Source organism: Gymnodraco acuticeps, unplaced genomic scaffold (assembly GCF_902827175.1).
Source record: "Gymnodraco acuticeps unplaced genomic scaffold, fGymAcu1.1, whole genome shotgun sequence".
In the NCBI taxonomy this organism is placed as follows: Eukaryota; Metazoa; Chordata; class Actinopteri; order Perciformes; family Bathydraconidae; genus Gymnodraco; species Gymnodraco acuticeps.
In genome coordinates, this window is record NW_022990361.1 from 1 (window position 1) to 115,000 (window position 115,000).

Here is a 115,000-nt window from a genome sequence, read left to right on the forward strand (position 1 = left end):
TCTACAGCTTTAGAGTGTGTTAGATTAGATTAGAGTCAACTTTATTGTCATTGCACAGAGTACAAGGGTCTAAGACAACGAAATGTAGTTAGCATCTAACCAGAAGTGCAAACATGCATTAGAATACACTAGAGTCCACATCCCTAAGCCAAACCCTAACACAGCTGAACATCTGACAGGTTCGATACAGATATAGAGAGCCAGCTAATAAACCTACTAGTCCTTAGAGACTGCTGATCATGCTCACCCTGGCCTGAACCAATACCCCCCCCCCATTCCCCCTATTAAAAGTGTTGAACTGTTGATTCAACTGCCAAACTACTCTAGACTGTGCCTAGCACCAGAACTGTGTGTGTGAGTTATTAGTACAGCATATTGGCAGAACGTACCATTTTATTGTGGATGGAAGGGGATACAGGGTAGTTGTAGTGGTGTAATCCTTGGCTTAAGGACCTCCTTTCACCAGGGTAGTCATACTGAAGGAGGGAGGGAAGGTAATAAGGAAAGAAGGAAGGGAGGAATGGAACGAAGAACGAATGAAAGTTGTTAGAGTGGAGGAAGATGAAAACTAAATATTCATCTGTGATTCTCTCTTTCAGCCTCATTGACAATATTTGTATTCTGCTGAAGGGCCTTATGTCTTTCCCTCAATGAACGTTTTAATTTATTAGCTTTCCTAAACTCAAAACCTTCATTTATTGTACTAGGAAAACGTAATAAAAGCTTGTTACGATGAAATTAAGATATTGAATCCCCTACGCAAGAGTCGTGGATTTAACTAAAACCAATATAAGTGAGTTGTGGCCTGTGAAAATAAATGGTCTAGTTGTGAGGTGGCAGTTACTTCTACATCCACTGTATGCTTCTGCAGCGATCACTGCTTTACCTTTGGGGAGCTCAGAGACCTCCGCAGGCTGTAGACCGAGGGGTCAGCGTAGATCACGTCGTCCCTCAGCCGGGCCGGGAGCCGGTCGAAGTGAGCGGAGGGCGAGCGGCCAGGCGAGGCGAAGCTGTGCTGCATCGGGGAGTAGGGCCCCCCACAGGACGAGGACGGGGACCTGGGGACAGACCTGGAGCGGGGCTGTACAGACAGACGTCTCATGGATTTTTCCATTCCACCAAAGTAGGCCGGCCCCCATTGGTCCCGCTGCATTGGGGCTCCATACAGCTGATGGGGTACGTCCCTCAGTGAATGCCGCTTCTCCTCCACGGTCCAGCGTGGGTCGTATCCCCCCATAGCAGAAACAGAGCAGATACTGTCTGGTCGGACCCCTGGCGGGTAAAGAGGGCACTCCTCCATATACTGGGGGCCACCAGGGTAGCCATAGAAGTCCGCCAAAAGCCCCTGGTTTGCTGCGTAGTAATGAGATGGGCTGGAAGGAAGGACAGGAAGGTTTAAGAAATGTTTAGCCTCCGAATGAGACTACATGTGTTCTGTATCCTGAGTTTCATTTTACATCACCCTAACTCTACCATAACTTTTATTAACCTTTAAGTGAGTTTCATCACAGCAGTAGGTTTTATGAAAAGATCTGCTTATGATCTTTAAGTAGCAAAAACGTTCCAGTCCAACAGCTCCAGCTGGATTGATAGTCCCCTTGTGTATTAAAGTTGCAGGTTATAAACTGTGCCTGCGATTGAACCTGCAGTCACTTTGTGTGGAAATATTGTGCCACTATAACATCTTCAATAAGCCCAAAGCAAGTATTTTCCTGTCTTGAGAAAATATAAAAATTAAAAAAATTGATTACCAGAGACGAATAAGGGCTTTGAAAGTCTGTCAACCCTGAAGGTAGGTGCAAGGCCAGAGGTTTAAAGTAAGTACATTTACTCAAGTTCTGTACCTACAGTAAGTACAATTTTGTGGCACTTTACTTGAGACAAATATGTAGACATTATATGATTGTGAAATGAGCGAATCTATCATAAATATATCTTCATAATGAGTACTTTTACTTTTGGTACTTTAAATATATTTAGATGCCAATACTTTTGTAATTGACTTGAGTAACATTTTCAATGCAGGGCTTTTAATAGTAACAGAGTATTCCTACACTTTGGTTCTTCTACTTTTACTTAAGTACAAAATCTGAGTACTTCTTCCGCCTCTGTGCAGGGCTTTGATAATAATATTTCTAGATCGTACTGTATAAAAATTAAAATTAACAATCACATGCAGAAGGTGGTAGAATGTTGATATGATCACATCATTGTATAGGGCGCACAGTACAGTATATCCCAATGACCGCTAAAGCATGATCTGAAGCTAGGAGCAAGAACAACGCTGAGATAGAGTGTAGAGAGAGTGAGGGTGAGAGGGTCTGGTCTACCTGTTAAGGTCCTCCTCGGAGGCCATGCCTCTTCGCTGGTTGACCCAGTGTTGCAGCTGGGCCATAGAGCTCTTCCTCTGAGCCACCCTCTCTGGACCCGTCCTGGGCACGAAGCCCCTCCTCAGCACAACGTTCTCCTGCTGCTCCCTGCTGTCCTGCGGGGGGCATCCCCCCCCTCCGGGTGGCCCTGGGGGGCATGATGTCCAATGGGACTCCTGGATAGAGGGGGTTTGCTGTTCCGAGGGCCGTTGTTGCCCCATCCATTTGGATGCGGTCTTGGATGAGAGGCGGGGTCCGGACCTGTTCTCCCCCCTCCATCCTCACCTTCTCCTTGTCTTCCGTTATTATTTTTATCCTCCTGAACGGAGCAGGGGGTGGAGGGTGGGGGTGTCTCAAGGCTGTTGACCCCGTTGGCCTTAGGGTGTGGGGGGGGTCACTGACAGTATCATTGTGTGTTTGTGTGTTTGGTGCCTTGGTCACCATAGTGTGGTTTGGATCCACTGTGGGGTTTATTCTGTGAATGTGAAGAAAGAGTCAGAGTGGCCATTTGAAATCAGAAATGTAACAGCAGGTCAAGTATCTGATCAGTAACAATTTCTGTATTATATTATTATGAAATCTGAAATAGTAGACCATATTCAAGGAATAAGTATGATGTATAGAAGAATTGAAGCTGTAAATACCAACAACTGTCTTATTGCCCATTATTGCAGTTGATTATAGTCTTTCTGAAGCACCACCAGAGGGCAGCAACAACCTCAGAGTAATACTGCTTCATTCCTTTAAAGTGGACCTATCATGCTATATTGAAAAATATATTGTAGGGCCATACCTATATAAAACATGTCTGTGAAGTTTTTTTTCACAATACCAAACAGATCTGCAAACCCCTCTTTTGCAGCCCTGTTAGAGAAACGCGGATTTTGGGTCCTTAGCTTGAAGAAAAAGAAAGAAGAGGAGGCGGAGCTAATGCCTGATCAGAATTCTACCGGAGATAAAGTTAAATTCTGCTGTGATAAAACGCCATCCTGTTTAAACCACGTCAAGGATTATTGTTACAGTATGGAGCTGAAATGCTTTTTCTCTTGCAGGTTTATCACAAGGTGAGTTCCGTTGTTTATTTCCTGATTTTTAAACACATGTGCTCTCCAGTACAGGTTAGCTCTGAGTGTTAGCGAGGCTTGCTAATGTAACAAAGACGAGATTACGTCCAAAAACACGTCAGGCATTGTTTCTGATAGCAACTTTCTGTGGGTCCGCTGCCTATTTGACGTCAGTTCGGATGGAATCTGTATCCGCTCGTTGTACACCCGTTTTTAAAAGATTTGGGTACGGAGGAAAAGAGAGAGGGTTTTATTTTCTGACGCGTGAGTTCCCCGACGCACTGGGGACACAGTGCATTTTTGCATGATAGGTCCCTTTAAGATATAAATAGCACATACTACCATTAGGGGAGCACTGGCTCAAAAATAACACTTTTTCATGCGCTGTGTGTGTGTGAGAGCAGCACCTCTGTGACGGCTCACTGGGGACCGCTGCAGCCTGGCTCATGGCTCTGATCCACTGCTCCTGGTCCTCATGGCTGCCTGCGCTGAAGTAGTAGGTCCTGGTCCCAGCGTGCCCCGCCTGTATGCAAAACACAACGGGATCCTTTAGCTCCCCTTCCTCACCGTCCTCCTCTCACACCTCACCTGCGGGGGGAGACAAACAAAGGAAAGGTGAGTTAGTGGGCACACCATCAGGCTCCTCATCATACTCAGCGTCCCCATCAGCACCAACTTCACGACCTCATGCATAGAAGAAGCATTACCGATCGAACACTTTATTTGTGAACATCCTAGTGAGCACAACCTAATCACTAACTGCATAAGGAATAATGTGAGCACTACAGCTGCACAATTAATCAAAATTGCGATATGGACTAGTGCAATATTAATAATGATCCTCTTAAAAACACTCAAACGGCTCATTTGTATATATGTTTCAATCATAATAACCATAAAGTGGCCAAAAAGATCAATACCTCCAATATCTTGAATCGTATTGTAACCACAATATCAGTCAAAATGATCTCAATTAGTTATTTCTTCCAATTAGTGCAGCCATAGTGAGCACTGAACTACTGTAAAAGAAGGAAGTGCTTTTAAAGCTGTGATAGTCGTTTGCAGCGGATAGTTTGAGGGTCTGAGGATGGATTCTGTAGACCACAGATAAAAAGCATATTTAGGCATTTGTGATTTCTAATATTAGGCTGTGTAAATTCTGTTGACTATACAATAATACTTTTACACTTTACTGCATGCATATGGGGTAGCTGGGGAAATATGAGTCAACTACGTGACAAATAGCGGAACAGCGCTAAGTGAAGAGAAGGTGTGAACATTACTGCCATTGAGTTAGCTTACCATCTTTCCTCTAACTCCCACTGTCTCATCATAACCATGAGCAGGCACTACACCTTTTTAATGTACATCGATAGGAACGTTTTTATTTCCTCTATTTAAACGAAACCGTTAAAACCCTTTGTATCCCCTGCTAAGTTCTAACGCTTTGAACTCAAACAGCTTCTCAGTCGAGTTTTAGAACATTCTAGGGTTTGTAGTGTGATTACAATGGCCGTGTCTCAATTCAGGGGCTGCATCCTTCGGAGGCTGCATTTGTAAACCGCATACGTCACTTCCGCCGAAAGAAGACGTCCCAATTTAAAAAAAGACGAGACTCCTCCGAATGCGGCCCACGAATGCAGCCTACTTTTCCCGGATTTGAAGGATACATCTGATACACTCCGCAGCCTACCATATCCCAGGGTGCAATGCGCGCAGGGAAGAGGGAGTTTTTTTCAAATGAAATGGCTTCCAGTCTCCCCAGCAGAGTGGATTTAAAAGCAGCAGCAAGCGGAGGAATCACTAATAAATGTGAGTATTGGGTTTTAACTTACTTTAAATTAACTAACGTCACACACGTCAAACCCAAGGGGCATTACAACGTACATTTTTGTTAAATAATACGGATACATATGTGACGCTAACTAGCTAGCTGGACGTACTGCACTGTTGTTTACACTTATTTTTAATTAAATTCAGAAGTTTACTAAAGTCATACAGAGATCTTGGCTCTGTTATAGATAAGTTATACTTTATACATAAATAGACCAAAGTGAAAACATTTAGACCGGTATAGCCTACAGTGCGGTGGGATTTATCAAACGCTACCCTGACGTGTAGCTGCTGTTAGCTTTATTTATTTCTCTGACATTTTGCAATGTTTTACTGTTTATTAAACTTCGGGACAACATTACAACCTTTGTATTCAGCTCATGCTGATTTGAGGTAGAGCTAAAAAAAGCCTATTTTAAATATTTCCACCAGATTTAAAAGTAAAGTGTCTGGATCCTTTTCAGCTTGTAAGCTAATTTGCTAGCAGGCTACTTGAGCAGCGCAACCGAGCAGCGCAACCGTAAGTGCTCCGTAAGCTAGACCGTCTCATTGCGTAGGCCGCTCGGTCCAGCCTACCCGGTCTAGGTCCTCTGGGGGGCTGGGTCCTCCGTGGACCGTGTAGTACTCCGAAGGGTGCAGCCCCTGAATTGAGACACGGCCAATAAGACAATCACAGAGAGTCTCTTTGAAACGCACATTTGACAAGCAGTTGGGTAAACAACCCAAACAGAACCAAACGGGTAGAATGAATCCACAGGTAGGATATGCAGGACAGGAGACATTAGCATGCTTTCCTTACAGACAGGACAAGGAATATAAAGAAGGGTGGTAAAATACGAACACTGTACCTACTGTACTTTCTATCACAACGGGACACAGCGAGGGCCAGCAGAACTCACAGGGACGGACAGATGTGGGAGGGAGAGGACACAATGAAGACATGTTAAGGGTTGTGGTGTTAAAGGTCACAGGTCGCTGCAGGCTGTCAGGGTCTGATCCTGTGAGGCTGTTCCGTAGTGGCTGTCTCTAGAAGCATACTAACTGAATGAATTGTGTTCCAGGGCTGGCTCCCTTCTAAAAGTGATGGAGGACTTTCGGATAAATTATTAAATCGTTTTGGGTAAACTCTTTATTCACAAATTCATGTATTTAAAGGTCCATATTAACGTATGGAAGAATGACCACGAAATAAATACAAAATCCCTTCAATACACGACGAACAAGGAATACTCTTTTTTCATTAAAGGTCACCTATTATGCAAAATCCACTTTTTCATCACCACGTGTCCCCTCTTCTCCATGTCTCTTCTACATCAACATGTGTCCCCTCTTCTTCATGTCTCTTCTACATCAACATGTGTCCCCTCTTCTTCATGTCTCTTCTACATCAACATGTGTCCCTCTTCTTCATGTCTCTTCTACATCAACATGTGTCCCCTCTTCTTCATGTCTCTTCTACATCAACATGTGTCCCCTCTTCTTCATGTCTCTTCTACATCAACATGTGTCCCCTCTTCCATGTCTCTTCTACATCAACATGTGTCCCTCTTCTCCATGTCTCTTCTACATCAACATGTGTCCCCTCTTCTCCATGTCTCTTCTACATCAACATGTGTCCCCTCTTCTCCATGTCTCTTCTACATCAACATGTGTCCCCTCTTCCATGTCTCTTCTACATCAACATGTGTCCCCTCTTCTTCATGTCTCTTCTACATCAACATGTGTCCCCTCTTCTTCATGTCTCTTCTACATCAACATGTGTCCCCTTTTCATGTCTCTTCTACATCAACATGTGTCCCCTCTTCTTCATGTCTCTTCTACATCAACATGTGTCCCCTCTTCTTCATGTCTCTTCTACATCAACATGTGTCCCCTCTTCTTCATGTCTCTTCTACATCAACACGTGTCCCCTCTTATTCATGTCTCTTCTACATCAACATGTGTCCCCTCTTCTCCATGTCTCTTCTACATCAACATGTGTCCCCTCTCTTCATGTCTCTTCTACATCAACACGTGTCCCCTCTTATTCATGTCTCTTCTACATCAACATGTGTCCCCTCGTCTCCATGTCTCTTCTACATCAACATGTGTCCCCTCGTCTCCATGTCTCTTCTACATCAACATGTGTCCCCTCTTATTCATGTCTCTTCTACATCAACATGTGTCCCCTCTTCTTCATGTCTCTTCTACATCAACATGTGTCCCCTCGTCTCCATGTCTCTTCTACATCAACATGTGTCCCTCTTCTCATGTCTCTTCTACATCAACATGTGTCCCCTCTTCTTCATGTCTCTTCTACATCAACATGTGTCCCCTCTTCTTCATGTTCTTACATCAACATGTGTCCCCTCTTCTTCAAGTCTCTTCTACATCAACATGTGTCCCCTCTTCTTCATGTCTCTTCTAATCAACACGTGTCCCCTCTTCTCCATGTCTCTTCTACATCAACATGTCCTCTCTTCTTCATGTCTCTTCTACATCAACATGTGTCCCCTCTTCTTCATGTCTCTTCTACATCACATGTGTCCCTCTTCTCATGTCTCTTCTACATCAACATGTGTCCCCTCTCTTCATGTCTCTTCTACATCAACATGTGTCCCCTCTTCTTCATGTCTCTTCTACATCAACATGTGTCCCCTCTTCTTCATGTCTCTTCTACATCAACATGTGTCCCCTCTTCTCCACGTCTCTTCTACATCAACATGTGTCCCCTCTTCTCATGTCTCTTCTACATCAACATGTGTCCCCTCTTCTCATGTCTCTTCTACATCAACATGTGTCCCCTCTTCTCCACGTCTCTTCTACATCAACATGTGTCCCCTCTTCTTCATGTCTCTTTACATCAACATGTGTCCCCTCTTCTCCATGTCTCTTCTACATCAACATGTGTCCCTCTTCTCCACGTCTCTTCTACATCAACATGTGTCCCCTCTTTCCATGTCTCTTCTACATCAACATGTGTCCCCTCTTCTTCATGTCTCTTCTACATCAACATGTGTCCCCTCTTCTTCATGTCTCTTCTACATCGAATGTGTCCCCTCTTCTTCATGTCTCTTCTACATCAACATGTGTCCCCTCTTCTCCATGTCTCTTCTACATCAACATGTGTCCCCTCTTCTTCATGTATCTTCTACATCAACATGTGTCCCCTCTTCTTCATGTCTCTTCTACATCAACACGTGTCCCCTCTTCTTCATGTCTCTTCTACATCAACACGTGTCCCCTTTCTCCATGTCTCTTCTACATCAACATGTGTCCCCTCTTCTCCATGTCTCTTCTACATCAACATGTGTCCCCTCTTCTCATGTCTCTTCATCAACACGTGTCCCCTCTTCTTCATGTCTCTTCTACATCAACACGTGTCCCCTCTTCTTCATGTCTCTTCTACATCAACACGTGTCCCCTCTTCTCATGTCTCTTCTACATCAACACGTGTCCCCTCTTCTTCATGTCTCTTCTACATCAACATGTGTCCCCTCTTCTTCATGTCTCTTCTACATCAACACGTGTCCCCTCTTCTTCATGTCTCTTCTACATCAACACGTGTCCCCTCTTCTTCATGTCTCTTCTACATCAACATGTGTCCCCTCTTCTCCATGTCTCTCTACATCAACATGTGTCCCCTCTTCTCCATGTCTCTTCTACATCAACACGTGTCCCCTCTTCTCCATGTCTCTTCTACATCAACATGTGTCCCCTCTTTCATGTCTCTTCTACATCAACATGTGTCCCCTCTTTTCATGTCTCTTCTACATCAACATGTGTCCCCTCTTCTTCATGTCTTCTTCTACATCAACATGTGTCCCCTCTTCTTCATGTCTCTTCTACATCGACATGTGTCCCCTCTTCTCCACGTCTCTTCTACATCAACATGTGTCCCCTCTTCTTCATGTCTCTTCTACATCAACATGTGTCCCCTCTTCTCCACGTCTCTTCTACATCAACATGTGTCCCCTCTTCTCCACGTCTCTTCTACATCAACATGTGTCCCCTCTTCTCCATGTCTCTTCTACATCAACATGTGTCCCCTCTTCTTCATGTCTCTTCTACATCAACATGTGTCCCCTCTTCTCATGTCTCTTCTACATCGACGTGTGTCCCCTCTTCTTCATGTCTTTTCTAATCGACATGTGTCCCCTCTTCTTCATGTCTCTTCTACATCGACATGTGTCCCCTCTTCTTCATGTCTCTTCTACATCAACATGTGTCCCCTCTTCTTCCATGTCTCTTCTACATCAACATGTGTCCCCTCTTCTTCATGTCTCTTCTACATCAACATGTGTCCCCTCTTCTTCACGTCTCTTCTACATCAACATGTGTCCCCTCTTCTTCATGTCTCTTCTACATCAACATGTGTCCCCTCTTCTTCATGTCTCTTCTACATCAACATGTGTCCCCTCTTCTCCATGTCTCTTCTACATCAACACGTGTCCCCTCTTCTTCATGTCTCTTCTACATCAACATGTGTCCCCTCTTCTTCAGTCTCTTCTACATCAACATGTGTCCCCTCTTCTTCATGTCTCTTCTACATCAACATGTGTCCCCTCTTCTTCATGTCTCTTCTACATCAACATGTGTCCCCTCTTCTTCATGTCTCTTCTACATCAACATGTGTCCCCTCTTCTTCATGTCTCTTCTACATCAACATGTGTCCCCTCTTCTTCATGTCTCTTCTACATCAACATGTGTCCCCTCTTCTCCATGTCTCTTCTACATCAAATGTGTCCCCTCTTCGTCATGTCTCTTCTACATCAACATGTGTCCCCTCTTCTCCATGTCTCTTCTACATCAACACGTGTCCCCTCTTCTTCATGTCTCTTCTACATCAACATGTGTCCCCTCTTCTTCATGTCTCTTCTACATCAACATGTGTCCCCTCTTCTCCATGTCTCTTCTACATCAACATGTGTCCCCTCTTCTTCATGTCTCTTCTACATCAACATGTGTCCCCTCTTCTTCATGTCTCTTCTACATCAACACGTGTCCCCTCTTCTTCATGTCTCTTCTACATCAAACGTGTCCCCTCTTCTCCATGTCTCTTCTACAACAGTGTCCCCTCTTCTCCATGTCTCTTCTACATCAACATGTGTCCCCTCTTCTCCATGTCTCTTCTACATCAACATGTGTCCACTCTTCTTCATGTCTCTTCTACATCAACACGTGTCCCCTCTTCTTCATGTCTCTTCTACATCAACACGTGTCCCCTCTTCTTCATGTCTCTTCTACATCAACACGTGTCCCCTCTTCTTCATGTCTCTTCTACATCAACATGTGTCCCTCTTCTTCATGTCTCTTCTACATCAAACGTGTCCCCTCTTCTTCATGTCTCTTCTACATCAACATGTGTCCCCTCTTCTTCATGTCTCTTCTACATCAACATGTGTCCCCCTCTTCTCCATGTCTCTTCTACATCAACATGTGTCCCCTCTTCTTCATGTCTCTTCTACATCAAACACGTGTCCCCTCTTCTCCATGTCTCTTCTACATCAACATGTGTCCCCTCTTCTCATGTCTCTTCTACATCAACATGTGTCCCCTCTTCTTCATGTCTCTTCTACATCAACATGTGTCCCCTCTTCTTCATGTCCTTCTACATCAACATGTGTCCCCTCTTCTTCAAGTCTCTTCTACATCAACATGTGTCCCTTCTTCCTCATGTCTCTCTACATCAACATGTGTCCCCTCTTCTTCATGTCTCTTCTACATCAACATGTGTCCCCTCTTCTTCATGTCTCTTCTACATCAACATGTGTCCCCTCTTCTTCATGTCTCTTCTACATCAACATGTGTCCCCTCTTCTTCATGTCTCTTCTACATCACACATGTGTCCCCTCTTCTCCATGTCTCTTCTACATCAACATGTGTCCCCTCTTCTTCCATGTCTCTTCTACATCAACATGTGTCCCCTCTTCTTCCATGTCTCTTCTACATCAACATGTGGTCCCCTCTTCTTCATGTCTCTTCTACATCAACATGTGTCCCCTCTGCTTTCATGTCTCTTCTTACATCAACATGTGTCCCCTCTTCTTCATGTCTCTTCTACATCAACATGTGTCCCCTCTTCTTCCATGTCTCTTCTACATCAACATGTGTCCCCTCTGTGGAAAGAGACTCTGAACGTTTAGGAACAAAGATTCTCTCTCTTTTTGATCCATTTCTAATAAAACCTGGAAAATGAGCTGATCAGATTTTGGCCACTTTATGATGTCATAACGATGTGTTGTCTTGTGTAACCATTAGCCAATCAGCAACCAAGGTAACCTCCCCCCCCCCCCCCCTTATCACCTGAATCTCCTCTAGAGCACCATTGAGTTCTTTGTAACCAAATCTCTCTCAGAGGGGCGTGGGGAGGGGCTCCTTATTTTCATCTAAAGTAACAGACAGAGAATCAGCACTTTGGAAACAGGGCTGAAACAGAAGGGATTATGGGATGCTGCAATGATCTGAGACATGTTTTGTATAATGATTAATGAATAATTGTATAATATATTGATGAAAAACAGTATAATAGGGGACCTTTTAAAGGACTTATAGAGCAGACCCTTCCTCTTTGGTAAGAGATAATTAACTGTTTAAATGTCATTTTAGTTTGATGTTGCTGTATCAACACACAATTTGACGTTTCTTCTCCCTTCTGAATTGAGCCTTAAAGGTTTGTTAATTAGATACATGTATTACCTTATTGCTCTAACACAAAATAAAGAATTCTAATACAAATGACAGATAAACAGGAATGAGAGCAGCTCATGTAATGTAGCCCAATGATACCACAAGAGGGCAGCACAAGCAAAGCAGTGGGAGGGAGATACACTGACATACAAGGTCCTGGGGGGGTTTTCATAATGATGGCTCATCAGGTGGATCATTTTGATTTCATCTCTTTCTAATACAGTGCTTGCAAATACTCAAACAATGATATATAAACCTGTCATTTTAATCAGCTATTCAACAATAAACCTTATTTTATTAAAAACCAAAATGTTTAAAGATTATATATGTTGTGTGTGCCAGTGGTAACGTGAACAATGCTCCAAGTGTGAGACAGATCGGTCCATTGTCAATGGATGTGTGGAAGAAAGCTTAGTGTGGTGTGTGGTGTGTGTGTGTGTGTGTTGTGTGTGTGTGTGTGTGTGTGTGGTGTGGTGTGTGTGTGTGTAGTGTGTGTGTGTGTGGTGTGTGTGTGTGTGTGTGTGTGTGTGTGGTGTGTGTGTGTGTGGTGGTGTGTGTGGTGGTGTGTGTGTGTGTGTGTGTGTTGTGGTGTGTGTGGTGTGGTGTGTGTAGTGTGTAGTGTGTGTGGTGTGGTGTGTGTGTGTGTGTGTAGTGTGTGGGGTGTGTGTTGTGTGTGTGTGTGTGGTGTGTGTGGTGTGTGTGTGTGTGCTGTGCTGTGTGTGTGTGTGTGTGTGGTGTGTGTGTGTGTGTGTGTGTGTGTGTGTGTGTGTGTGTGTGTGGTGTGTGTGTGTGTGTGTGACAAGGAGGGGAGGAGCACACAACTAGCCCACAACATAGCCAGAGAGGAAATGATATCCTGATAACCAGGAGTCCTTCCTTCCAACGGTGGAGCACTCTGAGGCCCCGCCTCCAGCAGTGGACACGAGGTGAGTTCAATTGGTTGAAATGACTGTATAGTACAAGGCAGAAGTAACCTAGCAACAGAGGTGGGGCTATGGGATACGTGTGTGTTGTACAGCCTTTTTCCTTTGTTCATTCAGGTAGTAAATGGAGAAGGGTGGATGAAGGAGAGATCTCTTACACTTCTATTTTTTCAAATTACACAAATAACATGAATACGATGATTACTTTTATTTTATTATCTTTTGGAAAAAACGAAGGAAAGATAGAAAAAAGCACAAGCAATGAGGTATAAAAAATAAAATAAAAAAGGAAATAACATGAGAAAAGAAAACCAAAAAAAGGGCTATAAAGTGAGGGAAGGAAACCAGAAGGCACAAACTAAGGATGGAAAGAAATAATGGCAGAACACGGATGGAAGTAACTAACACCAATAGTAAAGAGTCGGTCAATAAATACACTGACAAAAGGAAGAATGAACAATCGGGTTAAACAAGCTGGTGGAAGGACAGAGGACAGAGGAAGGAGAACCCAAACCAAAAAACAAGAATAGCAAACATGATCAGAACAAAATAAAAAGAAGAGGAAAGACATAAAGAAAATATAGGAAGTCAAAAGTTAAAAGCAGATATTTATTATATATTTGTAAAGATTTGTAAAACCAAATGTATTTCCGTCATATTCAATCAAACTCTGTTAAATCAAAGCCCAACAACTCCCATGATCCCACACACACATGACATCACCAAACTCTATCTGTTGTTATTGATTTGATAGATTGCAGATGGCAGAAAATGACATGTTTTATTAACATGCACTAAAACTCTCAAATAAAGGCTGCTCAGTAAACGGCTTCACAACAGGATTAACAGGATTGTGCGTTGAGTTGTTTGCTGCAAGAGAGCGTCTCCTGTCCAAATGGAGGATGTTTGCTTTGCATTGCTAAGGTACATAACCTGCTTTATTGTTCACTATATTAACTTTAGGGTCAAGTATATCATTTACAACATAATAAACCCACCATTGTGCCAGTGATGGGATCTCTTTCAGTAACCCAGCCTTGAAATTCTTTTTGGAAACTTTGTAAGATAAATTCCAAATGATAAATCTGTACTTTTTAAAAGCAGTGAGTTATTTTGAGGCCTTTACTAGTTATAATTAATGCCTTGGGTTGGTCTGGCCACCAATGAGAAACGGTGTTCCTGACTTGGTCTGCAAATTCAGAGCCTGTGTTTTTTGGCAGCTATGAATAATAATTAGGGCTGTCAAGTTAACGCGTTAATAACGCATTAACGCAAAAAAAAAAAAAACGCCACTAATTATTTTAATGCGATTAACGCATGTGTATTTTTTGTCCTCGGCCGCCCCGTAGTTTCAGAGCGCATCGAGTTTAAAATACCGTCTACAAGCTGATGCTGACAGCCCCGCTCCTGCTGCCCGCTTGTGGCAGACCACACTTCCACGCTCACCGGCAGGCACCGACTGGCTATTGGGAGGACCGGGAGGGTGTGTGTATGTGTGGTCCGAGCGAGCGAGAGAGAGACCTTACGTGCATTGTTGTTGTTAGCATCTGGTGCTAGCTAGCTGCGCTAACGGATATGGAGCTGTTTAAATGAAAACAGAGGAGCGACATTTCGCCACAACTGCGCCGAGCACTTGACTTTATGCAGGAAGCCAGACAGTGGGACATTGTACGAGAAGTCAGCACACTCAGCACGGATAGTGCGCAACATGATTGCAGCGTCCAGGCAGCTCCCGTTCGAGCATATGCCTTGAGTTGCACATAGCGCCAACGATCCATCACACACACACACACACACACACACACACACACACACACACACACACACCATTTGTATTGTATTATTGTATGAGAGAGGTTCCAGGTTGTTGTGTTTAATATTCATGAGAATATTTGTCATTGTTCAAATGATAATAAACATTAGCATAAAGCATATTTGTCCACTCATATGTTGATAAGAGTATTAAAAACTTGAAAAATATTCCTCTAAGGTACATTTAGATCAGATCAAAAATGTGCGATTAATTTGCCATTAATCGCGATTAACTATTTTAATCGACTGACAGCCCTAATAATTATGCAATGTGTGATGGAATACCCTGAGATTTTTGGCAAAAATGTATAATGAAAACAGTGGTCTATATGACCAGGCTGGCAGAGTGTGTTTAGCCTGGTTCAGTCTAATTATAAACTCTGTTTGCACCTGGATTACTCCATCCTCTGTTTGGAGGACGATAAGCAGCGATGAGTGTCCCGTCAGTCAGGGACATGAACACAAGAAGGGAGAGAGCAGCACAAAGGAATGAACCTCTTCTGCTCATAGCCACTGATAGCTCTGTTCAGGAAGGGTGAGGCTGAGCTCCACAGCACACACACTTCACATATACACACCCATAGGTGCAACCCTATGACTCTGGCTGTTGAATGACTCACACTATGATCAGTAGAGGGAATAAGGAACTCAGGTCTTTAAACGTTTTAAAACAATGTTTCTTGGTTTTCTAGACAAACACTCAGAATGATTGAACTAACAGAACCAGGTTTGGGTTCTATTTACAGACTGACTAATAGCACAAGCTTCAGTTGGACAGTGATTTCTCTCATACTGTTTCCTGACGCCGGCCACACCTCCACAGTCAGGCGGTGCAGCTGCAGGTACAACAGGTTTGGACAGCTCTCTGACTGAGCTGGGAGGAAAAGCAACACTACAGAGCAGAGAATGCTGCTGTGGGTGAGGAACTACAGTTATATGCACACACAGTCTGGATGAAGAAAAAGTTGTACAAAAGATGTAGGGCTGTAAAAAAATAAGCTATCGTAATCAACAGTAGTTAGCTATTTAAAAACACTGGCTTTGTGCAGGATGTCCAATGACGCACTAGTGTCAATTCTCTCTGACCAATGAGAATTCTGCAGCGTTAACATCACCTCTGAGGACAACCTCAGCCGAGATGGTACAAAAAAACGTACATGGTACCAGGAACTATCTTTAATGAATAACCAAAAAAGAGTGTGGCAAGTCCAGTGCAGTGTCAGTCAGCATCGGTGACCATGTGTAACATTTTGTGCAGGACTGCAAAGCATTTGTATCACTTTCCCGCCTGCTGCAAATCAAGACGATGTCGCACATTTGATCGACAGTCACACTTCTAAAACGTGGCTAGAAAGCAAGAGAGTGATATCCCCATTGCCTGTGTCAGATGTCAAACAATCAACACACGAGGTTGCGGTTAAAGGCTAACTGCATGCACTTTTTGGCGGAATACGATGGAAACTGCGACAGAGATGCAGCTACACCAAAGTCTGGAAATGTTTGTATTGATGGGTGAAGCCAGTGGAAGGGCGATTCCCACAGAGTTTGTTTTTGACATTTGCCAGAATCTTTCTTCTACAAGCAAGACTCACAAGAATGTCTGGCTCATAAAGGATAATGGCGATCGATTGATACATTACTTATTAAACCAAAAGAGGATTACTAACCGATATATATATCAGTATAGTCAGACACCAGCGTATCAGAGGCACTGTGGGTCACTTTGAAGCAAACAATTGTCGTGAACATGAGCTGTTGGACAGGAATCAGCAGACAGCTTACCGGAGGCATGCTGGGGCAGGACCACAGAGGCTCCGCCCCCACTCTGAGACACCCTGAGGGAGCTCCTCTACTCCGACGAAAACAAGACGAGTCCACCTCGGAAAACACTCACACTGCTTTTCACTACGATGTCTTTAGAGCTAGCTATACTGTAGATACCAACACTATGAACTCTCACCTATATAACTCTCTTCACTGGCATGGCTCATGATTAGAAAATTACAAGATGGCCTCTTGCAAAAATACACGAGCTTTGTTCACTTTTGCCACATTGCAACACAACATCAAAATAGGATTTACCAATAATATGCATGCAAGCGCACAATCATTATGTGGATTACTTTGGCACGTGAATGGTATATTTAATGTAATGTTTAACTTACAGATGTCAAAATAAACAACAGTTACAGGCGAGGATAGTGAATAAATGAAAATGTGGAATGAAAGTCCAGGAACATGGGAGGAATCCCAAGAAATCCAAATGAAAATGCAATTATTTTGTATCCTGTGCAACTCGCGAATGTTGGCATGTTGTGTAGAGCCCTTTAAGCAGTGATTAAACATGCTGAAACAAAACTGAAAAGAAAATAGAGAAACAGAGAAATGATACTCCACTTCCTGAAAAAAAATAAAAAAGGTTCCACTGAAGCCCTTTCCCGCAGAGCGGTGACTTTTTTGTTGTATGACTTTGGGCCAAACAGACAAAGAATCACATCGCTGCACCGCATTGACTTGATCAACCGCTGATACCACTGTGACCTGTAGAGCAGCTGATTTCATCCTCTGTTCTTACATTTAGTGCCATTAAAAAGTAATCATGGTATTGGGAATTTTTATTTTTATTTCATTTATAATTACCCTACATGTTTTCTTTTATTTGAAGCAGTGTGTTGAGTGTTTTAAACTAAACAGTGTATTCTGTGACCTGCTGCTTTCTACAAAGACAAACTGGACTGTGGGCTTCTCCAGGTTATTTTTACAAAGATTCCCTTGGACCTTAAATCAAATCAACCTGGTGGCGCTGCAATGTTCACACAGGATGAACAAGGTTTCATGAAGAAGGTTTAAGTAATGTGGGTTATGAGGGCCACTGCTGTTATTTTTGGCCTGTGGCTGCCTGGGGACCATGGTTTATGACAGGGCTCTCCAGCTCTGTGCCCTAGTTTTCACTTCTGAAATTCTCATGATCCCAGCTAAAAGAAGTACACAGAGAAAATGTGTCATTTACTTGTTGGCAGTTCTCTTATTTTAAGATTGCATAGAGTTCTGAATTAATTACATTTTTAACATTTAAAATGCAGTGTTTCAAACATATATATTGCTATATATAAAAAATCTATACTTTTCTAAATAAAGACAATCTGAAAGGGACATGAGAAAAACCAGCCCAGATACAAATGCCGCCATCTTGGAGAGACCAAAGTAGGAAGAGAGCACTGCAACTAAGAAACAGCCTTATTCAAAAAGAGCAGCAGTAGGAAGGCAGGAGAAAGAATGACATGAGACCTCTTCCTGCAGCTGACTCAGGACTGCTCAGCATCATCATCCTCCTATACCTCACAGCTACTCATCAAACGCCTGGCTGACATTGGGACTGGGGGGGCACTTACATCATATCTCGCCGACAGACAACAATATTTTCAACTCAACAACCACAAGTCAAGATGCTCTGCTTTTTCACAAGGTGTTCCACAGGGATCAGTTCTAGGTCCACTCCTCTCCATCGTCTCCCTCCTTCCCCTTGGCACTGTCCTCCCTCACTATAAGGTCCTCTTCTACTGCTATGCGGCTGACACACAGGTCTACATCTCCACCAAACCCAACATTGTCCAGCCCCCACCTCTCTCACCACATGCCTCCAGGACATCAGGAGCTGGATGAAGCTCCATAACCCCCCTCAACAAAGCTCAATCCTCCACCACTCCCAACATCGTCATTGATGGCTTCTCCGTACCCTCAAGTCAAGAGCCTCAATGTCACTCTGGAGCTCCCTCTCCTTTGCACCTCACATCAAAAACATCAACCGCACTGCTCTCTTCCACCTATTTCCAGAGTCCGCCATACCTGTCCGAATCCAGCACTCAAATCCAGGTCAAAGCATTTGTCACTTCCCGCCTCGACTAATGCAATGCTGTCTCCGGCATCCCCCCTAACTTCTTAACAAGCGACGAATGATACAGAACTCTGCTGCCCGGATCATCACCCGCACCAAATCAACTGACCACATCCTCATCCAACTACACTGGCTCCCTGTGAAATACTGGACCAAATCAAACAAATGATCCTAAACACCTACAAAGCCCTCCACAACCTGGCCCGACCTATCTCATCGACCTCCTTCAGGAAAAGTAATTTATTATTATTATCATCATTATTATTATTATTAAGGGGCAAAAAGGATCACACCATACCTGCCATTATAACTTTTCAACATTGGAGAAGCATAGAATAAATACAACACCATGAATATAAAAAAGCAAATACACTTATGTGTACAGATATCACCACAGCCTGGTGAGCCCCCCAGAGAGAGGTCACTGCAGCAGCATGCTCTGAGAGAGGGTCAACGGGTGAGCACACATTTCATTTGATGTCCACAGGCAGGACATCAAATGCCTGTGCACGGCTACAAGCTGATGAACAAGCTTCTTGACGTTGGCCAGGGTTTTACAAATTTTACAATTTACTGGACAGTGAATGTGTCAGCAGGGAAATCAGGGAAAAGGTTTAGCCTGACTGTCAAAAATCAAAAATAAACCATCTCACCATAATATTTTGGAAATTACATCTGCTATCTGTGTGAAGACAGGAGATGATTCTCACTGTGAGCCTGGCAGAATCTGTGTGCTCTCACTTCTTCAGAATAGCTTTGATACCAAGGCCTTGTCAAAGTCTTTAATGATTATCTGTCTTTGTGATATTTTAGGTGTAGTGCTTATTTTTACATGTATCCAATATATTTATAGCTGAAATGCTTTTGCTCTGTACTTGCAACATGATTTAAGGTTTGTTAATATTAACTCCAGAGTGACATTGGACAGGAAACAGTACAGAGTCCAGTCAGAACATGAGCTAACAAGCAGCACCCTAACCCTCGGCAGGCTCTCAAAGCCACACTGTGCATATTTACTCAGTCTGTCTCCACTGCAGGTGTGTGTGTGTGTGTGTGTGTGTGTGTGTGTGTGTGTGTGTGTGTGTGTGTGTGTGTGTGTGTGTGTGTGTGTGTGTGTGTGTTGTGTGTGTGTGTGTGTGTGTGTGTGTGTGTGTGTGTGTGTGTGTGTGTGTGTGTGTGTGTGTGTGTGTGGTTGTGTGTGTGTGTGTGTGTGTGTGTGTGTGTGTGTGTGTGTGTGTGTGTGTGTGTGTGTGTGTGTGTGTGTGTGTGTGTGTGTGTGTTGTGTGTGTGTGTGTGTGTGGAATACACTGTGTACATGCCCTGGACTTTGCACCAGAGCTTGCACTGGACATGCAAAGAGAGAACAACAAGGACTGAATGTTCTGGAAAGTGAAGAAAGATGATAATGGCAAACAGTGAGTGAGCGAGAGGTCAGCAAAGAGAGAGGGAGAGATAACAAAGAGCGATATAGTCAGAGATCTGGACAGAGAGAGCTGTCACTGTTTGTGTTTCATGCTGAGGCTGATGGGGAAACAAGGCTAACTATCCAACTTATATAAAGCCTCACTCAGCAGATTCAGACTCAGCTAACCTACATTACATCCTCATGGTCTCATCGTTATTCAGCCTGACACACAGCTGTCTCCGCTGAGCTCTGTTTACAGCTCCCTGCGTCTGAGGAGACATTTAGGAACAATAAGTATACAATTAATATACTTTCTGTCTTTTTACCTCCCAACAAAAGTCTATGGATGTTTCAGATAAGCTGCCCAGTGTATTTGGACTACACAGTGATTTGGGACATGGTTCTACTGTACTTGTAAATAAGTTGTAGGTGGCAGATAAAAAGTGAAAAATGTATCCATTCACTAATAATATTGCATTTCATTAAGCTGCTGGTTTTATCCAAAGGTACTTGACCTTCAATACCATAGACATTTGGAATACAGTTTCTTGCCCAAGGACACTTTGAAATGTTGACCGCAGGGGCTGGGGATCGAACCACTGACCCACTGAGCGGGGCCTCAGTGGGTCTCTGTTTGCCTATTTGACTCTGAGCCGTGGTCGCCCTCATCAGTCAGAATGTTGTTGGTAATTGTTAACTTAAGCAGATCCTGTTTGGGTTGTTTAGGAAGAGGCTAAGAATATCAATGGTTGAAATTCATGTTTTAGCCACTCTCACTAAATATCCACAATATTAAATAATGTTAGGTTTCACAAATTGCAAGGGGGTTGGTGCATTGATGAGAAATGAAATGATGACTCAATGTCAGCAACATAATAAACACAACATATAAAGATTTGGGGCTCTTTAGCTGATCACATATTAAACTCAAAGTCATACAAGTTCTACTAGTAGGCTTCCGCCACAGCTACAACATCAACCCCCCCCAACCTGAGTAACTGAGAGCCTGCAGAGTCGCTGTGAGGCTCTACCATAAATAACATCATGTGACTCAGCCATGAAGCCAGTCAGCTTCTATCAATCAACTAAAACCAAACCAACACCCTTCACTAAAGCACAGCGATGCAACCAAGGAACAAGTTCAAACATCAGTAAATCCTGCTTTTGCAATTAAGGTCACATTGCACAAGGATGAGTCTTCTATGGTTAGAGCAACAGACAGCCCTCCAATCCCCCTGTTTTGCAACATGTTTTACACTTTCCTACCTACTGTTCCTACTTACGGTATTCATTTATTAAGGTTTGGCCTAAACATAAAAAGCAATATGCACTTATGATGAAATGCAATTACACACAGACCTCCCAGCACCCTCTGCCCCTCCACCAGGATGTTACTGACCTTAAAGGCAAACCTGCGTGTGAGGTTATCCGAAGGCTCCACTCCTCCGACTCGGAAACTGAGCAGCGGCAAACTCCCTAACACTGTGTCCTCGTTTTCATCTGTGGAGGGAAATATCAAAGTGAGGAGCCATCCCAGAAAGAATGAGAGGAACACAAATAGCATCCAGAGCACGGCTACAACTACTGTGAGAAAAATAGCAATTACAGGCTGTCAGTCAGTTCATTGAACCTGCAGGAGAAAAGACAGGCAGACAGAGGAGGAGTGTTCACAGTCCAAACATGAGAGAGCAGTCCAAGCAGCTCTCCTCCCAGCACACTCTCTGCTCCCACGGTGACAGCTTCCTAGAATAGATATCCATTATGGTCCGAGGGTCCCTCTGATAAGCAGCGGTAATGGCTCTCACACACACACACTAGGATCCAGCGCGATATGCAGCAGTGCAGTAGAAGGGGGAGCACCATCTGACTGAATAATGGAAGGAGGTATGAACATTTCAGCAGGTTGAAAGGGATACTCCTCTCTGTGACCTCTTATTTTCCAAACGTAGCTCTGAAACGACGCTCTCTGCAGAGTGCGTTTATGTGTGGGTGTGTGACAGAGAGAGAGGGAGAAGGAGGGGAGAGAGAGCAAATGAGGGAGAAAGGGAGAGAGGAGATCTGGGGAGGGGGAAGGGCTTGTGCAATCATACAATACCCTGATCCATGCTGTGTGTGTGTGTGTGTGTGTGTGTGTGTGTGTGTGTGTGTGTGTGTGTGTGTGTGTGTGTGTGTGTGTGTGTGTGTGTGTGTGTGTGTGTGTGTGTGTGTGTGTGTGTGTGTGTGTGTGTGTGTGTGTGTGTGTGTGTGTGTGTGTGTGTGTGTGTGTGTGTGTGTGTGTGTGTGTGTGTGTGTGTTTGCAGGAGATAATGATCAGCCCATTTGAGTCAGTGTTGCAGGAATGTCGGCACTCGGCCAACTGTACCTGCTGCACCATTGTCACACACACACACACACACACACACAAATGGACAGCAGGTAAATATAAACACGTCTCTCTCCTGTTCATGTCTCCCTCACACATTTCAATGATTTATTGATGGCTGTATTTATAGACAGCAGCCATGAACATGCCTTTCCTTTGACTATCTGAACTGAAAACACAATTCAGGATAGGGACTTCAAATGATGAGGAATGACCTAAAATAATCATATATATTATGTTATTTTTAAAACTGAGTATCTATCCGTGCCGATACGTTTGGTCTTAATTCTCCACATCGGAGATAATATGTTACAGCTGCATAATGTATTAAAAATAATTGAAAATATCCTGTGGTTTAACATATTATTATAGTGTGCGGTCATGCGGGGGCTGGAGGCTGCTCCATGCTCAGCCACAGAACATCCCACACCTCCAGTGTTCATCCTCTCCTCTCGCACACCAACAAGGATTTTCAGAGGGGTTCCCTTCCACAGCGCAGGTGAAGCTGAAATCCTCAGCTAGAGACATAAAACCAGTCCCACTACGCTCCAGTTATTGTAAGGTTCACTTGGCTCGGACTGTAACTAGGCTCCTCCAAATCTCATCACCCACAACAAAATGTGTTCACTTCATAATGTGTAAAGTTCTAGGACTGTCAAACTTAAGAAGAGGTGTGGAAATATTGGCTGGCTCAGGACTTTTCAGAGTTGGCTGCAAGAAATACAGTTCATTTTTAATTTACTCTATTTTAGGATTTAGAAAATGGCAAACAAATTGTTTGGTTCTGATGATAGCGATGGAGAGGACAAACAGACAGAGGAACGTTATCTGCTGGAGGAGCATGAGAGGACGACGAGGAGAGATCCAGGTCAGGCTCGGTGTGTGTGCGTGCGTGTGTGTGTGTGTGTGTGTGTGTGTGTGTGTGTGTGATCTATTCACAGAGCCTGCGGAGGCTATAGATTACTTTCATTTGTTATTTAAATAGTTATTATATAAATATTGAATCCTCTGTAAATGTTAATATTGTGGTATTATCTGGCTCAGAGAGGGATAACATGTCATATCTCCTGAGACTAATGAAATGGGCCTACATTTGCCATGTGGACAAAATCAGATTTGTACACATTTTTATTGTTAGAATCCATTCAGGGGGCTACAAAACTAAAATCAGCCCCAGGGCTTGATGGCAGGTTAAGGCGGCCCTGGCTATGAGGTATGATTCCTCCCATTGGAGAGTTGCATATTTGGTGTATATATTGAAGACCATTTGTATAATTGTTTTCGATTTCCAATAACAGGGTAAGCCACAGAGAGGCTGTAATGTGTGTTTAACAAATGCACACAGAATCACAATACCTCGGAGACAGCCTGTAAAACATAACCCAGACAACAAAAGTCCTGTCCTTTTTCTCTTGGTGCCCATTTCTTGGCCCTCGGTCTCTGCTGGCATAGTAATCTCACAGTGGTAAACTGCATAGTCACAAATTCTTCCCCCATCACTCCCTCTTTCTAAGCCTTCTTGTTCAAAACACAGCTGGGCCAGGCAGACATCGAGCAGGAACAAAACAGACGTGTTCAGAATAAAGAGTGCAGCCCCAGCACAGGAGGAATTTACTTCACAACATGAGAGAAAAGAAAAGCATGGGCATTAGAAAGCAAGTTTAAGATCAAAATCTTAACCTGAAAAATGTAGTTAAAGGTTCCAAGAGAAAGAAAGATAAAGAGACAAAGAACTGTGCATTATATCTGCAGTAAAGAAACATATTTTTCTTCCATTGTTCTAGTCTATCACTGTTTTCTTTGCACATCTTCTGTTGGTTTTAAAGCTGGACTCCTGCATAGGGTTATTGCTCGTGGCTCTGATGTAGAGCACAAGCAGAACGGACAGCAGCTAACAGAACAGACCCACAGTGTTCTTGAGTCATTGTGATCCTGGAATCCTCTTCACACAGTGGCGTTTTCTCCCGAAGGCTGACAATAGCTGTCTTTTCAGACCGTGATGTCATTTTAATTAAAAAAACTACGTATTTTAGTTTGGTTAACTCTTCTGTGCTGCCCTTTCTCCCCTTTTGCCATACAATATTTTACCAAGAGTGAAACAACGGCCCTCGAATGCCCCTTTCACACCAACGCGTTTTCAGCTCCGGCTCGGAGCTGGAGCCTGAAAAGTACCGGTTTTTCCTATTCACACCGCAGAGGTGCCGCCTCTTAGCTCCGGAATCCGGTTCACTTCCAGCTCCAAATTGTCGGTCTAGAGGCAAGAGCTTCGGAGCTAAGAGGCGGCGTCGCTTACGTCGAGGCGGGGGCAGGTAGATGCTGAAGACCACAAAGAAGTCTTGCATTTCACATGTGATGTTTGTAAAGTTCCAAGTAAAGTCGTCCCTTGTAAAGTCGTCCGATGCCTTCCGTTTCGTTTCGTAAGAGGATAACCAAAGCGAACAGCGCTTCAATACAATCGGCCATTGTTGTTGTTGTCGATGTGAGGGATTTCCGCGCGGTTTGGATTTTATGAAGTAGGCACGTAAACGGTGACGTCATAACGCAGCAGCGGCAGCTCTGGGCGGTGTGAACTGAGCGGGAGCAGAAAAGGGAAACCGGAGCTGAACCAGAAAAGCTCCCGCTCAGAGCTAGAAAGGGAAAAGCGCTGGTGTGAAAGCCGCATAACTGTTATGCTGAATGGTGGTGAATCACGGTATTGCAATCCGTGTTGCACCACCATTGGTGCCCTAAGAGTAAGAGACAGGTCATGTGACCTGTTTTGACCCCCTTAAGACTCAAAAACAACACGGAAAATAAATTGTTGGAGCTGTATATTGCTTTATATTATTTAATAATGAAAGATGTATTTTGTAGCATGTGTATTAGCTGTAATTAAACTAGTGATGTTCAGAAGAACTAGGAACGACTATGGAGCTCAATGTGTGTGAAAAACAACACTGAAACAAGGTATGCTTTCCAAAACAACATATTTGTATTCAAGATATCAACACGTTATCACATTCTTATGATTCTTTTTCTGGGGTTGTGTCCAGTAAAGGCAAAAGACAAAACAAAAAGGTTCCCGGGGTACAGTTCATTCATTTCCGTTTGTTACGTTAATTTTAGTTCAATCCTACCACACCATGTGGCAGGGAGATTAGGTTTATTCCAATCTTAGCTCGCCATCAAGGTCCAGAAAGGTCATCAGGACAAGCACCTGGCAAACAAAACATATCTGCACAAAAAACCTGACCTGTAAAAGGTCACAAGGAATAATTAGTATCTTTCCTTTAAGCACTTAAATAAAAATAAATCTCTTAAATAAAATAAATACATCTCTTGTATAAAATAAATACATCTCTTGTATACATAAATAAATCTCTAGTTGAATAAATACATTTCTGGTTGTACAACATTTCTATATCCATTTATATACAAAACATTTAAATTCAATTCAGCCAGTAAACAGCAAAACAATACTTCAGGGCTGATAGCCAAAAGCCCACAAGTTTGTATTTAAAGGGGACCTATCATGCAAAATGCACTTGTGTACGTCTTTTATACATGAATATGTGTCCCCGGTGTTCCAGGGAACTCACCAAGTGTCAGAAAACACAACCCTCTCTATTTTCCTCCATACCCAAATCTCTAAAAACGGGGCTGCAACGGATCTGATACAGACTGATCCAGATTTGAACACTGTCCTGACGTCAGGACGGTGGCGCTACGGCTATTGGTCAATTCTCCACCTATCAGGGGAATGAGAGGTTGGGCCACGGCCGGCCATTGCTGCTCGAAAGCGCTGGAGACGCTGTAGTACATGCGCCAGGCCTGTAAGTGGCGCTGTAGTCTGCCACAAAAGCAGCGAAGAAGACTTCCCTTGCATGGTTGCCATGGTTGCCCTTCTGTTTATTCTCCGCTGTGGCTCTTTTTCTCCCTCCCCGAGGCAAGCGTTTGCTTCTCCTGCTTTAAAACAAATGAATAATGACTCTATATAATCATATGTAAGGGATAATGTGCAGCGACGCGGTCATTATGGGGAAAAGAACACCGACAGGCTGATCAGGAGCCCTACGTGAAGCGGAGGGATCTAGATCGGCATGAAAGTTGTGAGGTGATGTGTTTTTTTGTTTTATCCTTTTCACCTGCAATGCCTTGGTAACTCACTGCATGCAAATTAGCGCATTTTAATTAAGACTAGTTAACGCCTAATTTACATATGAATGTGGCGATTGTGATGATGTTATTAGATACACATGTTACTGTATTCACTTTAAGTGTCTCCCGTTAAGGCCCTGACACACCAGGCCAAAATCGGCCGTTTTCGTTAGTCGGGCGACGAAGCGTGCCCTGTCGCCCAAACTCAATTGGTGTGTCCCGCACCGTCGGCTGTGACACGCCTTATTTGGCCTTTCATGGCCGACGTCGGCCACAGGCAGTCGGACAAAGAAATCACTCTGATTGGCTGTTCAGCTAGCGAATCAGTGCATGAGAAGCGAAACGGTTGCTTGAGAATGTCTTCCACAAGCAACACTCCAATGGCTGATAGCTCCAGTACCGCACCAAACATGTTTTCGATGGACGAGAGTGAAAATGAAACGCACACGCTATTTGATGTTTGTTTAGATCACGCAGTCTGTTCTTCTACTCTGTCTTCCAGTTGTTGCCTCTTTTGAATGACGAATACACACTACCGCCTCCTGCTGGTAACGAGAGTTATTGCCACTCACGCATGCGCAGTTCGTACGTGCTCGGCTGAAGTCTTTGCGGTGTGTTCCAGTGCGACACATGGCCAAGACGCAGGAGAACACGGCGACGCAATAGTCGGCGAGTTCTCTGGTGACTGCTTGGTGTGTCAGGGCCTTTAAGTACAGTAGGCTACATTAGCCTGTATGCCCATGATAAATTGTCTTAGCTAAACCTTGAGCTAACTTATCCATTAGCTAGCAGCCATACCATAGTTAACTATATTTGTTATTGTCTTTTAGCTAATTAGCTGTAAACTCGAGGCATTGGCAGTTTAGTAATTTGTTCATCACCACTCACCTTCAAAATAAGCCAAGAAAAGCCGGCATAACATAGCACCGTAAAGTGGGAGGTGCTGGGAACAATACTGCAGTGATACAGTAGGTGGCGATCATTCTCGTCTACTCTGTTTGGAAGTAGAGATGGCAAATCCGGATCATTTTATGGACTCGGAGTCTTCTGAGTCAATCATTGAAGAGATCCGGATCATACGAGTCATTTGAGTCATATGAGTCAGCATGACCAAGACCGTAGAAATCCTACCGGTGAAACCGAAAAGTTGTTGCATTTAACCAGCATATTAAACTAACGTTACATTAACCTCCGCTACACAGTGTCTTTTGCTTTAATAAAACATGTGTGTGTGTGTGCATTTTAAAAAATAAGTGTTTTGCATTATATGTATATAGTTATTTTAATATGTTCCTGTACTTAAGCTAATTTTGCACAATTGTGTTTTCATTTAATAATAATAATAATAATAATTGTATAATTACATTTTATATATTCTAACTGTTTTGCAATTTTCTATCATTTGTTTCTTTTTGTGTGCCATGTTCAAAATAAACGAGTTTCCAAGTAAGATCCTTATTGGAAATGCAGATATTATTACAGGAGACTGTTGCACAACATGACCATTTTGTTAGAAGTCTACACTGAAACTTAATTTAGAGCCGGAAAAATCGCGGGATCCGTGAATCCAGGTCAATGATCGAGAGAGACCAGTAGCCTACGAGGACTCAGAGCCGTAACATATAGCAGGCAGCAAATCCAGAGATCCAGCAGACTCGTCCCCATGCACGAATCTACAGCAGACTCAGCCCCTCCTCCGAGTCCCACGGCTCCCGCGAGTCCCACGGCTCCCTCGACGAGTCGCAGCAGACTCAGAGATTTGCGGACTCACGGCTCACTCACGGCTCACGGCTCACTCACGGCTCACTCACGGCTCCCGCGAGTCCAACGACTCACGGCTCACTCACGGCTCACGGGACTCTCGCGGGAGCCGGAGGAGGGGCTGAATTTGCTGTTGATTCGTGCATGGCGACGAGTCTGCTGGATCTCTGGATACAACAACGTTGTAATGTGATTGTACACGTTATAAAGAGAGTAAAGAGTGACGCAATTTATAGTTTTAATTGTTACGTCACATCAGGTGTAGGACTCAAAGGACTCGGGTTAATCGAGAGGGAGACTCGTCACGACCGGCTCATTACTAGGATCCGGGTTAATGATCCGGATGAATCATGACTCGCTCATCTCTATTTGGAAGTTACCATTAAAGAAGAAGAATGAAACAGAAGGTCCAATTCAGCATGGATCTAGTAGGCTGGAGCCTGGTCCGAGCAGTCTACAAACTGAGACGATCTGGTCTATGGAGGTGTTCTTGTTTACATCACCTGGCTTTACATCACCACCTCGTGAGGTGGCCTAGCAACCCGCTAGCAACATGCACAGCTGCAATAAGCTAACAAGCTAACTAAACCGAAATTGAGCCAGAACCTTTCCTTTTTTGTTTTACCATATATTAAAGTGATTGATATTTCAGGCTGAGAGGACAATGGCCAGTTAAATATGGCTGATTAAGCTGTGTACTTCTAGCCAACAGTTATGTTAGCTTTAGTTAGTTAACAACAGTAAGTAGCCTAAATATAGGAGTAACCAATGTACTCCAGCCTGATCCAAATAAGGCTAACCTACGTCTGTTGCTCCCGGTCTGCACGTTTTACGTTGCTTAAGGTAAGTGAACATGAAACTATTCAGCAAAACTTTCAATAATAATCTATGGTATTGAGTTTTTTGGATAATACTTGCATACAAATCTATAAATGCCTTCAGGTTTCTAAAATATATAATATGTGGTAAATGCAACAGTGGATCCAGCAAAGATTCACATTTTTGCATGATTTTAGTTATTGATTTTTTGCTGTTACTTAATTATACTTTTTATTAATTCAAGGCAAGCTTAGTTACATTAAATGGTAGCTAGTTAGTGCTCTTACCTGTGTGCCTCCTCCGCAACCAGACTGTATTAAAACTCTTAACTACCAGTTATATCTACTTTACTTTAAACAATTAAAAATACAAAATCAACTACATTTATTGATATACCAATCTTTATTTTTGGTACCTCTTCTTTTAAATTAAACTTTCAGACGTGAGATATTAAAATACAGTAATAGTATTGTTTATTTAAAAAAACTGACCCACTCTTAACAGTTAACTTCATATTTCTTATTGTCTAAAGCAGAGGTGCCCAGTACGTCGACCGCGGGGGCAATGCTGGTAGATCGCGAGTCATTCATACACATTTAAATAGACAAAACATGTTTTGATCCCTCCTCCCTTCGCCTCCTAATTCAAGGAGTTTACTTGATTGACAGAAAAAGCAACCTATCGCTTTCCAGTCTGTTGCCCAGAATGCAAAGCGATACAAAATCAGTCAAGTGCCGGGAAAACTCAAATTAAGTTAAAGAGACAAACAACAAAATGAGTGCGGGACCGAGCAAAAAGCTAAAGACATACCACTTCCACCCAGAATGGGAGGAAGAATATTTTTTTGTGATGTCACATTCAAAGGTTATTTGCCTTATTTGTAAAGCAGGCGTCGCTCTGCCAACGAAAAGTAACGTGGAGAGGCATTATCGGAGTGTTCACAAGGCATAGCAGCGACTTCCCTCCGAGTAGCGAGTTGAGAAAGGTCATGTATTATTGCTACAAAAACATTATCTCGCAGTCTTAGTGTCGCCAACTCGTTTCTAACATGCAAAAAGACAAACAAATGCGTCTATGGTCGGTGTATTTTCGATCTTTCCAATCGAGACGAGATCTCTCTCTCCCCCGTCTGTGTGCGAGGGGGCGGGGCAGTACACACACATGCAGCTGCTACATGCAGCAACACACGAGAGAAGCACTCCAAGGTGTGGTTAAATGTTACCCGTCTTGAGGTGGACAATGCTCGTTGCCAAGAGAGTTTAGCATGTAAGGGCGGTAACACGAGCAATTTATCTAAACATTTAGCAAAAGTGCACCACATTCAGACGGATGATTGCACCGGGTTCGACTGTCTTTCTAGTAGCGCTGTAGCCCCATCCACGAGTAACGTTTCCACGTCAGGTGTTATGCTAGCAGCAGAGTTGGGTGTTACAAAGTAACGCGTTACAGTAACGTAACTACTTTTTTCGGGTAAAACGTAGTGCAACGCGTTACTACGAAACATTTGGTAACGTAACGTAGTTTCTTCTTCAATTCTCCGCAACGTTACTTTTACGAGTGACAGTGACACTGCCTACTCAGCTGCGTGCTTACGCATTAGGCACGAGCTCTCATTCCACACTGTACGTGCTACGTGACGTGCTGGTGGTGGCATGAAGACTGAAGAGCAGTGATGGCAACGGCAAGTGAGAAGCAGGCGCAGCCAACGCTAACATTCGAGGGATGGAGGTATTCCCATTACTTCGAACTTGTTGACAATAAGGGGAAAAATGTGAGTGTAAGGTGCACGTTGTGCCCTGGCCAGAAACTTTTGTCCACTGCCGTTAATTCAACTGCCAACCTCATCAAGCATTTGAGAGGAAAACATGCTAGCATGAAGCTAGTAGCTCAAGATCCCCGGAGAAATGAAGATATTTCGAGTCCAAGCCCAAAGCAGCTAAAACTTCAGTTTCTCCTATCTAAACAAGAGTTGGACAAACTTGTAGCTTCGTTCATCGTCGAAGAAATGTTGCCCATCAATACTGTTGAATCTCCCACTTTCAGAAAGATACTTAGCAAGATACCGATAACAGGAGACAGGCGCCCATGGTCAGATCGTAAAACGTTCACTGGCTATCTGGATGAATGCTATCTGAAAATGGAGAGTGAATTAAAGAAAACGTTCGAGAGTTTGCCGTATCTGTCAACCACTGCGGATATATGGAGTAGTCATAACAGAAGCTTTTTGGGAATCACTGTGCACTGGATCAATCCATGCAACTTTAAACGTGAGAAAGCTGCCATCGCATGCAAAAGAATAAAGGGCAGGCATACATATGATGTTATAGGCTTTGAAATGGAACAGATTCACTCAGCATTTGGCCTTTCACATAGGATCACCGCCACCGTTACAGACAACGGGTCTAATTTTGTTAAAGCTTTCAAGATGTATGCACCGCCTGAGCCTAACGAGGAGGAGGATAATGACGAGCAAGGTGTCGTTTTCACAGATGTGGAAGAGTTGCTTGGGGCCACAGAAGGACAGTTTTCTCTTCCCCCGCATTTCAGGTGTGCTTCGCATACACTCAATTTGATCTCGTGCAATGACATCGACAAATGGCTGTCCTCCAACAGTGACTCAAAATGTGTGTACAGGAGTGCAACGGCAAAGTGCGCTGCTCTTTGGACAAAGGCGAGCCGCTCTACCTTGGCCTCTGAGATTGTCGATGAAATCTGTGGAAAAAAAATGATTGTGCCTACATCAACAAGGTGGAATTCCTTCCACGATGCCCTGTCCCGCATCAGTGACATCCCGGCCCAAGATTTGAATACGCTTTGTACTAGACTGGACATCAGAGCCCCGACAGAGCGCGAACATCTATTCCTAAAGGAATACTGCAGTGTTTTGAAACCCCTGACGGTAGCACTGGATATATTGCAAGGGGAAGACAACTGCTACTATGGGACTCTTCTACCAACCCTGGAGACCCTGATGTCCAGGACACTGGCACTCCAAAATGGACTGTCGAGGATGACAGCAAACCTACCGGGTGTAATTGTACAGGTAAGCCGATTCTTAAAGTTAGTAGCCTAGGCATATACATCATATATAGCCTACGATGTCTATGATATAAATGTATATGCCTATCCATTAACGGACATTTCTTAATAAATATTCTTAAGATAAATGTATTATGCCTCCCCTGATGGAGCTCTAGTGAGTCGTGTGTCTGAAAACTAGGCTTATTTGTTCTATATAATTTTGTCCTAGGCTATCAGGACGCGATTCGCACCAGTGTTGGAGAGCAGTGAAGCTTTATTGGCTGCCTTGACGTTGCCGAAATTTAAAGTTCGATGGATTGTGGGAGCGGAGCGGAGAGAAGCGGCGCGTGCGCTGCTCATCGCGGAGTGTCGCACTCTACCCCGTGATGAAGAGCCGGCTAACAATAAAAACCGAGAAGCCGCCGCACACAGCAGCGCCAATGAGAATGACTTTTTTTCTTTTGATGAGGAAGAGGAAGACGCAATGTCCATTAGCAGAGACTCGGAGGTATTTGAGTACATGAGATCAGGCTCAGAGTTAGAAGTCCTCAACCGTTTCCCCCGAGTGAAAGCTGTGTGTATGAAATACAACACTGCCACACCATCCAGTGCACCGGTGGAGAGGCTGTTCAGCCTGGGAGGTATTGTGCTTTCCCCCAGAAGAAACAGACTCTCAGATAAACGTTTTGAAAGACTGCTCCTGATGAGGTATAATCGCACATTTTGTACTGATGTGGAATAGGTTGCCTGCCACCCATGCTATAGACATAGCTCAAGCCTATGCCTAATATCCTCTTTTTTTTATCTGCCATCATACTGTGAAGAAGGGTGAGCATATGCAGTGAACATAGCCTTTTAATTCTGAGGCCAGTCCTGCTTTAAGTTGTTCTTGATTTTATTTTGGCTAAAATGTCTTTGCTTCCAAGCTGTATTATGCCATTTTATTTTATTTACACAAGCCATCGATATCAAGACATTTTGAAGTTATTCTTTTTCTGTTGGATTTACATGAGGCATGTTTTATTTTGAGACACATGAGCCATTTTGAGGTTATCATGTTGTTCCTAAGGAGCCTATTGATATGATTTGCACTAGCTTTGCACCTATTTTGGGGCTAGCCTGTTTAATGATTATGATTTTATATTGATATTTGATATTGATAGCCCAATGTTTTGTTAAGTGCTCTGTGGCATTTTTTTATAATAAAGAGCACAAAAGAAATATCTGTTATGTCCTCCATATATGTAGAACTTTATGTAAGCCTACACATTTAGGAACAGAGATGGAGTTCTGCCCAAAGTCGAGCAACATAAAAGTAACGTAAAAGTAACGAGTAACGTAAAAAGTTACTTTCCTTGCAGGGTAACTAAGTAAAGTAAGGGATTACTTTTTTAAAGAAGTAACGAGTAACGAGCAAACACTACTTTTTAAAAGTAACTTCCCCAACACTGGCTAGCAGCAACACACAGTTAACTACATTATACAAGCATGGGTTAATGATTAGAGGTAACAGAGTTACTCTTTATTTTGTTAAAGTTTCAGCTATTCTGTTTACAGTTCTGTCATCAGATTATTTAATACGATTTGTTAAAACATTGTTGTTTCTTTTGATGTGAAATATTATTTATTTAATTTAAATAAAAAGCAATGTTAATTTTGTTCACAATTTGTTAAGTTAATTTAATAATATATGTATTTTTGAATCAAGTATTCATCTTTACTGTCTTCATTGTTAGTTTCCACATGCCTAAAACAACCTCAAGCTAAATCTAAAAGTTGATGGTTAAATAAGAGCACTTGAGAAATTGTGCAAGGCACAGTAATAGTCCGAATAGTCTATTAATCGTTTCATTAATCGATTATCAAATTAGTTGTTTGTTGCAGCCCTATTGTAGTTATCCCATGTATAAAAAAACGTGTTATTCAGCAACCCTTGCAATTTGGGATTTTATTTTTGGTTGGTAGACCTCGGTGAGCTGGTCATTTCAAAAGTAGCTCACCAGCCAATAAAGTGTGGGCACCCCTGGTCTAAAGCATTTATTACACACATTTTCCCCTCTCATATTCACAGTGTGGATCAATTGAGACAGCGTGGTGTCCAGAGAGCTACAGAGACTTTGTGAGAAACCTCAGTGTGACGGATGTCCTGTCTGTTGGTTCGGCTGGAGAGGACTGAGGTGGAGCGGTCTTTGCCTGGGAGGAGGACGAGGCCTGATGGAGGACGTGACCTGATGGAGGAGGACCAGGCCTGATGGAGGACGTGACCTGATGGAGGAGGACCAGGCCTGATGAAGAAACCACCTAACTGTGAGCCCATACTGGACACAAACAAATGATGGTCCTGTTTGAATACACACTATTCAGTGTGCAGATCTTGTGTGTTCACAATAAAAGTGTAGTTTCTTGTCATATCAGCTTTTCATTTTCTTCTGGCCCCTCAGAGAAAACGGTGAGGCAGTTGTGTCCTTCAGGTATGTCCTTTCCTAACAGAAATTACATGAAACATCAAACATATGACATTGCAGAGCAAGTGTGTTATTTATGAAAGAGGTGTGTTTGTTTATTAAGCAGCTGTAGAAAAAATATATGTTTTTATTTTAATGTGTTTTTTAAATTCACCACTTTGCACTACAAAGATAATTATGAATGAACGGTCTGCAGTTAATCAACATTAAAATATATGTTATTATTAAATAATATTCAACTGTTATCAGAACTTAGTGTAAATGTAGAATCATGCTGTTCGGTTGTCTCACTGCAAGAACCACTTTTACCACGTCTTTTACAGACAATATGTCGAGACAAATGGTAGCAATTCTCACAATGTAAAATAATAATTGCCTTAAATACATTGACATGTGAAAGCTGACAAACAAATCATGTTGCTTGGTAAAATCGAAATGTAACTTGTTGCAAGGAAGGAACAGTCAACTTCCCTGATGTCAGTATTTAGTCATGTTTAATGGCATGTATATCAGTGTATATCAGTGTAGTTGTTACTTTATCTATTTAAACCAGAACGTTTCTCGATTCTTTGTACAGTATGAAAGGAGTCTTTGCACATTTCACTCCATGCTGAAGTTCACTGATGTCAGGAATCTCGGTCCGTCTCTCGTGTTCAGCTTCCTCTGGTCTGTCTGCATCACCTAGAAACTTTAAACAAACTATATATATATATATATATATATATATATATATATATATATATATATATATATATATATGTAAAGTAACAATGTGTTGGTCACAGACTTTTTACATGCAAACGTCATGTGATAATCTTTTTGTTATCCTTAAGAAAAGTGCTGGATCTCACAGCCCTTACTGTATTTTATCAGTTGGATTGTGTATCAGTGTTTCCGCCAGACCAGGGCTGAGAGGGCGTCCACCCCGAGGGCGGGGTGCTTGAATTTTGACTTGAGCCGTCCCTTATAGATACTGTCTTTTTACATTAGTGAGCCGGATCATTTGGCTCGGGTCTCTTAAAGGTCCCATGTCATGGCCATTTCCACTTATCAAAATTCCATTGTTGAGGTATACTAAAATAGATTTATACTGTGCAATTTTCCAAACTCACATTGGTTTCGCATACAGCATCTCTGTAAAGTATACATTCACCGGTATCAGAGCCGGCCCGACCCATTAAGCAACATAAAAATGAAAAAAAAAAAAATCTCAGTACACCGTCGCCGTGATAAGTAGGTTTAATTAATTGTGTTAATATGCCTAGATTGCCTACTCTCAAAGTCATGTATTATATTATTGAGTCAATAATATAATACATTAACCGTGCTTTACCTGAACCTCATCATGACACTAGAGCGGACAGCAGGATTGTAATTTCCCATGTGCAGTGAATGCAACAGAGGCAAGACAGCAGACCAACCAGAGAGTTGAATGGAAATAAACATCTGTCTTATTGGCTGACAGGTACCTATCCTGTGAGCTGTGACAATGTTTAAAATAAACTGTCAATCGGACTCAGAGTTTTTGAAGATGGACATAAGAACATTTGTTCTTAAAAAAGACGAAAATTCTCAAGTGGTGGCTCACACATCAACCCCAGAGCCACCACTTGAGCCAGGTAAACAAGGTATGTAAATGTCAGTAAACTTCCAAGCTATGCGAACATGTAAGCAAAGCATAAATTACAGCTACGTTGACGTTACTTTGAATCAATTTAGGGGTAAGCTAAACCGTTAGCAAGTAGCTATAGCTAGCCAGAGATATTAAATAAACACTTTGTCATATCATCTAAATGTTATGTGTTTTAGCGTTACCTGGTGATTTCAAAGAAAGCTCTCTGGGAAATGTTGACTTACTGTTCGACATGAAGCTAGAAGCTACCTCACAGTACACAGTTGATCCTGAGTCCTGTCAGTTCAAGTGTTTCATAGTTAGCTTAGCATCAACCTAGCACTGAAATATATGGATGTTATGTGACAGTATTTCTGAGAAAAAGTCAGCTGAAATGGTGGCATAGTTGCCACTGCTTTACGTGTCAACAGCATGTTTGAACGTATTTGCAGCAGTAAATGTGGCTGTTTGGCCACTGACATTGCCATAACACCTGAATTTAAATGTGCAACCTCTTTTTGTGACAGATTTTTGAAAGAAATTATAATTCTTCTGAATGATATTCCTATTGACAGCTAGTTTCTATGTGAACATTATGAGATGGACAGCCACAGAGAATACATGAAAAACAGTTATGAAATACTATATGACAAAACAAGAATACAGTTTAAGTAATTTGTAAAATATCCATAAAGAAAAAAATCTATTTACAGTTCTGTTTCATATGGGTGTTGAGAGATGTATCCATAGATCTCTTAATTAATCTTCCCAGGGGAGCATGCCCCCGGACCCCCCAGAGGAGGTGAGGTCCACTGTGTTTACATGCTTATTTATACAATATGTGTGCTTATGTTAACATCATAAGACAAAAGTTGGTTCCGTGTTGTGTGTAGTCAGAACGTGCTAGAGTGAGGGGGGCCCCCAAGCCAAAGCTCGCTTAGGGCCCCCAAAAGTCTAGGGCCGGCCCTGACCGGTATTCACTCTCTGCCCTAAACGGCTTGTTTGAGATCCTGCCCCCCCTCCCTGTGAGCCCAGTGTGCTCCGATTGGTCAGCTCGGCCACTCTGTTCTGATTAGTCAACCACCAGAGAGGCTCCGCCCATGTCTAACACAGTGTTTTTTCGGCTCTGAGCGGAGCATCAGTTTTTGTAAGCTAACCTACGTTTGCTAGTTGTTCAACCTACTATGAACAAAAGCTAGTGGTTCATATTAGGCTAGCAATAACGTGTTTACAATTGCAATCTTATACGGTAGTCTGCTATGTGTCGGTCATTCTTTTTAGCTTGCATAAAAACAATGTTTTTCCTAGCATGTCTAGCTATAGGTAGCCTTGTTGTTTAGCTATGTAGCATACATGCTAGGAAAGCCAACTATAATGTAATTAAGTTTTGCGACTGACCGTACGGTAAATCACACGGAGTATACTGTATATGAGTATTTTGTGTGTGAATGCAGACACTCTCGTGCTATGAGAAACATGTAAGGCCATCTGCTGACATTGTAGTTGATATATGTAAACGCTAGCAACATCGTTAGCCCAGTTAGCACTGTGTCAATGGCTTTTTCTGTGTAATAAAACCACTATGAACAAAAGCTAGAGGTTCATATTAGGCTAGGAAGAACGTGTTTACAATTGCAATCTTATACGGGTAGTCTGCTACGTTTGGTCATTCATTGTAGCTGGCATGAAAACAATGTTTTCGCCTAGCATGTCTACCTCTCGGTAGCGTCGTTGTTTATCTCGGTAGCATACACGCTATGAACGGTAGCTTGGTTAGGAACGCCAACTACTGACCGTAGGGTAAATTACCCGGAGTATACTGTCTATGAGTATTTCGTGTGTGAATGCAGACATTCTCCTGCTATGAGAAACATGTAAGGCCATCTGCTGACATTGTAGTTGATATATGTAAACGCTAGCAACTTCGTTAGCCCAGTTAGCACTGTTTTGAACTGAACCTGAGATTCCAACAGTATATGCTTGGCTGGCAGAGGGTGCATCATAGCTCTGGGCGTGGCTACTGGGTATCCAGACGTCATGATGCCCAGGAAGAACATGATAAATCTCCAACGAGGCGTTTTGGGGAGGTATTTTCTGTGATAGAGTTGTACTCCCTACAGGGTGTACTTTGAGGGTTTTTGACTCTGCAGACCGTTTACATGCATAAAAACCTTCATAACACACAAGGGGACGGGTAATAACCGGAAAAGCATGACATGGGACCTTTAAAGCGTCGGCTGTTTCGGCTCCCAAACGGCTCTTCATGTTACCACGGAGCCTCAGTTTCGCCGCTGTGAGGCTCTGGTGCTTGCAGCTCACGCGCGCGCTCCACTAGCACCGCTCATCGCGTCTAAACTGTGCACGTTCTGTGTTGTCCTGTAGCAGGCAGCGCCGATGTCGGGGAAACGATCTTCAATACTCCGAAAAGAATCCCACCAGACTCCTTTGCCCCTCCAACAGAGGAATGTCCTTGTCCTTTTTCCTTTTCGTTATTTCAAGCGATAAAAACTCTCGATCTTCTCTCGAATTATTAATATTTTTGGACTTCCTCGGCTCGAGTTCAGGGCGTCCCGAGCTGAATAAGGGCGTCAAATGACGGCAAGACACCCCCCCTGGTGGAAACGCTGTTGTGTATCATTGTCTAGTTGGGGTCCTTTTTATTTTACTGTTATTTTGGGATAGTTTTTCATGAGACAGTCAATTTAAATATTTGTCCTATGCCATATTCACATTCATTTGTAACACACACGTAAGGGTAAAAGACAAACATCTTTAACAAATGTAATGCAATGAATAAGCTTAATTGTCACAGAAGCACACATAACGTCATATCTAATATTTAAACAAATCATTTCCTTGTCCCTAAAGCATTGACTGCGCTATTTTTCGTCCTTAAATGCAGGCATTAAGTTACATGTTCACGTTCTGCTGCCACAATAAGTCGGTTTCTCAAGTGTAATGATAATAAAATGCTAAGTAAGTATTGGTAATAATATTAATAAAAACAACAAGGTTTGGGTTTGTTCGTTTAATATGATTAACGTTAACCAGTAAGCTTCAATAATCAACTCCAGCTCAACAAACCATATTGCATTATCTACACTGAACAAAAATATAAACGCAACACTTTTGTTTTTGCTCCCATTTTTCATGAGATGAACTCAAAGATCTAAAACATTTTCTATATACACAAAATAACCATTTCTCTCAAATATTGTTCACAAATCTGAAAAAATCTGTGATAGTGAGCACTGCTCCTTTGCCGAGATAATCCATCCCACCTCACAGGTGTGGCATATCAAGATGCTGATTAGACAGCATGATTATTGCACAGGTGTGCCTTTGGCTGACCACAATAAAAGGCCACTCTGAAACGTGCAGTTTTGCTTTATTGGGGGGGTCCGAAAACCAGGCAGTATCTGGTGTGAGGGCAGTGGCGTTTTCTCCCGGAGGCCAAGGGAAGCCAGGCTTCCCCTGTTTTTTCGGATTGTAGTTATAATTTAAATAAATAAATAAAAACACTTTGTTTTGTTTCGATAATTCTCCTTTGCTGTGTGTTGCTGCCGGCCGGCTCTCCCCCATTCTCATTGAGTACTTTACAAAGAGTGAAACAGCGCCCCTCTAGATGTTATGGTGAAACAGTAGATTGCACTCTCTGTTGCGAGAGGAGGCCAGCCGAATCTGGCTTCCTTTGGTGAAAAAAATGGAGGGATTGACCAATCAGATGAGGCCCACGTGATGCCCCTGCCAACCTGTGATTGGTCAGGGCCATGCCAAGGGAAGCCAGCCGCCTCTAGCTTCCCTTCAGGGGCGGCTGGCGGCTGGCGATTTGATTGGACACTGCCATCCAATCAAATCACATCAACATCAGTTTTAATACTGTAACTGTCATCACCGCCGTTAGAAATTATCAAGCAAATGAAGCATTATGGAGGGTGGAGATTTGGCGTACTTAATCAAACATAACTTTACTAAACTTCCGCTACAGCAGCAACTACAAATTAAATCAGATGACAGGCCAATGCCCGCACTCGAGCTGTGTGTACACAGAGGAAAAAGGGAGAGAATCGGACGTTCAATGAGGACAAATATGTCCGCACAGAGTGGCTAACTGGAAGCGCTAAACTTCAGCGTCTATTTTGCTGGCCATGTCTTCTTTTTGACAAGGATTCGTGCTCCCTGAACAATCCTTGGGCAACTTCAGGATTCATCGACCTTGCCAACCTGTCACGGGCAATTGAGAGGCACGGTAAATCCAAAAATCACATAGATTGTGTGATTGTCTGCCTACATTAATAAGTAAAATGCTTAAATTAATAAGAAGAGAGTTTCAGCTGGAGAGTGCGTGCGGACCTGTCGGTTAGATAACAGGCGTGTGCAAGTCCTGCATCTGTGTGATAAGAAATGTGTGTAAAATGATACCGGGCGCTGTAATCATTCATCTGGTTACGTTATTGACCGCCCCCCGACCCAAAAAATGGGCTTCCCCTACATTTTTCCCCACGCCACGCTACTGTGTGAGGGGTAGGGTTAGGGTAATGTTGTGAATCGAGTGGCCCATGGTGGTGGTGGGGTTATGGTATGGGCAGGCATATGTTATGGACGACGAACACAGGCCACTCGATTCACAACATTACCCTAACCCTACCCCTCACACCAGATACTGACTGGTTTTCGGACCCCCCCCAATAAAGCAAAAATGCACGTTTCAGAGTGGCCTTTTATTGTGGCCATTCTAAGGCACACCTGTGCAATAATCATGCTGTCTAATCAGCATCTTGATATGCCACACCTGTGAGGTGGGATGGATTATCTCGGCAAAGGAGAAGTGCTCACTATCACAGATTTTTTCAGATTTGTGAACAATATTTGAGAGAAATGGTTATTTTGTGTATATAGAAAATGTTTTAGATCTTTGAGTTCATCTCATGAAAAATGGGAGCAAAAACAAAAGTGTTGCGTTTATATTTTTGTTCAGTGTACGTTAACGTTATATCTGGAACCAACTGGAAATGTGAGATTCATATTTTTCAGATACACAGATCTTATAGTGAGGTTAATCTCATACAGTACGCTGGTCTTCAACACTACTGTGACGCTAGCTGTGTGCATCGTCGAGCATAGCTATTTTAAATTAACAATAACAATGCATACAGTTACCTAACTAGCAAACTAAATAATGTACAAGCATGATCTTATTTTACCAACCTCACAAGAAGCCTTTTGTTCTACAGTATAATCCTTCTTAATGTTTTACACTTCTATTATGTTTTAACTTGTATGCTACGGATAGCATCGTTAGCACAGATGTAGCTTCGTCTCGTTCGTTAGCTGAATAAAAAGACCAGTAAGAAATAAAGTTCTTGAATTTCACTTACCGAAGAAACTGCATTCATGGACGGTCTGTTTGAACCGCAGAGCCATAAGATAATTGCAACATTTCAATGAAGAATACTCCACCAGGCATCAACACAACAAACACGTCCGAGTTCAAGCTGTGTATAAGAGGCTTCCTAATGACGTCACGGGATTTCGCGGCAGACATCTTGGAGTACCACTCTACTGGCGGCAGCGTTCAAAAATGGCGAAAATGAAAGGCTACTACGAATCACTAAACCCGGAGGATAAGACCGTTTACAGAGAAAAATGTGCGTCGATTGGTTCGGTGGACCCTTATTTGATTCCCGTTAAGGATTACAGCACCGATATAAATTCATGGCCTTCACTTTCCTACTGTGATATCGTGAACTACCTGGTTTTCTCGTCTATTCCATTGTACACCATGGAGGAAATGAAGGCGTACAAAGGACACCAGCTTTTATTTTGGTTGTACCTATATCTATATGTTTACTTTATTTTATAGGGTTTTATATTGTTGCATCAATTAACTTAGTCTTGTGTCTTATTATGTATTTTTATTATGATACCTTTTACCTCGCCGTGTCTCTTAACCTTTTAAAATGTTATATGTATGTTGTTGCTATGTACCTGTAAAGGTCTTAACATCTGATCTGAGGGGAATTTCTCGTGGTTTATTTTTAACTTGTGATTGTAAAGCACTTTGAGCTACACGTGCTTTATGAAAAGGGCTTTATAAATAAAGCTTTATTATATATTGCAATATATTTACATTCCAAAAGTTGTGAACCTATTCTTGGTTGTCAGCTTCTGTTATGTGCTACCTAGCATATGACAAGGTGGTTCTAAATAGTCAACAATCCAATAATATTTTTGTATTTTATTTTTCAGATATTGCATTCTCAGAGTATTGGGCTGCCGCCAACATGTCCGTGGGTACTGATGAAGAAGGATGGTGCAGTCATCACAGCTAACTGCAACTGCAAGGCTGGTTTGGGATCAACATGTACCCATGTTGCATCTCTCCTTTTCTACATAGAAACATACGGATACGTGATGCCAAGACAGTTACCCAGGAAAAGGCGTCCCCTCTCAAAAGAAACAGAAGTACTAATCAATCTGAATGACAGTGTATATATTTATTTGATTGAACTTGTTTCTTTTACATCAAATCTATATAAAGAACATGTAAGTACACGGCATCTCAGTTGTTTCCCCGACTCAGACTGCAAGGAATCTGGGTGTGATCCTAGATAACAAACTGTCCTTCACCGCAAACATCGCTGCTACAACCCGCTGCTGCAGATACACGCTTTACAACATCAGGAGGATACGTCCCCAGCTGACCCAGAAAGCCACGCAGGTTCTGGTCCAGGCTCTCGTCATCTCACGCCTAGACTACTGCAACTCCCTCCTGGCTGGTCTACCTGCATGTGCCATCCGACCTCTACAGCTCACCCAGAATGCAGCGGCTCGTCTGGTCTTCAACCTTCCTACATTTTCACACACCACTGCGCTCCTCCGCTCCCTTCACTTGCTTCCGGTAACTGCTAGAATCCACTTCAAGACACTGGTACTTGCTTACCGTGCTGCGAATGGATCTGGCCCTTCCTACATCCAGGACATAGTTAAACCGTACACCCCAGCGCGTGCACTACGCTCTGCATCAGCCAAACGACTCGCTGCACCCGCACTGCGAAGGGGACTCAAGTTCCCATCAGCAAAAACACGTGGGTTTGCTATCCTGGCTCCAACATGGTGGAATGAGCTCCCCATTGAAATCAAGACAGCAGAAAGCTTACACACCTTCCAGACTGAAAACTCATCTCTTTCGACTCCACTTCGAGCGATAGAACTATTAACAAAGCACTTTTATACTAATAAAGGACTGGCTTATCTAAAGCCAGTTGAGTAGCACTTGAAATGTTTTGCTCTATGAAGCCTGATGTACTTATATGATTCTGTTTTCTTCAAGGTTGTGTCTTGTTGGTCGAACGCACTTATTGTAAGTCGCTTTGGATAAAAGCCTCAGCTAAATGCAATGTAATGTAAATGTAGCAATCAAAACAAGTTGTGCACACTAAAATGACACAAAAATCATCATTATTTAAACTGACACTCAAAGAGCAAAACCTCAGCTCAAATATCCAAAACTCTAAACACATGTTCAGCTCTGCACCCAATTTGCAATTCAACTTTCCACTTTTTGAAAAGTAAAAGTATAACAACAGTATATTTGTGTTTCTGCACATATTTTGGAGACTTGAACAATCTTTATTTGCAGAATTCTCTATCAAACGCCATGAAACAGTGTGCTTGAGCACGCTGGTGTGTAGTTGGTTTTACAAAATGTCTTGTACTATGAATGAAGTGTGTGCCATTTGGTGCAACAGTTTGGTTTTGGTAAGTGTTTCTGTAGTTCTGGGTGCTGTGCTTAAGTCTGCAGCATATATGAGGTGTTTTGCACTTTGTGTGTATGGTTTTGTGAATTGTGTTTAGTGTTTTGAGAAAATAAGCCCTGCTTTCAAAAACTGTGTTTTAGCATTGAAAAAAACTGTAATATGAACACAATGTTAATCTATCTGTTATGTGAGGTGATCTCTGCAGTTTACAGTTAAAGAAGCATGTACTTGTTTTTCACTGGGTAAATTGGAAACCTGTAATAAATATAATACTTTGCCCTTTCAATTGTTTTTTTCAAAATGTATTTACCCAACCTTAATCAGTCTGAGTTGCAGTGCCAGTCTCTGGTTTAATCAGTCCTGCTTCTTCCCCAGTGGCTCCCAGGACTGGTGTGGGCTCTTCTAAAGATGGTATATCAGACACCATGCTGTAGAGATCAAGTAGTGATGGATGACCTTTTTCTGGCGCGTAAACTTATAACTGGCATGTGTAGCAGGGGAAGGTGCTGTAATTTTCTCGTGGCCCAATTTGACAGACGGTGCCCAGTCAGGATGATTTTTGTCAAAAAGTGCCACTTGTAGGTCAGTTATATCCTGGGTGAACTGTTAATTAATACAAATGTGACCTCTTTTGACAGGACAAGTCAGACTTTAGATATATTTAAAATGCTGGTGTCAAGACATTGGAACATGACAAATAATTGAGGAAACCAAAAGCCTCTGAAAAGGTACCAGGGACTGTACAGCCTTTACTGTTTACACATAATCAAATGGCCAGTAGGGGGAGGAATTACTTTAAATTACAGTTAAACGAAGCACTGCAGGGGATTGACAGACTGGTGTGAAGATGACCAAGGGATGACTTTACGTTGTAGATACTCCACAATCTGATATGTCGATCGATGAGAGACTCCAGGATTCCTATTTCCTTGATAAGATCCATGTCTTAGTATGTGGGTTATATGTTCATTTTGAATGTTTGTATGTAAAACCCGACACTTACCTGACGTGAAATTATCCCCACAAACGCGAGTATAGTTGTGGTTGGATGGTTTGAGATCCTCCCGAAAGTTCATGTGTTGCTTCACCCTGATGTGTTATAATAACCGCCGGCAGCCTGTAAAATGACTTCGGCCCCCTGTTTCGATCACCTCTGTTGCCGCAGCCAACAATGGCACAGCAGTTAACCATTGTATGTCCGGTAAAAAACAAACATTGAACTGGTATGACTTATTACGGTGTCTGTTTTGGTACTCCAGTATGGCCGTTGCGCTGACCGTGACGTCATATGCAAAGCCTCTATACAGCCTGGAGCTAATGAAGCTAACGGGGCTAACGGAGCTAGCAGAGAGAGACCACAAGCAGTTTGGTACTTAAGTTTCCTTACAATGACTTCCATTACAGCAAGAATCCCCCTCACACACATAGGTGAAACACATGCACATTCCATACTGAGAGCCTTTCAGTAAAATGTTTTTCAGGAGTGTGAGTGTGAGAGTATTTCAGTAGTATATGTGCGTGAGGTTAATTTATAGTTGCGTGTGAGGTTTAATTTTCAGTTGTGTATGCGAGGTGTTCACTAGTGAATGTGAAAGTTTTAATAGTGTGTGTGTGAGGTTAATTTTCAGTTGTGTGTGTGTGAGGTGTTCAGTAGTGAATATGAGAGGATTTCAATAGTGTGTGTGTGAGGTTAATTTTCAGTATAGTGTGTGCGAGGTGTTCAGTAGTGAGAGTATTTCAGTAGTGTTTGTGCAAGGTGAAGTATTAAAATAACGTATTAAGCAGAAAGTTTAGTATAGCGTATTTCTGGTATATTCATTTATAATGTCATCTAATATGTGTGTTTTTATGTGTGTTAAAACTTGGATGGACAAGTCAATTTTTTTTTATATTAAATATTCCTATAATGATGTCTCATTTTTAGTAGAAGTAGATTAGCGCAAATGGTATTTTCTTCAAATTTTTGTTTATTATCATTTGAACAATGACAAATATTCTCATGAATATTAAACACAACAACCTCTGAACATTAAAAATATTCGCCTCAATTCAACCTGGAACCTCTCTCATACAATACAATAATATAATACAATACAAAGTGTGTGTGTGTGTGTGTGTGTGTGTGTGTGTGTGTGTGTGTGTGTGTGTGTGTGTGTGTGTGTGTGTGTGTGTGTGTGTGTGTGTGTGTGTGTGTGTGTGTGTGTGTGTGTGTGTGTGTGTGTGTGTGTGTGTGTGTGTGGGGACACTGGCCCTTTCTCATTTCTCTAACTCCCCTCTTCGACTCCCCTCCTCGACTCCTATCCTCGAGACTTAGTCCCGCCCACAGGAGATGCGAACGGAGGAGCCGAGGAGGGGAACCGAGGAGAGAGGAGGGGAGGAAGCAGGTGGTTAGAGAAATGAGAACTCCTCTCCTCTGAGCGGTCATTTTAAAGAGACGTCCATTAATGATGACAGGAGGCACAGCAGCCCTCTGTCTGATGGTCAGATGTGTTCATGACCACTTATATATTTACTTTTAATTCATTCACAGTGCGGTATAATGAGACAATAACAGGCTACAGATGTGGACACACACACACACATATATATATATATATACATATATATATAATTTCAGAATCAAACAGAGCACTCTCATAATAACGTAACACTATCAGAGACTGGATATATCCCCCCCCTCTCCCCTCTCTGGTCGCTACAATGAGGACAATAAAGTACGGGCCAAGTATTAAAAGTAAGCAGAGAACACCAAACCAACTGAGACCTGTCTGTCCGCTGCATCTACGCACACACTGTACCACACACACGCACCTACAGCTAACAGCCTAACAGCCGTTTTTATTATGTGAAGCACTAAATGGTTTTAGAAAAATATCGACTCTTTGTTTGTAGTTATCTACTAAACTAAAGCAAATAAAGAGAGTAGGCCTGTCATACTGAGTGATATATATTATAAACACTGCTCTGCTTTCTGCACGGACCTCACATCTGTTCTCTCTGGAAACATTGCGCGATGAAAGCAGTTAATAGAATAATATCCAGGGGATGCATGCAGAGCTGTCATTGGCTGAGATAAGTCCGGCCAGGCGTCACGACTCTTTGAAACATCTCTGTTCCCGGAAATGCATCCACGAAGGAGCCGTGGAGGACCCATCAGTGTTTGTTTTGCAGGTCACCCTTGAAATGCAGGTCACCCTTGAAAAAGAGATCTTTTGATCTCAAGGGGCTTTCACCTGGTTAAATAAAGGCTACAATCCTCGGTTATAGCTCCTCCAGAGAGCCTCCGCGACGCTCGATCCTCGGTCCTCGAAGTGCATTTAGAGAAATGAGATGTCCTTCAAAATGGCACGCTGAAATTAATTTCCGGGTCACTACCGGAGGACCGAGGAGTCGAGGAGGGGGATTTGATGAAATGAGAAATGGCCACTGTGATGGATCGTTGGAGCTATGTGCATCTCAAGGCATATGCTCGAACGGGAGCTGCCTGGACGCTGCAATCATGTTGAGCGCACTATCCGTGCTGAGTGTGCTGACTTTTCGTACAATGTCCCACTGTCTGGCTTCCTGCATAAAGTCAAGTGCTCGGCGCAGTTGTCGGCGAAATGTCGCTCCTCTGTTTTCATTGAAACAGCTCCTTATATCCGTTAGCGCAGCTAGCTAGCACCAAATGCTAACAACAACAATACACGTAAGGTGTGCGCATTCTCTCTCTCTCGCTCGCTCGCGCCACACATACACACACCCTCCCGGTCCTCCCGATGGCCAGTCAGGGCCTGCCGGTGAGCGTGGAAGTATGGTCTGCCGCAAGCGGGCAGCAGGAGCGGGGCTGTCAGCATCAGCTCGTAGATGGTATTTTAAACTCAATGCGCTCTGAAACTATGGGGCGGCCGAGGACAACAAATACACATGCGTTAATCGCGTTAAAATAATTAGTGGCGTTAATTTTTTTTTGCGTTAACGCGTTATTAACTTGACAGCCCAAATGTTGACAGCCCAAATTTTGACCTAAATCAAAATATAATTTTTTGTCTGATGCTTCGATTAATTTTAAACAGACAGTTCAACAGAAGGATACCCAAAAAATGTAATTTTATCATTTAAATATTGAATTGTTCTCTCTTAGTAAGATCCCATTTTCAATAAAATTGCGGTCTTACCTTGACTTGAAGATGAAGTCCATTTGCCTATCCTTCTGGACAAAAATCTCTATTACTTTTTTGTAAAAGTCCTCCTTATCTTCTTGTAGTTTCAAAAGGCTATCATAAATCTAAATGATGGATTTATGATTCGAAAATTATAAAAGTAGGGTAGACATGTGGATATTATCCGGCTGAACAAAACGTACATTAATCTAACAGCTACGTTTCCCACAGATCTTATTTTGAGCTATTTTCTCAAATCCTATGGAGAAATCTCATTGCTTTTTTGTCCAGGGAAGCCATGCGCAGCTTACTTCCTGGTTTTAGGACGCGTCTCTCTCCTCCTCTTCACACACCACACTTTTCGCAGCACACGTACTTACAGCAAATCAGCTCTGAATTATGTGAGATGACGTATGGTGGGGATGGCAGCTCAGTGCCCCTATGGTCATTATTTGTTTGCCACACACATTAAATCGGAAAATACTCATGTGCAGTGTAGTTTTTACAGTCACCATTCAGTTAGACCAGGGGTGCCCAACCAGTCGATCGCGGGGAGATTCCCAGTCGATCGCGAGATGTGTCTAAAAATAGAACAACAATATTCTGTTTTATCGTTAATGTCCTATAACATAATCTTCCTGTGCCAGAATAATGCACTTGAACGCATCAAAGCTTTGTGATTGTCCGGCGTGACCCCATGTGTCGGGGCGTGGCTGGTGATCAGTGGGCACTATTTCGCTGACGTTGTCCGTGTCAACAGGAGTGACAGTCCGCACACACACAAGACCGAAATTATGGCAGAAGCAAAAAAGCCCAAAATATATAATTTTCACTCCGAGTGGGAGGATGATTATTTTTGTATCTATTCCAATTCAAAGTCCATCTGTCTCATCTGCAATGTGAGTGTGGCTTTATTGAAGAAGGGTAATTTAGGAGCGGCATTTCAAAACAGTGCACAAACGCTACGAGACGGAATTCCCTCCTAATTCTGCCCTACGCTCCCAAAAGGGGAGGGGCCTGAAAGGACAGCTAAATGCACAGCAGTCCATTTTCACCAGGCCCAACAACAAGAGAAAGGCTGCTACCAGAGCATCTTATCGTGTCAGTCACGTTCTTGCGAAACACATGAAGTCTTTCAAAGACGGCAAAGTTGTGAAATAAGCATTCCTGGAGGCTGCCGACGCGCTTTTTGGGGGACAGTAAAAATAACAGTAGTATTTCAACAGGTTTTTGATATAATAAAAACTGAAGTTAGATACCGTTATTAATCAGCTGTAAGTTTTAGTTTGTTTGAACTTATTCATTATAATTATTGTACAAAATGGTATAAGAATGCAAACTTAAATTGATTATAGTCTATTATCAGTTCAGGTTAAGAAACTAGTGTTGCTTGCATCCTATTTTGAAGGCATTTCTTTTTATACTCGACTAAAATGCAACAACAAAAGGGTTTGATTCTATTAATTTCGTCTTTTTTATTGCACTTTGGCAGCAGATTCCTGAGTAGCTTCAGATCTGAGTTGTCTTATTAGTAAGCCTCATTTATACTTTTGTAGCAACACTATTTTTATATAATGGCAAAGAAAGGGTTCAGAGTCTTTTCTTTTTTCCCTGTGTCATATGTGGCAGCACTGTTCAATGTTTCTTGAAAACATTACCCACTGTAGTGTGACGTGTGAATAAACTACAACTCTGTATCAACAACTTAAATACTTGTATGTGTGTAGATTAGAAAGAGGTAAGATAAAGGATCTGGAGTATTTTATGGAGTATTAATCGTACAAAGGTCAGTTTTATACAAGTAGAAGTGTGTATTTACCTGGTAGTAGGCTGTCAGTAATGGCTACGCCTCTCTATTTGGACTGGTAGATCTCGGCAGACTGGCAACTTTAAAAGTAGCTCTCGGTTCAAAAAAGGTTGGGCACCCCTGAGTTAGACAATGAGAGGGAGGGGCTTGATCGGGTTTTGTCCCACATGGCTCTAAACAAACAGCTCAATAGGCACACACTGTAGACACTAATTAGAAGAACACAGACTAAAACAGCAATGTACAGACGAATCAGATGATTAAACATGATCTTAAAATATATTTTAATATATTTTTTTTGCATTTTTTTGTAATCATTATTTTGAATACTTTCTGCTGACACTAGGTGGGGGTGCACCTGCCCCTAATGACCAGTCGCCACTGGGCCTTGGAATATTCAGCCCGACCTTGCCCTCAAGTGCTACCCCCAACCGGAAAGGAGACGCCGCAGGCGGTGTGAGAGGAAGCAGAAGAGGGTTAAGCGCGGGGGCATCTGGGCTAGGCTAGCGGCTAGGGACGGGTGGCGCAGTGGTCTGTGAATCTGATCATCAGATCAAGGGGGGTGCTGGGGAACTCCAGTTCGAAACCAGCTCCTGCCGCCACTGCGTCAGGCCGTTGTGTCCTTGGGCAAGACACTTCACCCGGATTTGCTCCTGTGGGTATTGTCCACAGTACATGTATAATACCAATGTGTACCTGTAAAAGCGCCTCGATGACTTCGAGGCGTGAAGATGGACGGTGTGGCGCAGTGCGCTGTGCAATGATCATCAGATCAAGGGGTGAAACCCGCCGCTGCTGCGTCTGTAAAGCCGTTGTGTCCTTGGACAAGACACTTCACCTGAACTTGCTCCTGTGGGTATTGTCCACAGTGACCATTGCATGTATAAAGAATATGTGTAATGTGTATTTGTAAAGCGATTTGAGCATCTGGAAAAGCGCTATAATAAATGTAAGGAATTATTATTATTATTATTATCACACAGGCCGTCTATCCCGAGCATGCTGATGGCTAATGTACGCTCACTTCACTTGACAATAAAATGAACAATACAAGACTTCTCCAGTCGACCCAGTGTGAGGTGAGGGAATGCTATGTTTATGTATTTTCGGAAACATGGCTAAATGACAACATCCCGGACTCTGCCATTCAGCTCGACAGGCTATCAAGCTACCACTCGGACAGAGCTATGGTTAACGGTGGGAAGACTCGCAGCGGCGGCGTGATTGTTTACATCAGTGAGGCTTGGTGTAGGGACGTTGTGGTTGTCTGCAAACACTGTTCACCCCTGGCGGAGTTTATGATCATGAAGTGCCTTCCAAGGGAAGGGAGGTGTGTGGCAGAGTGGACTAGTGTGTTGGTGCTCGGATCAGGGGAGCACAGGTTCAAACCCCACTGCAGTCAGCATGTCGTTGTGTCCCTGAGACACTTCACCCCAAATTGCTCCTGTGGGGATTGCCCACAGTATTGAGTATGTAAGTCGCTTTGGATAAAAGCGTCTAACAAGTAACATGTAATGTAATGTAATAAAAAAATAAACGCCACTATCTTTTTGCTGTTGTTCTCCAATACCTGACTAAATCTATGTTTCTGCCTCTTAATTTAAAGGTCCCATGTCATGCTTTTCCGGTTATTACCCGTCCCCTTGTGTGTTATGAAGGTTGTTATGCATGTAAACGGTGTGCAGAGTCAAAACCCTCAAAGTACACCCTGTAGCGAGTAAAACTCTAACACAGAAAATACCTCTCCAAAACGCCTCGTTGAAGATACGTCATTGTCCATTGTTTACTTCCTGGGTATTATGATGTAGGAATGGCCAGTAGCCGCGCCCAGAGCTATGACGCGATACGGTCATGCGTTACCCGGAACCAAATGGACCAATCCGTGGAACCGTTACGTTAAGCCCCCGCTGACCAATCCACAGACTTCCTCACACACACACACAGTGCAGGCAGCTCTGCTGATTTCTCCTCCCTGGCTGCAGGCTGATAACAGACAGTTGGGATCGCGGCGAAATTCTCTCTGCAGACCCATTCTCACAGCGTTTATCAACCTTTTTCTTACTCAATATCAAGCCACACTTATTGTTTTTACTTCGGCTGTGACTTTGTGTGTGCTCAGGATGAGTTTGGCTGTGTTTCGCTGTGTATCGCTAAACAAGGAAAGAACACCTCCACAGAGCTTAGCGCGATTCACAAAGTCCCGACCAATCAGAGCACACTGTGCTCACAGGGAGGGTGGGGGCTGGAGCTATTGGAGCTACAACGAGCCGTTAAAGGCAGAGAGTGAAATTCAGTGAATACACGTAGTTTACAGAGATGCTGTTTGAGAAACCAATGTGAGTTTGGAAAATTGCGCTAGAAGACCTCAACAATGGAATTATGATCAGTGGAATGGCCATGACATGGGACCTTTAAAACGTTGTTTCTGTGAAGCTCTGTTATTGCTTGTCACATCTTTGGTAAAAAGAGAGCTACAGTCATGAGAGCAGAGCCACAGTTAGCTCAGCGACCAGCTAATCTGCATGTGAGAAATGCCTCTGATGAGTGTGAGCACATTCATACATCTTCACACACTACTGTACCAAACAGAAACACTGCACTCCAAACAAGCTCTGGTGATTTATATAAGATATGTGTACATGTTATAAAGTCAAATACATCAGATGATTTTCAAGACTTGCAGACATCTAAAGTGCTGATTGAAGTTGTAATTATCATCAAGCTAGTAACACATTAAACACAACAAGACAGCTACTCAACAAAAATCATATAAACAAAAAATCATAGAAGTAGATATTCAAGATTCATAACAGAATGAAGCACACACCTTTGTAGTAAAAGAGACATCTGTCGGTGAGGACGAACCACCTCTTGTTCCACTGCTTCACCCCACTGCTGGCCTGCAGGAACAAGATTCAAGATTTCAAGATTCAGCGCTTTATTGTCCTGTGCACAGTAGCTACAGTAAATATGGCAATGACAACTCAAGTCACAGGCTCCTCCAACAGTGCAACATGAATATGTATAGGACAAATTAAACTAATACAAATTGTGAAAGAAATAACAATAGAAATAAAATAATGCAAGAGAATGTTTTGAGATGTGCAAATAAATACAAATAAAATAGAAGTAGTGCAAGAAGGGTCTATATACCATTAAATGGAATATGATATATACACATTGAAAGATGCAAACAGATGCATGTTTATGGATGTTCTTTACAGAGTCTAGGTGTTTAATAGTCTTATGGCCTGTAGGATGAAACTGACAGCAGCAGACTGAACAGTTTGTGGCTGGGGTGATGGGGGTCTTTGAGAATCCTGAGGGCTTTCTTCCTGAGCCGCTGGGAGTGAAGGTCCTCCATGGATGGCAGCTCCGTCCTGGTGATGTTCTCTGCAGTTTTCACCGCCCTCTGTAAAGCCTTACGATTGAGGGCGGTGCAGCTGCCGTACCAGGCCGTGATGCAGCCAGTCAGGATCTCTCTATGGTGCACCTGTAGAAGGTCAGGATACTCTCTATGGAGCACCTGTAGAAGGTCAGGATCCTCTCTATGGTGCACCTGTAGAAGGTCAGGATCCTCTCTATGGAGCACCTGTAGAAGGTCAGGACCCTCTCTATGGTGCACCTGTAGAAGGCCAGGATCCTCTCTATGGTGCACTTGTAGAAGGTCAGGATCCTCTCTATGGAGCACCTGTAGAAGGTCAGGATCCTCTCTATGGTGCACCTGTAGAAGGTCAGGATCCTCTCTATGGAGCACCTGTAGAAGGTCAGGATCCTCTCTATGGTGCACATGTAGAAGGTCAGGATCCTCTCTATGGTGCTCCTGTAGAAGGTCAGGATCCTCTCTATGGTGCACTAGAAGGTCAGGATCCTCTCTATGGTGCACCTGTAAAAGGTCAGGATCCTCTCTATGGTGCACCTGTAGAAGGTCAGGATGCTCTCTATCGTGCACCTGTAGAAGGTCAGGATCCTCTCTATGGTGCACCTGTAGAAGGTCAGGATCCTCTCTATGGAGCACCTGTAGAAGGTCAGGATCCTCTCTATGGTGCCTCCTGTAGAAGGTCAGGATCCTCTCTATGGTGCTCCTGTAGAAAGGTCAGGATCCTCTCTATGGGTAGGCTCCTGTATGAAGGTCAGGATCCTCTCTATGGTCTCCTGTAGAAGGTCAGGATGCTCTCTATGGTGCAACCTGTAGAAGGTCAGGATGCTCTCTATGGTGCACCTGTAGAAGGTCAGGATCCTCTCTATGGAGCACCTGTAGAAGGTCAGGATCCTCTCTATGGTGCTCCTGTAGAAGGTCAGGATCCTCTCTATGGTGCTCCTGTAGAAGGTCAGGATCCTCTCTATGGTGCACCTGTAGAAGGTCAGGATCCTCTCTGTGGTGCACCTGTAGAAGGTCAGGATCCTCTCTATGGTGCTCCTGTAGAAGGTCAGGATCCTCTCTATGGTGCTCCTGTAGAAGGTCAGGATCCTCTCTATGGTGCACCTGTAGAAGGTCAGAATCCTCTCTATGGTGCTCCTGTAGAAGGTCAGGATCCTCTCTATGGTGCACCTGTAGAAGGTCAGGATCCTCTCTATGGTGCACCTGTAGAAGGTCAGGATCCTCTCTATGGTGCTCCTGTAGAAGGTCAGGATCCTCTCTATGGTGCACCTGTAGAAGGTCAGGATCCTCTCTATGGTGCTCCTGTAGAAGGTCAGGATCCTCTCTATGGTGCTCCTGTAGAAGGTCAGGATGCTCTGTAAACTGAACTGTACACAACCTGAGAACACGGCCAGGGATGCCATCAGGTCCAGGAGCCTTGTGTGGGTTAACCCTTTTAAAGGATTTGCACACATCTGCCCTGTTTAAAACAAAAGGGCAGGGCTCCTGGTCCTTCTGTGCCTCCACAGCCTGCCTGCTCTCAAAATGAGCATAGCAGCTGTTTAGCTCATCTGGGAGAGACACACTCACAGACAGTCCCCCAGAACCACCGGCTGCTCCTTTGTAATCAGTCATTGTTCTTAGTCCTGCCCACATGTTCCGGGTGTCAGAGCCTTTGAAGTCAGACTCCACACTGTCACTGTATTGTCTCTTTGCCCTGCTGATAGCTCTCCGGAGTGCGTACCTTGACTTCCTGTACTCTTCCAAATCTCCACCTATATTGAACAAACTGAATCCTTCTAAGGTTTTGACATTGTGCGGCTCTTTCATGCCCAGGGTGCAATTAAAGGGTACGCGGTTTATTTCTTTGCTTTATTCGCTCAAAAAGGTATAGTTCAGAAACTGTAATCCATCTGGTGTATCTGTTCATGGTGCGTGACGTTACTAACAACCTGTCACACAGGAGAAGACTTCCTCAGTGTCATGACTTTGCAGGGTAACAGTGTTTCTTCAGACTTCTATCATGCAACATGCAATGTCCTCAATGATTACAAGATTGTGCTTCAAATCATAGTCTCCAAAAATAGTCCATAAAAACTTTTTTTCAACACAAGTTTAGTTCTTCATAAGAGGAGAGGAAAAAGGCTTCACCTGTTTGTACAGCCATCCCTGTTTGCTGACCTCTGCTTTGGGATTTCTGCGCATGGAGTTTGAGCGCTTCCCAAATGTAGCTGCCGTTCGAAGAGAACTCCTGGGAGTACGAGACGCCTGCAATTACCCAGATATAAAATAGAGGTTTAGTATAAAGGTTATGGAAATATACACGTTGATAGTGGGGTATAGAGGATTACAATTATAGGAGTATTTTTTCGAATTATATTACATGAAGACCATAAAGTGATCTTCCACTTATAGGTTGCACAATGGGCATAAACACATATAAATGTAGCAGATACCGGCTCATCATTAACTGCAAAGCTAGGATTTGATTTGAGGAGTTAAAACATTTTAAAACAATGTTATGAATAATGATAAATTGTTTAATTATTTTCTCAACCTTTTTATGAGGGAAGTCAGGTCTAACAGGATGTGAGAACTTGTTTACTTAGCAAAGACCCGTTAAGCAACAATGGCGAGTTTGATCACTCTACTTCCTCAGGCAGATGAAACCAAAGACTGCTTGCTCCCCCACACACATGTATATATGTTTACCATGAAAGCATGCTGCAGTAGTGCTGATATCCCAAAACCTTTTCTCATTGTTTAAATGAAGTATTTCCTGGAACACTCCATCTGCCATGGATGGGTGAGTCTTTGTGGTGTGCTCACCCTGGTGTAAGGCTGGCCTTCTGGGGACAGGTTTGACACCATATTGGCCCTTTTGGAGGCAGTGATCTTCTCAGCAGTAGGATTCACTTTCCCATTCATTTCCAAATCACAGTGCCTGGACAGAAGAGCAAAGACATGAGCTCCTAATAGTGCAACAGTGCATGCTGTGCACTTCTACCACTTATTGTCTAGTAGCCTGCCAAGAGCAGTGTGTGATGGCAGAGAAATTACTTGCAAAATTACAATTGGTACAACTCAGATCTGACCTTGTTTAATGAGGTCTAATGTGTAGCACCCTGCAGACTTGTCTCAATGTTTGTGTTTGCCTGAGAAGGACCTCTGGTGGTTGTGTGTATAAAGACTCTTGGCTGCCACACACACATATGGAAAGACTGTGTTGTTACAATGTGAGACTTGAACACTAGAGGCAGCTGTTCTATGCCTAGTATAGTTTGTTCATTATTACCAGGACAAACACACACTCTTTGTATACCCAGTATAGCTCTTACTTTAGCCCAATGAAACCAACAAGCATGTTGAAAAATCCTACGTTTCTGTCTAACTTAGTTATTGTTGATAAACTCTGATTGGACAATCTCTGATTTGTTAAATGTATGTACAGTATGTTGACATATACTATATATTAACTAACATTACTGTGGTTCCACATATTTTCTTTGTTTTATTTTCTCTTTGGGAAAGGTGAAATTAGTTAACACCATAATGTTATTGACACCAAATACATTTTATAAGGGATTCAATGACAATACATGACATATAGTAACTAATTAAACCAGCAAAATACACCCATATGCAGGCCAGGGTAGGAGAGTGAAATATCAAACTAAAACAGTGACCTGCTGGTGCCAGTTTACAGCTGTCATGTTCATGTGGGTCAAACATGTGTTAGTAATGGATGATTGGTCATATCGATCTACTGACAAGTATTAATGCATATCATTTCCATTCTCTCTTTGCTCACCTCCTATAATTTCCTTATACATGCAGTAACATCAGCAGCACCCAGAGGCGTGTGCACGTAACCTGCTGTGCACCAGCCAAGTGTTGTTTTTCTAAAACTGATCACCTACTTTCTTTCCGTTTGTGCTAACAAACAACACAATTATTTCGATAACACAGTGCATGTTTGTGGGGTAATAACTACATAATTTGTAGAATTGTGTGTATGCATGTAGGTGTACAGGATAGGAGCTGAACATATTATTGCTGTTTAGTTCAGTTCAAAGGTCACTTACTGCAGATAGGAGTGTAAGGTGGGCTCTTCCAGCTGGAGGGGGCTCAGTGCTGCTCCAGCTGGTCCACTGGGGTCATGTTGACTGCAAACACACAGAGGAAGGACACAGAGGGGACATATGGCGATTACTTTTCTTAATGTGTCCATATTACAAACACAGGTGAAGATAACTACAGTTTACCCAAACCATGGTCTTAAGTTCACCATTCCTTCTATCAGTTGCAGTAGGAATAATGTTTGGCGCCTCAGATGACAGCAATTTACTTTAAACATTCAATGGTCGTACTACATAAAGTATGTATAATGCAAAGACATGGGCATCCTAAATCCTCCTCCTCCTCCTCCTCCTCCTCCTCCTCCTCCTCCTCCTCCTCCTCCTCCTCCTCTCCTCCTCCTCCTCCTCCTCCTCCTCCTCCTCCTCCTCCTCCTCCTCCGCGCTATTGTACCTAGCAGCGCACCAACAGGTACTGTTATTTGGCCAGCAACCGCATTACGCATCTGCAATGTGGTGTCGCACTGTATTATGTAAATACATTTGCTGCTGTGGTCAGCGGTTGCAAGTTTGAGGCTAAAGCATCACCTGACCCCACAGAAACTGGCTGGAGCGCGGGCACAAAATAAGCGCACGCACTACATTAGTGCCCGCGCTCCAGCCAGTTTATGTGGGGTTACGTGAAGCAGAGCTCGTCCCTGCCTCACTTCTCATCGCTCCCATGTAGTTGTAGCGGAGCTCTGCACATTTTGACGATAAAAAGCGATTGGAATCATACAGAAATCACATTTACAACACAGATCAGTGCAGACATTTGATTATTATTTCTTTTTTTTCTTTAGTTTTTTTCCCGTTACATTGGAGTATGACAAGTGAGGCTCTGCCTCTCCTGCCTCCCCTGACTGCACGTCGCTGCATTAGAGTGAAATCGACACCTGAAATCAAATGTTTTTGTTTTTTTATTAAGTTTTCCTATAATTACATTATGTCCTGCCCCTACACAGCCTGCCAACACTGGCTGAACAGAAAGCGAAACACCCTTTCTAAGCAATGTCCCTCACTCCTCACATCCCAAGCTGCATCCCAAAAAAGTGTATTATGTTATTACATCGTTTCAGATGTGATGTTTCAGTTGTGCTCTTGATAAGCCATTAAAACAGTAAAAACACGTTCAGTTTCCTTCTGCTTTTTATGTCTCCTGTTCACCAAAACATACCATCTGTGATGGAAAAATAAAGTATTCCAAAAGTAATCTGAATACGTTTTTAAGACACGTAACTGTATTCGGATTCGGATTACTTTCAGAGCGATGTATTCAGTATTCAGCCACTAATTACATTTACAAAGTAACCCTCCCAACCCTGTCTATATTGTGCCCCAGCACATGGCGGTTTTGAGGGCCCTCCCATTTAAATTACATTACATTGCATTTAGCTGACGCTTTTATCCAAAGCGACTTACAATAAGTGCGTTCGACCAACAAGATACAACCTTGAAGAAAACAGAATCATATAAGTACATCAGGTTTCATAGAGCAAAACATTTCAAGTGCTACTCAACTGGCTTTAGATAAGCCAGTCCTTTATTAGCATAAAAGTGCTTTGTTAATAGTTCTATCGCTTGAAGTGGAGTCGAAAGAGATGAGTTTTCAGTCTCCCCCGGAAGATGTGTAAGCTTTCTGCTGTCCTGATGTCAATGGGGAGCTCATTCCACCATTTTGAAGCCAGGATAGCAAACCCACGTGTTTTTGCTGATGGGAACTTGGGTCCCCCTCGCAGCGAGGGTGCAGCGTGCTGTTTGGCTGATGCAGAGCCGTCTGTAGATTTGTTCTGGTGACGGACCTGGAGCTGTTGATGTCTGAAGTCCCTGTTGGTTTTTGGGAACCTGCTTTTTGTTTTTAATTGGTGGCAATATGCTTTCTAACACACAGTCATAACAATAACATCACTGAAACATAACCACAACAGTGTAAACAGGCAGTGTGTGAAATTATGTTCATACAGTTTACATTTTCTTACTGTATATGTTTGGTATGAGATGCATTGCCTGTCAGCTTTAGTATTTGCTCCTTTTTTTACGGTGTCTAGACCAAGGGGGGTAGAAATGTTGGTGTACAAAGAGTCCACGTCTATGGAAAAAATAAAGGTGTGCGAGGGAACAGAAAGGGGTTTACATTTTTTAACAAAGGTGAAGGTATCTTTAATGTAGTTGGGGTGGTTATGGGAAAGGGGGTTGATATAGTGATCGATGAATTCCGCTAGTTGGTAGGATTTGGAGCCACAATCGCTAACGATGGGTCTTCCTGGAGGTACTAAATAGGGGACCGACCAACTAGCGGAGGGTTTATGAATTTTTGAAAGGAGGTAAAAAAGTCTGGGACAGAGGAGGTAAAGTGCTTGTTTAGGTGTTATAAGGCGTTTGGTTTTCTTCTGATTAACTAAGGTTTTAATAATGCTGCGTATTTCAAAATAAAGGGGTTGAGCTAGTGGTTGGTAGTAGATGGGGTTGTTTAATTGACGGGTTGCTTCGAGGATATAGTTGGTTCTGTCCTGGATCACTATCTGTCCGCCCTTATCTGCAGGTTTGATAATAATTTCATATTTGGCAGATAAGGACTTCAAGGCTAGTTGCTGGTCGGATGTAATGTCGGATTGATTCCTTTGGCGGCGGGGTCTGAGGTCTGACCTTCTTTGATGCGAGAAATATGAGTTGTTATTTCAGATTATGTGTGCAGTGGATGTACATGATCTTTAGTTTGATAGTTATTATGAAGATTACTTCAGTCCATAGAACGTTTTCATTGTTACCAAGGTGGTTGCTAGGGACGCTGCTATCGATATTATTTCTGTTATGTTGTGTAACTGTTTAATGGTGTTATCTTTATTGCTACCCCCTTCCCCGTCAATGTATAGTGTTGGTCCACAGCGCAAACGTATTAGTTTGCGTATTTTTAGTAACAAAATCCGCATCTAAAGATACGTTATTTCCCCCTGTGCAATTCCAGTCTCACATCTCACAGCACATCGTTATTAACAAATACCGGAAACAGACCGAAAACATTTAAAAAAAATAAAATAATACTTTATTCCGAGTGTGCTTGCTTTTCTCTTTGAAAGTCATCACATAACGGCGTTGTAATACACGGTTCGGCTGCATTAAATATTACATATCTGCCGTAGTTCTGTATATATATAGAAATTTGTATTCATTGGGATAAACCCCTTGAGATGCACCATCTTGTTTTCAAGGGGGTCCCGACAATAGCAACAACTTACAGACATACATAAACAAAAAGACAAAATGCAGAACATGACACACAAGACAAACCACATACAGTCTGTTAAGTAAAATTCAAGCAATGCATACAATCTTTACAATTTGAGACAGTCAAGCAAATCAGTTTCATCAATATCAGTTTCATTAATAACAAGTACAGACCAGTTGAAAGTGAGATGATAATGCATGTTTAAATAAACCCAATGATGCAAGAGATCTAATGGCAGCAGGTAAAGTATTCCAGTCAGTTGGGGCTTTGAACATGAACGCTCTTCTGCCAATCAATTTTTTTGCAGAGGGGACAGAGAAATAAATCTGAACAGAATGTCTAACATGATGATATGGTGAGTAGGGTACAAAATACTGCTTTAAATAAGGGGGATAGTTAAGATAAATGCATTTAAATATCAGCTGAAGCCAATGCGTGTGTCTTCTTACATTTAAAGAAGGCCATTTAAGTTGGTTATACATTGTGCAGTGATGTGTACGAAAAGGACAACCAAGAACAAATCTGCATAGTCTATTGTAGGCTATGTTGAGTGGAGCAAGATCTGATTTATGTGCATTTTGGTAGACATCACAATAGTCCATAATCGGAAGAATAAGTTGAGAAGCAATTCTCTTTCAGACACTGAGCGTAAAACAATTGCGAGAGCGGTGTAAAACACAGATTCCGTAATTGACTTTTTGTATTACATGCTTTATATGTAGTTTAAATGAAAGTTCAGAGTCTAGCCATACACCAAGATATTTAAAGCTATCAACTTTATGCAGAGAAGTGCCATCCTTACATGTTATTACTACATTAGGTCTGGATTTGAGCTTCTGCCTGGTACCAAAGACCATGGTATAAGATTTTGATTTGTTAAGCAGTAGTTTATTGTGTGATAGCCAGTCCTGTAAGATATTAAAATCCGATTGAAGAGAGATCTGAATTTGTGAAAAATCTGATTTGGTTGTATATATAACAGTGTCATCAGCATAACGGTGAGTACAACAATTAATGAGACAAGAAGATAAATCATTTATGTAAATAGAGAACAGAAGTGGGCCCAGAGTTGATCCTTGGGGTACACCCTTTTGTTGGATCAACAGGTCAGACTGTTTTCCATTAACAACCACACATTGCTTTCTACTGTGAAGGTACGAGTTAAACCATAACACTGTATTATTAGAAAGGCCAATGCCGTGAAGTTTATCCAAGAGCAGATATCGATCAACGAAATCAAAGGCTTTTGTCAAGTCAATAAAAATGGCACCTGTGAGTTCACCATCATCTGCAGCAGAGTACAAGTCATTCGTAAATGTAAGTAGGGCAGTTGTTGTGGAGTGAATAGGCCTGAAACCAGATTGAACCGGAGATAAAATATTATAAGTATTGAGATAATGTGACAGTTGATTATAAATTATTTTCTCCAAAACTTTGGAAATAGAGCAGATTATAGAGATTGGTCTATAATTATTTGTATCAAGTAAATCACCACCTTTATGCAGTGGAATGATGCGTGCACATTTCCAAATAGTCGGCAACTCACAGGTGGACAAAGACAGGTTGAACAAATCAGCAAGTGGGTACATGAGAATATGGGACGCCAGTTTTATTAACCTGTTTTCTATACCATCGAGTCCTGCACTGCCATCCACTTTTAATTCTGTGATAGCATTATGAACTTCGTGTGGTAGAATGTTCTTAAAAGAAAAAGAACTGTTGCAGTATGAGTTACTATTAGAAATACCAGTCGTCAAATAGGAGTCAGATAGTAGTGTGGAACATACATTAGCGAAATGCTGATTAAATATTTGGGCAATGGATAATGGGTCATGAATTATTGTATCAGCAGTTCTTATTTTATTAATAGAATGTTTACCTGATTTATTTTTAATAGATTTAATTTTAGTCCAAAATTGCTTGGGATTCTTAAAGTCCGATTTGAGAGATTCTTTATAGTAGTTGGATTTAGCATTTCGGGTTTTGGTTTTACTCAGATTTCGGAGATGCCTGTATACTTCCCAATCGGCTATAGTTCTTGAATGACGATATATCGACCATGCTTTATCCCTTTCCCTAAAGAGACTGATGAGTTCAGAATTGATCCAAGGGAGATGTTGACCTTTGACCTTAACCTTTCTCACAGGCGCATGTTTGTTCATGACATCAGTGAGCTCTTTATGCAGAAAATCCCAAGCATCTTGTACAAAAGGTATTAGTTGAAATCTGTCCCAATTAAGGGCAACAACATCATTAATAAATAAATCAACATTCAATTTTTTATATTGTCTGATTTTGACTAGATTTGGAGGTAGTTTAATTAATTAGATTTTACATACGCAATAAACAATTGAATGATCATTGAAGCAATCCGACATGACACCAGCTTTTAAGATTCTGTCAGGATGTGACACCAGTATCCAGTCAACTAGAGATTGGGTTCTAAGAGTGATACGAGTTGGCTCATTAATTAGCTGTTTAACATTTACACTACTGAAAAGTGTTTTCTCTCTATCAGATGATTTATCCAACCAATTTTTGTTGAAATCACCAAGCAAGATTATTTCAATTCCGCAGGAAATGGAGTTGATAGTGTCAATTATATGGTTAAAAGACTCTGCAGGTGAAGAAGGTGGCCTATAGATGCTACCAATAGTTAAGCATTTATTTTCATGAAAAATAATTTTAAGAAAAATGCATTCAAAATGTAGAGGCTCTATAGAAGTAGCCATTAGCTCAGTCACAAGGTCAGAGGAGACATAAATAGCCACACCTCCACCCCTGCTGCATCTATCGGATCTGTAAAGCAAATAATTTGTGATTTGTAGTTCACTATCGGAAATGTTACTATTAAGCCAAGTTTCAGAGAGTGTGATGATTTTAGGTTTATGTAGAACAACCCATATCCGAAGTAAATCATTTTTGGGCAATAGGCTCCTGATATTCAAATGAATGATTTTTATACCCCTTAATTCATCCAGTCTGGAAATAATAGCAAATAATGTTCCTGTCACTTGTTACGCATACATGCGATTCATGATTGTAAAGATTGCTAGATTCAACCATTAATGTAAAACAGACATACAAAACATTCAAAGACAAAAAGAAAAATACAGAAAAACACAAAACAACCTTTAAGAAGGCCCAGCAGCCCTGGACACCAAATCCCAGAGCATTACCATTAATAAACTTAAACATAATACATAATTACACAGAGCTTAGTCTGCATTACGAAGAGGATAAAGAAGTCATAGCTCAAAGAAATTCATCCGAACGAACACAAACATTATTTAACAATAACAGCCACTCAGGGCATTATTGCAATAGTAGTAGTGGGCTCTAACGTGCCAAAGAAGAAGTGACGTCAACGTCACTGTAAAATGTAAACAAACAACACAACTGAAAGAGCCAGGCGGGTGCCTACCTGTTATATTAAGTTATAATAAACACAAAAGAGAGTGTCAACAACATCTCAGCAGTCATGACACGTCACGCGAACAGGTCTCTGTTTTTAGAGAAGATGAGAAAGATAAAGAACAAGAGAAGAGAAGAGAGGAAACCGAGGAGAAAGTCACTTAGCTGCACCATCGAAGTGGATCAACATGCTACCATTAGCAGCAGCCTCATCTCTAGGGATGTTCGTCACCCAGGAGAGTTTGAGGTAGACATGAAGACTGCCTCCGTGTCTTTGTGGGTAGAGAAGCGTTGTTGTGTGCCATCAACAACAACGCAGAGGGTGCACGGGTAGAGGAGAAAGTACTTCAAGTTGAGTTCACGGAGCTTGCGTTTGACTGGATCGAAGCTCCGGCGTCTTCTGGTAAGCTCGGGACTGAAATCGGGATAAATGCTGATGTGTTTCCCGTTGTAGTCCAGAGACTTTTTCTCCCTGGCAAGACGAAGGATTTTCACTTTGTCCTGGAAGTTCAGCAGCTCAATCATGCTGGCACGGGAGTTTTGCCTTGCAGTCGGTGAGCGGTGTGCCCTCTCAATGATCGGCAGGGTAGGGAAGGCATCTGGCCCCAGGAGCTGCGGGATGAGCCGAGACATGAAGCCGATAATGTCACTGCCTTCAGCGGACTCCTGGATTCCTACGAAGCGAAGGTTAGAACGTCGGCTCCGGTTCTCCAAGTCATCAACTTTAGACATTAGGAAGGAGTTGTCTTTCTCAAGCTGCTTGACTCGAGCGACACACTCGTGTACATTGTCCTCATTAGCCCCGACACGCTGCTCCAACAAATTGACCTGGTCTCCCAGACTAGACAGGGAATTGTGTATCCTGCTCAAGCTACTTTGAATGGGATCCATTTTTGAGTCAATGTGAGTCAGCATGTCGGTCTTGATTTGCTGAATCGCGTCCCACAAAGTTTGCAGAGACATGTTTCCCTCCATATTTGCAAATGCAAAAAATACAATAATCCAGAGACCGTAGTGAGCCACTTAGCTATGTTATTCAAATGATCATGGGTTCAGATCATGTGGATCAATGATATGAGCATTAAAGAGCTAATTTAACAGCAACAAACAGACAAGCTTGAGATGCGCTTACTCACGCTGCGACCATCTTGGATGTTTTTGTATTTATAGAGCCCTGATGAGAAGACTTCTAGACAAACATGAGGAACTGAAAACGTGACGTGGATTATAAATATATCAGCCATTAAACAACATCTTACATTTATTTTCACACAATACGTCTCCTTGCAGTATCAACACTAATTCGGCTGACTTTTATATTTGATCCAATTGGTAGAAAGGCTGTATTTACACCATAAAGGTGCACAGCTGATATAAAGGGACACCTAGTGGTTAAAGCATGTTATTGAATTTCATTATTTTTATTATTAGATATTAATAGGATCCCTATAAAGTATATTCATTACTCGTTATTCTCTACTAATAGTTAATTAAAGACTGTATATAATGACTATTTTGCACATCCCTTTCAAGATTTTCTAAGGTTTATTGACATATCATATAGGCCTACACAACTATGGTGTAGTTATGCATTGAATGAAAAACTTGGGTCGCAGGTTCCTCAATAGTGCATTACAAGACATCTATCAATATGTGTGCATACCTCCAGCAATGTTAACTATGTTGAAGCACTTATTTTAACTGATATTATACATAATGTATTATACTCTTATAAGATGTATGTAGATATTTCATCTCCGGCCTTGTCAGGTATTGAACAATCAATAAATAAAGAACACAGAATTGTTAAATATAAAACCCAGAATGTGTGTCATTATACTAAATGATTTACAAATAAACACCACTGCATATTTACAACTGTTACACATGCTGATGTAACGCAAATGTTCCAACTTGGGATCAATAAAGTATATCTTATCTTAAGCTGATCGATGGCTACTGCCATATTTGCAAAATTTGCCTCTGAACCTTGACAAGTGCATGTTTCAGGCTTATCAATTAATGTAATGTAATGTTATCAATGAACAACAGAAGGGGTCACAAACATAAGACCAGCTGTTAAATAAAGCTCTTCTGACCTTAGCTGGCATGTGGGTATATATATTAATGCTGCCCATTATGGGCACAAGCCATTTTCACCCATTTATTAATTATATGTTTTAAATTTGAGTGTTCCTATCCCCTAAACCTCCAGGGATGTACACAGTTTAATACCGGCAACTTCTTATTATGGGAAATACGAAAACGTCTTTTAAAACTACAACTCCCAGTAGAGACGTGCCATAGATAGAGAACATGTTGCGAAACACAATAGCCAGCATGTGTAGTTCTGGGGACGGGACTGGGTGGGGGAGGGGGGACGCGGTGGACCCGTTCAAATCTAGTTTTGGACAGTCTGCCGTGGTTCCATCCCATTTCAAGTGCTATTCGACGCTCAGCGTAACCCTCGGAGCACACTCTCCAATCACAGAGCTTGAGGACTATCACAGGGTTTGTCAAACAGAGCACATGGTGTAGTCCAAACGATAGCTGGGGATTCTGGGTAGTGTAGTGTCTTCTGCCATCCTTTACTCCGCAAAAATATTTGTTTCTCCGAATCGAAGGGGAAAAATACAAAAGCATTGCACACAATTTAAACCAATCAATGTTGTGTAATTAACAAGGATAATCTGGTGTTTTTTAGTCGATGAGTAGTGCAGATATCACTGTAAAATCAATCGACAGTAAGGGGAATACTTACTTCCGGGTGTACAATTCTCCGTTATCCAATGAGAATGGACGCTCACATTGCCTTTAAGGGCAGCCGACACAAACGAATGCCGTGCTTCCATGAGCGTCAAATCCCACCGCAGATGGGAATACATTGCAATCAGTTGAAAGCTATTTGCGTCCCTTTATGAAGCTGAAGGAGCCTAGGAGCGTCACAACTGCACGCCACGGACACTGACCAAACGTCGCTCCTGGACGATTATGGAGTGAGAGTGTGTTGCACCGATAGGCTTCGCCAGAGGAGGGTTAGGGTTAGGCATGTGTTGGTTATGGTTAACGTTAGGATAAGTCTCCAGGAAATGCATGTAAGTCAATGCAATGTGTGACGACCCCTCCACACCGCGTGGGGTGCCTTCTGGTTGTGTGTGTGTTTTGTGTGTGATTGCAGGTTCCAGCTGCAGCTGTCTGATGAGGCGCACCTGCCGGATGAGCTACACCTGAATCAAACAGAATATAGGAGGAGCCCAGCAGGTTACGTCGCTCTCACTCCTCTGGGCACTCTCTCTGCGCCAGCTTTGGGGACCTGTTGCTGGTGTCCATTTAGTTGACGTGTTTAGCAAATAAACGTATATTCGTACCTCTCGTCTCGCCTCCCTGCTTTTTGTTGCAGCCCAGGAGCCGGGTTGTAACAAATGTCCCCTGAAGTGTGCGTGCGTGCGTGCGTGCGTGCGCGTGCAGGATAGGGCCCTCCTGCTCAAAGATAACCTACAAACCTACATAGAAGGAGCTCTTGAACAGGATAAGCAGACAGCAAGACAGCAGAGGCTTCTCAATGCTCACATTTCCCCTCCTCGACTCCCCTCCAGGAGATAGGAGGGGAACCGAGGAGGGGAAGCAGCAGACGTTTAAAGAAATGAGAACTCCTCTCCTCTGAGCGGTCATTTTAAAGAGACGTCCGTTCATTATTACGTGGCAACAGCTGCATCAGCTGTCGAGTGTTTTGTCATAGCGCTGTATCTCTGTTAGATCAGCTGAACATTGTTCCCCCACATATTTACTTTGAATTCATTGAGAGTGCGGTATAATGAAACAATAACAGGCTACAGATGCGGACACACACACACAAATATATTTATATAAATATATACAATTTAAAGTATGAGAGCACTCTCATAATAACGTAACACAATCAGAGACTGGATAAATCCCCCCCTCTCTCTGGTTGCTGAAATGGGGAATTGAAATTACGGGCCAAAAGTTGTATTTACAAGTATTAAAAGTAAGCAGAGGACACCAAACCAACTGAGACCCGTCTGTCCGTCGCATTTACGCACTGTACAACACACACCTACACACTGTACCACACACACCTACAGCTCCTAAAGCATAAGCCGTTGTGTATTTTATTATGTGAAGCAATGGTCTTAGAAAAATATCGACTCTTTGTTTGTAGATATCTACTAAACTAAAGCAAATAAAGAGAGTAGGCCTGTTATACTGAGTGATATATATTATACACACTGCTCTGCTTTCTGCACGGACCTCACAGCTGTTCTCACTGGAAACATCACGACGCGATGAGAGCAGTTTCTAAAATAATATCCAGGGGATGCATGCAGAGCTGTCATTGGCTGAGATAAGTCAGGCCGTGCGTCACGCCTCCACCGTTCCCGGAAATGCATCCGTGGAGGAGCCGTGGAGGAACCATCAGTGTATCCTCGGTTATAGCTCCTCCAGAGAGCCTCCTCGACGCTCGATCCTCGGTCCTCAGTGTGCATTTAGAGAAATGAGACGTCCTTCAAAATGGCGCGCTGAAATTCATTTCCGGGTCACTACCGGAGGACCGAGGAGTCGAGGAGGGGACATTTTAGTATTGAGAAGCCTCTAGCGTGTGTGTGCTTCACGACAAAGAGCTCATCAGACTGTTAGAGCAGGGGTGGGGCCACCCCCATAACCTAATTGGCCCCCCTGGAACGTGATGTGGTTATTCAACAAGAAGTAGCAGCAGTTATTTTAACGAAAAACATCATTTTATGGAGGTATCTAGTGTTATTTTTCATATCTGGATCCATTGGCGTTGTTTGGCCTGGGCTATAGAAAAAATATATATGATAAAGTAGTACAAGTACTTTTGGGTCTATGTGTGTCATTCAAGCTCGGCTCTGTTTGTGTGTGTGTTTGTGTGTCTGGCACGAGCGCATTTTCTGTGAGTGCACGATCGAGTGAGAGGAACGGTACGTCCACACGGTTCCGGTGCGTGCGTTCCCATTCACTTTGAATGTGGTGACGTCAAGCTTTGCGTCGCTTTGCCTCCGTTGCTCTCTTCGAAAGTTGAGAAAAGTTCAACTTTTAAGGTAAAGGACTCTGAGGGTTTAGACAGTTAACTTTAGTCTAAGTTATCTCAGTGCATCTCAATCAGTTTGATCATCATTTGGGTAAACAAATATTTCCAAGGCACACCTTTATATAATTATTATAGTTATACAAATAATTGACCTCGGCCTCATTGCACTGGCTTCCAATTCGGTTCAGAATTGATTTTAAACTCCTTGTATTTGTTTTTAAAGCACTACATGGGCTGGCTCCTGCCTATATAGCAGAACTCCTCCATCGCTACACCCCAGCCAGAGCCTTAAGGTCGGCTGACCAGCTGCAGCTGGCCATAGGCTCTGGAACACTCTGCCCCTCCATGTGCGGTCGGTCCAGACCCTAGGGGTTTTTAAATCTACACTAAAGACTCACTTCTTCTCTCTGGCCTGGTTTTATATTTATATTTGCTGTTGTAAATTATTGTCTTCTGTTTTGCTAAGTGTTTTTATTGCTTGTACAGCACTATGGCTCGACCAAAAATCCTTTTTAAATGTGCTATATAAATAAAACATGATTTGATTTGAATCCCCCACATAAAACATGTTCACACATCATATTAGTGGATACTATTGATATATACAGTATATATTTTTGAATGTACAAAGGTCGGGTTGGGCTAAGCCCCCGATGTTCCAAGATCCAAGCAACGCCCCTGTCTGGATCTGGTTTATCATTTTACAGTTCTGTGCCCCAGGTTGGCCACCTCAGCAAAGACATGGTAGACCCTGTGCTAGAGATAAACAGGCTGTTACCCCCTGATCCCACCGGAAGCGTCTGCACTGCGGCTGCGCCGCGCTGCGACCTCCTCCTGCGTCATAACCCACCAGGCGCGTTTCAAAACGTTGCGGAAGCGGAGCGTCGTGTGTGCAGCCTCGCAGTATTCCACCAGACCCGCTGCGCTGCGTCAAAAATAGGATTCATCCTATATTTTAGAAATTCCTTGCGGCGAGGAGCTTCTGGGACGCTTCGAGCCGCGGCGCAGCGTGGCTAAGCGGGTCTGGTGGAATAGCACCCATTGACTAGAGTGGCCGCGATCGCTAAAAACGCCGCGATCGCTAAAAACGCCGCAGACGCTCCTGGTGGGATTAGGGGGTTAGATCCCTGACGGAACCATCATTACCTTTTAGGCTCTGCTATGCTGCACATGTATATAGTCTTTTCAAAATAAACTTCCAAATACGGTTTGCTTAGTTTTTGGTTTTATATGCAACAAAAGCACTTGGTGAGGTTTATCTCACAAAAGTACTTGGTTGGGTTTAGGAAAATAAAAATTAGAGTCTGCTTATAATAATTAGACTTTCCATTGCCGACTGCACAGCTAGTTTGGCTGTTCAACTGAAGCGGTTCCCAGGTGTCCTCTACTCAAACTCAGTCACTCAAAGGAACATGTTTCCGATGTAGCTCTCTTCCACCGGGTGTGGGGGCTGTTCTGTTCTGTCAAAGAATACATTTCATATTCAAGGCTCTCATTAGAAGCAAGTACTATCAGATAACTAAATACATTTATATAGATATTTATTCATGATTTAAATTCATGAATAATTCAGTGTAAACATGAACAGAGGTAGAAACAGCATGTCTATGCTTCAGAACACTCCTTTCTGACGAGCTGCAGTAATATGGTTGGTTATCGAAGTAAGCTGAACGAAAGCTTCTTCTGAACATCTGTCATGTGCTATGTTCAGCGGGGTCCGGTGCCTTGCTCAAAGGCACCTCGGCAGAGTCCAGGAGGTCCACCTATCAGTATGGTATCTGATCCGAGCCACACAAGGGGCCATGAAAATATATCTTCTAAGAAAAAGTGGTCTTGTGGCTTAATTTGCCCCATCTAGGGGTAAGTTGATCCAAGTCAAGGTCTGAATTGAGCCATCTCGGGGTAAATTGATCAAATTAATTAAATCAAGTTTAAACCTCAGCATAAGTTAAAAATGAAATCATACTTTCTCTGCCACTTCCTGCTTTGGTGTCTGCACTGTAGTGACACCTGTTTCGTCAGCATTATAAATCATGTTTGGAGGGAATTAGGGCTGCACGATATTGAAAAAAACTGACATTGCGATTTTCTTCCCCCTGCGATATATATTGCGATTTTTTTAACTATATTTAACCGGATGAAGGTATTGTCCTCCTGTGCCTCGCTCATTTTTTACCGGTGTTTTGATGGTCTGCAAACTAGCGGGGCGGGGCCTGCTGTGATCTGATCAAGAATGATTGTGATTGGTGGTTTGCTGTGCATGCAAAGCCTGCATGTCACTCACTCAGGTACCCCTGACATGAGAGCCAAGCAAGTTTTCCTTTTGTAGCAAGCAGCAAAATAATTGTAACATGACGTGTTTGAGTTAATTCACCTACTTAAGCACTGAGCCTGTTTTTCAGGTCTCAGGCTCGAAAATGACATTCCCAGAACAAATGACCATATATTCCCTTCTAAAAGGGTTACATTAATAATCTTTTCTCTAAAAGTAATGATAAACCTGTGAGTTGGATGTAGAAAAGTCAGAATCTATATACATATTTTTTATTTTAAAGAAAATTCAGATTGAACATAGTAAAAAATTGTAAATTATAGTGTCCGTCCAAAAATTATTTTTTACTTATAGTGAAAACTACTCTTGGATGATGGGTTAGTAGACTAAAAGCTTTAGGAATCCAAAGTACAACATATAATAAATACCCTGTATCAATATTGATGTAAAACAAGTGACATTTGACCTTTTTAGAGAGATTTAGCACACAAAAAACACTTCTGGGGTCATTTGGGTGGATTTTCCATATCTCTGGCCCCCCTTGGTTGATTTTGACGAATACAATCTCTTTATAATCGCTAGAGCCAATGGAATCAAGGGGAAGTTCTACACACATGAACAAATAATTAGTGAGAGTGACGCGTAGCCAAAACCGGAAGCTGCATACACTCTGGTGGCTACCATTAGCAGCTAACTTTTGTGCTCCGATTTTTACATAAAAATGGAATTATGGATTATAAACAATTGCTTCAAAGCCACAGATATATTATTAACCTATGGATTAACCGATTCAGCCGCGTTTTTTCTCGTTTTAATGCCATTGCACACGTCTTTTGATCAGATTGACAGCTACGGTGAGACGATCTCCCGTAAAAGCTCCGTAAAGGTTGTGATGTCTGTGTTTGCTTCCCCTGTCGCGAGATCGGATCGCTTAGTGATGATACTATACTTAAATAATCTGTGTAGTCTCAGCTTTAATCGAATATATTGTAAGTGCAGTTTCGATAAGTAATAAGGGTATCTTTATTTTGAATTTTGTGCTAAAGTGCATTAGCATTTTTAAAAAAAAATTAATAAAACCGCACGTCCCTGCGGTGTGAATATCGCCCATGCGCATATCGCGGTTATCGCCATGACACGATATATCGTTCAGCCCTAGAGGTAATTCATGTCAGTAAAACAAACCTGAAAGAGCCAGATCAGAATCAGAATGAACTAAACAATATACTTTGCTGATTGATATGGGATAGTCAGTGATAGTTATTCATGTTATCAAATATGGTTATTCTCTCATCTGTCTATCACTTTAACCAGATTGTCAAATAACTCCTGCCAGGCATACGGCAGGAAAGATGGTGGCGGGCCTTGATGATTGAACCAATCCAGACCAAATAGAGTAGAATTCATTCTATCAAGATACAGTTTTTAGCTACACAAGACCAGTTACCCTTAGCTGACCTACTGGATCATGTGATCTGAACCACTGGCTCAACCTACCCCACAGCCACTTGTTTGGAAAAAAACTGTCTAGATTAGTCCTTCATGCTAATCTTTAGCTAAATGATTCACATGGTTTTACATCTTTCTGAATAACCAATGTATGATACATATTTTCAGACCTGGTTAATTTGATCTATTTCACCATTACTGCATCACCGTAATCTGACACACTGAGTGTTTGTGACCCGTGACACTCAGGCACAAACAGAACACTGCACCACACATACACCACCACACTGTGTCACATGGTTTACACACACACACACACACACACACACACACACACACACACACACACACACACACACACACACACACACACACACACACACACACACACACACACTACTCTATACAGTATAACAGCGTATGGTTTCCTGTGTTTCCTGCCTGGCACTGCATTGCAGTACTCTCTGACCTCAAAGCTCCTGACTGTCCACTCCTCCATCATCCTCCCATCATCCTCCCCTCCTCCTTCCCTCCTCCTCCCCTCTCTACCTCGTCTTGTCCTAAATCCAGCCCTGCGTTTCAGTCCCGTCCTCGTCCTTTACATACCTGGCTCTCCTGTCCACACGGAACTTCAGCATCCTCCTCCGGATAAGGCATGTACCGACAGAGACGGGACGCTAGGACGGACGGGTGGAGGGGAGATGGAGCAAAGAGCAGAGAGGGGGCCGAGGGGAAGGAAGACGCTCGTCGCTGTCCTCTCCTCTCTCCTTTAGACTGCATGCCTCTCTCTCTGCCTGTTTCCCCACCTGTTTCACCCTCCTCCTCTCTCTCTTTATCCCCTCCTCTCTCTCACTCCACACACACACACACACACACACACACACACACACACACACACACACACACACACACACACACACACACACACACACACACACACACACACACGCCTTCCGGCTGAGAATTGCAACACTCAGCTTATTCAGTCCCCTCAGTCTGGGTGATATACGCTCTATCTTTATTGAAGTCTCTCTCTCTCTCTTAATCTAATTTGCTGTCCACCTCTCTTTCTCTCTCCCTTTCGCTCCATGCTTTATTGGTGTACAATTGTAGAAACATAATAATAATAATAATGGGTTTCATTTAAAAAGTGTATATATATATATATACATATACACTGAACAAAAATATAAATGCAACACTTTTGTTTTTGCTCCCATTTTTCATGAGATGAACTCAAAGATCTAAAACATTTTCTATATACACAAAATAACCATTTCTCTCAAATATTGTTCACAAATCTGAAAAAATCTGTGATAGTGAGCACTTCTCCTTTGCCGAGATAATCCATCTCACCTCACAGGTGTGGCATATCAAGATGCTGATTAGACAGCATGATTATTGCACAGGTGTGCCTTAGGCTGGCCACAATAAAAGGCCACTCTAAAATGTTCAGTTTTATCACACAGCACAATGCCACAGATGTCGCAAGTTTTGAGGGAGCGTGCAATTGGCATGCTGACAGCAGGAATGTCCACCAGAGCTGTTGCCCGTGAATTGAATGTTCATTTCTCTACCATAAGCCATCTCCAACGGCGTTTCAGATAATTTGGCAGTACATCCAACCGGCCTCACAACCACAGACCACGTGTAACCACACCAGCCCAGGACCTCCACATCCAGCATGTTCACCTCCAAGATCGTCTGAGACCAGCCACTCGGACAGCTGCTGCAACAATCGCTTTGCATAACCAAATAATTTCTGCACAAACTGTCAGAAACCGTCTCAGGGAAGCTCATCTGCATGCTCGTCGTCCTCATCGGGGTCTCGACCTGACTCCGGTTCGTCGTCGTAACCGACTTGAGTGGGCAAATGCTCACATTCGATGGCGTCTGGCACGTTGGAGAGGTGTTCTCTTCACGGATTAATCCCGGTTTTCACTGTTCAGGGCAGATGGCAAACAGCGTGTGTGGCGTCGTGTGGGTGAGCGGTTTTCTGATGTCAATGTTGTGAATCGAGTGGCCCATGGTGGTGGTGGGGTTATGGTATGGGCAGGCGTATGTTATGGACGACGAACACAGGTGCATTTTATTGATGGCATTGTGAATGCACAGAGATACCGTGACGAGATCCTGAGGCCCATTGTTGTGCCATTCATCCACGACCATCACCTCATGTTGCAGCATGATAATGCACGGCCCCATGTTGCAAGGATCTGTACACAATTCCTGGAGGCTGAAAACATCCCAGTTCTTGCATGGCCAGCATACTCACCGGACATGTCACCCATTGAGCATGTTTGGGATGCTCTGGATCGGCGTATACGACAGCGTGTTCCAGTTCATGCCAATATCCAGCAACTTGGCACAGCCATTGAAGAGGAGTGGACCAACATTCCACAGGCCACAATCAACAACCTGATCAACTCTATGCGAAGGAGATCTGTTGCACTGCGTGAGGCAAATGGTGGTCACACCAGATACTGACTGGTTTTCGGACCCCCCCAGACCCCCCCAATAAAGCAAAACTGCACGTTTCAGAGTGGCCTTTTATTGTGGCCAGCCTAAGGCACACCTGTGCAATAATCATGCTGTCTAATCAGCATCTTGATATGCCACACCTGTGAGGTGGGATGGATTATCTCGGCAAAGGAGAAGTGCTCACTATCACAGATTTTTTCAGATTTGTGAACAATATTTGAGAGAAATGGTTATTTTGTGTATATAGAAAATGTTTTAGATCTTTGAGTTCATCTCATGAAAAATGGGAGCAAAAACAAAAGTGTTGCATTTATATTTTTGTTCAGTGTATATCCATGTTGGATAGAATGGGTAGTTGGGTACTGTTAGAAATTAAAATCAATGTTTTATGGCATAATTTAGTTTAAAACATACCGTCAGTTTAAAAGCTGTTTTATTCTGAAAGAACCAGAAGTTCTCACACAATCTTAATGCCAAGCTTTTATTCTGAAAATCCTTCATCTCCGGTTAGCATTTAGCATGTGGCTAATATTCCTTTTCCTAGAGATGTGAATATAGAAGTGAAATGACACGGAGTGTTGCTACATCTATAGACGTCGAGATATTATTATTGCTGAATATTAAATGAAGGTACAGTTTATTTTAATACGTTTTGTTTACAGACGTGGGTAGCATATGACGACTTCCGGGGCTACTGTAAATGATAACTGCAGTAAAGTATTTCCAGTATTATTAAAGTATCGATTGCAGCCGTTAAAATGCAATAAATGAAAAGTCATGAAAGAGAATATGAGGAGAAAAGGCGTGTTTAGTTATGTATTGAATGTACAATGTCTGAATCCTCTGTTATGCGCAACAACGGACATTGAAGATCGGAGGCGGGCGGACCCCCTACAACGCCAACCGGCACACGAGGAGGGGCCATCGGAGGATACTTAAGGAGCTGACGTGCATGTTTGGGGTCTCTCTCCTTCGCTCTCGAGACCCCGAGAACACAGCTGTTTTCTCTTTGAACCATCTTCTGCCTGTAACATTACAGCGCCATTTTAATTAAAGTACCCATTTGAACCTTATGCCAGAGACTCCATTGGTCTCATTTATCCTAAGCTTCTGTCCTGGACGCGAGAATAACGAACAAAGCTAATAATTGGTGTTTTCCCCGCCGTGATTTCGCTGGTCCGGGAGAGACAACACCAGCTGTTCACCGGAGACGCTGCCAACCGTTCGACACACAAAAGAGCTCAAGTAATTGAAGTGAGTGTTAGTCTAACAACAGTTTGGAACTAGGGCAGGCATCCTCAAACTACGGACTCCGGTCCGGATCCGGACCGAACCACCACTATCTCCGGACTCTGAGCAAATTATACTTTTCATATGTATTATCTTTCTGTATTATATGTGAGACATCGCCACAACGCATTCGCAACGAGTAAAAATTCTCCGCTATGTCCACTGCAAACAGCGCTCTGCATGTCTGACTGTTCCACTGTGTTCCACCTGTGTGTGTCAACGCTTTGGTCCAATCACATTCAGCATCCAGTCAGCGTTTTTTTCCCCCAAACAATCTACGAATCAGAGGCACAGTAGGGCGGGTCTTCGCGGACTGCGGGTGGGAAAAATGTGTGTGTCTCTTTCAACCTGTCTAAGTCAGAGCGAGAATTAAAAAAAAAAAAATTCAGAGCGAGAGTTAACAGCTCATCTAGTTCCATCTGTACTGTAGCTAGTAGCCTAGTTTCACCTACCGGGGTGGCAACTGACACCCTAAAAATAGGCCTTGCCACCCCAGCTGCCACCCCAGTTGGCAGCTTTGTTTTGAAAGAAAAGTTGTGGCTCATCGGACATTTATGAGAGAAAGTCTCTAATGTCCGAGTGCAAGTGAATGCAGCACAAGATGCACGTCATGTAACCCCTCCCCCGGTCCTGGCGCGAGCGTGGATATACGATTGGCGGCGATTTCATTTTGAACTGGACGGCGCAAAACGAGAAGCATTCGGACCCAAGCACTGAAGGAATGAGGTATTTGCGGTCTGACAGAGAAGAGCCTGTCAGTGTGGCTGCACTCAGCATTGAATCAAAACGCACTGAAGCTGTTGATCTTAATACGTTTGTGAGGCGTTTTGCTGAACAAGATGGTAATCGCCGCATTCAGCTGTAATAGACATGTCAACTTGATGCTCTGCTCACGGATGAGCATACACAACTATTAAGATGATGACCTTACGTGTGTAAATATATTTTTTTCTTTGAGGGGGTCTGCCCCCAAAAAACTGTTTTAAATCCTGAGAAAGTCAAATCAGACGGTGTGTAAAACTACACTGCCCAGCCAAAAAAAAGTAACCACTTTGATTGAACTAGGCCAGTAGGTAAGGGCTTTCCACTGGATAATAACTGCAGTATAAAATAATGCATGACTGAAGTGATGGAGACCATGTTGAAGGCAAACAAAAAGAGGAAATAACAGGTCAAATCAAGCAAATCCCCCTCTCAGATTCCACAGCAACCAGAAGAACATAAATACTGGCTGATGATTTGATTCATCAGCTTTGTGATGGAATAAAACATGCACAGTGCATTTCCTTAGCTGTGGGTGAGTCCACTGACACCACTGACAATGCTCAGTTGCTGGTGTTTGTGAGTTTTTATGATGAGGCAAAGGGGGAGTTTGTTGAAGATGTGTTGGGCCTGACGAACCTCAGTGGACACACAAGGGGGCAAGACATTTATAAAGCAATAATGGGAATGCTGAATGAAAGAGGGTGCAGCTGCCTTTATTCATAACTGTGCAGCTCTTACACTGCGACTCTGAGGGGTCAAGCACAGACACAATAACAATGAAAACTGCTGCATACAGATTATTTTTGTTTTTGCAACCTCGTGTTAAGAATCTTGTTGCAATTGTTTAAAAGTTTGAATGACCGTAATAAACGGACCTTTGTCTTATTGAAACATTTATTTTGGACCTTTAAGATTTGTATTTGAGTACCCCTGAACTAGGGTGACCAGATGTCCCGCTTTGTGCGGGACTTGTGGTAATTGAAGATTTTATCACCTGATATATAAGAAGTGTTACGTTTGAATGGCAGAAAGTCTTGTTGCAATTTCCAGATATTGAGGGAGGCCCCTTGAGTTTCCCTGTTAATTATAAATAGTCTGTGCAAATGGCGGGGGAGGCCAAAGGGGGATTTTCCTCAGATATAATGGTTAAATTCTTCTTAAGTTAATAATGCACAGCCTGCAGGCCTTGAGAATTGAGTCACACAGTTAACAAGACAATAGTCGGTCTGAATTGTCAATGAATGCATTCATTCCAGTAAACGCTGACTTCGAGGTGAAAGGAAGTTCACAGAAGCCCTTAAAGCGACAAGAACAATTAACTTCTGTTAATGCTAAGGAGTGTGTCTATTTGAGCAGCTATATGTGAATTCTGCTCAGACAATACCTGTGTTTGTGGTTTATTGATTTATTTCTGTGTTATTCTTTCATGTTGTGAGTACTAAAATTGCCACAACATTGTGAAGAAGTGGGCTTAAATGTGCTTAAATTACTCTATGTGAAATAAGGTGCAGTTATGCAGGACAGGAGACTAGGGGGGGAAGGGGATATTCTTAAAATCTCCAATATGTCAGGGAAGTCTACAGATCTTGAATGGTATATGTGTGTGTGTTTAATTACTTTGTATTAATAATAGCAGTCTGTGTAACCAGACGCTGAAAATATGAGAAATTAAACCATTGTAATTGGAGTAAGATATGAGCAAGGGAATATTCTTTAGACACAACTCAAGTCTCTGGAATGTGTGTGTGGAAGTCTGAAGAATGTATGTGTGTAGAAGCAGCAGGAATACGAGCCAGATGTGTTTGTTTGGCTTCAAACTAAAAGACTGTTTCCGGATCATCTCGGCTGGCGCGCGCTGATACGCTACGACACGCCATCTTTTTGCATCCCCCAATGAGATAACCTAAAAGGAGGAGCATCTGACCACAGCTCCTCCTGTTTTGTTTTTTGCATGTAAGCCTGTTCTGTCTTTGGGTCGGTCTCTTTTTCTCCTGCCGTCAAGATGATAAGGTTCTCCCGGCATTTGGACCAGAGCAGGGGCTGGGCCCACCCCTTTGAGAAGTGTATTTGTATTCTTACCGTTTATCATTAAAACAGATTATTGTTTAACCCTGTATCTGGTGCTTTGAATTCCTTCCTTTATGATTTTACAAGATGCTCACCAAACGAACACGCGGAGCCGAGGTGGGTTTTAAAACCACTCTACTCCAACAGACTGCACAATATTTTCACGACTTTTGGTGCGTCCCGCAAATTGAGACGATGTCCCGCATATTTCATTTTGATTGGCTAAAACGCTTTTCTTTAAAATCAGATTTATCCAATAGCTGTTGAGAAATCAGGGAAGGCTATCATCACGGGGGTGTGTTTGCTGTCAATCAAACTGTAACACACGGCGGGTGCTGGTCAAGTGTTAACCAATGAGAGTAACTCACTCACCCCCCGCGGCCCCCGCCAAACAACAACAACGAAAGTCAGTCAATAACGCAGGCGAGGCAGCAGGTTATGGAAAATGGATGAAACTGAAACTACAGCTAAGAAGAAAAGAAGATGCACATACAACGAAGACTGGGAAGACACTTACCCGTGGGTGAAGCCAGTGCAGGGCGACTCTCAGAGTTTTTTGCAATCTTTGCAAGAGTAATTTTTCAATTTCACATGGCGGTGAATACGACGTAAAAAGACACCGAGAATGCGATTCTCACGAGAAACGTGTCGCTCAAAAAGAGACATCCCACTCTATGGAGACATTCCTACTCAAACCAAAAAACGATGGCCACTCAGACAAGGTAACAGCAGCAGAAATAACCAGTGTTTACCACAGTGCAACACTCCCAATCATACCGGTCAAATGACTGGTAACAAGCTAGCGCCGACCATTTTTCCAGACTCTGATATAGTAAAGAAAATGTCATGTGGTCGTACAAAAGCAGCGTCCATAATAACAGATGTGCTTGCCCCTGCCTCTGTGGAGAGTTGTTTGACAGAGTTAAAGACACCAGTGGTTCTAGGTGACAAAATAGCCCACACACTGTGGGGGGGGGGGAACCTGTTGTTGCTGTGATGGACAAAACTGAAAGCTATTTTATTTGATGTATTATGTTTTTGTTCCCTCCTGGCCAGTTTTGATTTGACTTTTTTATTTTATCTATTAATTTATGTTGTGCCTAATTTTACAGGTAATACACTAGTTGAATTAGGAAGATGCATTTCTAAACACTTGAATAATGCCTGCTGCCTTGGTTAGCCTTAGTTTACTTTTCTTTATTAAGATACTAAATTATTACTGCATTTTGACTTTCTGATATTGTCTATTTGATGCTGTTGAATAAACCAAATGAAACAGAATAGCAATAGAGATTTGTTTTCCGGGGGGGGGGTGCTGTTGAGAGGGTGTCCCACATTGTCCCACACAAACATCCTCCTTGTCCCACATTTGGTTTGTTGGGACCTGGTCACCCTATTTGGAACTGTTTAAAAAAGTCCTTTCAGAGAATAGGCTTGATTAAGGTTTAAGACTTTATCAGTGGTTATTCTGTTCTGTTTTTAACCAGACATTGCGTGTGGATTACGATACGGAGTTACGGCGGCATTACGTTGACAAAACGACGGTCCTTAATGGTGGCTTGCTAGTTTCTATATTGGTGCCAACATGCCGTGTTTAAATAACAACAGATAATCATAGTGACTTTTAAAGTCAAATATGACGTAGATAGGTTTATGGCTTATCCGCAGTGTTGTGCTAGTTACTGAAAACCAGTAACTAGTTACCATTACTAGTTACTTCATTTCAAAAGTAACTCAGTTACTTTACTGATTACTTACACCAAAAAGTAATGCGTTACTTTTCACAGTAACGTTTTAGTTGCTTAAAAAAAGGGCTCCCATGAATGCCCTTATAGCCTTCATTTCAGTACTGTTATTGCATTGGAGAATAATACAATCTGTTGATCAACTTGACATGCATTATATGCAATCTGGATTGCATCGATATTAGCTGGCTTTCCATTTTTGTATATTCTTTCTCCAGGTAGTTGGAAAAAGTTTTCCGTCCCATATGCCGTGTGCCGCCCGGACATGGTATCATGCTAACTAGCTCCCTGAAAGCGGGTGACTCCACTGTAGCAATAGCCTGCATGTGTTCTACAACATACCGTGCAATGGCTTTATCGACTTTTCCCTGGCCAGCAGTCCCTTGGTTAAAATCCAGCCGCTGTTGCTTAAGTGGAGGTGGAGTGGCGTCGGCTGAGTCTGGGTCTGTGCCGGTCTTAGCTACTAGCTTCGTCCCAGCATGTTGTTTTTGCAGATGTTTTAAGAGATTTGAATTACTGGTTTGGGCAGTAGATAGGATCTTTGACCGGCCAGGACACAACTTACATTTAACAGAAACTTTCTTTTCTTTGTGCTCGACAAAAGTGAAATAGTGAGAATATCTCCAGGTGGAGAAACTAGACTTGAGCTCCGCCGCCGCCATGATAGTCTTGTTAGTAAACAACACAAACACGTCCACAGCCCGTCTCCGCATGTGACACAGGAAGTATCTAAGTACATTTACTCAAGAACTGTACTTAAGTACAGTTCTCATCTCTGTTCGCCTGGCTGTTGACTATATAAAAAAACTAACGGAGTAACGCAATAACGCACCATGTAGTAACGGTAACTGAGTTACTGAATTTAAAAAGTAATGCGTTAGAGTACTAGTTACTGCCAAAAATAACGGCGTCACAGTAACGCGTTAGTCCCAACACTGCTTATGCGTAAGGGTTCCTAATTTTAAGAGAGGATATACTTAGGATAAAGCCCATGTTATTATTTTAAACTAAAGTGTTGTTTTGTCTTGTATTTTCTAAACTATAACTTACCACACCAGTGGTTCCCTTTGTTATGGTACTTTAAAAAAGTCCTTTCAGAGAATAGGCTTGATTAAGGTTTAAGACTTTATCAGTGGTTATTCTGTTCTGTTTTTAACCAGACATTGCGTGTGGATTACGATACGGAGTTACGGCGGCATTACGTTGACAAAACGACGGCCCTTAATGGTGGCTTCCTAGTTTCTATATTGGTGCCAACATGCCGTGTGTAAATAGCAACAGATAATCATAGTGACTTTTAAAGTCAAATATTACGTAGATAGGTTTATGGCTTATGCGTAAGGGTTCCTAATTTTAAGAGAGGATATCCTTAGGATAAAGCCCATTTTTTCATAGTAAACTAGATAGAAATGTTATTATTTTAAACTAAAGTGTTGTTTTGTCTTGTATTTTCTAAACTATAACTTACCACACCAGTGGTTCCCTTTGTTATGGTTCGTTTAAAGATCACCCCGCCATTATTTAAACTCCTCTGTGAGAGCCACATGGTGTACTTTCAAAACTCTTTGTTCTTCAGGTTAGGGGTTGAAAAATCAGTTGCCATCTTGTTTTGTCCTCATGTTGACAAACAAACACATGGCAGTCGCTATTTTGTGAAATGCAAATTCAAAGTACTCCTGTGTTTGTTCCCATCCATGTAGTTTCACTCCTATGAGGCCGAGTCATTTTTCTGACCTCCATCTTGTGAAGAACAAATCATACTTCTTGTCACAGTTGGAACTAGAAAATAGTTCATTTTGCTAAATCAGGTTGTCTATACATATTGAAGTTTGGTGTTTGTAAATAAGGACTATTGTATTTTGTGTTCTGTAGTGAGTTGTTAGATACCAGATTTTTAGGCTTTCCGAACGGATTGTTGAAGTATTTGTGCTTGCAAATGTGACCCGCTCTATCGAAATCAGTCGGAAGTCGCAAAGGCTCATTTCAAAATAAACGTGGATTTGCGTAAAAAACAGGGGTTCGGGTGTTTTGTTTGATATTAAACAAACAAAGTATTGACTTTCAGAATATGAAACTTTTATTTCCAAAATCACACAATAAATACATTTTTGAAGCTTGTAAAGGGAAAATGACAGGCACCTCTCACTCGCTATCTGCTCTTCCGCAGCGCCACCCCTCTCCCTCCGGCTGAAATTATGAATGTAAGCGTATAGTAATCATAGATAACACGGCAGGGTCCGTTACAGTTTGTTTTCATCTGATTTCAAATAAACAAAGTCTTGGCTTTCAGAATATTAAACTTGTTCCGGCAAATTCAGATGATAAATACAACTTTGAAGCTTGTAACGGCATAATTACAAGCGGAGAATGGAGTAACTTAACGTCACAGCAGGCATAACAACAGCCGGTGTTTCTCGTGAGGGTTTTCCCCGGGAAACAAACACAATACACACAAATGCAAAATTACACAAACACACACACACACACGTATACACGCACACACACACTAGCGAGCTTCCCCCAGACCAGTAATCCGAACGAAAATATATTCCCTCCGTAGTATTTTGATCATTTGCTCCGCTAATAATCAATCAGATCGATGGATTCCATACTCAAAATGATGACTCTGTGACAGTCATTATATAATGTGACATATTCCGCTTCATATTTGGAGTACAAAAACAATCCTGATATTATTAGAAAGCTAGGAATCTCCTCTTTCCAGCAGTGTATACAACTCAAAATGTGTCTTCGGGTCAATGCGACTGATTTCGATAGAGCAGGTCACAAATGTGTTTTGGCTTGTTTATGCTTTATTGTTTAACCATATTGTAATATTCTTCCCATTTGAAAGCACAGGAGCAAAATTATAAATAAAACACATCTTAGGTAAAGATACAATTATATTCTGAAGTTTAATTTCAAGTGTTATAAATGAACACATACAGTGGGGCAAAAAAGTATTTAGTCAGCCACCAATTGTGCAAGTTCTCCCACTTAAAAAGATGAGAGAGGCCTGTAATGTTCATCCTAGGTACACTTCAACTATGAGAGACAGAATGGGGGGAAAGAATCCAGGAAATCACATTGTAGGATTTTTTATGAATTAATTGGTAAATTCCTCGGTAAAATAAGTATTTGGTCACCTACAAACAAACAAGATGTCTGGCTCTCACAGACCTGTAACTTCTTCTTTAAGAGCCTCCTCTGTCCTCCACTTGTTAACTGTATTAATGGCACCTGTTTGAACTCGTTATCAGTATAAAAGACACCTGTCCACAACCTCAAACAGTCACACTCCAAACTCCACTATGGCCAAGACCAAAGAGCTGTCAAAGGACACCAGAAACGAAATTGTAGACCTGCACCAGGCTGGGAAGACTGAATCTGCAATAGGTAAGCAGCTTGGTGTGAAGAAATCAACTGTGGGAGCAATTATTAGAAAATGGAAGACATACAAGACCACTGATAATCTCCCTCGATCTCGGGCTCCACGCAAGATCTCACCCTGTGGGGTCAAAATGATCACAAGAACGGTGAGCAAAAATCCCAGAACCACACGGGGGGACCTAGTCAATGACCTGCAGAGAGCTGGGACCAAAGTAACAAAGGCTACCATTAGTAACACACTACGCCGCCAGGGACTCAAATCCTGCAGTGCCAGACGTGTCCCCCTGCTTAAGCCATTACATGTCCAGGCCCGTCTGAAGTTTGCTAGAGAGCATTTAGATGATCCAGAAGAGGATTGGGAGAATGTCATATGGTCAGATGAAACCAAATAGAACTTTTTGGTAAAAACTCAACTAGACGTTGTTAGGGAAATAATTGTCCTAGACTCCTAGATATGACGTACAGGACCAACCCTGACGTCTGTTTATCTCCTTTAAGGACATAGGCTGCTTGAGCCATAATGTTATTGTTCCCATTCTGTGACCGGTCAACACTAGGTCACAGATGGTCTGTTGTTGTGGGTGCACTGGGACATTTCCTTCTTTGTTGTTTGTGGACTCCAAGGTATGACATCTTCGAGGCCATAAATGACGGACGCAAGTAACTCAGTGTGCCCAAACTGTCTAAAGCTATCTTATCAAAATATGTTGATTATTCTCTGTGAAACCAGTTAAATGGGCTAACAAGGGAGAGGCGCTCTAGAATTGACGTGGCAACTCTACCGTGAAGTCAGAACCTCTGGCTCTTGGACTTGTGATGTGAATCCTCCGGCCGTAACTCCAAATAAACCTCCAGTGTTTGACATCAAAGCTCCTGCTCCTACCGTGTCTCCTTCCTGAGTCGGTGACTCCCACTGCATTGCTACACAGAAGTTTCCCTTACAATTTGGCGTTGTCGGCAGGATATCAACAAATCTTCAGAGCTGGTAAGTGTGATTTTCAAATATACATTTGGACATTGCCTTACCAGAATCTGTGATTGACGGTATCCTAAAATTACCTGTGAAACTGAGCGGCTGTGTTTCGTTTTTGGTTAATGCACATTTGGGGATAATAAACCCAGGGGATCAGTGTCTGGGGACTCAGTCCTGGCTGATTTTCTCTGTGTGTGCTGCTCGGGATGAAAGCAATGTAAAGATTTGTATTGAACAAATCGCCGAATTCTGGGGGTTTCAGCGGCCAAACACAGCAGTTAACAATAAGCAGCCAGAGATATTTCCCTCCATTGCCTCTGTGAGCACGGCTCCAGCAGCAGCCGGGGGTGTGTGTGTAAATACCTCCCCATGTTTGGGTGACTGCAGCCGTGCAGCTGAGAGGAAGAAAGTCACAGCTTTTGTCTATAGCTTTTAACTCACACCACCGCCATCTCTATTAAAAGCGAGATGGTCTAAAAGCACTCGTTGTTTGTGACCGTCTTCTACATTGCTGGCAAGGCCGGGGCAGCGCGAGATGCTTGCATCACCCGATGCGCCACAGTTCCCTATAAATGGCTAGAGGTGCTGGTGGCGGTCCGGGGTGTATACATAAAATTATAGGCTAATTGATCACAGGTGGGCAGTGGCAAGCAAGCATAGAAACAAAACTGTGTTTTCATCGTTGGGGTGAACTCAATGGCGGATGTATAGGCTGGTCGTGTAGGACTACAGTTAACTGTGCTGTTTTTGGAGAGAAAGGGTAACGGAAAAAAGTCTATGTTCTCCTGGTCGGGGGGGCATAGTGCCACTAGAATATAGTAGTGGTTGTCGCAAGAGGATAAGCTAGTTATCGCTTTTGGACGGTCTTCAGGCACGATCTTAGCACTTGTACAAGGGTGGACGCGCGAGTCAAGGCGCCCCACTAGAGATAATTCCCTACCCCCTCTGAAACCTCCTAATTCTGACTAAATTGAGCTGAATGAGCTTTGCTGTCTCGCTGGTGTTTATTACGAGTTCATGTTTTGTTTGTCTGATTGTTTGTATGGGGGGTCTATATTGGTTTGTCTACCCGCCGTCTTGTGTATGTTTTGTAACAACTAATAATGAATCAGTCCATAGCCAGGGTAAAATGAACTAAACTTTAGTTATCTCACCAAAAGTAAATGACTTGAGAAAAATAAATAATATAAAGATGTAAAGCATAATTCTGGTCGTATAAATGTGCTGCAAAAGGAAAATAAATAGCAAAAGAGTGTTTTTATGTCCTGCCTCTGAGTGTGCAGGGGAAAATGTAAACAAGAAGCCCACTGTTCAAGGTGAGCGCTAGGTGTAAGAAGAAAAGAAGATTATTGCTTTAAGAATCCATTCTTAAATGGTATTGCTGGTATGTTAAGATATGTTTGTAACCTTGTATAAACCTTATGCCCCGTCCTGCGCCCCGAGACCCTCAGAGACCTGCCTGAGGAGATCAGGGTTGCAAAATCTGTTTTTGTAGGTCAATGTTGTATTAGTTGTTTCATTTATTCTTAATCTATGTATTGTATAGTAATAATGAATAAAAACGTAATGTATTGAACACATTCCGTAACAAAGCAGATAAGACAGAACTAGACTCAGACATAATACTAATTATTTTAGGGCCGGGACTCGATTAAAAAAATTAATCTAATTAATTAGAGGCTTTGTAATTAATTAATCGAAATTAATCGCATTTTTAATCGCATATACATATTTGACCTAAGAACAGTGAGAAGCAATTTTTTTTCACATGGATTTTAGTATACCATTAGGCGCATTCACACCGCAGTACTTTTCCCACAAAGGTTCATGAGAATTTAGTTCATGAGAACTCTTTGAACCTGGGGGTGGATTAGGCAAATGAAGCCGCTGACGTCACTTCTTCTTCTTCTGCTTTGGGTTTACTGGCAGGCCGCAAACCACTTCACGGCGTATACTGCCGCCCAAAGTCCCCGGCCGGAAGTCCCCGGAGTTGGGGACTGGCTTCAGTAGAAGCTGCTGGGAGTCCCAGCAGCTTCTACTGAAGCCTTCCGAGTAAATCGCCAGAACGCCGACACCTCCTCATCTCCACCGCTCCCATGTTTTATTTTGTGTTGCCATAAGTTAGTCTCTCTGCGTTTCTGCGCTGGGCTAATGCTAATAATGCTAATGCGAGGATAATAAAATGGCGGCTTCACAAAACTTTTTGGGAGTTTTACGGGGCGTGGTTTGCAATCCGCCCAGCCAATCAGAAATATAGCTCTTTTCTCACAAGAGAGCCGTACGAAAGTCCCTGCTCTCTAGCAGCTCTCTGCTCTCTAGCAGGGACTTTCGTGGGGGTAAAAAGGTTCTCATTAACTAATTTTAGTACCGGCTCTTTTTGGTGTGAACGCGATAAAAGAGGCTAACGTCCACGCTAGCTTCCACGCTAGCTGCTATATGTTTTGCATTGAGGTGATACTTGAGGCTTGATGTGCTGCGGTGATATGCGAATTCCTTTTTGCATAATTTGCACACAACCGTGCTCTTATCGACGCTTCCATCCGTCCGTTTTTTAAAACAACATTTCCCACTGTTGTTCACTGTGGTTTGTTGTTGCTCCAGTATAATCGGTACGCCTGAAACTCATCCAGTGAGAAACGTTCCACGGTGCAAAAATAAGTGCGATTAAAATGCGTTAATTTTTTTAACGCGTTAGTTTTTGTGTAATTAATTAATCTTAATTAACGCGTTAAAGTCCCGGCCCTAATTATTATTGAAACCTTTTGCGCTGTTGCTGCAAAATGGAAACTTTGTTGATTGTCTGTTCCAACTGGCCACTGGAATCAGATAATTAATATAAGTTGAAGTTCAATTACAGTTTTAAAAATAGTTTAACATTCTTTATTAAACTGCTTCAAATTATTTCTCGTATCAACCAATTGGTCTCCATAGACATTACTAAAATTAAAAGAGTTGTTAAACTACTGACAAGTTTTCTGAAACCGAGCTTATGAACAACAGAGTAAAGGTCGCTGGTTAAGCCAGGATCAATATATTTGTTGAAGTTTTTTTTTTATTGTGTGCATAATAAATGTGTTAAATTAATTGAGCAATTCTTTAAAAAGTATAATGTTGCAATCTCTTTAAAATAAGTCATTACAGTTAAAAAATAGATGTTGTTTTCCAAGGGCCTCTCTTTCACAGGCCCACACTTTGAATCAGGACACTTCCAAGTCCTACAGAGATCAGTATCACTTTGTGTTGCAAGCCAAATCCAGGGGTTCTACTCGAGCCCAATTTTAAATACCATAAAGAAAAGTATTGAACCCAGCTCGAGCTAAATGTCAAATGTATTTAATTAATGTGCAAGTGTTTTGATTTATTTAAAATGTTCCAGTCTAGCTTCCTTCGAGTTTAGTGTAAACAACATATTGGTTCTCATAACATTCTCACTGCTGTGCTGTCCCAAATGTTTTAAACCTTGGGCACACACACACACACACACACACACACACACACACACACACACACACACACACACACACACACACACACACACACACACACACACACACACACACACACACACACACACACACACACACACACACTTTGGATGAGTATTCACTTTATCCAAATTGTAAATTGTTGCCTTCTTTAAAGTTATTAGTAATTCAAGATTAATTATTAAATTAAATTAGGTACATAACATAGAATCAATAAAATAACTTTGACTTGATCATTTTGTTCACAACATTAGACCTTGTCCTCTAATCTCTACTAGAATAAGATAAGTGTGCATGTTTGGGTGTTTTAACACTCCTGTGATGTACCTAATCTTGTTATCCTTTTCATTACAGAGCTGGGAAAATGGTGTATTGATTAGATTCTGATCCGTGCAAGTCCAATTTTGACTGACTTTAGTTCTAATGTTAATGTTAATTTGATTTCAACCCATAAGTAATTATTTAGATTAACTCAACATTTCACATGATGGATTAGTGTTCCACATTTCTTTTCCCCACTCATTTATTGTGCAATTAGGCCAATGGTAAAGAGAGACATTGATGACCTTGTGTCCCTTTTGTTAGTACGTGGTTCCATTTTGTCTATGGCCTTGGACAGCTTCACTAAGAGTCACCCAGTTATACCCTGCTACAGTCCGGCTGAGTGCAGTCACAGAGATGCTATGGCTGCTCTACATGAAATTACATTAATGGTCTGGTCCGAGAATGGACACCATTCCCTGCTCCCAGAGACAATGACGCTCCTCAAACTGAACATTACAACCGTTGATACTGTCTCACGTGGGTCTGCTCCCCCCACCGAGCCATGAACTAAAGGCTTGACATCTGCTTTGAACACCTAGAAGCCTCCCCGCCACACCAGCACCAACCCTTGGGTCAGTCAGATGGGACTAACGGCTTCACTTAGGGCATTTGGGTCAGACACATGACTCTCGTTACCGCAGAGTGGGTTGTTTTTTTAAGGCTATTCATACTGCTATGCAGATGATGCCTGTAGGTTGGCAAGCTGTTAAAAGCCCCTACTATTTTTAAAAATAGGCCTAATGTCAGGGGCCTCTTAGTTCTACATGTATTCACATTATATGGACAATGTTTCCACCTGGTGAAACTAGAGGCTGCACGGTACTCGGGCTACAATACAACCATTCTGTTCTGCTCTAACGATTCAATTGATAGATTCTACATCAAAACAATTAGCTTTTATTGTTTCCAATGATAACGTCATTTTAAGTGGAGGAATGCAAACCTATTTTCAAATATAAGGTTTTGAATTTGTTTGACATTTCTCAGTAATAACACCCTCAGACACCCACTATCATTCATGCTATGCCATCAGTAATAACTCAGATGTTAGGGGGGATGAAGCTTTTCCTCCCAAATCAGATATGCTTTGTTTTTTCAACAAAGGTATACATTTCCTGCATAATATGTGTCTCACAATTGTTTGTTTTTTTGCAAGCTGCACACAGGTGATACTGAGTCTTCTCGAGTAATAGATTATAAACTACACCATGCTTAAATAGACTCCTACGTTATTATTTCATATGTGACATATGTAAGAAAAGGGAGGGAAGAGTCAATTATATTGAGTAATTGATTTTTTTTTATTGGGAACATTTATTACTCAAACCTGTTTTATGGAAGAGGAAAAATATATATTTCTGATAAACTAATATTTTATCAAATGGTGAATTAATATAACATTTAGAATCATTGAGAAGGGGTTATATCCAGGGACTAGCTCACCTTTAAATTACAATAACATTTCTCTACTTTGGACTGATGAGTATATGATTCTTGCATGTTAAAATGACTAACACAAAACTTACATTTATGCATGTGCATGTGTCAGGAAGGCTCCCAAAGAATTCTGAGGGGCCTATCCTATTTTTGTAATTAAATGATAATGTGCTAATCCATTACTTTGAGTTTTCGGCACTCAGGAAAACATCCCTATCAAGTGTTACCCAATGACTAGGACAGTTCTGAAGGCCAAAGGTCAGAGAGAGAGGGTCACACTCTCCGGCTGCAGAGGGCACCCCCATCCACGGGCAAGGAGGCACGAGGTCGTTCGAGATGAGAGGATTCTAATCTTCAACTTTCTGAGGAGATGGGATGCTTCTTCACCTTTCTGCTCGGTGGGCTCAGGCAGACAACCCTGCGGGACGAGCGAGGACTTCAGAGGCTTCATACAAGGTTCCTTGTTTCTTGGAGGAGCAGATGTCTTCCTAACCTCTCCCATCATGGGGGGAGACCTGGATGCGCCACTTGGAATACGCAGTTTTGTCTGGCACTGCTCTCAAGCAGATAGCAGAAGGAATGCAGGCAGATGAGCCTCCGTTTCACTGGGGGATCAACTACAGTGCTCACTGAATGAGCCACAAAAGCAGAGCAATTGGGGGGTTGAAATATGGCGCTCTGATGACGAAGAGTTTTGAGCCAATCAGCACCTCAGTGCTAATCTACAGTATCAGGATGTTTTACACACCAGACACTCGTTGTCATAAAGAGAGGAGGAGAACGAGTCAGAAAGACTGAAGGACATGTTCTTCCAGCTCTCGTACAAATATGAACTTTGAATTGATTTTATATCTTGGATGTTTACAGATGTACAATTAATGACTGTCTTTATATTTCCAATGACCAGACATGTGTTAATATCCTTAATCGTCCAGCAATCAGGCTTAACAATACTACTCTTTAATGTATTATCCATGCACAGAAAGACCTACAATGATGTTTCAAGTACTGGATTAATTTCAGTTTTGGCCAAATACTAATATTCATAATATTTCATATACCAATTATGTAGCATATTTGATCCTCAAATTAGAGAAGTATAATTTAAAGAAATTGATATTATACATTCAACATTAGATAAACACAGAATAATCCTTTCCAAGTACCATAAGTAGATGCTCAGGTAATAGGAATAATTGATAGACTTAATTTGGTACAGATCAGTGGTAGCATTCACAAATGTAATAATTCAAGTTTTAAGAATGTTTAATCCTTCCTTTCCAGGTTTTTACAAAAGTCTTTGAATATTTGCCTAACTTTTCCTTTTCAGATTTTTAACAATGTACTTGACTAAAATGAATGTATTGATTTCACTAAGTGCCTGACTCTTAAAGTAATCCTAAAATTGAGGACACTGCAATTTTGCAGATTACAGTTTTAAAATGCTTTTGACTAGTGATTGCCTTGAAGTAAATCTTTAAAGCGGCAAGCTGGTTTTGATTTTATAGTTTGATGAATGAAATTAACTAATGGTAAATGATAAAGGATATTAGTTTAAAACAAATATTTAGCCATTGTGCACCTGTGTTTTATGTGTGTTCATTATTGTGCTTTTGACGAAAGATGATCAAACACTGATGAGAGATGATTTTTCTATTATGATTGGCTGTATCAATCATTGTGATTGAATGTTTCAATCTTATTCTACTTTGTGATGTAATTAATGTAAGGTGAGACCACACTCGAATCTGGAGATGCCTATTGAGTTCATTATTGACCAAATTATTTTTAGGTTATCATAAATGATAAAAAGAGAAGACTGTTAGGGAAATAATTGTCCTAGACTCCTAGATATGACGTACAGGACCAACCCCGACGTTTGTTTATCTCCTTTAAGGAGATAGGCTGCTTGAGCCATAATGTTATTGTTCCCATTCTGTGACCGGTCAACACTAGGTCACAGATGGTCTGTTGTTGTGGGTGCACTGGGACATTTCCTTCTTTGTTGTTTGTGGACTCCAAGGTATGACATCTTCGAGGCCATAAATGACGGACGCAAGTAACTCAGTGTGCCCAAACTGTCTAAAGCTATCTTATCAAAATATGTTGATTACTCTCTGTGAAACCAGTTAAATGGGCTAACAAGGGAGAGGCGCTCTAGAATTGACGTGGCAACTCTACCGTGAAGTCAGAACCTCTGGCTCTTGGACTTGTGATGTGAATCCTCCGGCCGTAACTCCAAATAAACCTCCAGTGTTTGACATCAAAGCTCCTGCTCCTACCGTGTCTCCTTCCTGAGTCGGTGACTCTCACTGCATTGCTACACAGAAGTTTCCCTTACAGACGTGTTTGGAGGAGAAAGAATGCTGAGTTGCATCCAAAGAACACCATACCTACTGTGAAACATGGGGGTGGAAACATCATGCTTTGGGGCTGTTTTTCTGCAAAGGGACCAGGACGACTGATCTGTGTAAAGGAAAGAATGAATGGGGCCATGTATTGTGAGATTTTGAGTGACAACTTCCTTCCATCAGCAAGGGCATTGAAGATGAAACGTGGCTGGGTCTTTCAGCATGACAATGATCCCAAACACACCGCCCGGGCAACGAAGGAGTGGCTTCGTAAGAAGCATTTCAAGGTCCTGGAGTGGCCTATAGCCAGTCTCCAGATCTCAACCCCATAGAAAATCTTTGAAGGGAGTTGAAAGTCTGTGTTGCCCAGCGACAGCCCCAAAACATCACTGCTCTAGAGGAGATCTGCATGGAGGAATGGGCCAAAATACCAGCAACAGTGTGTGAAAACCTTGTGAAGGTGGTTTCTAATTTTACGATAAGAAACCTTACATAACAGTCTTTCAACCTAGACTGTAGAATATTCAGACACCAATTTATTGAAGCTAACACAAATTATGATATTTGCATAATTCCATACACTTCAGTATATACACAGTACACAGCAGATTTTGATTTTCACCATATTTCTATTTTTCATATTTCGAAGTCAAAACCATACTGTTCATTTAAATGTTTTATGTAAGTCGGATTTTGAAATTTGTATAATAAAAAAAAAAATGTAATTTTTCTAAATTCATACATTTAATTTAATTTTCCATCTGTAGGTGAACTTAACATCCGTATGGAGTCAGATCAGTCTCAATATTAATGCTCACAGAAGGATTCACAAATGTATTTTGCGATGTATATATAAATGACTCTCCACTACAATATCTCTCAATGCACTCTCAAATATTTATTGTTGTATATAAATGTACAAAAAATGGATATTTAAACTGCTTTTTATTAATTCAAAGACGGCTCTGAATTAATAATCAAATATGTTTCCTTTCTTTACTACTGGATGAAATTACAAAATGTACCCATCATTTTCCTCATGCTAGTATAGCCACATAAAAGTATCAAACCACCATCTACTATTTTTTTTTTTCGTGGGGGGGGACCCCCACACCACCCCTTAAAAATGTCCCCCCCACATTCAGGATGCTTCCTACGCCCATGTACTACACAGCAATAGGCACGTTCACACCAAGTACTTTTCCCACAAAGGTTCCTGAGAAGTCTTTAGTTCTCATGAACTAAGTACAGATCGCGTTCACACCGGAAATTAGTTCCTGGGGGTGGATTAGGCAAATCAAGCCGCAGACGTCACTTCTTCTTCTTCTGCTTTGGGTTTACTGGCAGGCCGCAAACAACTTAACGGCGTATAGCCTACTGCCGCCCAAAATCCCCGGCCGGAAGTCCCCGGAGTTAGGGACTGGCTTCAGTAGAAGCTGCTGGGACTCCCAGCAGCTTCTACTGAAGCCTTCCGAGTAAACGGCCAGAACGCCGACACCTCCTCATCTCCACCGCTCCCATGTTTTATTTTGTGTTGCCATAAGTTAGTCTCTCTGCGTTTCTGCGCTGGGCTAATGCTAATGCTAATAATGCAATGCGAGAAAAATAAAATGGCGGCTTCACAAAACTTTTTGGGAGTTTTACGGGGCGTGGTTTGCATTCCGCCCAGCCAATCAGACACAGGAACCTTTTTCTCCCACGAAAGTTCCTGCTCTCTAGCAGGGACTGAAAAGGGGGTAAAAAAAGGTTCTCATTAACTCATTTAGTTCCTGGGACTTTTTGGTGTGAACGCAACTAAATCGTAGTTCTCAGGAACCTTTGTGGGAAAAGTACTTGGTGTGAACGCGCCTAATGGCAAAACACACCCATTTGTTGATGACAAAAAAAGTCCACACACAACCTTTTGCTTTTGAAATCTGCATATACTTTACCCATCAAACATGAATAATCATGACACATTTTATATAAACTGTCAGAACTTTATTGTCAAAATCAACGGTTCATTGAACCCATAAAAAATACAGTACGCAGCTTCGGTGGGTCAGTCTGACATGCAGAATCTATCATCTATCATCACAGGTTTTCCGCTGGTAGTATGTGAGGTGCTGGCCTGTATAGAAGAAACATAGTTAGAACAAAATCATCTCAATTTAGTATTCAGGATGAGAAAATACTATTTGGATAATTATAATCTGAAATCCCAAAAGATGGGGGCTAACGCTGTCTATTTAGCAAAGCTGATGTGTTGGAGAGGGGCTGAGCTCAGTAGACAGACTGTAATGAGTGCTAGCCGCTAATTAGCCAAGTCCCATGAACGGAGCTGTGCAGCGTTGTGTTTTTCCCCCCTCCTTGCAACAATTGCGCACACATACACACACTGTTGTATCCTAACAGTCGTGCACACACATATGTATATTCATGTGCGCAAACAAGTAATAAAGACTGCTGGATCACATCACGTCTCATCTACATGCTACAAGCTACGTAGTAGAGATAACTTTATCAGGAAAAACACCGCTAAATAAAAACGAATGCAAATATTAACATGGAAAAACTTACAGCTTCCAAATTGGATGTGTCCTGGTCCCGGATGGTTGGTATTGATCCAGTTTTTAGCCTTAGATTGGAAGCATATCCTCTTTTCACTTGAGGGAAGTTGATAAACATGGCCGAGGTAAAATGTTTAGAACACAGAAACAGACATTTGCCGAGGTGTTCTGATAGGTGGAGCGTTGCCCATGTAGGCGGAGCGTCACCGCCCAGTATTCCGGGCTGATGTCGGGTCGGATGGAATCTGTATTCGCTCGTTGTAGCCCCGTTTTTTAGAGATTTGGGTACGGAGGAAAAGAGAGAGGGTTGTATTTTCTGACACTTGGTGAGTTCCCTGAAACACCGGGGACACATATTCATGTTTAAAAGACGTTTTAAAAGTGCATTTTGCATGATAGGTCCACTTTACATTAAAAAGTTTATATGCTAAAATATTAGCTATGAGAGTGGTTCATTAAAGATCTGCTGTTGGAGCGTCTTTGAACCCTGACACCAGGGGGGGGGAATCTGTTTTCTGCCAAGTGAGGTGAGGTGCATGTGTCACCGTGTGTGAATATCACCAAAGTCAGGACGTTTTGCCACTTGGTCCTAAAAATGCATAGTTAAGTGTAAACACATGTGTCTTGTTTATATTAAAAGGTTAACACACACACACACACACACACACACACACACACACACACACACTTCTCTGGTCACACCCCACAGAAATAGCTTTATTTAGTCCATCACATCAGCAGCAGGTTTTACATGCACAAACACACACACATACTCCCTGTTCAGAAACACAAAGGGCAGAAACTGGAGACCCCCTCTGCCTTCAAGGTTTTGAATAAAGACCACGTGCAGCAGTGCTTACCCTTTCTCACCATCCCTTCCCTGTCTTTCGTCTCTTGTCTTCGGTGTCGCTTTGTGCTCCAGTCTTCCTGGTTACAACATTCCGCGGCTCGGCTGGAGAAAATAACAGAGAGAGGAAACGAAAGGAAGAGATTCAATGTGCATGTGAGCGGAGAATCGAAAGAAAAGAGAAATATGAAACCCTCAAGGCTCCAGCAACAATCACCCTCTCCCTTCCTCCCCCACTCTGCTGTCTGCCTCCATCTCCCTCTCTGCTTCCCTCCTTTTCCCTCCTCTTCTCCCTCTCATTCATTTAGTATTCAAGTTAAAGCAGTCACCCCTTCCTCCAGTCCACTGACAGCACTGTTTCTGCTTCAAGGTTTTTTTGTATTTGTCATACGAACATAGCTACAGTGTAGTTATGATGATGACAATCTGAGGTCACAGGCTCACTCCAGTGCAACACAATAAAACATAAAGTGCAAGTAAATGGTAAATACAAAAAGAAAAATTGTTTAAAAAACGTGAAATAGTGCAATAAGAGTCTATATGCAAGTTATTAGATACATAATTTCTAAGTAGCAGCCAGATGAATGTTGTGGATGGTGTTTCTAAGTTCAGGTGTTTAGCAGTCTAATGGCCTGTGGGATGAAGCTGTCCCTGAGTCTGGTGGTTTTAGTCCGGATGCTGCGGTACCGCCTGCCAGACGGCAGCAGACAGACTTCTGTACCTTTTCCTCTTCTCTTCTCCCTCTTTTCCATCACCCCTGTTTTCTGTCTCTCTTTGCTTTTACTTTTCCCCTTCCTCTGTTCTAATGCAAGCCAGGTTACAATGGGGGGGAATGGAGAAGGATCAAAAACAGTATTTGTTCCAGAATGTCACTAAAGTCAATTAGAGAATGTTAGCACAGTTGGCATGGCTTTGCAAAGCTGAAGAATCAAGCACAGATCGGATAAAAGTATGAGCATAACAAATAAAGAAGTGTAAACATTTACATTATGATTATTTAATATATAAAATACTATATATTATTAAATTACAATTAAGATAATAAGATTAGATATACTTTATTTGATCTCAAATATTGATGTTTCTTCATTATAGTAGCCTGTGAAAACCATAACAAATATGTGACCTGCTCTATCGAAATCAGTCGCATTGACCCGAAGACACATTTTGAGTTGTATACACTGCTGGAAAGAGGATATTCCTAGCTTTCTAATGATATCAGGATTGTTTTTGTACTCCAAATATTAAGCTGAATATGTCACATTATATAATGACTGTCACCGAGTCATCATTTTGAGAAAAAGGCCTTCAAAGTTTTCTCTTCTCTGGAATCCATCGATCTGATTGGTTATTAGCAAATGATCAAAGTAGTACGGAGGGAAGATATTTTAGTTTGGATTACTGGTCTGGGGGAAGCTCGTGTGTGTGTGTGTGTGTGTGTGTGTGTGTGTGTGTGTGTGTGTGTGTGTGTGTGTGTGTGTGTGTGTGTGTGTGTGTGTGTGTGTGTGTTGTAGCAATGCAGTTCCAGAAATAGCTCCTGCATGAACATCCACTCTGTAATCAATGTGTTCCCATCATAATTTGCAGAGAGCGCGGCGGCTCCTTCTCTGGAACTCTCTCAGTGTAGTGCAGTTTGTGTAGAAGCATGTCACCACAAATCTCTAACACACTACAAATGGCCGTACTATGAGACTGAGGCTATGGCTCTACATGGCCTGATTCCTAAATAGCCTGTTGGACTATGATGTTGTAGGTCACAAGATTATTTAAAAAAAACATTTGAAATACTCTTTATTGAGTTTCACACATTTAACACAACATACAAAACAGTGCATAACACCTCCACCCCCCCCCCCCCCATAGACAGCCACGCAGCACATCCACAATTTGACAACAATTGAATAATAGTAATAATAATCCTCATTTACCTAATCACAATAATATAGATAGACCACAAAGGCAAGGCAAGGCAAGGCAAGTTTATTTATATAGCACTTTTCAACACAAGGCAATTCAAAGTGCTTTACAAAAAATGAAAGAGATTAAGAAAATGGCATTTAAAATCAGTCATTAAAAAGAAAAGCTAATAAAATAAACATTAAAAGAAAAAATACATGGATAAAAGTTACAGTGCAGTCAATTAAATATTAAAAGAAAAAAAAGTACATGGATAAAAGTTACAGTGCAGTCTAAGATATGAATAGTTCAATTAAAAGCAGCGACAAAAAGAAAAGTCTTCAGTCTGGATTTAAAAGTAGTCAGAGTTGCAGCGGATCTGCAGGTTTCTGGGAGTTTGTTCCAGACATTTGGAGCATAATAACTGAACGCTGCTTCTCCATGTTTAGTTCTGACTCTGGGGACAGAAAGCTGACCAGTCCCTGAAGACCTGAGAGATCTGGATGGTTCATCATTTAGCAGGAGGTCAGAAATGTATTTTGGGCCTAAACCATTCAGTGCTTTATAAACCAGCAGCAGTATTTTGAAATCTATTCTTTGACACACAGGAAGCCAGTGTAAAGACTTCAGAACTGGAGTGATGGATAAAGGATAAATAAAATATGTGTATACACATGCATTTACATACACATCATGCTGGAATATAAATCAAAAGATACACAACTATGAGGAATATTATTACAGTCCGCAATATGTGAGTTCAGGTTAATCAGTCAACAGAAGCCTCAAGCGTCATCCATAGTTGATGTTATTTAGCTTTCCAATCAGAACCCCCCCCCCCCCCCGTGAGAAGTAAAGCTTTCAGGTCAGTGGGCAAATAATCCAGAAAAGGGGACCAGACCCTCATAAACAGCCCGCCATTGCCCCTTGAAGTAGCAAGCAGTCTCTCATGGGGGAGAGTGTTAAAAATCTCCCTATACCAAAGGGTAACATTAGGAGGGGTGTCTTTTATCCATCTGTGCAAAATACACTTCCGAGCAATTACAAGGAGTTTCTCAAGAAGTGTGTAATGTGATGCAGGGAGAGTCAGTTCTCTAGAGCGAGGCCAAGAAGGAAAACACCAGGGTCCTTCTTAATTTTCTTTTTAAATATCGCACTTATTTCCCTGGAAATAAATGTCCAGAATCTAGATATGAATTTACATTCCCAAAAGCAGTGGAAATATGTCCCCCTGTTACAATGGCATTTAACACATAAAGGGGAAATGGAATGGTCTATTTTATGTAATGTGACAGGAGTAATATGCAGCCTGTGAAGAATCTTATACTGGGTTTCCCTCAGTCTATTACATATAAACGTGGTTCTGATTAAGTTTATAGATGCCTGCCAATCATCTTCAATATATATTCAGTACCCAAATCATTCTCCCATTTACGGGAAATATTTGGCAGTTTGTATGTGACAGCAGAACCAAGGAGTGAATAAAATGACGAGATAAAATGCTTTGAATTGTGGTGCTCCAAGATGAACTTCTCTGCGTCATTGCAAGGGAGGTTAAGAGAAAAAGACGTAGTCAGTGAAGTAACAAAGTGCCTTATTTGCAGATATCCAAATAAATGCTGTTTTGGGATATCGAATATGTCCTATAGAGAACCGCAGTGACGCGTCCTAAAACCCGGAAGTAAACTTCTTCCGGTTCCTTCGTCAAAAACGCAATGCAATTTCTCCATAGGATTTTGGAAAATAGCTCGAAATAAGGTCTGTGGTTGACACACATTTAAGAGAGGGATCACGTTTTGTTCAGCCGGATAATCTCCACATGTCAACCCTACTTTTATAATTTTTTAATCATAAATCTAGTCGCCAGAAGCAAAATGCTAACGTTATGCTATAAACGAACTACAAGCCAGTACAGCAGCAGGGTCGCACGACTTCAACGTCACGCCAACTTAAGATCGTTTCAACTGACTTGCACTGAAACTGCACTTTGAACACTTTAAATATATTATTAACATTTTAAACTGTATACCACGTTTAGCTAGGCCCTTTTTGTTTTGTTTTATGTATACATGTCACACTGTGGGAAACTAGATTTCTGGATGTATAACACATGTGGAATTTTTGACAATAAAGCTGACTTTGACTTCCGCGTGCTTGAATATTTTAACAAAGCTTTTCATTTTAGCCACACTGAATTTCACTAGAAGTCATGGCTGTGTCAATTACCAGTCTGATATCGTTTTACAAAGATGACAAGAAGAGTGTAGATAGAGGAGAGAACCACTACAAGTCAGGACACGTACAACAGTGCAGCCTAGATGAAGGTGTGCTTACCGGTGTTGTCAGGGCTAGCATGAGGGACAAGGTTTATAGTGTCGGTGAGTAGTGATAGCAAGAGTACCGTTAACCTAGAGTTAATTTATTCACATTAATTCCCATCAACAAATCCATTTTATGTGTCACATGAAATCTTTATTACAAATATTACACACCAGAAAATACAGAAATATCCATGAAATAAACATACAGTAGGCTATAAACAATTAAAGGGATAATTGGGAAGGCATTACAAATGTAAATATATTTTAAATAATAAAACAATCCCACCACCACAGGTATCTACAGGAGAAGAGGGAATTCTCTCCACAAAATGTGAATGCCCAAGTGGAGAATGGAAATGCAGTCATGCGGCTGCATTAGCCATCTTTGCCATCCACAATTTCAGCTGCACTGACACCCCCTGTCAGTGGAAGAAGCCAAAGGCAGCTAAACGTACGCATTCAGTGGAGGAGCTATTTCCTCCAACCAATAAGTCATTCAACCCGCTGACAAGAGAGCCCACCTCCGAAGATCGTGACTGGCTGAGGGACAGACTCGGGGGCAGGTTCTCAGGAATTTCTTGGCTTCTCTCCCCCGAGCCAGAAGAGGAACACTACAGCTTGGAAACACTTACTGTTCCTGAAATTATCAAATCTGTTGGGCATCAGGGACCTGAGGCAATTGTGGCAAGCATGGCATTGTCTGAGGAGCAACAGAGGGCAATTCAGGTGGCTACCACTGGTCAGCGAACCAACCCAAACTGGCATTTGTTCAGGAAAGGAAGGTTGACTGCCAGCGACTTTGGAGCTGTCCTGAGGTCAAAACGTGTGACTGCTTCCCTTAGTGCCAGGGTGCTAGGGCAACAACAGGCCCTTGATGGTGTGTTGTCTGTACAGCGGGGGACTATGAATGAATGTGAGGGCGTCAGGGCATTCACCACTGCAACCCAGATGCAGGTCCATGAGTCAGGTTTGTGGCTCTCCCAATCAGGAGTGTTGGGGGCATCTCCAGATGGTCTGGTAGGGTCTTCCGCTGTGCTGGAGGTAAAGTGTCCCTACGGAGCCAGGGAAATGACAATTAGTGAAGCATTGCAAATCAAGGGCTTCTGTGTCAGTAAGGAAGGAGTAACATTCAGCCTGCGTGAGGAGCATCCTTACTGGCACCAAGTGCAAGGTCAGCTTCACCTCACTGCAAGAAAGAAGAAATTAAGAAATTGTGAATCGTTTTTAATTTACATTTACTCGCCTTTGCAATGTTGTGGTTGTTAGAGTGTTTCCTGTCAGCTCGTCTGTTGGGAAGATATCAAACATTAGTTTCATGGAAGTCACACCGTCACATATAAGACATACAGTACATAGGCTAAAACAAAACATCTAAAGATATAACCTTGCACTTTGATAAGTCTCGTGAACATTTTCACTATTTTGACATTTTTATAGATCAAAATTGAACTAAAGAAATAAAGGTAGATTAATCCATATTGAAAATAGGTGTCAGCTGCTACACTAATTATAATAGTTATATTTCTTAATTAATTAAGATAAGATATTACTGTATTGATCACAATTTGGGAAATGTTTGTGTTGCAGCAGCATAACAAGAAAAACAAAATATAAGTTATTATATATACAAAAGTATGTGAGGGATGGAATATTAAATTGAATATAAATGTAAAATGTACATGTGATTTTACGTCCAAGAGAAGCTATGGAGCAGAGAGTTCTCTGCCAGCCAGAGGTGATTTGTTATTAGTTCAATATGTCAAACTGATTTCCCTGACTACAATCTTTAGTTACATGGTGAAACGTTATGCTGCTTGTACTAATTAGACTTATCATATAAGCCACACAGGTTTTAATAGGATGTATTCATTATCTTTACTTATGTTGCGGTCTTTTCAGCAGTGCCATCTCTAAAACGGCGATAGTCACTACCCCTCATTTACATTTCACCGTGACATGGACAAAAATGTAACGTCATCTTACCTCATGGCACGAATCCAGACTCTCCTTTGGAAAACATTGGCCGGGAAACGATAGAACGAGCACGTTTCATGCAAAGACCTGTGGCTGCAACCCGGAGCAAAGCAACAAACCATTGCGTAGCTAACTAGTAGCGCTAGCTTTAGCTAACGTTAGCTAACGAAACGAACTGCCGAGTAAAATTGGAAAACACTGGTAATTAATTATTCTATAATTTGCAAAACTACGATGTTAAAAACGACAATTTCAAAAATACAGATTTTAATGGTCAGATATAGATATACAGATACTAAAGATAGGCAGGTACTTGCTTTCAAGCAGAACACAGGGGAAAACAAACTTAGCGGGAGTGTTTACGTGTTCGGCGTAATGACGTACAACGGCCTCGACAATTTCTGTAGTCCTATTCAGCCACTCGGTAACAACCATCGTTTTTCAGACACGTAAACTCTTCAAAAATCACCAGTGGGGTCACTGCTGATGTATTTAATGTCGTAGAACAAAACGTGATTCATCTCTTAAATTTGTGTCAACCACAGACCTTATTTCGAGCTATTTTCCAAAACCCTATGGAGAAAATGCATTGCTTTTTGACGAAGGAACCGGAAGTGCTAAAAAGGCTAACTTACTTCCGGGTTTTAGGATGCGTCACTGCGGTTCTCTATAGCTGCCCGAAAGATAAGAAAATATCATCCTTGAATAAGTCACCAATTACGTGAATACCCCTGTCTCTCCACAAAGAGAACACAGATGAACTGGTGCCTGCAGGAAAGTCAAGATGTTGAACTATAGGCGACAATGAGGACTTTACATCCTTCCTTCCCAAATATCTAGAAATGCCATGCCAAACTCTGATACTGTTGTATATAATAGGATTGCATTTTACTTCTGAATTCATCTTCTTTTTATCACAAGTGACCAGGCTCAAAAGTGAGTATGGAGAATAAGCCTAGGAATAAACACAAGTCTCCTTTTTGAGATATGCACATTGCCATGACCACACGTAGCGTGCATGGCAGGCCCAGTTGTAAAATATCAAATTAGGCATAGAAAGACCACCCCATCTGTAGATTGCTGTAGTATATTAAGCCTCTGTCTGGGTTTTTTGCCATGCCAAATACATTTGGAAAGGGATTTTTCTAAATCGAGATTACATTTTTTGGTCAAGTACAGGGGGAGCATCCAAACCAGTCTCACAAAAAATCGTGTAATAACTACGTTGGTCCACAACTTGGGACGTAGTATTTCTACAAAAACGCCTCTGAAATTGTAGGATCCCTACGTTTTTTTTCACCATTCATTCCTATGTCACGTGATCTTCACATTTCTCCCTGCAGAAAAAAAAACATGGCCGATCTTCGTTTTATTCTCGGTGGAAAATGCCTATTTTAAGGTTAGTTTGGCCATTAAAATGCGTTTTGATGTCATTTGATGCGAGAAATATGAGTTGTTATTTCAGATTATGTGTGCAGTGGATGTACATGATCTTTAGTTTGCTAGTTATTACGAAGATTACTTCAGGAAATTGTGTCCATTCAACGTTTTCATTGTTACCAAGGTGGTTGCTAGGGACGCTGCTATCGATATTATTTCTGTTATGTTGTGTAACTGTTTAATGGTGTTATCTTTATTGCTACCCCCTTCCCCGTCAATGTATAGTGTTGGTCCACAGCGCAAACGTATTAGTTTAACAAAATCCGCATCTAAAATTGTGGCACAGATCTACGTTATTTTCCCCTGTGCAATTCTCCATTTACTCAACAATAACACATAATTATCCTTGTGTTTATTTATTTGTTTGATTAATAAACACAAGTTGGAGTCAGTCAGGACCGAGGGTCGGAGCAGCTCAGAGAATATTACACCCGGAAGTAAGTATTCTCTCCGCTTCGCTTGACAAACCCCGAGATAGTCCTCAAGCTCTGTGATTGGATGTTTGAGTGTGCGCCCAGAGTTACGCCGAGCGTCGAACAGCACTTGAAATGGGATGGAACCACGGCAGACTGTCCAAAACTGGATTTGAACGGGTCAACCCCGTCCCCCACCCCGTCCCCAGAACTACACATGCTGGCTATTGTGTGTTTTGCAACATGTTCTCTATGGCACGTCTCTACTGGGAATTGTAGTTTTAAAAGACGTTTTCGTATTTCCCATAATAAGAAGTTGCCAGTATTAAACTGTGTACATCCCTGGAGGTTTAGGGGATAGGAAACACTCAAATTTAAAACATATAATTAATAAATGGGTGAAAATTGCTTGTGTCCATAATGGGCAGCATTAATATATATACCCACATGCCAGCTAAGGTCAGAAGAGCTTTATTTAACAGCTGGTCTTATGTCTGTGACCCCTGTTGTTAATTGATAAGCCTGAAACATGCACTTGTCAAGGTTCAGAGGCACATTTTGCAAATATGGCAGTAGCCATCGATCATCTTAAGATAAGATATGTTTCATGTCTCCCTTGAAAAAGAGATCAATGATCTCAATGGGATACACCTGGGTAAATAAAGGTTTGAAATGAAATGAAAGATATACTTTATTGATCCCAAGTTGGAAACATTTGCGTTACATCAGCATGTGTAACAGTTGTAAATATGCAGTGGTGTTTATTTGTAAATCATTTAGTACAATCACACAAATGCTGTGTTTTATATGTAATAATTCTGTGTTCTTTATTTATTGATTGTTCAATACCTGACAAGGTCGGAGATGCAAAACTTGGGTCGCATGTTCCTCAACAGTGCATTACAAGACATCTATCAATATGTGTGTATACCTCCACCATTAAACTGTCATATTCTGCACATTTCTTATACTATCTACATACATCTTATAAGAGTATAATAGATATGTATAATATCAGTTAAAATAAGTGCTTCAACATAGTTAACGTTGCTGGAGGTATGCACACATATTGATAGATGTCTTGTAATGCACTGTTGAGGAACCTGCGATCCAAGTTTTTCATTCATTGCATAACTACACTGTTTGTGAATATGATATGTCAATAAACCTTAGAAAATCTTGAAATCTTGAAAGGGATGTGCAAAATAGTCATATACAGTCTTTAATTAACTATTAGTAGAGAATAACGAGTAATGAATATACTTTATAGGGATCCTATTAATATCTAATAATAAAAATAATGAAATTCAATAACATGCTTTAACCACTAGGTGTCCCTTTATATCAGCTGTGCACCTTTATGGTGTAAATACAGCCTATCTACCAATTGGATCAAATATAAAAGTCAGCCGAATTAGTGTTGATACGACACTGAAAAAAAGGGGAAAGTGGGGTTGTTCAATTTGCAAATATGCATTTAATATATGAAACATAATTTATTCATGTTTCTCGTCGAAATATGAATCAATCATGTAGAACTATGTTAATCTTGAGGGGTGTACGTTCTATAAGTCTCAATCATGTTAAGAAATAAGAAAAAAGTTATGTTTGTCTCTGTAACTCCGCCCACTGAGCACATACATCAGCAGCTTGCTCTGCAGCCGATTACTCAGCTTCTAATTATTATTTACAAATATTTTATTCACAAATGAATATGGTCAGACTCAAACCCGTACTTTAATAGTTTCGTAATTGAACCTGAACAATATGGCACTTTAATGGACAAGATGTAAAGCAGAAAAAAATGGCAAAATATATTTATTTTTAAACAAAGGAGGGGGGGAGGGGTTCTACCATATTGTCTTCCCGCATCGGAGGAGTAAACTGGTTCTGTCTCGAGAACATCTCTACAAGGTAAAAGTTATTTAAAGTTATTTAATGTCATCAAATGTCATCAAATGTTCGTCATAGTTACAGGTTATCACAAGACGCATTGTTTTCAAAAAGCAGAGTTCACATTTGCCGTTACAACGAGCAACGTAAATACAGCAGTCAATTTGTAAACATTGTCATTCCCTGGTGTTAGCCATAAAGCCATGAAAATCATAAGGTGAGTTTATATTGATTGACTTGTGTTTAGCGTGTTTTTATACTGTGAGTATTTGTAGAGCGTAAGTCCGACATTTGCTTGATTTACAATATTTAAAACTATGAACCTTGCCCAACGTCATGCACATTAAACCGAGCTCAGTGGGGAGGGGGGATTCATAGCCGATGGATGAGCTTGCCGCATGTTTGCATGTATATACGTCTTGTTTTAAATGATTGTTCATGCTGTCAGGCGGTGTAGAACTTTACTGCGTCGGTCCGGCTCTGCATGTCTACTCTTGTGCCGACTTTTAAGGGTGCTGATGCAGGTTGTAGGCCTACCTTACGTTAAGCGACCATCTTTACCCATTTAAGGTGTTGATTGTTAAAGATCAGTGTTGTGCTAGTTACTGAAAACCAGTAACTAGTTACCATTACTAGTTACTTCATTTCAAAAGTAACTCAGTTACTTTACTGATTACCTACACAAAAAAGTAATGCGTTACTGTGAAAAGTAACGTTTTAGTTACTTAAAAAAAGGGCACCGTCCCATTAATGCCCTTATAGCCTTCATTTCAGTACTGTTATTGCATTTGAGAATAATACAATCTGTTGATCAACTTGACATGCATTATATGCAATCTGGATTGCATCGATATTAGCTGGCTTTCCATTTTTGTATATTCTTTCTCCAGGTAGTTGGAAAAAGTTTTCCGTCCCATATGCCGTGTGCCGCCCGGACATGGTATCATGCTAACTAGCTCCCTGAAAGCGGGTGACTCCACTGTAGCAATAGCCTGCATGTGTTCTACAACATACCGTGCAATGGCTTTATCAACTTTTCCCTGGCTAGCAGTCCCTTGGTTAAAATCCAGCCGCTGTTGCTTAGGTGGAGGTGGAGTGGCGTCGGCTGAGTCTGGGTCTGTGCCGGTCTTAGTTACTAGCTTCGTCCCAGCATGTTGTTTTTGCAGATGTTTTAAGAGATTTGAATTACTGGTTTGGGCAGTAGATAGGATCTTTGACCGGCCAGGACACAACTTACATTTAACAGAAACTTTCTTTTCTTTGTGCTCGACAAAAGGGAAATAGTGAGAATATCTCCAAGTGGAGAAACTAGACTTGAGCTCCGCCGCCGCCATGATAGTCTTGTTAGTAAACAACACAAACACGCCCACAGCGTGTCTCCGCATGTGACACAGGAAGTTCTCATCTCTGTTCGCCTGGTTGTTGACTATATAAAAAAACTAACGCAGTAACGGAGTAACGCACCATGTAGTAACGGCAACTGAGTTACTGAATTTAAAAAGTAATGCGTTAAGAGTACTAGTTACTGCCAAAAATAGCGGTGTTACAGTAACGCGTTACTTTGTAACGCGTTAGTCCCAACACTGTTAAAGATACAATATTGTCTGTGGAACCGCAGTGTTTTCCCTAAAAAACTGTGTTTATGTCTCTACTTTGATCCGCTCTGTGTTCATGTAAATACCGTAAATACACACGGATCCAAACAGAGACACAATATTGTGTGTGGGGGTGTGTCCCGGAAGGCGACACTTGTGATTAGTTGTTCCTCGTCATGCACGAGCCGTGCGCGTTGCTGCGGTCCCACAGTTGAAGGCCGTGGCCTGAAAAAAAGACCTTGGAAGTCAGTGCACGTCTCCATTGAATTGATTGAAACCAATTCACAACGCTGATGTGTATGGCTCCGTACAAAGTTGTACTTATTTGTGTGTGAATAATGAAATAATTTCAAATATGTTTTTTCTGTGATAGGTAATTGGTGTGGAGAAGATCGACCTCAGCCTTATACTTTGAACATTGTTCCAAAGGCTCTGTAGTAAATGGTGAGTATTCAAATGTGTTGTGTGATTTACTTGACTAACTTAAACTTGATCTTTAACTAATTGAAAACTGGTATTAGTCTGACAATCTCAGAATATTTATTCATAACATTTACATGCTGATTTTAAAGCTAGATCTGGGTTGGGTTTCATCCACTTGAATGTGCGCAGTCTGTTAGGTAAACTAGATTTTGTCCGCATTTGGGCGAGCTCGACTGACGCTGACGTCATTGTTTTATCAGAAACATGGCTAAACAAATCTATTTTGGCCTCTGACATTGCCTTAAATGGTTTTAATGTGTATCGTACCGTCCGGCCTAATAAAGGTGTTGGCGTTGCCATTTATGTTAAGAATAAGTTCAGTGTAACCGCATTAGTTTCCAAATCTATATCCAGGATGGTGAAATGAGCTCCCCATTGACATCAGGACGGCAGATAGCTTGCACATCTTCCGGCGCAAACTGAAAACTCATCTCTTTCGACTCCACTTCGAGCGATAGAACTATTAACGAAGCACTTTTATACTAATAAAGGACTGGCTTTTCTAAAGCCAGTTGAGTAGCACTTGAAATGTTTTTGCTCTATGAAACCTGATGTACTTATATGATTCTGTTTTCTTCAAGTTGTATTTTGTTGGACGAACGCACTTATTGTAAGTCGCTTTGGATAAAAGCGTCAGCTAAATGCAATGTAATGTAATGTAATCTATCAGTAAGCAATTTGAATTTTTAGCCTATAAATATAGAAGTGGCAAAGGGTCAACAGGTCATGGTAGTGAGTTGTTACAGACCCCCCTCAGCTGTCAAAGACTCCTTGTCTTCGCTAGAAAATCTTTTATCGCAACTAGACTACAAGGAAATAGTGCTACTTGGAGATTTTAACTGGGACTGGTTAACTACAGTGTCAGAGGATTTTAAAAACGGCCTGGGACCTCATTTATAAAGGGATATACGCTCAACAGATGGCGTACGCCAGTTTCTACGCAATGTTTGCGATTTATAAAATACTAACTTGACGGGAAAATGTGCGGTCCTCCACGCAAACTCTAACCCATGCGTACGCACTAAGCACAAAAACGGGAGAGACGAGAAACTGCGACACCGTTGGCAGAAGGAGAATGGAGAGAAATATGTGGAAATAATACCATAAATAAAATGTTACCTCTCATTTATCATATATGAAGAATTCATTTTCAAACATTGATTAAAGCCAATCTTAAAATGATTTAACAAACGCCTGTTTGAGACTCCTCAGTGCACACAAACACATAACTTGGAGAAATAAATAAATACGGATATGTTATTGAAAACCACCTCGAATATGTTGTATTAATGTTATGAAATGTTTTCTCAAATGATGCGGTAAGCAGAAGGACAGAATTAGGTCTAAACTGACGCCGTTTTGCATTTCTATAGGTTGTAGATACGAGCATGGTTTTATATACTATCATGTTTAATCGTGTTTTATGCCGTTTGCCAAGACTTGATAAGTCGCTCGTAAAACACAGGAGGTATGGAAGCTAAGAACACCATATGTGGTAAATTGTACAGCTAATGTAGCCTAACACGACACTTTAGTTGTATTTCCTTCAACTGGTGGATATAGGGTTGCTGGGGGGGGGGGGGGGGGTTGAGACGCACAGGCTGCAGTGGAGACTCTGCGCACAGCTGATCGACAGCTGGAACACAAACCACCAAATACAAAAACATAATTCAGATCCAGTCGTCTTGACTCCACTCCGGAGGGATTCCCCGATCATTTCTTACAGTCTCTCATCAAGGGGGGGTCTCCTGTCCCCGGTACAAACACACTGCCTGAGGAAGGCTATGTGTATTGTTTTTGTCATTAACCTTTTTCGGGCAATTTATTTATTTATTTTGGTGACGATCCGACCTCCATGCTGCTACTCTGGTTCAAACTGCATCCACCAAACAATATGATTTATCTCGACCTCCTCAAAATAACCAAAATCTGACATGGTGTGAGATGTCTTTTTTAGCGATCTTCTTCATAAAGTCAGTCAGAATGAATGAATGAATGGGCGTTTCTTTGACTATTTATAGGCAAATATGGGCGTTACGTGAAGCCCGCAAAAGCTGCACCGCATTTCGAGTCGGTTGTGATTTATAAAGGGAAACCGGCGTAGGAAGTGCTGTACGCACTTTCCTCGCCGGTGCGCAATGTTTGGTGAATCGGAAAATGTCGGAACATTTCTGTTCCTATTTTTTGGATTTCTACTACGTAAGCAACCTTCCCACGTGAATCCTACGCACGGTGTTATAAATGAGGCCCCTGGGCAAAGGCTAAGAAATCAGGCTCAGAGGTAGAGAAAATAGCTTCACTTCTCATGTCAAAAGTGCTAAATCTAAGTATTATCTGTCAGTTACCACAAAGAACCTGAACAACCCTAGAAAATTCTGGAAAGCCATAAAATCGATATCCACCGGTGATATCCGTAATGAGCTACCTCCGTGCCTTACCACAGCATCTGGCACTATATCGGATAGGGCCACCATACTAAATTGTTTTAATGAGCATTTTGTGTCCTGTGGCTCTCTGTTTCATTATTTTTCTAATTCTGCTTCTGTGAACACCACAGTCGGTGACTCAGAACAATGTGGTCTGGAAAACCCTTTCAGTTTTACTCCTTTTACTGTTGATGTTGTTCGTGAAGTCTTAACCAAGCTAGATCCTAAAAAGCCGGCTGGTCCGGACAACGTAGAACCTTTCTTTTTAAAGAGTGCTGCAGATTTTATTGCTCCACCTCTTACTACTCTTTTTAACCTCTCTCTCAGCACGAACACAATCCCAAAAGTATGGAAGTCAGCTTATGTCCTGCCACTACTAAAAGGAGGGGAGGCCACCTTATTAAACAATTATAGACCCATCTCTAAATTATCAGTTCTGGCCAAGGTTCTCGAACGCCTAGTGAGTGAACAAGTAAAGGAGTTTTTATGTAACAATGACATCCTGTCTAAACATCAGTCAGGCTTCAAAAAGCAACATAGCACCATCACTGCCACAATGAAAGTGGTAAATGATATTACGAGTATTTTAGATAATAAGCAGAGTTGTGCAGCTCTATTTGTTGACCTATCCAAAGCTTTTGATACCGTTGATCATTGCATTTTGAAGCAAAGGCTGGTCAGTATTGGCATATCCAGCCATGCAGTGGGTGGTTTGTGAACTACCTCTCTGAAAGGTCCCAATGTGTTCACTTTGATGGGCTGTCTTCTGAGTGGTTAAACATTGCTAATGGTGTACCACAAGGTTCAGTTTTAGGTCCGCTATTATTCTCTATCTATATTAATAGTTTAGGTGAAAATGTCAAAGGAGCAACCTTACATTTTTATGCGGACGATACCGTTATGTACTGTGCAGGTCCCTCGATTAACGAGGCTGTTGTTAAATTACAGGCTGTTTTTAACATTATTCAGGCTCAGCTCTCTGAGCTTAAGCTTCTTTTAAATGTGGATAAAACCAAGATAATGCTCTTTTCTAAAGCTAAAGCTAAAAAGACACCAGAGACTGCTTTGGATATTGTAACTACGCAAGGAATACAAACTTGAAGTTACCTGTTACAAATACTTGGGTATCTGGCTTGATGATTGTCTCACTTTTACATTTCATGTAAATAACCTGCTTAAAAAGCTGAGGGTTAGACTAGGTTTCTTTTTCAGAAATAAGTCCTGTTTCTTGCTTGAGGCCAGGAAAAGGCTAGTCACTGTGACCTTTTTACCTGTGCTGGACTATGGTGATTTGTTATATATGAATACACCTGCCAATTACCTGAGCAAGTTAGATGCTGCGTATCACAGTGCACTCAGATTTTTGACAAATTGTAAAGCACTTACGCATCACTGTACCCTGTATACCAAGGCGGTTTTGCCATCACTTACTGTACGGAGGCTCAGTCACTGGTACATGTTCATTTACAAAGCCATGTTGGATAAACTACCATCTTATATCTGCTCCCTGATCTCTCGGCGAATTGAAAGTACTTATTGCCTGAGATCGCATGCTGTGGTTTTATTAAATGTGCCAAGTGCTAGGACTGTCTTAGGGAAGAAAGCTTTTAGATGTGCAGCTCCACTAACATGGAACAGTCTGCAAAAAGAATGGAAAATTACCAAGCTACTGTAGTACCACTACATTTTTTTAAAGCTTGGTTGGATGCTACAAAATCAGATGCTGTTGGTACCTGTACATGTGGTTAGATATGTAAATTGTAATCCCTGTACATTTTGCTGTATGATGTCCTTTTGTTGTTTATGTTTTTATGTCTTCTTGTGAAACCTACTGCTGCAGGTCTCCCTCGAAAAAGAGATCATTGATCTCAATGGGATTTTACCTGGATAAATAAAGGTTTTGAATTGAATTGATATGCACTTTCAAATGTATTTTTAACTATCTATTCCCCCGTATGATTTATGTTTTTGTCTTACTGCGGTGTTTTTAATGTTATGTATGTTTAGTTATTGCACACTGGGACAGGGTTGCACTCTGAATCTCGTTGTATTTTTGTACAATGATAATAAAAGGCTTTAACTTTAACATGTTCTGGAAAATAATTCAATCACTTTATTTTGGTTCAATCGGCAAACAATGAAAATAATCGGCCCTTGAGGCGGGAGCACGGTGAAAACGCACCTCTCACTCTGAATGCATCACGTGACCCCCCCCCCCCACAAGATTATTTTAGTTACATTTTTTCTTTTGGTTTGAGTTTCAACTTTGATAATAATTTGTCTGTTTTTTTATGATTTCTCCCTTTTGCAGAAAGGTTGTTTGTTAGAGATGTGGTGATTTCCTAAGGTCCTTCTGTTAGGCATCTCCCCAGATCAACAACTTTTTTTAGCAACGTGTCAGGTGTTGTCACTAAATCATAACTTTAATTTATTTATCATTTGGATCCATTAAATTCTTCACCTTCATTTTTTAATCATGGCTGTTAGTGTTAAGGCGACAAGAGTGAATCCCTTTTTTTTTGCCAATTATGTTATTGTTCAAGGAAAGTTTTTTTGTAAAATCATGTTTTAAAAGCTATTATTTTGGTATCTGTATTGAAACTCAGTCATTACATTAGCACAGGGGTCGGCAACCCGCGGCTCTTTAAGCCCTCTGCTCTGGCTCCCTTGAGCTTAGACAAAAATAAGAAGGAAATAAAAGTATTTGTAGGACTATTTATATTTTCTTGCATGGTTGAAAATGTTTCGTATCTTGTATTTTGAGGTGATACTGTGTCACATAAATAAAAAACAAAACGTTTTAATTAGGTAAACTAAAATATGCGTCACATCCTGCTACGGTCCCGCCAGCGCCTTTTCCTGCAGGCGAATAACCTGACCCCCGGCTCGATGAGCGAACTATGGATAAATCAAAGAAAAGTACCGGAGGAACACAGGATTTAATTCTGTGTGGACAGAGTTATATGCTTTCACAGCAAACGATGCTGGCTTACCGGTATGTTTGATTTGTGGAGAGAAGTTGTCAAAGGTGCTGCAGCCTTTACGTATCGAGGAACAACACGGGAGAGGAAGACAGCTGACGATCTTCAATCATCATTCCATCAGTTAACTCGTTTTAGGGTGCAGCTATATGTTTTATTTATTTCAAAGTGGGTCAATTTTAATTGTATTTTTTTTCCTTCAAATGTGCAGAGGACTCCTCAAGTGATGTGTTGATTTATTTTAAAGTAGGCCTGTGCATTTGTTTGTATTCTCCTTATAAGAGTTATTTGTTTCTTATTAGAGGTAAACAGTTTTATATTACATCACATGACATGTCACTTGTTAGACGCTTTTATCCAAAGCGACTTCCATACTCAACACTGTGGACAATCCCCACAGGAGCACTTTGGGGTGAAGTGTCTCAGGGACACAACGACATGCTGACTGCAGTGGGGTTTGAACCTGTGCTCCCTTGATCCTAACACCAACGCACCTACCACTGCGTCACACGCCTCCTTATAAATAATAAATGCATGTATAATATAACAATAAATACAACTTTATAAGCTATGAAATATGTGTTGCGGCTCCAAACAAAACAAATTGTTGGAAAAGGGGGCAAAATGGCTCTTTTGGTCAAAAAGGTTGCAGAGCCCTGAATTAGCACATAAGCAGTGTGTGCATATGAAAGCAGCCATGTCTTTAGAAATCTCTGTACCAGGAGTTTCAACTTATTTTATTTTTTTAAAACATACTTTTTTAAATGTATACTTTTGCAAGGCACTGTATGGTGCCAATTTTCCCAAAAAGTGGCAAGCAATTTTAGGATATTAGTATTTTACGTAATTAAACAATTATTTGTGTTCCATTTCAAAAGATGTATGTCTTCCAAAACCATGTATCACGCTCCAACAGACCTGTTACTTTCACGTCATGTGAATACACTTTAGTAACACAGCCTGTCAGATTATTGGCAATGTTCCATTTGTGTTGGCAGTAGCTACAGTGTCCGTTTTTTATGCATATTTTTGGAAACATCTGGGATCCTGGGAAAAGGCAAATCATCTATTTACTGTAGAATACTTTGAATTTGTCAATAGTCTGAT

General features: G+C 41.8%; 2 protein-coding genes and 1 long non-coding RNA gene across 3 annotated transcripts; 2 read left to right on the forward strand and 1 right to left on the reverse strand.

The window, feature by feature from the left end:
• Positions 1 to 389: 389 nt before the first annotated feature.
• LOC117551354 (pleckstrin homology domain-containing family A member 6-like) lies at positions 390 to 73,558 on the reverse strand (the record flags this gene model as incomplete). Its single annotated transcript, XM_034224203.1, is given in 13 exon segments — positions 390 to 476; positions 887 to 1,373; positions 2,331 to 2,490; positions 2,493 to 2,762; positions 2,765 to 2,844; positions 3,841 to 4,009; positions 4,751 to 4,759; positions 21,366 to 21,470; positions 52,684 to 52,756; positions 55,369 to 55,485; positions 56,047 to 56,161; positions 57,303 to 57,383; positions 73,374 to 73,558. Coding segments are annotated over 13 exon segments (1,785 nt in total), but the record flags the coding sequence as incomplete, so codon positions are not given.
• LOC117551355 lies at positions 28,586 to 34,479 on the forward strand. The gene is made up of 2 exons (XR_004569776.1): positions 28,586 to 29,073; positions 34,142 to 34,479. It is a non-coding gene; the product is annotated as an uncharacterized LOC117551355 (long non-coding RNA).
• Positions 30,426 to 33,425, forward strand: LOC117551353. Its single transcript, XM_034224202.1, has 2 exons — positions 30,426 to 32,092; positions 32,300 to 33,425. Exons 1-2 carry the CDS (start codon positions 30,722 to 30,724, stop codon positions 32,810 to 32,812), a joined length of 1,884 nt encoding a protein of 627 aa, XP_034080093.1. The 5' UTR covers positions 30,426 to 30,721; the 3' UTR covers positions 32,813 to 33,425.
• Positions 73,559 to 115,000: the final 41,442 nt, after the last annotated feature.

Bases quoted from the DNA above. Each gene is read 5' to 3' on its own strand.
- LOC117551353 (XM_034224202.1), top strand. From the start codon at position 30,722: ATGGCAACGGCAAGTGAGAAGCAGGCGCAGCCAACGCTAACATTCGAG. The intron at 32,093-32,299 runs GTAAGCCGATTC...ATTTTGTCCTAG, and splicing joins TACCGGGTGTAATTGTACAG to GCTATCAGGACGCGATTCGC.